The sequence below is a fragment of the Aythya fuligula genome, chromosome 19, assembly GCF_009819795.1.
Source record: "Aythya fuligula isolate bAytFul2 chromosome 19, bAytFul2.pri, whole genome shotgun sequence".
Lineage (NCBI taxonomy): Eukaryota > Metazoa > Chordata > Aves > Anseriformes > Anatidae > Aythya > Aythya fuligula.
Window position 1 is genome coordinate 555,625 of NC_045577.1, and position 143,875 is coordinate 699,499.

The 143,875-nt window shown below is 49.9% G+C and overlaps 1 protein-coding gene across 3 annotated transcripts; it reads right to left on the reverse strand.

The window, feature by feature from the left end:
• Positions 1-15,852: 15,852 nt before the first annotated feature.
• Positions 15,853-79,427, reverse strand: MVB12B (multivesicular body subunit 12B). 3 transcript variants are annotated; one of them, XM_032200160.1, is made up of 11 exons: positions 79,389-79,427; positions 74,455-74,541; positions 73,287-73,409; positions 68,792-68,899; positions 65,490-65,586; positions 62,459-62,588; positions 62,054-62,173; positions 48,922-49,019; positions 27,320-27,375; positions 25,149-25,208; positions 15,853-20,811 (listed from the first exon to the last, which is right to left on the reverse strand). In XM_032200160.1, the coding sequence occupies exons 3-11, from the start codon at positions 73,398-73,400 to the stop codon at positions 20,725-20,727; spliced, it is 870 nt and encodes a 289-aa protein (XP_032056051.1). In that variant the 5' UTR covers positions 73,401-73,409; positions 74,455-74,541; positions 79,389-79,427; the 3' UTR covers positions 15,853-20,724. The 3 variants fall into 3 exon arrangements, with proteins under 3 accessions (XP_032056051.1, XP_032056049.1, XP_032056050.1); XM_032200158.1 differs by lacking the exons at positions 74,455-74,541; positions 79,389-79,427 and adding an exon at positions 79,006-79,068; XM_032200159.1 differs by lacking the exon at positions 79,389-79,427 and having other exon boundaries at positions 74,455-75,209.
• Positions 79,428-143,875: the final 64,448 nt, after the last annotated feature.

Below are 143,875 nucleotides of genomic sequence, written 5' to 3' on the forward strand. Positions count from 1 at the left end.
GGCAGCAAAGGGGCACGCTGAACCACAAGCAGGCCAGCTGGGCTACCTGGTGAAAGCAAGAAAGCTGTCAGTACACGGCATTTGAGCATTTTTTCCCACAAAGCGCTGTACAGGTGTTACTTCCATCCAAGCAGCCCCGGAGGCACCTCCTGGGCTGCGCAGCACCAGCGTTGCCCTGGGAGGGACGGCCGCGCTCTGGAGGCAGCAGGCTGGTGCCCGCACCGCCTCCGGAGAATCCTGCCAGCTCCTGGGTCGTACGGTGGAAGCAAGGAGCTGCCACCACAAGCAGGTTCCGTGACTCTGATTGCTGCTGGCTGCCAGACCCAAAGCCGCCTCATCTCTGGTAGCTTACAGCTCCCCCCTGACACACACCCAGATCTCTTACAGAAGCGCCCACACGGGAACACAGCATGTCCCTAAGTGAACAAACACTGCCAAGGGCTCGGGCCAGCAGCAGCCCCAGCAAGCTGGCGATGCCGCAGGGACGGGCGAAAGCCGCAGCTTGCATTTCCTGCCAGCCATGAGCTGCTTTTAAAAGGGGTCAAATAGTAGGAATGATCGTCTTCAAAGAGAGAGGATTTATAGATTCTGCCAGATCTCAGGATTTGCCAGTCAAAGAATTTTAAGTAGACAGGCATGTGTCGTTTGCTCATTATCTTAACCACTTGCATTTCATATGGCTGTTTGGGTATTCATGATTTCTGTTGTTTATCTAGTTTTTTGTGCCCCCCCCCCCCCCGATTATTCCTTCGGAAAAGCTTGACACAGCATCTTTATTTTTCAAAGTAAAGCGAAAAAAAAAAAAAAAAAAAAAAGTAAAATAACCATCAGCCCTTTCAGTACTAAGGAAAAAAAGAGACAGGAGTTGTAGAGGCAAATGTAATTAGGAAACATATGAGAAGATTCAAAAAAGTTCAAAAGAATATGAGAAAGGAAATGTATAAAAAGTAAATAAAACACATTGTTTAAAAATGTTTCATATTAGACTTCCCCTATAAACATTTTACTTTTTATTTTATAGATTTCATGCTATTCTAATCAACTTTATTTTTGTAACTTCACAACTGAAACTGCAAACCTTACAGCCTGTTTTCACATTTCTGGTGTGTCCTGTCAGTCTTTTATATCTCTCTAGATGGGGGGAAAATAAAGTCAATGAAGTGAGCCAAAAAATTCTAATTTCAAAACTTTTATAGAAATTTCTCCTGAAAAAACTCAGGCACCACATCATGGAAAGATCATAAAGGTTTGGTGAAAACAGTTCCAACTCCCAGACAAATCAAAGACTAAATAGTTTACTATTGCTTACTAAGAGTATGTAAACTTGTAAAGGATATTAATGAAGGTGTAAACTCTTACTGAGGAAAAACAAATCTTTGCTGTAGAGGACTGGGGTATTAAAATAAAGCAAACACAACACCTCATCTGCCAGACTTTTTAACTGTGCCAGAATGTTAGAATTAGTGGAGCCAGGTAATCTAAAAAAACAATTTAGAGATGCAAGACTTTGCTGGCCTGCAGTCATCTGGATGATTGTCCCATCTCATCTTTACAATCAAAGAGTTAACTCTGATGTCCCAGCACACAAATAAGTAAATGTGGGATAATTAGGAAACAAATTCTGCAAACATCTTGAAAGGGGCTGGAGACCTTTGATCTTTATAGAAAAGAAAACATTACAATACAGTCTAGCTTTTGGGGTCTGCGCACATTTTATACCAAGGCAGAGGATGGTATCTTTCTTAAAAATCAAGTAACACCTAATTCCATCATACCCTAATTATCTTAACTGATTTCATATGTCTAAAGGTATTTCACCAAAAGATTAGAGTAGAAAGAGGGACTGACAAAATAATTAAATATGCAATTTGCCAAGCTTGGGCAATATGGCTTTGAAATCACCTTTTCAGGAAGTTTTACAGCTTGTTCATTGACATATATATTGCAGCCTTCAGAATCTTATTTAAGCTCTTTTGATTACTTTAATGGATTAATACCCGAGTACCATCAATGTAAAGCCTAATACTCAAACCTGTTTCTAATTTGCCAAAAGGTGCACTAGTTTCCTTTTGGTGTTATGATAAGGCGAAAATAAAGAAGTCTGTATCTTAGCATATATTTTTTTCTTGTAACATTCCTTCCAGCGTAGTTTTGTAAATACAGAAATGTGCCTGTATCTAGTGTCCTTTTTGGCTACATGAAACGCTTTTGTGTTTTCTAAGGTTTCAGTGACCTACATGGAATCATAAACAATGTGGGGTGGTAAGAGTGCAGAATTGCCAGTTTAATGCCTTTCAAATTTATTTTGGTCAAAAACTCGCAATGAATTCACATCTGGAGTCTTCACCATACCACTACTTTAACTGAATCCACAGACCTCACTCCCAAGCAGTAACAGCCCGGCCAGCACAGCAGCCCCTGCGGCTGCATCCTGCTCTTCCAGCATTGCTCACCCTCCACTCCCAGGCGGCTGCAGGAACAGCTCCAGCTGCACAGATGCAGCAGGGGTGACACAGATGGATGGGGCAGATGGCCTCAGTAGGCCTCCAGGTCTCTCCCAGCTAGGGGTGGGGAGAACTTTCCTATGCTCAGCAATAATAATATTCCTGCTTTTCTCTCCTGTCTGCAAAGTTTGCAGGAAGACTTTCCACCTAAACCCCACAACCTCCTAATGGAAACCATTAAAACAACTACAAGAGGTAAAGCAAGATTCATCCAGCCAAGGCCTCTGACATTAGCCAAGAGAAAAATGCCCCAAGAAGGTGAGAACAGAGCAGTACACATCCCACCAACATCCCTCTGAGCCTGCACTTCCCAAGAACTGGCTGGCTCTGTGTGCAGCAGCACTCAGAGAACCTCTTCCCTTCCATCTCCCCTAACAATCCATGGCAATGAGCCTCACAGCATAGCAAGGAGCTGCATGATGAGCCACTTTCTTTGGTTTGTTTTGTATAACACAACATAGATACAGCTGTATTGTGTTACATAAAAATACATCTGCATATAGCTTACTTGGCCTCTTTAGATTTAAAGAGCCAGAGCAGCTCCTTCAACCAGTTAAAACAGAAGAAACGCTGCTGATTTTGAGAGGGATGCACAAAACAAGATAAAAACATATCTAGAAAACAGATTTGACTACAGATATCCAGAAACCTCGGTTCTCAAATTAAATTCAAGCATGAACCAAACAGAAGCTACTGCATAGAGAGGAAGAAGGCAGCCAAATTCTCAAACACATTAAGCAATAAAGTTGACTTTACCTTTCCTAATTCACCTAGCAAGTTTTTTGCTCTGCCTTGTGTGGAGACCAACAACTTTTCAGCATTGCTTGGTAAAACAGCCTTGAATTTTCTCTCTAATTCAACAAACCTTCTTAGGCTATTCAGTTACTGACCAGGCAAACTGAAAATATTTATACAGCCAAGGCTCTTTCAGTCTGCAACACACAGGACAGTTCAAGCTTCATGATACCAAAAGGATAGGCAAGCTTAAAATATTTAAATGGAAAAGAAAATAAAATTTAAAAATGCACAAGTATTTAAATACCAGGAAGGGGAAAGGTCTTCAGCCACTTCCCTAGAAGCTAACATACATTCTTTAATGAAAAACAGGTTTTTTGAGATTTAACAAAACAATCTAACCCAAGCCAGCACGGCCTTTGCCTCTTCCTGAAGAACTCTGGGCTAATTACACAGTTACTTTTAAAGAGGAAAAAATAGATCTGATACTCACTGTTTGGAAGAAAATGCAGCCAGCAGCTACTCTAACACAGCCATTTTGCAAATGGCTGCTAATTGGCTTTACACCTGAAAGCAATGAGGGGAAAAGAACTATTCAGCATTCCTCACAGAGGAAGGCTGTTTTTTAGGTTCTTCCTTTTACTTTTGCTTCAGGTGCCCAACTCTGCAAGCTTGCACCTGTTTGACTTTATGTGAGGTGACACTGGCTTTGGTGGGACTCCTGGGTATGATGCGTGCGAATGCCTTCATCCTCCTCCATAGGCAGACCTGGCTCTAGACTGTATGGGTGGTTTCTGCACTAGCTTTTTGTGATTTATTATTTCTCTGTTATACGTTATTACTTGAAGCCATCCAAAATGGTACAGGATACGGAAAGGGCGCTTGCTGGCCATTCCTGGTTCAAAAGGTGTGGGTTACGTGGGGCGTCGCTCAGAGCAAGGAACGCAGAGATGCTGATGGGCTCCAGCCTCTGCTCTCTGCAGGGGGGGTGGCTCTAGGGGGAGCACAGAAACGGCTCCATGCCCCCCCACATACAGGATGGGGGGCACTGGCCAAGCTGGGGGTGCCTGCAGGACCTTTGCCAGGCTCGGTGCTGCTGCTCGCACAGCCAGGAGGAGCCTGCCCGGGGCTCTGGGCTGCTCGCCTGCACCTCGCACCCGCAATGCCTGCTGTGCCTCAGGGCTAAGCTGAGTGGGGCTCCTGCCTCCCCCTGAGCAACAGAAAGGGGCAGAGGGCTGGGCAAATGGGGAAAGGGTAATGTTTCTTTGATGCTGAGCCATAGTTCAGGGTCTGTTTGTTTATTAGTGCCCGTAAAGTTTCACTGAGTGACGTGAGTTTGGATTAAAAATACAGGTAATGTCCAAAATGTTCTCCGGAAGCCACAGTTCAGTAGATGCTTTTAGAAACAAGTAACTGAACCACAGCAGAAAGACACAATCCTTTCTGTCTTATAATTTCATCACACGCTATATTTCAGGGTCAATTTATCACAACATGCTCCTTCCTCAGTGGTTCACAGCGAAAGGGAGTGCACAGATGTATTTATAGCGGTTGCTGCTTATCAGATGGTATAAATATGCCTGTGCTCAAATAAATCAGGACACGAATGTGAAGCACGGTGACCCACAGTGAGAAAGAAGTGTTGATGAGCATCTGGACAGCTGAGCCTCTGCGGGCAGCAGGCAAGCTGCCTGCCCTGCTCACAAAGGTGTTTTGCTGTGCTCAGGGCACACCACAACTGCCAAACACAGTTCCACCGGATGGGAATTTGTCCATCTTCCCCCTTATTTTTTCTTTCTTTCTTATATCAGTGAGCAGATAAGGGGACTAAAGTAAGCCCTTCTCTGTATTGTCTTTGATCATTTCTCAATAGCTGTTTAATTACATTTCTGATATAATGAAACTCCCCAAGACAAGAATTTGTCTTGGCTTCTCCTCACCTTTAAATCATGGTCTTCCGCTGAACTACAGAAATAATAAATGATTTTCCTAAGCTTTTAGCTGTTACCAATTTACTCTAATTTCATTAGCACTCTCGTCTAGATTTCAAACATTCCTGCAGCTGAAAAACTCCAAAGGAGCTTCCAGATCACGTGTCAGTAAGCAAAAGACCCAACACTACAGGTTACCCATTTTCTGTTGCTTTTATCTGCTCAATAGTTCATGCATCCCCAGATACAGAAATAGTTCAGGAGTGAGTTAATGCAGAGAAGAGGTACAAGGAAACTTTTGATTCAGGGTCATTTCTTGCTTGCTCATGCATCTTGTGTCTTCTGCAGCCTTGGGAAACAGTTGAGATTTAAGGTTTGCCAAACAGAGAATACAAATGTGTTGATAGGAAATTCAGTTTAACTTTTAAACAGCAGAACATAATAATCCACAAATCAGCAGAAGTCTCGGGGCAGATCTGCTGTCACTGATGCACAGAGAATTCACAAAAGATTTGCAGAAACTGCAGGGAACTGGCTTGTTAAGAAGACTTAGCAAGCAAAAATGACAGTAACCGCTACCAGAAGAGAGCAGCTATGTTTCCTTCTGGGGACCACTTAAGATAACACCCACTACTGTGCCTGGACAGCGAGAGCCTTCTAAGAATAAACTGATTAAAGAACATTTTGCAACCTATAAACCTGGTGCAATTTAGAAGAAGTCTTTTAACCTTGGAGGTCTTATTTTCCTTAATAAGAAGTTGGGAAACCCCTTGCTTTCCACAGTTTGATCAGCTCATTAACGGACTGACAATATCTCAGGAGCTGTTGATACTCAATGCTTTAATAATAACATCTGCTGACTTCCTCAGGGCCCTTTTCAGAAGAAATTAGGTACAGGTTTGCATGCCAAAGAAAGCAGGGATGTCATGAATCTGCGTCCAGCTGGGAAAAGCAGACAGGCTGCAGAATCACTGCTGCCACAGTCACCTCCTGGCAAGGAGATGCAGATTTTCTTCCAGTCTCCCTCCACTTGTAGCGAGAGCATGAACTCGAATTGCTGTGCCTGCACTGAGGGGAGCCCTCACACCCCAAATGCTGCGCCAGACCTACGGGGGGTTGCCACTGAAAGAGCTGGTAACTGCTGTGGGATTTTTTTTTAACCTAGTTTCCTATGAAAACAAAGTTCCTGTGATCCATGTACGCTTGTCTGTCTGCCTGTCCTACCCAATAACTTTGAACTCCTTTTTTTTTTTTTAACTGATTTAAACCAGATTTCATAGAGAGGTAGAAGTCTCAAGGATAATTAAGTTCCTAAAAGTTCCATGTAAATAGGCATTTGAGCAGAAAAAGGAATTCAAAGTTAGAACAGGCAAAAAGTTTGCATTAAGGGCTTTGAGTCCATCAGCTGGCTTCTGCCTCTGGCTGCAACAGGCCGCTGCCAGCAGACTGCAGAAAACATTTAGGTGTAGTGGAAAGAGTAGAAAATCTTCACATAATTCAGATAAAAGTCAGTCATAGGAAACCACCTCCATTCCCTTCAGTGCTCAGGAAACAGATTGATTCTTACATAGCTCTTAAGTTTGTCTTTCTCAGTTTTTGCCAGGAGCATGGCCTGACTCTGACACGAGAAATTTTTTTCCCAGTCAGGGGAAAGCTTGTTAGGCACTGTAAGATGGACAAGGCCATGCTGTTGGGCTGATTTGCTGCTTCACACACTCTCTGCGACGAACGCGTGCAGCTCCCTGCTGCAGCCCCATCCACTGCTCTGGGGGTGGCAAAATTGTGAGTGAGATTTTTTTATACAGGTGAGAAAATCGTTACTGCAGAAACAAATCCCATTTAGCAGCAAGGTTCAGCTTGCTGCCATCAGGTCCCTACATGGTGCATCTCGCCACAGCATGTGCGCAGTGCCCAGTGTCCTCCCGGCACTGGGTGAGTGGCAGCCAGGTGAAGGCTGCCTGGCTGCGGGTCGCATCCTGATGAAGCCCTCAGGTGCTTTTGCAGGACACATTATAAGGAACAGCAATAATAGGCTTCTTGCCTATTTTTTTGAAGAATGTCTGTTTTCAGACACTCCTGCTGGGAGCATTTCCCTGGCAGGGAAATGACCTAAAACGACCTCATGGCACTTCAGCTTCCCTGGCTGGCTCCCTTTTCTTGACTCTTCAGTGACTTTGTCAGTGACTCCCCCAGCTTCCAGCAAACACCCCCAAAAATAAATCCAAAATCTTTGCCAGGACTGTGGGGATTTCCCACCGGTGCGCCCACAGCAAGGGCATGTGCCTGCAGAGGGGCAGGGGACACCCCGCGCACTGCTTCACCCGACCTTCCCCAGAGCAGCCTGGCTTCACCTCTGTTGCTCCCAAAAACTGCAGCAAAGATTTAACAATGGAGGCCAATGATGGAGGCCTCCCCAGGCCATGGAAGTTTTCAGCTGCAGGAAGGTTTTTTAATACCCAGTGTGGATTTTCCTTGTGACCGTTTAAACCCAGCACGTTTTGTGCTCTCTGTCCAAGGAGAGGAAAACAACAGAGAGGACTGTAGGTGTCCTTCCCTGGCCTCCTCCACAGACGCACTGATTGCTCGACTGGCTGTGGTGCACCCAGCATAGTCCTGTGGTCAGGGTGCCCCTAAACCTGTCAAAACAGTACCCACACTCGGCCGAATCTAAGACGTGACTGCTCTTGGAAACTGCTACAGCTAATGTCCCAAATCAGTTACTTTTCAAGGTTGGTACAAAGTTTTTGTTTCCTTGCCCAGCTAAAAGTGCAGCTTAATGTGGTCAAAGAAGTGCTCTAAACAATTCGTATCCTTGTTGTTCTATGCCAGATTGTCTCTGGCCTGTCTAGCTGGCTCCAGCGTTAGGTCACTGGGCATTCACAGCCCCTCTTCTGCAGCAGATAATTTAGTGGGCACCAGAGTGGATCCCTGCTGGAATAATCTTCGTTCTGTAAGAGCCATGTGTTTATTGACCTCAGTTACTAGCAGATAAATCAATTAATTTTCTTGCTTGTCTTCATTTTAGTCTTTAAGATGGGACGTGGCATTTGAGAGAATTCATTTCCATGAGCATAGCACATGCTCTCTACAACTCCTGCTGCCTGGATCTCCAGTGCATGATCCCATACACCAGTGATCTAGTTCTAACCCCATGGCTTTGAATGGGTTTTCACAAGGAGATGGAATTACAGTATTGGGGTAATAAAGGACACATATATCATCTCTTTGGCATGTAAAGAAGTGAATGAGAATGCAGGAAATGGAATCAGCCTGGAGAAGGGGAACACACTCTCCCACAATTCTGCCATCATAAACTTTCATGCCTGCCATCTCCCAGAAACCTGTTGGGTTTCACTGGTCCCTTTGTGCAGGAGTTCAGTGGTCCCGAGTCGTCTACCTCAAGTGTTAGTTTCCAAGGAGTAACAAACTCCAGTCCTGAATTTCTAGAAGTTCAGACATTCAGCATAAAGCATGAGGCAGCTGCTGTCCTTATCCTCTGGCAGTGTCCTCAAGCTTATCAAACAGATGTAAGCAACTTTTCCTTCCAGCCCCCACTCTGCCTTAGAAGAGCTGTGCATCAAACCGCGGCTGCTGCGAAGGCGGTGCCTGTATGCAAGTGGTGGGACCGCACTGGATCTGAAAGCACCAGGAAAACCCTTCTAGCGTCAGGTTACTGTGCAGTGGTGAAATCGTTACAAGGCCTGTTCCTGTGGGCAGTGCGTGTACTTGCGTGGTGGTGCAGGTCTGCTCCCAGGAGATGCGGGGACGAGCAAGGAGTCACCAGGATATGCCAGCTGCCAGCAGTGGAAGGAGAAAAAGTTTAGTTCCAACAGGAGCTCCTACCCTACATTAGTGAAGACAAACACATTTTGCAAAACATTGTTATTGTATCCAAAGCAGAACCAAAGATATTTAGAAAGAGACAGAGAACCCTTCTTTAATACACCGCATTTAATACTTCTTTGATACTTTAATACTCTGCATTTTGGTGAAGATGAAGCCCAAGCAGCTGAAACAAAGCCTAAACTATAAAACTATAAGAGTGGGTAGACTCACCTGTTTGACATAAGTATGAAAACTCTCCTAAGAGATGAATGTGCCACACCAAGGAGTCAACAGCTGCAGGAACTAGCTGAGAAAGCGAGTCCTGACTCAGGCAGTCAACAGAGAAGAGGGCTTGCAGCCTAAAAAGAACGTGGCAATTTGGGGCAAAACACTCTTTCTCTCTTTCTTCCCTCCCCCTTTTTCCAAATGTCTGGAGAAATAATTGGTTTCCTCATTTTTTCAGTGAAAACCAACAGTGAATTTCTGTTTATGATTTAACATATTCTCCTTAAATATATATATATATATCCTCTAAATTTAAAAAAGTAGGAAAAAAAGTTATGCCAGTGAAGATGTTTCAGCGTGGGCAAAAAGGCACCACGCAGGCTCAGCTGCATGGGTTGGCAGCTCCACATCTGCCTGGGTACCAGAGGCGCTTCTCTGAGCAGCTGAAAGCACAGCACAGGAGCTGAGCCTCTAGGTACTAGTTGTTGATCTGACTTGGGTTAAGCCTTCCTTGAAAGGCCTTTTTCAGATTACAAAAAGTAACTTTTTAATTTTTACTGCAAAAAAAAAAAAGGAAGACGTGTTTTTTTAAACTGCAGTTTCTCAAGAGGAGCAGCAAGGCATGGGGTTTCACAGCAGGTTTGTTCACACGCCAGTTTGTGGCTGCTGCGTGAATCATCAGTGCAATCCCCACGGACTCGCTTTGTACATTCCAGAATCAATTGTTCCTACTCACGCTGGTGCTCACTGCCCGCAGCCGTGCCTGGGTGCCTGCAGGCACAGCAGCATCCTCAGCCAGGGCCCCGCGAGGGCAGCGGGCACCCCTGGGGACCCTGGGGGGGGTGCAAAGCAGTGAGCGGAGCGGATGGCATCTTCAGGGGCAATCCTGTGGAAGCCCCTCTGAGGGGGTTACCTGGAGCTTGGTTGGGACTTTTGGCATTGGCAAGCGCGTTGCACTGCGCTCCTTTAATGGGTACGGGCACGTTTTTGGAAACCCATGAAATAGTACGGCCTCCGTAGGAGTTGGTGGGAAGACTATAAAATATATATGTAAATACGGCAGAGCACCTGGATGAATACTCATTTTAATTTAAGATCTAACACTCACAAGTCAAACTACAAAGTGGTCCCACTTGGGGTGTTCTCACAGTTTTTGGTTTAATCAAGCAAAATTCTGCAGGTCAAATTTCAGCTTCAGTAGAACTACGTCACGAGACTTCCAAGATCTGGTGGAAAAACACACAACCTAGAACCTGTTTCCTCCAGAGAATTGCACCGTGATTTGATCGGGCTTTTTCTCCTTGACATGTTGCCCGTTTTATTAACTTCTGCTTTGCTTTAAAACGAGGCATCTACCGTTTTGCTTCTCTGAAGAAGCTCATAATGTTATAATTCAAGTGTCAGGACAGATTAGGTTAAATGTACTGTGTGATTCCCAAAGGAAAACAAACTTCCAAACATACTCTATTTGCCTTGTTACATGTCATGGATTGCATTAGAGCTGAACATGTAATTCTGTCGCCTAATGTGTTAAAGTTGGCATGAATTTTATTCTCTGTGCAAGGTGAGAAATTACTTAGCTAACAAAACATTTCGTTTCCCCCCTCTTTGCGTTCTTTCTTTATGAGATTCTGAATGTGACATTTTCACAAAAAATCCCTGTACTTATTTGTGAAAAATGTATATTAAAACCAAAACACATCAAATGGAAAGAAATCACAGATGGTTTTATTCACAAGCAGTAGAATTAATGGCCTTCTCTACTCTTTATAAATATTGGAAGCAGATGAGTTCATTACTATTTCACTCTAATAAAGAAAACCTGCTTTATTTTGACAAGACATCTACTTATCTAGTGTTTCTACCGAATAATAAATCTATTTTCTTTGAAAAAAATAAAAGAAAGGTTATCAATAAACAAAATCCTGCCTGAAAAATTTGTCAAAGAAATGCCAAACATCTTCATTTCTGATAACGCAGAACTGGAATTCAAGGGATTTTGAAAATGTCACTAATTTTCAGAATAGAAAGTTTTGAAATGTTTATTTTGTGGTTGTCTTAAATTTTTACATCTTTCAACAAAGCAAGCAGAAAAGTGAAAACATCTGAAAAGGCTTTTGAAAAGAAAAGAGTCAGCACAAGCTGGATAAAGCTGTGGGCTCCTTTATCTTCAGAAATCTGCACACATGGAGCAGAGTTCAGGATTTTTATTTTTTTTAACTGTGCATTCAAACACTTCCCAGTTCACAATCCAAGCTATGTCGGCTTTGCTAGACCTTCAAAGTGCTGTTGGCAGCCTTTCCTGCAGCGGAATAAAACATCTTACCCTGGGGAAGCAAAAGCTGAGTCATTTTTAACCCCAAACAACATTCACTGATGTGGTCATCTTGTTAGTCATGGAAATCCTGTGTTTTTTCTATTTATGCTTCTTTCAACACTTATTAACCAAGAAGTGAGGAGGTTTTATTTTAAACTGCAGAAGATGTTTATCCTCTCCGGGGCCATGACAATCAGTTACATGGCTTATCAATCATTGCAGAGAAAGGAAAAGGTTTTCAGAAATTCCCAGGGCAAGTTAATTTTTAAAGCTGTAGGAGGGAGAAGGGGAAAAGAAAACAAACACCAACAAAAAAGCCACAGAAACACAAAGCCCAGCACAGCTTTCTGACACCACACGCACCCTTGGCTGGCTTTTGTTCCACCCCTCGTGCCTGTTGTTTCCTCATCTTCACGAGACGAGGCCTGCCTCGCAGTAAGAATGACAAGGTGCTCACATTTTCGGACAAATGGCAGCTCCCAGTGACTGGAGCATGAAACGGAGCAGAAGGGCTGCCTTCGAAGTTCAATTAATTTATTGACTCTCCTTAGAAAACAAATTCTCTGAATGACACTCAGCACAAACCAGCTCCGGGACCACTCCACGCAGGCGCCCCAGGTCCCACAGCCCCGGAGCAAAGCGAAGGGGCCGTACCCAGCTGGCACCGGGCGCCCACGCCAGGCGGTGACACTGCCACGTCTCCGCAGGGTGGCACACACCTCCCCGGCAGGTCGCTCCCAGCCGCCCGCCCCGTCCCGTCCTGGCCCCTGTTGGGCCTGAGGCCATCACCCCTCCCAGCACGCAGCTGAGCGGTCCCCTGGGCAGCAAAAATCTCTTGGCAGACAATTTTAAATTTGTTTTGCCTGAAAGGGATGAGCACAGGAGAAGGAGCTGAAATACCAGAGAATGTTGTTTTAGCTGAGGAGGAAATGACGGCTCAATGGATTGAGACTTAGGGGTTTTCATAACAAAAGGAAATGCTGTTCAGGCACTGGCACCAAGAAACATGGCAGGTGAGGCTCTGGGTTTCTTTCTATCCGCTTTTGAACACCGTGACCTATAGCACACAGTGCAGCTGCCTCCACTGCTCCACGCGCTGGCTGTGGCCCACGTGCCAGCATCTGCAGCCCAAACATCAATCACATCGTGCCTAGCAGTGGGGGCAGGACACCACCGCTCCCCCTGGCTTTGAGCGTCGCTGTTGCTCCTGGTAGCGGTGGTGGTGACCCCCTTCCACCAGCGCCAGTCACTGCAGATCTTTAGACCATGGCTGCTTCAGAAGAAACTCCTCAGAAATGGCAGAGATATTCGGTGAAGGATCTTTTAACATTCGATAATTACAGGGGGATTCTGAGCAGCTGAATTGGGAAATACAAAGATCAGAGGCTGAGCAGAAATACTAGGGTTTTGGTGAAACCTGGAGTACTTCAACAGCAGCGCAGTCCCAGAGGCCTCCGAGCAGCTTCTCAGAGGAAGGGGCGCACAAGCCCTGCCAGGGCGGCGCTGGCTCCAACCACAAACCAAGCTGAGCTCCAGGGATGAGCCCTCGCGGCGGGTGCGGAGGCGCTGCTGCCGCCCAGCAGGAGTTGTGCAGCCCCAGCCCGCGCTGCCCCTGAGTGCAGCCCCCGGCAGAGGCAGCAGCCGACCCTGCAGGCATTGCCTGCGCAGTGACGGGTCGGCGGCCGCTCGCGCCTGAATGCTGCACGTAGCCACGGAGGTCAGGGGGTGGTGCGGGACCAGCCCCCCCTGGTTTACGTGCCCCCCGCGCCTGCCTCCTCCCCCGGCCAGGACATTCAATCAGGTGCCGGTGACGGCTCCCACAGCAACTCCACGGTGCAGTTTCTTAGTTTTTGGCAGAACCAGCGGTACTCGCTTTAAAAAGGTTATAAAAACATGTGCCTGAAGAGAATGTTGGGAACTCGGGTATTAATCTCCTTTAATTCAAAGGCCACTCTAAGTATGTGAGACAGAAATATTGGCTGGGGTGAGAGAAGATGGCAGAGGTCATAGCGTACGCCACCACTTGGGTCAAGTTCAGAAAAATAACTAAGCACAAAGAATAACAAATTTGAGTTCTAATGGGGTGATATTAGCCTCTCTGTAGCTGAGAAATCCATTTTGCCCCCAAGGGCTCTCACAAGGGTGCAACAGAAGGGCTCTGTCCACGCTGTGCGCTGCCCTCGCTGCTGCCCAACAGCCCCCGTGCCAGGTCCTTCCCCGTCCTGCCCAGTGCTGAGGCTTCTCCCCACCGCTGCGAGGCAGCCACCAAAGGGGCTTCGCCCTCCAGCACCACACTTGACAGCAGGCGCTTGAGCTGAGGCCAGTCCCAGCAACGTCCCTCCAGTGCCGTTAAAACTCTCTGCAGCAGCACTTGACAAAGAAAGCACAAAGCAGGGCCACACAGTACAGACCCTGAGTCATAAAAGCACGGCACCTTCCCTGTAACTCACACTTCCACCCTTAACTGCCTCTCTTAAAACACGGCCGTATTTCAGAGTTGATTATAAAACCCTGTTTATTTCTGCAGAATCCCAGTTTATAATATTTGTAAAAAACAAGACCACGGAGCCCTGAGCTGGGCAGGGCTGCTCTTAGTCTACAGAAATGCTCCCACCTGGCCCACGTGCAGCCTCCATCCCTGCTGGGACAGCCTCGAGCCGAAATGCTGCGCAGGAGAGAAGCCACTTGGGTGGCCTCCAGGCAAGAAAGCCCTGCCTCAGCGCTCTGCCTAAATGCCCTGCCCGAAAGCTCTGCCTGCTGCCGGGTCACTGCGCAACACTGCGGGCAGCAGCCAGGGAGCCAGGGACTGCAGTTGCGAGGTGCCCTGCAGCCCCACACACGCTGCACGCTGCACTCAGGCTGCACACTACTGTCACCTGCTGCATGCTGCTGTCACCTGCTGTGCTCTGCTGCAATGCCAGGAGCTCCCAGTAGAGCCCTCCCTGTTCTGGGCTGCGGCAGCGTCCCCAGCAGGGGATGCGCTGCGGTGCAGAAAGGCCGTCCGAGGGAGCGGCTGCGCACAAGCATGTGCACGGTAACAACAATTAATTCAATTGAAGACTGTGCTGAAAAGTCAAGCTCAGACGCTGGTGTTGCCAAGCTGTGATGCTGACTCCGTGACTTAAACCTGACCTCCTCATAATGACACGCAATGCAAATTATATAGTTGATAATTACGGGTCACTAAAGCTGTTAATCTTTATAGAGGATAAACAAGTTGTTTCACCGACTTTGCCAGCATTTACTGTACTGAACACACTCATTGCCACCCACATTTGGGACACTGCCTGTACAGCAGCGTAGGGATCACGAGTGGTCCTTTATCCTCCAGAAAACACTTCAGCTGAGCTATTTTGACTACTGATTTTTGACTTTGCAGCATAAAGTTTAACAGAGACATTTTGGATTGATTTTCCAAGACTTCTTATATTTTATTTTCAAGGATAGAAAACAAGACAAGCAAAAGCGAATTACCTACGGTGGGGATCAAGCCATAACCTCTGACATACCTGCTTCAGTCAGTCAGGGAACCTGTCAGCACTGCGGGCAGTCACGGCTGCTCCCCAGCTCCTCGTCAGGGATTCACAGCTCCTGGTCCAACTGCTCATGATTCCTCTGCTCCCATCTCTTTATTACTCCTGTGTCTGAATTCAGGTCACATCTCTTGCAGTGTCCTTCACCTTCCTGGGTACCCTGAGAGCACAGGAAAGGGTGTCTCTGGTCTCAGCCCTCATGTCCTACCAAAACTGCTCAGAAAGCCCCTGTTGGCCCCAAGCAGGAGCAGAAGGTGACCTGCACAGTTGTGACAGAGAAAAAAGCACCTTTGTAAATGAGTCTCTTGCATTAAAGCCTGCAGTACCCGTTCCTTTCTGAGACCTTCCAATCCAAGGACACATATGAGTGATGATTTATAATTCCACATGATCAAAACCAGAGACGGAAGGTAAGAAAACTCACCTCTGTAGGACACCACAAGAACCATCCACCTGTACCATTCTAGCTCCTTAACAAGTGTTCATCTTGGTACAAAGCCAATTGCTTCACTGAAGTCCAAGTCTACTGTTAGAAAGCATCACCTGTATCAAACAAACTTGTAATCTCATTTAGAAATACAAGTAGTTCCAGGTGACACAGCTGAAACTGCTACAGTACAGCAGAGTTCAGACTAAGCATTAACTCATGTTTCATTCTCCTGATGTGTTTTAACTACTTGCAAAACACCCAGGTTTGAGATCTGAAGAAGTCAGCGCAACAACGATACAGAGGGAAGATGTGCAAGCTGGTCCCAAGGAACATACACATGCAAAACAGAGAATAAACTGATTAAAGCAAATTTTATTTAACAATTATATTAAGAATACAGACTAAGTTATCACACAATGAAACTTCCCTTTGTAAAATACAGGAGAGTCATCTAAAATAAATACAAAAGGTAATAACATTCATTAGATTAATGCACAGTAAATTCACTTTCAATAACCCAACAAAATGCATAGCATCTTAAAAAAACACTTTCCAACTGCATAAAAGGTTTCTCTCATGTTCGTATGATGGCATTCAAAACTGTTGCTGTTTACAAAGAATTTCACAATAAATGACCATAATATCCAACCTGTTTGGTGTCCCTGTATTGAATGAATTGAGCAGCACCTTACTGAGCCTTTTAATTAACTGAGGAACACCCTCCCTACCCGCAGCGCTGTTGGTTTATGGCTCAGAACAGCTAACTGACACCGCTCGGCCGCCCCGCTGCCGGGACACGCCGTCTGTTCGTCAAGGCTGGAGGCTGAGGTAATGCTGAAACGCAGACACGTGCTTCAGGAGGGGACTCACCCGGGCAGGGCCTGCAGGGCCCAGGGCAGCTCTGCAGCGCGCCCGGCCCCTCGCACGAGGGGTGCTGCTGGGGGACGTGGCCGCGCGTGGGGCTGGGCTCTGGGCGCCCTCGCCAGGCGCTCGCCCCGCCAGCAACACCCCCGTGCCGTGAGGCGGGCACAGCAGGAGTTTTACTTTTATGTTAAAAACACGGGTAAGCCGAGTGTCGTAGGCACCATTTTCCGCAGCCGTCTGTGCCGTGTGCGGTTTGAAGGATGGCGAGGCAGAGCCACAGCAGGCCGGCCCTGGCACAGGGCAGCAGGGCCGCGCGTGCCCCGCCTGGGGAGCTGCTGCTCCGCGGGCGCTGAGGGACAGGGGCTGAGGGCGGGTGTGGGCCTTGCCAGCTGCGGAGGGCGCCGCGCCCCGACCTCCCTCTGCTGAGGAGATTGTCAGGGCCAAGGGAACAGCAGGCTCCCAGGCTCCTGGACGCGCTCCCTCGCCACCAGCACCCACCGAGCCGCGCCGTGCCCAGGCAGCACCTCCTACAGGCTCTGAGGCTGCAGGTTCGGTTGGAGGAGTTCAGGAAACCAGCAGGGGCACGGGGCGGGTGTGAAACCCAACAAGCCCAAAGGAACGAACTACCAACAACGTCCTACTACACAGGAGGCTCACAAGGGATCCTTTCCTACAAACACTGAGGCAATCTCAGTGACAGTCAAAGGAACGAAGTATGACAAAGTTTATTCCTACACAACTACAGCTACGAGATGCTCCCACAGGAAGACATCTGCTAAGTCAGTCCACACTTGAATTTTACCACAAAGTTCACGCTTTACATTACTTTCTGCACTAATTTCTTGCCTTTCCGTAAGTAACATGTTAGACATCACAGCCTGTCCTGGACGGTCCATGACTCATCTTGGTACGCTCCCTGCTGTGGGAAAACCAGGAGGCAGCACGTCACTACTAACTCACATCGGAAGGTATATTTTACAGTAAGTAAACCCCTCACTGCTGCTCTTCTGTCTCTGTTGCAGAGATATGGATCTGTTGGATAATTTGGCAAACTAATCTCTGCATCAGCCACAAGATTAAGCTACCTGGTGTCCGGTTTTGTTCTAGAAACAGAAAGAAGGTAGCCAAACGCATCTGGTAAAGCTCTGCAAATCCACTTCTGTTGCTTCCCACTGACACATCCCCACCCCTTATGCCCCAGAAGGCTTCCCCACAGACAAACATCAATATCAGGCTCCCTGAATATTTACTGCCTGGACCAGTGGTAGCACACTTGCCTATCCGACAGGGATGCTTGTGCTGGCTCTGGCACATTGCTGTGAGGATGCAAGGACCAGCCCTGCAGTGAGTTACTGAGAGTACAAAAGTTACAGAACTGCAAATAGAACCTGCCTGTGGAAATGCTGATCTGATGCCTGCGATATGCAGAATTCAGAGGTGCAGCAGGAAAGCTTCCTAGAACCAGTGGACTGTGAAGGTAAAATCAGCCACCCTGTGCTGTGCCTCGCTGTGCTTCTGAGTATTGACTCTGAGCCCTCTCGGCTTTGGAGATGTCCACAGTTTTCTAGCCTCAGGTTAGCATGTCTGAGAGCACAACTGGCTTTCAGCAGCTGTAGCTCTTTACTCAAAACATCTCTACTGCACTCATGCAGACATATCATGCTTTTGATAACAGCTATCTTTGAAGTGCCACAGTGCAAAACCCCGCTGTAAAGACCAATTTATCTTCCAATTTTCTTTGCAGATGCATCCCTGAAGTAGCTTTGCTAGGCCAGTGTTAAGAGAAGAGACAGTGAGAACCAACTATACAGATATATCCCGAAGATTTCTTAGATGCTTGTCCCAGCTGGATGTCCTGGCAGCATTTTGAGCCATCCAGTGTTTCTTGTAGGTCACTGAAGAGAAAGCTGAACTTACTACCCCTAAGAAGACTGAGCAAGTGCAACTGTCACTATAAATATTAAAGCACCAGGTTTTATCTCCAGATGCTCTAAGCTAAATCTCACGGGAAGGGACTCAAAGCTATGTGCCCATTTTCCCAAGACACCCATAGGAAGTGCGTGCCTGGATGCTGAGCTTGGCAGCTACCAAAGCTGCTCCTCACTGTGGCATGGTCAGTCCTGCCTTCAGCACAGGAAGACACGGATGGAGGAGGTGCTCCTTGTAGCTGTCTCCCTATCTCCTGGCAGCAGGAACTGCCCCTGGAGCTCTACAGACTCTGCACTGGCAGCTTAGCACTAGCCTTGCAGCCCTTGCTCGCCCACTATCAGTAACAGGGAAGGTCAGCTGTCTGCAACTCTGTTGTCCCAAAGCTATGAGGAATGCACTGCTGCAGTCAGCTTCGACCTACCTGCAGTGTCCACTAAAGGAGAAGCTATAAGTGGATGCCACAGAAAACTACAGAACAAATTACAAGCAGAAAAATAGAACGACAAAAGATGGATGAGATGGGCATACTACTACAGCATAGAGTGGATTTGAACTTCAAGTGAACCTGAGCCGAATGACCAGGCTGCCATGGTATGTTCATTTGTTGATGTCGGCATCATCAATCTAGCCTTTGTGAAGCTTGGCAGTGAGGTCTGGCTTTGCTTTCCTGCAGGATAAATAAGAACTAAAAATGGTGCTGCAACCTTCAAGTAAATGAGCACTTCCAGGGGGTCAACCAAACCTCCAGAGTTGATGCAAATGACATAGCTTTAATCCTTTTGACCAAATTATGACACACCTGCAACCAAATCTGCCTATGCTTTTAAATTGCACAGCCTTGCTTTACAGAGGCAGTTTTAGAAAATTATCACCTGATTAGAAGAAGTTGAAGCACATAACGGGAATCAGTCTATCCTGAATGTTAAGGTATATTGTGCTCATTATCCTAAGAGATATGGTATGGTGCCTTAAAACCAGAAATGAATCTTTGGACAAGAAATATTTTACATATGTACAAATAAAAAATACAAGCTGACAGTACAAAACCTACTGTTAGTTACCATTCTGTCCAACTAGAAAATACAAGATCAACCAAAAGCAGTGCAAAGCAGGTCAGGGCATATATGTGACCCAGACCGAGAGCGGCAATACTGTTACTTGTTACTATGGCAATTGCGTTTCAATAGGGTTAGGTAATCAGTATTTTACAATACAAAAAGTTGTACATTTGAACACTTAAAAATTGCCATTTTGCTGCCATGATGGAGTTTTGTTCTACAGCAGAGACTTGAAAAAGCAGCACAGAGTCAGACGGGCATTTCTAAGTAACTCATCACAACAACCGAGTTCTCCAAGACATGCATTTGACTCAGGAGTGAGCTAAGGTCACCGATCACAAGGAGGCTGAGGTCAGGGTTTAATGCATCAACTCTCATCCTGTGCTACGCCAGACTTCAGTGCTTCCTTCCGTGAGTGCAAAGGGGAACAGGCACATCTCTTTTGTTTTAGCAGCTAGCGGGGCAAAAATGAGAAAACTGTCCAAAGTAACAGACAGGTGACAGCATCCGCCTGGTCAGCAGGGCCACAGCTCAGCAGGCAGCTGCAGCGAGGGGTCAGCATGACGTTGCAGGGGTCTTGCTGGCTTGCCGTCAGCATCCAGCCCAGAAGGACGCATGGGACGCTTGTCACTCGAGGTCCTGCCAGACGCGCGGACACCCTGTGCAAAGCAAACGTGCTTCACCTCAGAGACCGCAGTGCCGCTCGTGATCTCTGTGCTTCTCCCTGTTGGCAGCAACTGAGGAGAGGGCCCAGAGCAGGTCTGAGCAAGTGACCCTGGCTCCACGAGCCTACAGCAAAAAAGAAGACCACAGTCTGGGGTTGAACCTGGCCACGGCAGAGTTGCTGCATGCCCAGACCTCAGCAGAGGCCAATGAAGTGTCTGCCATGGCTTGGTGCCGCCTGCTCAGCGACGTGCACGGGGTGACGAGAGCAAAGCAGCCAGCTTGGGCAGGAGGTCTGGAGTTTGCTGTTAACCGGCTGTTATCTTTTACTCTCTCTCAGGGCTCGCTGCTGAGCATTCCCGATCGTCTGTGAGCTCACAGCTTGCTGTTCACAGGGCTTCGTTACAGTCTATTGTTTTTGTGACTGTCCTGCAGCAGGGTACATGGAAATAGAAGCAACCAAGAGACTGCCAGTCAGGCTCTGAGTAACGTACTCACGTGGAGACTCGTCCACAGCAGCGTATAAGGCCGAGGGCAGCTGCCGAAGGGTTGCACGATCCAAACGCGTGGAGCAACGTGTGCGGGAGGAGGCGGTGCAGCGCAGGGTGGGTGGCGATGGCTGGACGAGCAGAGCTCTGCTGGCAGGGCCCCAGCGCCGCATCCCGCTCAGTAGTACGCGCGCACGAGGCTGCTCCAGCGCCGGCAGCCCCTCAGGACGGCGGCACCGGCGGGCACCTGGTGGGGCTGGGCGGCAGGCGGGCCGCCGCGCTCTGCTCCGTCCTGAAGCTGTAGTCGTACTGTGGGAGAGACGGGACAGAGGGAGCGCTGGGGCACCTGCCTGGCAGCGCCCCCAGCCCCTGCCCCGCCCGGGATGCACGCAACCGGCACGAAGAGCAGCAGGACGGCCCCGGCACGGGCAGCAGCCTCAGCCGCGTCCCCCTGCCCCGGGCCGAGGCCGTGCCTGCAGGGCCCGCCCGCGGCGGGGCGCGTTCGCTGCCCCCCCCCCCAGACCCCGGCTTACCGGGAACGCGGCCGCGCCTCCTGCCCTCGAAGCAGCCGCCCGGGAAGCCCCCGCCCGGCGCGGGCCTCTCCAGCCGCTTCCCACCGCGGTGCCTGCGGCTGTGGGGCCGGCACCGGGAGCGCGCCCCGGCCGCGAGCCCCCGCCGCCCGCTCCGCTTCGCCCCCCGGGGCCGGGCCGGGCTCGGCACCTGCGGGCCGGGGCCCAGGCACGCGGCGCCCGGCGCGGAGCCGCCGCCCGTGGGATGCCGCAGCAGCGCCACCTGCCGGCCGCGCCGCGCCTACAGCACCGCGCCCACAGCAGCGCGCCGCCACCCGAGGCCTCGGCCCGGGCCCGGCCTCCCCCGGCCTCCCGGGGCCGACCCCCGGCGGTGCCGCGGGCGGGGCCGGGCGGCTCCGGGCGGGCGAGGCCCCGGCGGCCGGGAGCCGGCCCCGGCCCCCTCCTTCCCCCCGCGGCAGCGCCGGGGCCGTGCAGCGAGGCTTGGCGGCGCTAGGGGGTGCTCGGCGACCGGCTCCGAGCCGCCTGACGCCGGGAGCGCCTCGGGCGCTGCCCCGCCCGCAGCAGGGCCGGGAGCCTCGCCGCGGGCCGGGCTCCGCCACGGGCGCGGCGCTCGCGTCCCGCGGCCCCCGCGGGCGGCACCGGGCGGCCCCCGGCGTGAGCCGCGCGGGGAGCTCGGGTCAAGCAGCCGCTTCTGTCGAGGCTGCCTTTTAATTGGCAAAGGCGGCTTCATTAATTTTACCTCGGTGTCATGGTGTCACAGCCAGCAGAACCAGCCCCAAGCTAAATAAGCACTGAGCATCATTTTTCAACGCGCAAACACATAAAGATGTCAGCTCAAACTGTTTACTAATTAACACTTAAAAAGACACAAATTAGATATGCGTGGCTAAGAGCAATTATAATCAAGACGAATTTCTCTAGTCATTTGGGAACTGAAAAAAATGCCTAATTGCTGGAACCAATGTTTTAAAAACTGAAATCATGCCAGTTAGCAAATATGTTCATTTAAAGAACATTTCATGTGACTACACTCCGGAGAATTGACTACAAACATGAGAACAAGGAAAAATATTTCTGTATAAAATTAAAATTTTAAGCTCTTTTAGATTTACCACTTCTTCATTAAACATACTTGCAAAGAACAGCCCATGAAAACTTGTAGGAATTAAGTGGTTAAATGAGCTGCCTTCCTTGTCAGTTTAAAAAGAATAATTAATATTAGATGCTCACTTTACTAATTAGATCCTCTCCAGACTTTCAGCTCAATGCCAAGCTGAACTGGAGGCTCGGTGCTCTCTGCCAGCATCCCGTGCGCGGGGCAGGCCTGCGGCAGCCCGCCCGGAGGCTGAGGGCCACGCGGCGTTAGGCAGCGACCACCTCGCCTCCCAGACGCTGACACTGGAAGTTTCCCTACCCGGTACACGAGGACCAGCCAGCACAGCCCCCCTGCAGCCCCGCAAGGAGGCTGCTGCAGGGGCTCCTGCTCCTCTCTGCCCCGTGTCCCCCAAAATGGCCTTGGGCGAACTCAGCTTAAAACCTTCTCCAGCCTCTGCTCCCACCGGGCTCCACCTCCTCACACATCCCCCTAGCGCTCGGCTGTGCGGTTCCAGTGCCTGCTGCAAGGAGACGCGGCCTGAGCACGCAGCCGCTCCTGCTGCAGGCTGGCCGTGCAGTACAGGATTTGCACCCTATTTTCACTGCTTTTCCTGAAAGGGTGGGGTCCTTCCATTTGGCTCGCTGCACAGCTTGGAGGATGGGTGCATACATCTGCAAATGTGGCGACAGAGAACGATAACTCTTGGAATTCTTTGGGAATATTTTTGAATGGCATCTAGCTCCAGGGAAAATGTTCTTGCTGCTCTGGAAATCCAGAAGATTTGTTGTAATGGTGCTATTGCTTGCAAGGGAAATAAAACCATGTGGAAATTCACAATATTTATATGCGCAGCTATCTATGTGCAGACAAGATGCTTCATCAAGGAATATAGGCTGCATAATTATACTTTTCATTACTCTGAAACACACACAGCCTGTAATGGAACAGGAGGGTGTGGGGAGAACCAGCAGGTATCCGCCACTCTTCCCACAGCCACCCCAGCCTAGCCAGTAGCGGTCCCCACGCTCTGCAGGCCCACGAGAGGCTCAGGAGAGGGCTGCAGGCAGCACGCTGAGCTGCCCAGACCTCTCCACGCCTGGCAGGATGGAGAGGGCAGCAGCAGGAGATCTAACACCACTGCGCTTCCCCTCCAGCAAAAGGCACCTGCAGCTGACTGGCGAGAGGGGGACAGGAGGCAGAAGGGCTCGGGGCAGCTGTTCCCCGAGCACTGGGCTCCACGTGCTCAGGGCAGGCTGGGGCTGCCCAAGCACACCGTGGCGGCCCCCAGCAGTAGGCAGGCGTGCCACATGGCAGGACCGCAGCGCCTGAGGCAGCTGGGTGCTTCTGCCAGCGATTTCTACGCTTGGGCAGCATGTTCAGAGCCACCATCACAGCGCTCTGCTGTGCTGACGGATGCCTGGAAAGCTCTGGCATCCAGCCAACTTTTCTTACTCAGCCAAAATTTCAAGGCAGGAAGAGGAGACAGATTTTGTGACTCGCCGGTCACAAGTGATGTCCCTCAGGGGTCGGTCTTGGGTCCAGTGCTCTTCAACATCTTTATCAATGACACAGACGATGGAATCGAGTGCACCCTCAGCAAGTCTGCAGATGACACCGAGCTGAGCGGTGCCGTCGATACAAGAGAGGGAAGGGACACCGTCCGGAGGGACCTGGGCAGGCTGGAGAACTGGGCCCATGAGAACCTGATGAGGTTCAACAAGGCCAAGTGCAAGGTGCTGCACTTGCGCTGGGGCAATCCCAGGTATTTATATAGACTGGGAGAAGAAGAAGTTGAGAGCAGCCCTGCGGAGAAGGACTTGGGGGTCCTGCTGGACGAGAAGCTGGACATCAGAGGGCTGGGGCACCTCTCCTGTGCAGAGAGGTTGAGGGAACTGGGCTTGTTTAGCTTGGAGAAGAGAAGGCTCTGGGGAGACCTCATTGCAGCCTTCCAGTACTTGTAGGGAGGGTATAAACAGGAGGGGGAACGCCTGTTTGTGTGTGTTGGTAGTGATAGGACACGGGGGAATGGTTTTATACTAAGACAGGGGAGATTTAGGTTAGATATTAGGAGGAAGTTGTTCACTCAGAGGGTGGTGAGGCACTGGAACAGGTTGCCCAGAGAGGTTGTGGATGCCCCATCCCTGGAGGCATTCAAGGCCAGGCTGGATGCGGCTCTGGGCAGCCTGCTCCAGTGGCTGACAACCCTGCCCAGAGCAGCGGGGTTGAAACTAAATGATTTTTAAGGTGCTTTTCAACCCAGGCCATTCCATGATTCTATGATTTAAGAAACTGGACCCACAACTGCAACCAAAGAGCAGAGAGGCCAAGAAGAGTCTGGAAGTATTGCTATGCTACCTTCTTACGCTTTGCTGTTAACCCTGCTGGTCTGCACAACAGAGACATCTGTGACCAAGGATGCCCAAAGAAACAAATGCTGCTGAGAATCTTCCTCCTGGTCTTAGACATGCAGCTGAGAAGCAGCTCTTGCAGAGCAGCTGGCTCCTCAGCACCATGCAGCCCAAGTCACACGTGTGCCAAAATGCTCCCTCAGGAACAGTCTCAGTTTGGTTCCTGCCTGTTCCCTAACCTCCTGAAAGACCCACATTTGCTAAAAATGCCAGTTGTTTTTCCTGGTAGCAAGTTACCTGTGGATTCTAATTGAAAAATTATGATGTAGTTTACTTTGTACTACTTAGCTGACTTCATTTGCTTCCTGACACAAACAGCACCTTGCTTGTAACAAACACCTTTTGTTAGTAAAAGAGAAAGGTTGAATAAGAGAGACATCTGGAATTAAATGGAGGCCAGCAGCCTTTGCCACTAGATTCTATGTCTAACACTTCTTTACCTGGCACAAATCACAGATGTCTCTAATTCTGTATTTACTGTTTGACTCAGCATTGACTTCACCTACCAGCAGTGACTTGGGAAAGACAAGACCTTTTCCACAGGGGGGAAAATCTTACAACTACATGAACACAGATCTCATGACACTTCTTAGTGCATGGGTGGGAACCTACCTCCTTCTCGATTTCTGCAAGGGTTTTGATTGTGATGCCCAAAAGATCAACTGGCTGCATCTGGTGGAATAAAAAAACAAAAACAAACAAATGCCAATTTTTGTTGTTGTTTTGATTTTGGTTTTGTTTAAAGTCAGCAAATACTCCATCACCAGAGATTTAGAGGCACCATCTGTAAATGCATGCATAATCCTATTTCTCAGCGCACCACAAGAGAGAAGCAGCAGAAGGCGGTTTAGGGATAACAGCTCTAATACCTTTCTCCCTAAATGGGGACAGCTGACACTCATCACAGTGTCACTTTAAACAGGTAAATCTTCAGCCATCTCCCTGCCACGGGACTGTCATTACTGGAACACGCTTTGTAATACCCCATGGATTTTGTATGGCCACAGCACGCAGGTGTGAGTGGCACCAGCTGTGGAAAACCTTGATCATATTGACCATATGGTGGCAATGGTGTCTAAAGGATCTGAAGGGAGATTAGCATGACCTAATCTTTCTGCATTTGTCCTCGCTGCAGGGGCCTCCAGCTTTCTGGGAATGAAGTCCCATAAACAACCCTTGCAGAAAGCAGTGGTTGTGAAAAACCACATCCAGCTGCCCACACAGGTTGTGTCAGTGAGAAAAAGAATGCATGAAGCAGGAGTATGATGTGAAAAATCAGACACATCTGACAGTTCTGCGTTTGCTGCAACAGCATCTTGTAAATTATTTTAAGAAGATACTGTTTTAGTGATTGGATGGATTAGAGGACTGGTAATGGGATGCCTTTGAGCTCTGGATCACCAACTTAAGACAGTGCTGGGCCAGTGATGCTCAAAAGCAATTCTCAACTGGTACTGGGGTGGGTGCCCGTTCTGAGGTGCAAGGCTGCCCTGCCCAGGATGTCGGAGTTGCCCTCCCTCTGCAGTCACTGCCGTGCTCAGAGCCGAGGATGCGGCACCGTGCCCCGCCGCTGCGCAGCTCCTGGGCGAGCTGGGCAGGACCCCTCTCTGCAAAGAGAAGTCACTCAGAAACATGCTCTGTGCGAAAATAACCAAGCATGTTTTGCTGCTGCAATTGAGATGCCTGAGCTCAAATAATCCCCTAAACCAGAGGGCAGCAGCAATGCTAAAATCATTTTTCTATCCCCTCTTCTGTTTCCTGGCACCCCGCAGAGGTCCAGCTGCAGTGCCATGAGGACGCAGGCACCTCCTTAAACTTCCCAGGCTGGAATCAGGGAACAGGACGCCTCAGCCTCCCGCAGAACTGGGTTTCTGCCAGCGTAGCCATGGCAGCCCCGCTGCGGGGCACCACAGCCACCGGTCCACGTGCGGAATCACTGGCGTTCCTTCAGATCCGGTAGCTCTGAAGGATTTAGGTGATGCCAGTTGTGTTTGGTGTGAGCAGAGAACGCAGGGGCGTCCCGCCTCGTTGGTGCTCCCCAGGCAGTTTTCCAGAGATGCTCCTGCCACCAAGGGCCTTTCGGGCACTGCATCTAGCAGCAAGGCGGTGGGACGGGGGAACCCTGGTTGGCCATGGCGCACGTGGGGCTGACCTGCTAGGGACCACAGCGCCCGTGCTCAGGCACTTTGTGTGCTGCGGCCAAGCAAGGGCAGCACAGCCTGGGCCCCGCTCGGAGGTGCCGTGCCCTCCTCGCCCCCACACTGCTCCTGGCTCTGCTCCCAGGGGTGCGCAGCACGTGGGGGGAACCTCGTGGCCGCCTGCAGGGCAGCAGCCAGGGGTCAGCGCCAGCAAACACCGTGCTGTTCCTGCTGCCTTCAGCTTCTGGGGTGCAAAAGGAAACCTGTGAGGTTGACTGTACTATGCGGTCTCCACAACAGGTTAAATTCAGGAGACCTGAGTATTTGCAGCTTTCTTTAAAATCTAGACTAGGAAATTAGAAGTGTTTCCAGTGCACAGAAGGTCAAATCACCGCTCCTATTTTTAATGGCATTAAACCTTCATCTCCTGGGAGAATTCAGTTTCAGAAAAGATCTGGTAAAAGCTGCTCCCACCTACAGGAAAGTACTCTGAGGTGCAGCCATGGGCCATATCAAGCACAAGGCATGTATTAGACCATACAGAAGAAAAGATCCCAGAAGCTGGTAATTTGTGTTAATGCTATGTGATCGTTCTCCATGAAAAGACGAATTACAGACATGGGAAGAAGAATGAAGGTAACTCACCCCTTCAGGAGCGCAGGCAAACTTCTCTGAAATCATAAAAGGTACTCCATCCATCGCTGTAAGGGACAAAACAAGCAAAAACGTCACATTTCCAGCTCACTTCTGACATGCAGCTCCACACATTCACAACAACATATCAAGTGTACATGGCATTGACATTTGATTGATACCTCATAGAAGTTATTGCCAATCTTTTCTCCCTCTAATCTCCCAGTGTTTTCTCTGTTGAAGACAGCTGGGTTAGTTCCTACCGAGTCAGGAATTCGATAAACCCTCCCTGCTCTACCCACATATCATTTCATGGTCTCGGTTTTGAGTCTGCTTCCAACTTGGTCCAGCTGCCAAAAAAGGACAGCATTTGAAACTGCAAACAAATACGAACAGTTTAAAAGGACAGACATCTATTTATCGCTACCACACAGAACAATCTGAGCTAACTTGGTGTCCTAACCAGAGGAAAAGGGAAGTACCTCGTTCAGATAACTTTCACGTTTCCAAATACAAAGCAGTAGGTAGGCACTGCTGGGCAGAACCACAGCAAGCACCTCCCCATTCCTGACTGCCACCACTGGAAATTCAACAGCCAGCAATGGAGCTTGAACAAAATGCAAACCGCATCTGGAGGACAGAAACCAGTGAAGTAGCTGGAGACACACAAGGACATGTCACTGTGCTAGGCACTCTCTGTAGCACCACCGTAATGATATTAAAAGGATTTTTTCTATTTATAATGTTGTATATTATTCTCAGATATTGCAACAATGTTCAGTGTTTTTGTCTTGTTATCACCACCTTGGAAACTTCACAGAAATCCTCCCACAGGACATGTCAGTACAAGTGAACCACTTATTTTTAAAGCATGCATCTCAACAATTTCCACAAAGACTGAGAAGGGCACATTTCTAAGCAGAGCGCAGCCCCAGATACACATGCTTTATTTCAGTTACACCTTTAAGTCTTTAAATTTCAGCTCTTAAAGAAATAAAAACTTCAAACTGGAGCAAGTTTAACTCCTGAAATGCCCTTAAGTAATCCTCAAATAGGGTTTTCTTTCACAGGGTGTGTGCATGAACCCTGCATTTCCCTACTTGATTTTTTTTTTTTTTTTTTTTTGCTTTTTGATTTCCCAGCTGCCATCAGCACCAGTGAGTTACCATGTTAGTGTTTTAATAACAGCTATTTAAGAATACTTAGCGTTTTACACTCACTTTGTATATTTTCAACATAAAAAAAAAAAAAAAACAAAACACAAAAAATCCACTCCAGTGGAATAATTTCATTATCAAAGGTGCTATGTGGCAGCTGCAGTGTTACATGAAACAAAAGGAAACAGATGAAAAGCAGCATCACAAAATCCAGGAAGTTTTGAACCTGAAAGACCATCTGCATTTGTTATCCCGACAGAAACCTGCTTTGATCAGTCACACGCCAGCTTTTGTAAAGTAATTTAAAGAATAAGCCATGGTGCGTTCGCATGTTCCCCTCTTGCCACCCCCGTTGCACTGCCTCCATCGGTCCTTCGGTCCTGACAGAGCTCAGAACTGCAGAGCAAGGCAGCAGATGAAAGCAGGGTGTGCCAAGGGCTCAGCAGCACAATTAGCACTCTCCTAAACAAACGAGCTTCAACAGAGCTGTAATTAAGCAGGCCTGTAATTAAGTATATGCCCTTTATCATAACGATCATGCTTAAAAATGGCATGATGCATGGAAGTGTGTTATTAATGCTGCAATCCCAAAGCGTGGGGAGCGTGCATTGAGCTGGCGTATCGGGCCTGTCACTAGGCTGCTTGTAAAACACATTAAAGGGAAAAATCAGAAAACAACAAGCTCATTCAACAGTCCTTTCACAGCCAGGCACCAGAGACGAGAGGATTTAAATACCCACCAACTGGGGAAACTTTACACAAATGCAGCTCCAGGCTGTCCTTGCAGGCTGCACCACCAGCCCCGTGCTATGCCAGGCAGTGGGGGCAGCCTCCTCTGGGTGCCTGCAGCACCCGTGTCATGGCCAGGCTGGGAGCAGTGGTGGTACTGGTGCCGCTGGGGAGGGCGGCTTCAGCGTGCAGCGGGCGGGAGGCAGACGGCTCTGCCAGGGGCACTGAAGCATCGGGTGGCAGCAGCTCCTATGGCCCAGGCCGAAATGGGTGCTTCAAAAGACATCGCCCCATTCCCCATGCCTCACCCTCAAAGGAGCTGAGTGTGGTCTTATTAACGCTTGACACAAGAAGAAAGAGATTCAAAACTCCTGTTACCAAAGTAGTGTTTTTCCACATCTACAAACAACTTCAAGGATGAAGCACCTGACCTCCTTTTAGCCACATAAATCCAAATCCAAGAAGATTAATAAATGCAGTGACGATTAGTTCCACCAAAATGCTGAACTGGTATCTGTTAACGTCTCTGTCACACTACGCCTCTCCTCAGGTTTGGAGCGTGCTTGGCACGGGTCCTGCACAAAGCACGAATCTGAACAGAAACCATCTGCGGGAGAGAAGAGCGCTCTCAGCAGCGGTGCTGGGGAGCGCTGGTGCTGCGCGTGGGGCTCGCGTCCTCCTGACACAGCCAGGCTGCAGCACCAAGGCCTCCCAGCGGTACGAGCATGCGGTGGCAGAGCAGGTTCCATTGCTGCCGGCGCAGCAGCGGTGCCCAGCCCTGGCAGACATCGCCCTCCGGTGCAGTACAGCCACACAGCACAGGCAGCAGCAGGGCAGCGATGGGGCTGCGTATGTGCGTGCACACGCCATGTGTCCAGCTCACCATCACCCCACAAAGAGGGCAACATCCCGCTCCAGGGAGCAGTCCCAAGGGCTGAGCACCCGATCCAGCAAGCAGGCACCATAGGAGAGAGCTCCCCTGCTGCACCGTGATCTGCTGGGGGTGTCCGGCACCAGGGCCTGGGCGCGAGTGCCATCGCTCGCCCCCACCACACACCACGAGGCAGCGTGCAACTGCACTTTACAGCAGACAGTTAATTTCATAATAAAGTTAAATGAGACCAGAACTGTAGGAGGCTTTTAATTCCTTGTCTCTTGTTCTGATGTTGTGCTGTAAATAAACATCAGCAGCAGCCTATGATTCCTTTTTTTTCTCCTCCCCCTTTCTCCCCTACACCTCTCTCCACTGGTTTTCAGACACTCCTGGCAGTCTCTGATGAAAGAAATACTGCGCTGAGATGCTGCCCGGTGTTGTTTTCACATCAAAACTGACCAGCCACGCTTTGGGCTGGAGCTACAGTTCTAGTTTTAGCCTGGCCAAGAGCTGTGCAATGCTCCTTAATGCCTGCTGGTGCCACTTTCAGGACGAGCATCCAGTAACAGAAGGGGAGAAGAGGAACTGGTGCTAACAAATGATAAAGTAAAACTCTCTTTCCAAAGGCAAAATGTACTGATTCAGAACAAAAGAGGTGGGTGAAGTCCCCTTTTTGCAGCATTGCTGCAAGTAGCATTACTCATACCATGACATGAGCGAGCTCATGTAACAACCCATACAGGTTTTGACATTTTTAAAAGGTTGTAACTTTAAAATGTTTTAAAAGATCTATAAATTGCCTTGCTCGTGTCACTTAAAAGCCTCCTTACACAGGTAGACATAGATTTTCTTGCCCTTCATTGCTTTTACACAGTTTTCAGGCTTTGTCCATCTGGCCCCCTCTGAGCTCCCACCTCACGCCTGCCTGTGAGCCTGACCAGGCGCTGTGCACAGCACCCGCTTCCGTAGGCCAGGACAATGGCATGGGACACACCAAAGGATTTTGACTTTTCACATGACTTACTGACAGCACCAGGCTGGCAGCGCAGCACGGGCAAGCGGAGCCTGGGCCTGAGCAGCGGCCACCACTCCGGAGCACCCGCAGCCCCCACCTCCAGGCAGAGCACGGCGGGGGCGATGGAGGTGAAGGCGCACGGCCTCTCAACGCTGAGGCTTCGAGGGGAGCTGCAGCGGGACAGAGCCCTGGCCACACACCTCCTGCCACCTCCCTGGCACACAGGGGCCGCGTGGCCAACAGCAGCGGGAGGGCCTGGCAGAAAGCTCCGCGCTGCTCCCCTCACAGCACCGCTCCCCTCACCGCAGCCTCAGGGCCATGGACACCCCCAGCATGGGGCGCTGCGGAGGGCTGGCAGTGGAGGAGCAGCTTCTCCCCTCCCCGTAATTACAGCTACAGCATCTGCAACAGATTAGGGAGGTGCCTCCACTGCTCACTCTCCAAATGGAAAAAAATAAAAAGGGAGTTCAGAAAGAAGAATGTTTTCAGTGGCTGTTTATTGTCTCTGAGGAACAGCTCCTCCCTGAGGGTTATATCCAATTAGCTCATTCACTGGAATTAGATAAGAACCAAAAGGAGCCAACTGCCAGAACTGCACGCCTGCAATCGAACCGAGGAGGGGAGCATCTCCCTGCAAAGCCCTGACCAAGCTGAGGGGAGACTGGGCTGCTGGCACCACGCAGGACCGCAGGAAAGCACGTCCAGCTTCTGCCTGGTTGCTGCTACTTCATCATAATTTACTAAGACTTATTATCAGCCTTTAAAGGGCATGCCACAAAACTAGGCTCTATAAATACAACTTGTTAGCTCACTTAGAAATTCACTCTTTAATATGAAGAAGTACTGTCACCCTCCTCTAAGCACACGATAGATGCTGCCTTCTGTGCTGCAGACTCCAACTAAATCTCAGTTGTCAAATTAGTAATTCATCTTTCTAGAATAACTATATTTTTAGCAAAGCTACCAGATTTAAATAATCAGACCTGCCAATGCTACCCTAATTTAAACATGCTGACGAACTTTCACAGGCAGCATCAGTTAACATAATGAGTTGCTGGATGACAAAGAACTTCAGACTGTAGTTCTCTACACTACCCAGTGTAATAAGCACTTGTTCTCTTCTACAATGTACACATAAAAGAGGAATCTAAATAATAATTGCTGTAATTATCTTGAAAAATATGTGGTGATTAATGGTGATTATGAAAATCTGTATAATTGTTCATTGAAATCTCCAGTGATCAGATGCTTTCTTGAAACAGCCGTTAATGAAGAACCTAAGAACACAAAAAGCATCAAAACTCAAGCCAAGCTCCTGACTATTGTAAGTGAGGATACGATTTCACACAAACACACACACATCTCGGTTTTAACGCCTCTTGTGAACTCTCCGCAAGAGGTTTTAAGATGCCCATGATGTTATGCACATGTCATTGCAGTTCAAAGCACGAAGTTCAACCTGTTATTTATGCAAATAATTAATTACTCTTGTATCCAACTAGCAGTTTGTCATGACACATTAATGACTTGATAGACTTCTATGAACTAGTGAACACAGGACAGCAGAGCGCTTTTATCGTCATTTAATTTAAAAACGATCCTGTGTGAAATTATCTAGTCGTGAGTGATGGAAGCATAAAGAACAGACTCAGCAAAGCTTCTTTTGGATCATTGCTTTATTAATGGTAACGTCAGGGAAATGAAAAATGCTAACATTGTCATATTTAGCTCCTGGGTATAGATGAATAGCTGCCTCAGTGCTTGGCGGGTTCAGTTTGCACACTGCAGTGAGCGCTAATTCTTCACACCACTATTGTGGGGATACACAGCCGTAGAAAAGTTTATATACCTCAACTCCCAAGGAAATAACAGCTGTTTCTGCATTTAAATTCTCACCATAAGCTTTTATAGCTTTGGATTTCTTTATTGCTTTTTCTGCATGGCCTTTTACACTCAAATTTTCAACCTCTGATATTAAAAATATTTAAGTAAGTTCCTCACAAAACATTTTCCTACATTACTATGAAAATTAAAACACTGATAACAGTCCCCTCCCCCCAAAAAAATGAAACCCCCCACAACACGGGATGTACTATTGCCACATGTAAAATTTAAATCATCTTAGATTTTAGAAATAGCTTTCTGTAATACCGCACAAGTCTTCAGATTTTCCCCAGACCTGAAACACTGTTTCAGTGTTTGTGTTTTACCACAATGGATATCTCATAGAACAGCCTACAGTAATACCATAAAAACAGCAAAGCTCGCCTGCTTAGAGAAACTTAATTTTCAGCTAAATGACACTATAGGAAATAATATCTTCACTGCTTTCATCAGGAACTTGGAAACGTGCAAGAATTAGGGCAGGCTGGGCACAGACTGCTGGTGCTCCAGCGATCAGAGTGGGCAGCTATGTGCACAAGCCAAGAGAAACCACCGATAAATGGGATGAACGTGGAAACACCATGCTCCCAGGGCAATGCTGGAAGGTTTTGCTCTCCTTTTCCACAGAGCACAGCCTGGTGAGGGCAGCACAGCACCTGGGCAGCCCACCCTCTTCCAACAGAACTTGCACATACACAAGAGACTGCAGCCCGTGCCATCCTGTACTGCACAACAAGAACAAGGGACAGTTCTGGCAATCGAGGGCAATAGATTACACGTGATCAGGGTGTGACTCACTGGGGGGAATAGGGTGCAAGGCAGGCCCTGCTCTCCTGAGGGACATGTGCCTGGGGCGCGGAGGAGGCAGGGCACAGGGCAGAACCACCAGCACCTCAACAGAGCACTCGGTGCCCTTCATCCCCTACGAAGTGTGCAGGGCTCTGGAACTGCAGTGAGTGCTTGGGCGTGCCTCAGCCGTTACAGTCACACGTGGAGGACCGCAGGACACCAACATCAAACACCGAAGGAATGTTATGTGATCTCAGCGCAGAGGAAAGTCATTCACAAGTGCGGAAAAAAAAACCTTTTACAACAGCCTGCAACGCATCAAGAGGAAGATGCAAGCTTTTCAAAATACACCACTCTTTTCATAATGTACAGCTAAGCCTCCTACTTCTGTATTTCTGTACACAGTAATTTAAATAGCAGCCTGAATAGTAAACATGTGTGTGTGCTACTGTGCACCGAGTCCCAGATGGAACACCACCACTCTGCATTTCCAAATCACTAATGATAGCAAAATCTCAGGGGGAAAACAAAAGCAAACTCTCCCTGCGAGCTCTTGCCAAATCCTCAGCAATCCGAACGCCTGCGATTGCCACAGGCTGCACTCCTCAGATTCAGACACCGCCCCCCCAAATGCACACTTATTTGTTTAATGAAGTGCCCGCATATCAAGCAATTGACCACTGTTTCTTCTGGCTCGCATCCAACTCCTCTGCAGCCTACCAGGCACAGCCCCACCACCAGCAACTTCTCAGGCAAGAGCAGGGGACGTGTAGCTGCTCCCCACCCCAGAGTCTGCCACGACGTGACAAATCCGCGGCAGCCTGACAGTGTCTCCAAGACATATTGTAGTTTACGTTGTCGCTCGGGCTTGCCATCTGTGCCGCTGCTGCAGAGGCTGCTGTCGCTGGCGGTGCCGAGAGGATCGGCAGGTTGGCTGGCCCCACACAGCCCCTCGTTAGTCAAGTGTGCTGATGAGAGGAGACCAGGGCAGTCTCCAAGCAAGCTCCACTCCAGCAAGTGCTGCCATGGCACGACGCAGGGTGCGCTGGGGGCTCTGCCCTGACATCCGGACCTGCCGGTGCCAGCCCCAGCCACGACCCCTCGCTGGGCTCGGCCTGACGGGCCAAGGCCTCCGCGTTGGTCCTGCTGCACCAGCACGAGGCGAGGCGCCCTGCCCCACAGCCCGCCGTGCTGATGGGCCCCAGCACTGCCCAACTGGGGGCACCTCGTGGCCCGCAGCCGTACCCAGCTGGCTATGGCAGCTCCTCCGGCACTCACAGGGCCGCCCCCGGCGCTGCCGCCAGCGAGCTGCGCGGGCAGGGCGCCGAGGAACAGGCCGCGGAGCTGGGCCCTGCCTAACGCTGCCTCCCTGACCACCGAGAGGAGCCCCAGCAAGGGGAACAGTTTACAGCTTTTCTGTTCATCTTGAAATGACATTGATTAAAAAAACAGACCTGGATTAAATTTTCATTTTTGCTAATTTGATTGTCAGCCTTGATTTTCTCTATTTCCTGCACAGCTCATGACACAACATAATTAGTTCTTTACTGCTAGATCAAGCCACGAAAACACTTGAGAAAATACTCCTGGTTTTGATTATTTTCCTTTTCTTTTTTTTTTTTTTTTTTTTTTTTTTTTAAATAAAGTTAAGGTTAAGTACTGCATGGTAACAGCTAAATAGTACCTTGGTACCACGGCTATATCAGCACCAGAGAACATGGATAGACTTCAAACAAGCTCTTCAAATTGCAAGTGTTTAGGAGCTCTTGATTTTATTATTTTTTAATAAAATGTCTCCTTTGAAGTCTCTGCACTATACTAAACTTCAAAGATCACACCTAAGCATGTGCTGCTTCCAAGCAACAACCCTTAATTAATTAGACCAGAGCAGATACAAAACAGGGTACTTGTGCTGGGCTGCAGAGGAATTTAAGCAGGTCTCACATAAGGACAGCGACCCTCGCGAACAGCAGCACTGAACGAGAGGTATTCCTCCAGCCCCTGCACGCAGGTCTTTGTGCTGAAGAGAAACACAGACATTTTTCAATTACTTTCAGCTCTAACTGTAACGATAGACAGACTCCGTGGAAGTCATTAAACTTGTAATGTCTGTCTGCAGTGGAGACGCAGGCATACAGAACTCGGGCTTGAGCAAACAGTTGCAAAAAGCATCTCAGGAAGCACCCACAATAGCTGCAGTGTTCCCTGGCAGGCAGCTGTAAATTTCTCCCTCTTGATGAGAGAAACATCCTGCCCAGTAATGGCTGCTTCCTTCCAGCACTTGTATTTTTTTTTCACTTCACTAATTTTCAGTACCACAGGTTAGAAGCAGGGTATATTACAGAAACACACTTCATTTTGTTACAGTATCTGGCCCTGGAAGCTTTAATTCTCCTTTGCTGAGACACCTACAGAGGTGGGAGGTTGTCACCATGAGAGGATCTTTGGGATCCCCCTGCTCGAAAGCCTCTCTGTGCTCAGGGGGCCAGGTCCCGTGGGGCCAGAAGCACTCACAGGGGCAGCTGCGATCCTGCTCAGCACCAGCACCCCACAGCCTCCAGTTGTGCAACCAGTATATGTCCCACAGGGCTCCCTGTGTGAGATACAGGTACACTGCACCCTCTCTCAATAAGTTTCTTTTAAAGATGTTTTTATTTTTATTTTTTGTTTTTTATTTTGAACATACATGCAGCTTTTTGCTCCCAGCAAGGGCAGGGGAAAGGCACTGGATGAGCTGTCACGTAAACGGCATGCTTTCCATACCAAGGCATCCCCAAATGTGAATGGAGAGCAGAAAGGAATCACGAGCATGCTACAAAGGAAGGTGGCGGGACTTGCATCTCCCTGCCCAGTAGCTCACTACCGCCATTATCACGAATGCTTGCTTCCTCCTGAAATCACCAACTTTCGCTCCAGGGACAATACTTCTCCAGCCAAAGCAGCCTTGTCAGGGAGCTGATGCCTTCAGTGTAGGAGAGGCTGCCAGCACGGCACGGGCAATGCCTGTGCTGCACAAGGGAACGCTCAGCTGCCAGAAGCTGTAACAAGGACAAGCCCAGGAACTGAGACGGCCGGGCAATGTCTTTGTGCCCTGGGTTTCTCACAACACACCCCGCACCACCGGCTCTTCTGCAGGACGAGAGGTTTCAGCACCACTGCGTGGCAAGCCAGGATCTGGATCTCCTAATGTAATTTACTTTAAGTGCTCAGAGCCATTAGTGGAGCCACATATTTCTATCAGGTAAATTTCATTTGCATATGCAAATTATATCTAAATACATTGCACCATTAATATGATCACTAATTACATAATAATAGTCGCCAATCTCCACACAGATCAAACTTACAGTTTTGTAGCTATTAAGGAAATTGTGCTTTGTAATTAAGATAATCCTCATTTCCAGATGCTAATTAACTATATAATAATTAGCTTCTTTTGCTAATGCAAATTAAGTATTTTCATCCTTACTGGTAAAAGAGTTGCTTATCACTTAAAAAGAGACAACCTAGAAATAATCCCTCCTCCCCTTTAAAGGTGAAAAGGTAACTCCATTTTTATCAGTCTCATTTGTGAATGCAAATTAGCCCCGATTAATCAAGTCACAGATAAATGCGCCCATCTCATAGCAGGAGTGGTCGCCCAGAGCTTCCCTCCTGCCCTCCCGGGGAGAGGCACGCTCAGCGCCCACCAGCGTGCCCCGCGCGGGCGCAGCGGCTCCCAGCGGGCACGGGGCCGAGGCCAGCCCCGGGCGGGGGGTGCCCGCGCACACCGTGCCGAGCCCCCCAGCCCCGCACGGCGGCGAAGGCGAGCTGGCACGCTTGGCGGTGACTAATGAGGTCTACCTGCGCGGGAACAGACGGCTGACAGCCAGCAAGGCCTTCTTGGCAGGATTCGACTCGGGCTGCGATGCATTCATCATCTGCTAAACCAATCCACCAGCTCCACACCACCATTTGTCATTAATTATGCTAATCAGCAAACCATTACTCTCTGATGACACCACAGCACTTATTAGCTAGTTATGGCTTTTCAAAAGCACGGCTTATTGTGTATGCAAGTGCCGCGCATACATTAGCCTACAGGGAAGAAATGTCCAATTATGAAAAGAAGAAATTTGCTATTATCTCCTTCTAACAAACCAATTTAGTAATTATAAAAGTCTCCGAACTCAGAAGGATTTTTTAAGAGCTGAGTGATGAAACTGGAGCATCTTGTTTGCAATAACTTTCAGAGTTGGAAGTAAAGTGAAAATATGGGAACGAACGGTTCTTATTACACATAATTACAATTGTTACATGCTAACGTGAAATGATCAAAAGCAAAGAATTTATGAAAATTAGGGCCGTACTGTCTTTTTCCTTAAAATATCTATTTATTTTAGTAAATATGCAACCAGATTTGTGTAACGTTTTACACGTTTACACCAGCTCTGGGGTATACACACTCACAGGAGCGCCCACGACCGCCATCAACCCTTGCACGCCCAGGAGAGAACTGCTGGTAAGGCTGAATGACCTTGCAAAGCCCGTGCAAGGCATGCTGCAGGAAGGCAGGAGGCGCAGAGCTGATACTTCCAGAGTGAAACAGATTCAAGAGGGTGTCTGCAGACTCGACTGAAGAGCCTTATTGGAGCACCCAATTCATTTACAATTCCTAAGTTGTTTTGCTCACTGTGAGAGGAATACTACCAATTTTAGAAGCTTAATATGTGTTAAGAACTCATTAATATCATCAGAGTAAATGGGCCTATTAAAACATCTTTAAGCAATATCTGAACATAAATCTCCCTAAACTATATTTAATGACTGTACTTAAGATACATTATATGCAAGTCTTAATGAGACATTAGATAGCATTTTGGAGATTAAAATTAGAGAATCCATATAAAGTCTGTCCACTTAATGTAGCCTTAAGCTACACTGATGAAAAGCATTACTACCAAATTATTACTTCATTAGAACAAATATTTTCTAATCATTTCTGATTTATGCCATTAGTCGTTTCCCTATATATTATTCCTCCATATAGAAAAGTATACACAAAACAATTTTCTTGTTGCACAGGAGACGGGAGGAATTTTGAGCTTTCTAATGGCTGAGTTAATTACTTGTCTTTTTTCTACTGAGTTAAAAATAAGCACTCTTTACCAAAGTCCATTTACTGTATCCCCACTTTTCTAATTTAATTGGAGATTTTAATTCCATTAACCACAGGGTCATTTTTTAAACATTTGCTGTTTTGCTTTTCAAAGACTAATAAGACGTCTCAGACTCAGCCCTGGACCATACCTTCAGCCCCTCTCCCCACATGCATCTACGTGCAGCAGCGGAGACCTCAGGACAACGCCCGGCCCCTGAGACGGGGCCGTGCTCACGCTGCTGTCCCTGACGCCAGGGCACCCACGGCCGGGAGCCGCGAAGCCGTCTGTGGGCAGGGGCACCACCAGCCCCCGAGCTGGCCGAGGAAGGAAAAACAGAACACGTGTGACACTCAGCGCCGTCAGAGCAGCGCTCCACGCAGGCTGCAGGAGGGTGCAACAAACGCTGGGAGGCAACGAGGAAATTCGACGGAACCGGCGCTGGTGCCGGAGCAGGCGGGGCCCAGCCCGAGCACCCCGTGGGCACGCGGACCCCAGGCACCTCCTCTGAAGGCAGAGTTCACACCAACCCGAACCACAACAGCCTGCTTAGTGAGGGGGCTTCACGTGTGGCTTGTTGTGTATGAACAGCATTTCATTAGACAAATGAAGCCCTGCAACCTTCACGAATGCTGTTCACTTACGGAATTATGCCATTGAGATATCCAGATTACGATGATCAGGGAAAACACCAGTGACACCTCTTGATAGGATTCAGCGCATGCTGCCTGGATGACTGCTGCTCCCAGTAAAACAGCCTAACCGCACTAGTTATTTTTAAAAAAATCCTTCTCTATTAGATGAAATCTGTACCAACAAGACTATTTTCATTTGTTCTGCCCAGATCTTCTATGCAAAAGAGAGAACATCTCATTGTAACAATTTTGCATTTTTAACTGTGCAAATTAAGCATTCTTCATAAATAACAGCCTGGTTTTCTGCACTAGAACTCCTTTTTATTAGCAGCACAGTAACGAACAATGAGCAATGTGTTCTATTATTCTTTGTCAAATCACAAAATACTACATTAGAATAACTCTGCTGGTCAATGTAATATAGTAGATTAAATTCAACTTCTGTGCAAAAACCACTGTAAAACAGCATGATAAGAAGGCTATAAAAAATTTAATTTTACTCCAAACTCCATCAGAAAAAAAAAATGGTGTGAAAAGTAATTTTGCATAATCAGTACACGCCATCTGGAACAATTAACCGATTTCTATAGAACTATGAGGATCAGTCATATCTGCTTATTAAAGATCAGAAATTATACAAGTAATAAATCCTTGAAAAAACTAAGCGTACTCCCGCCTGTCAACGCTATTTTAACTTCAAATACTGAAGAACGCCTGATAAGGCTGAAAAGAAGAGATTAATATATGCAAATTACATCCAGCATTTAAAATCCCCAACAACTGTCTCTGGTTTTCTGTCCCTTATTGCTGCCTTTATGTTTTATTCATATACCAACTCACCTGTCACTTCATAAGCTATAATATTATGGGGGTATTATTAAACAGCATAAAGCCGTGCTTTAATTGGAAAGCTTCATTGCATTTTCCAATTATTTGGAGTAAATTAAAAGCAGATGCACATAGTTTAATAAGGAGTCTAATATCAGTTCCGGGAAATCAAAATTCATTGTCATTACTATGCCGTGATAGTTTTGCAAACTGTACTCAATTTCAGAGGTTTTGAAAAGAAAATCTGTCTATGCAATCTGTTAATTGTCATTCGGTTAATAACTGTTTAAATATCCAAACCGCATAGCGGCTTCCTATTTAAAAAAAATTAAACTACGGCACTCAGAAAAGCAAAACAAATACAGTGCAGCCCACCTCGGAGGTTGTGCTCCACAAGCAACTGGTGCAAGTCCTCGGGAGCAGCCACGCGCCAGCGTCTCTCCAAGCAAGCGCAGGTCGGCAGCAGCGCCCTGATGGCACCCTGCCAGCAACACCTTCACCACCGTCCCCACGGTGGGCACGGTGCGAGCCCCTGCCCACATGCCTGCCTGCACACCTGGGGTGAGGAACCCGGCAACGCTCCGGGTGGAAATCCACAAGCACTTCCCTTGGAGGACATGCAATCTGAGTAAAACGAGTGAAGACCAAGTCTGGCACGTTACAGCGTGAAAAAAATGAAACTTTACACACCGGTACGCAGCTTCATGGGATAACAGACTAAATGCATGGCAAAGAGCAGCACCGCAGCCAAAACCTTCATACAGCTACAGAAAAATGGGATGGTGAAGACAATTTCGCTTTGGACTACACCAGGTTAATCAGAAAAATCACATGCCTGAAAAAAATATAGAGAAAGCAGAACTCGTGGCTTCATCTTTCACCGTCTGGTCTGAGCCCACCTGAGCGTAGCACTGAAAACACGGGATGTTGCACTACAGCAGCAAGCGTGCACAAAAATCTGTATACCACAGATGAGCAGAATTTAGTAGGAAATATGCTCCTTTGAATCTCATTAAATACAGTATTAAATAACACTTACATTTCCCTCTCTGAAATACGCAGCTGCAGCATCTTACATGAGCCTTCAGTCTCCCTGCACTGCTGGTTATTAATAGAACCTCTTATATTTTGAAGATTATCCAGGTCTCTAAATCCAAAGACTGGAAATTTCAATAGGGCAGAAAAACAGGATGACTTTAATCTCAGCCCAGTAGAGGTTTAGATGCAGAATAAAGCTTGTGTCACAACTTGTCTGGTGTTTTTTTGTTTGGACCATGCTGACTAAATTTTGGTGTCACAAAAATAAATTTATTCTGATTTTATTCTCAAGAAGTGCAAAGAACAAACATGTGGAAATCTGGATCAACAGTAAAATATAGCACGGGGCCTCCCCCCTTAGAGAGAAGAATGTACTAAAATACATGAAGATAGGAGGGTATTGCAAAACCACCAGAAACTATGCAGGAAGATGAAGATAAAAGCAATTCTTGTGCAGTGATCCAAAAAATAGCATCTTTCTTTTTTTCAAAATTACCTGTTTTAATAAAGCAGACACACTGTGCCAAGTGAACCATTTAATTATCTGCAAAAATGATGAAGCAAAACAATAGTTTGCAAAAATAAATGACTAACCTCTGATTAAAACGTCTGTCCTCATTACATACAGATAAAAGATACAGTATCTTCTAAAAGAAAATGTACATTGAAGAGAAGTAAGTGGCAGTTGTACCACAGATAACCTGACATTTTGCAACAAGAAAGAAGTTGACATATGGGCACTGAAATGTAACGAAATCTTTCATTTTTCTTCCATTTCTTAATCTAGGAAGACCAGGGGGGTTTATTTATTTGTTTGTCCTAATGTGGCACATGCAACAAGGCACCCTTGAGTCAATCACAGAGCACCGGAAAAACCGAGCTGCCAGCAAGCAGAGCAGCGAGCCACCCCCAAGCCCCCCGGCTCCTCAGCGATGCGCCTGCACCTTCCTTCTGATGCATTCCAGAGCACAAGGGCTTCAGGACTGAAGGCCATTCTGAATAATCCAACGAGCTCCAGAAAGGACAGAGAATCTGGAAGCAAACTGCTACCATAAGAGCAATGTGTAAAATAAATCCTTAAAAAAAAAAAGAAAAAAGAAGAAGCTACCCACAAAAAGTTACGAGTCTCTTTGCCAAGGTCTGCATTATCCCATACAGGAAAGCACCTCCCTTCTCACCCCAGGAACCCACTGACTGATGTTTTTCCAGATCCTTAGCAGCAGTTTCCATTCCTGGATTACAAACCAGCATTGGAACAAACACCATTTACCAAATCCTCCCAAACCTTCTAGAAGCACTGAATACCTGCGGCTTTCTGGCCCTGGCCGTGACTCACCAGCGGCTCATCAGCGGCTCAGCGCGATGCAGCTAGATTTTTTTATGCTGTACGGAAAGTAAGGCATGTGCACTATTGTTCACTGTCCAAGCTGAGTACCCCAGGCCTGAGAAAGCCTTCTGCCATTTGTTCCTTACAGGCATTCACACCGCAGATTTGCAAAGTGAGAAGCTTCATTCAGGGATGTGACATCGATGGTATCCAAGCTTCAGCCTGGAGGACAGGGTGTTTTCCTTTGAAAGAGTATGGAAACCTTCATCTTCAGTTCAATATAAGCAAAAAACTTTTAACATTTTCAGAAAATTCCAGCCATAATTAGCGATACGGTCTGAATGGATAAAAGGATTTGAGAAAAATGAGAAGCCACATTTGAATGACGTACAACTAAACACGCAAGCAGAGAGCAATGCTACAGGCTGGCTGCACAAAGCGCTTCGAGCAAAGGATCTGGCAGCAGCCCCTTGGCGCCGAGCTTGGCTGCTCGTGCTCAGCTGCTGAGAGCTCAGCTGCAGGCACAGGAAACCTCTGCACGGGGCGCACTGGCTGTTGGCTCCACAAATGCTTTTTGAAGGATCCGTAACTGAATTGAAAACTTTTCAAATGCCATGAGAATCTGAACTATATTTTAAAAACCAATTCAGTTAGCTTGCATACAGTACAAATAATACGTGCTTCTGGGCGCTGTTTTATTTCCATGGATTAACATGGCTTGAGGTACCAAACATATGGATGGCATATTAATGCCAAGCTAATATCAGCTGTTCCTTTTAAAGTATTTGTACAAATGTTTTAATTGTTTTGGGCTGACAATTGGCAAGTATTATTTGAAAACAATGATCACAAACATGCAAAGTATGTTCTGCTTTTTTTTTTTTTTCTGCAGTTTCCATATTTTAGCGTTCAAAATAAATTGAACTTGGTCATATACAAGGGTAGCTGTGATCATCTTGTTATCTCCAGGTTTCCACTAGAGCAAAAATCCTTGGAGGTACAGAATTCTATGCCAGAAGCCAGGTTTCTGCCTTTGAAATGGAAGCTGAAGCAGTACCTGGAAGTTCACGGGTGTGTTTCCTATGCAACTGATACAAAGAGGCTGTAACTATTTTCTGCACACATTCTGACTGGGCCATGCAGAAGTATCTGATGCACTTCATGCACTGCAATTTCTCCTAACAGCCCAAGAGCAACACATTTCAGAAGTTACACACAAATTTTGAACATAAGGCAGTCAATACAAGTTTGTGTTCTACAAGGGTACCAGCAAACGTGTCTATCCGCGACATGACTGAAGCTGGCTACAGTAGAATTTCAGGACCAAAAAACGACAACCCTGCCCAAGAGCATGCAGGGTCACACACCAAAGCCAGAGATGGCTTTGCCCGCCTGATATTAGCGGGCAAAAGCTGCACAGCATGGAAGCACCCTGCTTGAACCATCCTGTAATTCCTTGGAACTCACAGCTGAGAAAGTAAAAATCTCATTTTGCAAGCATAGCCACGAGTTTGTAATGCTAAATCCTGCCACGTGTGCTGCAAGGAACGTTAAGACTTTCTTCCATCTCTAATCCTTTTCTTGAAATAGCATGTTGGTTGCATTATGTCTGACTGGCAAGTTTAAAGCAATTCTGAAAGTTAAATCAAATGCTGGAGCTGATGCAGCTGCGGGGAAGCTCCAAGAGCTCCTGGGGCAGAGCACTGCCTTGCTGCCACACGGGTCGTGCCTGGCTGGCCGTGTAACCTCTCCTCTGCTGGCCTTGTCCTCCAGCAGGGAGACAGCTTTTGCCTGCAGTCAGAATTTGAAAGCTTTCAATAGAAAATCCTGTAATTCTGAAGGTTTACCCATTGACACAGCAGAAAACTTACTGGAAGCAAGATTCCCAAGGGACATCAGCATCTAGGCCTGAAACACACTGTTTATGCACTTCAGAGAGTTAGTGGTATTAAAGCCCATCCTGTTAGTATTGCCTGTGAGAATATTTGCACTTCTAAATCTTTTGGTTTCTGAAAGGGTTAAGGCTTATTATTAGCATATAATTTACAGGTCCTTTCTCCCAGGAAAGAAATAATGCACAGTAAATGCCACATTCATTTTAATAATACATGTTACAGTCTGTGCCCAACATCTGCACAAAGGTAAAGCAGACAGATTTTTTTGACATGTCCCACTCTGCCATCCAAACACAGGCTTTTTGTTTCTTAAGTGACGGAAGGTTTAATCAAGAAAGCAGGCAATTCATCAATCGAAACAAGGCTGCTCACACCGCCCTGACAGCACACACATGGTTTTATACAGAAGAAACCTGGCCACCTGTCAGCAGCACCTTTTACATCAGGATATACAAATACACCGAGTGATCAATCCTCCAGCTCTTCCCATTCATTTCTTTGTTTTCTTATTATATTTTTCTTTATGCTAGATGTTGCCCTCATTCTCTGCAGGGATAGATGGGAGACAAGGCAAGCTGTGGCTGTTTATACACTATCATAAAAATTTATATACCCTTAAAGTGACTTATTTCCCTTCTATTTGAGTACCATTATTATAAATAATTTTTCACTTCATTCAGGAATTTTCCCTGCACGTTATCAACTGTGGCTGCCTGAGAGGGCTCCCTCTGTCCTTGTGGCTCTGATAAGCCAAAGCAATATGCAGCCAGAGGACGCTGAAGTCTGAAATGAAGGCAGTATGTAGTCACGACAACATCTTAATTAAGCTGAAGGCCATGAAGAAAGACTATGCTGTGAAATACCGAGCAATGTCTGTCGACAGGTCTGTCTACAGCAAGGCATTCTTCTTCCAGCAGCTGCCCATTTGAACATGCTTATTGCACCTGTCAGCTCCTCAGCACCATGCTCCCAGAGACCTTTTGCAGATCAACTTATAGGCAATTCTGTGCTTCGGCCTTGGAAGCACGGCGTGGTGTGGGAACGGGAGCCTGCTGGGTGTGGAGGAGGTGGGCGACAGCACTATGTACGGCAGCACAGGGAAGGTTCCCTTTGCAGTGCCGGGAGGACAGGGCAATAGTTTCCTATATGCAACTTGTCAAAGGCTGGTTAATTAGTTTGTTGTGCAAACAGGAGGCTCCCTAACTTTCTGGTGGCACAATGTTTAATTGCCAAGACTGAAAATGACAATGAGCTGGTTAAAGACTCTAGCTACTACTTTCAGAACCGTTTCTTCCAGATTTGCAGTAAGAATTACACTACATACATGGAGAAGTAACAGTACAGTTCCAGTGGGGACGTGGCAATTTCTTCCAAAATGATTTCCAAAACTCACCTCACCTACCTGAAAACCTCTGAGCGCTTCATTTTCACGATTACTGAGGAAGTGTTAGGTGTCTGAGGCCACAGCGCAACTCCTTGTATCACCCTCCTTTCTACCGCTCTCTTCCTCAGCACCCCCTCCTGCTCTCACCACAAGAATTCAGACCGGGGCGATACCAGAATTAGAAAGCAAGAGACTGTTTATATATAACGGCTTTTGTTTCCCTGTGCCAGTACCAGGAGCCTTCCATTATGCCGAGAGCCAAGAGAGGGAGCCAGCAGCTTGTCCGCGCACCGGCAGCGCCTGCTCTGCAGCACTGCACCCAGAGCCGCGGCCCTGCGCTGCCGCCCCGGGGTCACCTCCCCGGGGTCACCTCGCCCCGGTGGCCGCCCAGCACCGCAGCCCAGGGGCTCCGCGCTCCCCACAGGACCAAGCCCACGCTCCCCACGTACCCATCGCCCCCGGAGCCGCGGGACCCCAGGGCGGCACAGCACAAGCTGGCAGAGCAGCGCGGGGCGGCGGTGCAGAGGCATTCATAAGCTTCGCGTTGCCATGGCGCTGCAGCGAGACACCAACATCGCAGCAGAGATAAAAGGGACTGGCTGCAAACTACAGCGACATAACAGGAAACTTCTGAATGGTTTCCACTGTGCGCCCTGGGGTTTGCCTGCCTTGGTAACGTTTAAGCACGCAGAGGGAACTGTCTCAGCACCTCATCACAGCTGCTGAAAAGGCTGCAGTGGTCAGGAGCTATGCCGAAGATCCCTGCCAACGCACAGGATGTTTCACACGACAAGAGCCTTCCTTCAGAAACGCCTCACAGCTGCAATAGCCATTACCACACGCGTATGCGCGACCTGTCTAACAATGTGCCTGCAGAACTGTGCCATCGGGGGTGCACAGTTATGTATTCTGAAATGGGCTTCTATGAACGCAGAGGACTAGCGCTATGCTCAGTCGTTCGAGTGTGTTTTATACTTTGCCTGTAATTATCTGGTAACACATTCAGATCTTTGCAAAATTGGTCATCTTTCCAGGCTGGTTATGCTACAAGCAGAGGCCGTCCATGGGAAGCCCTAGAAGCAGGGCCATGCCCAGCACTGCTCATGCAGAACTGCTGCCGCTGCTGGTGCGGTTGGTGCTTTATTAGGAGAGAAGCAACAGCTTCCCCATCCTCTCTGCAGGATGGTCTCATGTGAACACAAGAACATGCTTTCCCTTACATTTCTAAATCTATTAGGGCAGGAAAGTAACAAGAAAAACGAGTACTGACAAGAATTATGCCATTGTTATATTCCATCTATTTAGGAACCTGAAGCTGCAGTTTCAGTCAGAGATTACCTTTTAAATAACCCTTTGATTATGGTACATGAATTAATGCCATGTTCCCATGTTAGAAGTGTCACTCACTATTAATAGAAAGGACCTGTGAATGGCACATTTTTGCCATCTTCTCTGCTCTGATTATGCACAAGCAAGTACCTATTGTACAACCCACTGCTGCTTTTCCTGGGTTTCCAAACCATCCTGAAAATCTGCTTCAGCCAAATGAAGGGATTGTACTTCCATTAGGTTTTGCTAAGGCTAGTGTTAAAGCTAGTTTTTTTTTTTTCCTCTTGCAAAAACGTCACAATGAAGAGAAAGCTGCAGCTAAGTGTGTTTCTACTACAGCTATCACAGTACTTGTGCAGGTGTAAGATTACTCTAAAATAATAATTTTGAGGAAAATATGTTGCACTCCAGCACTACTTATCTGAAGTACAGAATGAGATAATCCCGTAAGAGAACAAGCAGGTGAAATGCACTGTTGTGCCAGAGCTGCACGCAGCATTTGCCTTTAGCTTGCAGCAACAGAAGTCCTTTTGCTTCCAGACAGCCCTCCGCGTTACCAGCAGCGACAGACTCCAAGAGGTGCAATTCTGTAAAGCATCCCTGCCTCTCGCTCCCAGGCACGAGTTCATCCTGGGCCCTGAGAAACACACCGTGTTCCTTTTCAGCGCACTCATCTTCCAAGAAATCAAGCACTCAAAGGCAAGACCTGCTCAGAAGAACAGAGCTGTCAGGGACAGCTCAGCAGGGACCCCAGTTCCAAAATGAATGCACCACGTGGTCCTGAAGCACAGAAACAGAGCACCTGTACCTGCATGGGCAGAGGCATGGGCTTGAGCCTCACCACTCTATTAAACATACATCTTCCCTACAGACTAAGTAAAAATTAAAAATAGAAAAAAATATTCACTAGCAGGTTTTTTTTGCTTTTTTTTTTGTTTTGTTTTTTTTTTTTTTTTCCTCCTCACACTGGCACCTGGGAACACGTCAGTTCCAGCATTTGCATGCTGGCCAGGACTGGCTAACAGAGAGAAAGTCACAGCTAGAGAGAACGGGTGTGCACATTCAAGCACCTGGTTTTTAAAAGTAAAGTAGAATCCCCCACATCCTAACATCAGACTGCAAATTTACCTGTTAAAAACAGCAGTGTTAGGGTATGTTGAGTGTAGCAAAGAATTGCAAGTATGATAACTCATCCTTGCAATGCTAGATGAAGCCTCCTCCTAAATGTTCAGAGATGTCATCTTTTACAACCCACCAGTGAAGATCACAAAAAAGATGAGGAGCAGTTTGTGCCAGTGTTGCCTTCCACCAGATCTCTCATCTAGAGCCCACACGGGCAGCAGCATCCCTCCCTGAGGTCTGCAGTCTCCCCTGTGATGAGCAATGTATGCCACCTGTAACACCCGTGCCTGTGCATTTTCTGGCATCCCTCTGTGCCCCTCATGCTCTCGACAATTAAATGGCACTGCCAGAAAAGCTGGAAGCATATTTCACAGATACCACACATCTGGCTATTTATGCAAATGGGGCTGCTTTACCTGGTTACACTTCTGAGTAGAGGTGCAGAGAAACCATTGCATGTGCCAGCTTACCTGATATAGCATACAAATTTGAGTGCTGGTGCTCCAAGTCCAGGCGAGTGCTGTGACTTTTGCCTCGAAAGCTAGCAGGAAGAGTTAGCGAGATGTGCCTGGGGAAGAGAAACGGGGAAATCAAGATGATGTTTCTACAGACCAAAAGACACTGCTGTTATCAGCTCATTCTTGCCTTACAGTTGTGCTCAGGTTAAGCCCAAACATCAGTTTTAACGTTTCTAAGAGATGGAGTGGATCCCAAATAACAGCGAGGAGACAGAGGTGGTGACTCCACCATCACAGCTCAGTGCAGTTCAGCTGCTTGCATCTGCTTCTCAGTCCAGCTGTGAGCAGGACAGGGCTGCTACCCCGGCTCAAGCTCCGTCCACCCCACTGAACATCAAACTGAGCCAACAATCAAAATACTACCGAGCAGCAGCATCTGTCTGCAAGGTGGGCTCCAGAGCAGGACACAGCCTCAAAACACCCGCGTGGTGGCTGGTGAGCACAAGCCTCCCCCTGCGAGCAAAAGGCACCTGGAGTGCACCCGGTGGGACTTGGCTGTGGTTCCTTCAAGGCAGAGGACACTATCAGTGAGTGCTTTGGATTGATCTGTATCAAAACCTAAGTACATTCATACATAAAACCTTTAAAATCTCAATGGCTGTGGTCTGCTCCAGACTTAACCAAGGCATGCTGCACGCTACCCTGCTCTCCGATGCAGAGGAGGATGCACAAATTGAGCTTCCCTCCACTTGCAGAGGAAAGGAAAGGCAAACGTCACCCCCTTGCCTCTCCCTAAATGGAACAGCAAATGTGCCCTGCCTACCAACAGCTCTCTGCACAGCCTTTCCCGCAGCAGAGACGTTTTTTACATCTTTTGTTAAATCCTCCTTGTACTAGCTATAAATAGGAAAAAAAAAACAGGAACTCATAGAAGTGAAGGTGAAACTACTTTCAGTGGCCCAGAGGTCATTAAAAGGAAAGCCCAGCACACAGTGAGCCCGGACAGAGGCTTGAAGAACAGACAACCTTCCCAGAAACGACGCGGTACTGGAGAGACGGAGGTGACAGCGAGCCCTGCTCTTGGGGCCAGAAAGGCGGTCGCACCCCACGCTGCTGGAGCCTGGAGCCTTGGCACCAGCCCCCCCAGTCCTGAGGTGGATGGGACCCAACCACCCTCGGGACACGGCACAAACAGCGAACAGCAGCCCCACGCTGCTCACTAAAACTCGTGCTGGCAGGACACAACCCAGAACTGCCCAGACACCTGAGCACTCAGATCCGGGAGGACACGACACGTTCTGCTGCTGCCCAGCCCGCCCCACAGGGCAGAGAACCCCGCTCTGCCCCCTGACACTGTGCCCCCCCCCGACTTCCCCTGGAAGTCTCCCCAAGGAAAGGCTTCTTGCTCACGTTGTTACTGGCAGCCCGCAGATTCTCATGCTTTGGTGAGAGATCCCAGCTTCTCCCTTCTAATCCAAATTCGTATTTTTTCTAATGCTGATCTCAAGTCTACTCAAATTCCTGTAGAACGTTACCATCAATCTTCTGGACCCTGTTGCCATACATAATGAAGATGCTCCCTCTCTGCAGAGGGACTTACTCTACCATGAAGACAAAGGCAACAGCTACCATTGCACAAAGGGCAAAGCTACCCGAATGTGGCGAGATGCTTGGCATGCCCTCTTGCCAGAAAACAAGGCAGCCTCTTTTGCAGCCACGGTATTTGTGATGGGCAACAAAGAGCCCTCTGTATTCTCCAGCACAGCACCAGATCCATTTTCTTAGCTAGCAGGTTTTATCTATCGAGCAGATCATCTGGAAATTATCTGCCTTTAAAAGCAGGACGCATTTTGTGAAGAGCTACGTATTTTTAGATCTTGATGCAGCTGATGGTGAACACCATGGATAAAATAAGAAAAAGCAAACATCAGTTTGAATTTGCTTGTGCTTCCTGAAGCTATTTCTAAAAAAAAAAAAAATAATAAAAAAAAATGGTGTGAAAATATTTTCAAATTTGGCTAACAGTTTTCTGTTTAAAACCCAATCCATATGAAACTCTCTTGGCCAGCACAGGCAGGTTTGTCATGAACACACTTTTAAAACAGGAGACCACTGCCTGTAGGCATTACACACATTTCATTTGTTTTTAGCAGTATCCAAAAATACTTTGAGGCATCAAAACAGCTAACAAAGATCCCTGAATTTCTCTTACTTGCACTGCAGACTGTTTTCTTCATACCTAAACGAAACAGCAGGAAATGCTTTGGAAGTAAACAAAGCAGGTCTATTTAAAAAGCCCCATTTCTGAGCAGAGTACTTTAAACGTTTATCCCAGCTTCTGCTGTAAGAGGCTAAATCTTTTCCATATGTACAGTTCTTTCCAGCAAGCCACCACCAAGCCCAGAGAGACCACCGCACGCTGCTGAAGCCAGTCATGCACATCGCATCGACCTGCAGGATGGAAAGGACAGCTCCACAGGTAGCTCACAGAGGCATTGTGTAAGCAAAATTACAGAGCTGTCAGTGCCACGAACAAACACCGCAGCCTTCCAACAAAGCTCTGAAATCTTACTTTGCAAAAGACATCCCAGACCAAGTCCCCGGGCACTACCAGGTCTGCATGGCAGCTCACGGCAGCACCAGGTTTCACAAGCACCATATGTTAAAGTGGTGCACGCATTCCACACGCGTAATTAAAATGAATCACTCGCAGTCTGACGGACTCTGACCATATACACACAAATATGGCAGCAGAAGTTCACACAGCCAGACATAATATCCTATTTGCTTCTCATTCCAGATGTATCAATGTGAAAATACATACCAAAATACTCCCCCAAGCTGGGGAGAAGTACAAGCACCACCGGTAGGTGCATGCTTTGATGCTTGGCGGTGGTGGGCTGGCAGCCCTGCAGCTGCTCTCGCGGGGCTCCCCGTGCCACAAGCGCCCATCCCACCCGATCGCCTTCCAGCGCCGCGTCCTGAGCACTGCTGTGAAGGTGCTCGAAAGCAACATAAAACGCCGTTGTTTCTGTCTCCACTTCTTTTGCCACCTTCCGTTCTCTGAGGTAGGACAAACAGGTATTTCATCCTTTCTACCAGGCTGCACTGTGCAGATCTAGGTCTCTCCAAGGAGAACATTTAGCTGGAAGACCACAAGACAGAGGGTAACAACTGCTAGAATGAGATCGGTTCCTCCCCTCCCCCTTTCTCTTTTAAGAGCATGACATGGTAGGGAAATATGGGAAACAAAGTCTAATTTATTTTAAATTAATGCAAACTTTAGCCAGGATCAATATAACTTATACCTAGTCAGTTGATTGCATAATGCGTTTTCCTTATGCATTGTGAAAGCCAAATCATTTTACAGTGTAGAAGACAAAAAAAAAAAAAAAAAAGAGAGGCTGCCATTGAAAAGCAAGAAAATCCCAATTACAAAGTCCCCAAGTTCCTAAACACATATCGTGAAAGTATGTGCAGCTCTGTGGCATATGGCAAATCAATTACTAGTTTAAATTTTAAAAGAAAAACATGGTAAATGTGTTGCAGAAATAATCAAGAACAACGGTTTGGTTTAGATTACAGCGGCCACTAGAGTTTTGAATACAATTAATCATCATTCCAGGCAATGGGAAGCCATATTGACACTTATTCCTAATTTGAATATTTAATTAGGGTGAAGTTCTTCATCAAATTATCACAGAACTGGGAGGAAAGCCTGAAAGATTTGAACAATTACTACTTTAACCCCTCACCAACTGCTCACCTGTGGGCACAAGAATCTCTTCCCCGTTCTGCAAAGCAAGAACGTGCTGGCACAATACAAAACGACAATATTTAAAGGATGTAACAACACTGCTAGAGGTACCTGCACGTTTGGCATCCCACAGGCTGCTGACTACCTGTGCTCTTTGACCTTTGTCGGAGCAGATTTTTCAGGCTGGATCCCTGTCTTACCACCAAGTGTTGTTTCTGGAGTGGTGGTTTGGTTTTTTTTTGCTGTTGTTTTTTAAATTAACTGAAGAACACGTCCAGAATCATCGCCCAGGTCTGCGTGCCGAGGGACAAAGCCCTGCTCCCAGGGGCACGGACCCCGAGCCAGCGGCCGGCGCAGGGGGAGCCCCCGGGGGTGCAGGGCCCAGCCCTGGGACTGCCCCGGAGCCGCGCGCTGCCCCACGGACACCCTCCTTCCACCCTGCCTCGGATCCTTACGTGCTGTATTAATCCATATACAAAAATCTCTTTTAATGAGGAGTGATATAGTTATGAACTCTCTAGGGCCATAATTAGAGCAAACTAATTGAAGTTGTGTTTTGACACACTTTCCAAATTCACGGGTACTGCATGACATATTCACAACACCGCCGCCGCACAGCCATGGCGACAGCAGAATCATTAGGCTAATAACGCTTATTTGCATTCTTATCATGCCAGCAGCATGCCGTTAAATACTGCTTCAACCGGTGCTGGGTTACTCTGAAAGTTTCCGCTGAAAGATATTAACAGTAATTATTAGTGCTTTAGTGGAATCTCTGATGTTAAGGAACAGCAACTCACATTAACTATCCTAATGCTTTCCTTCTGAATTGTCAGAGAAGTAGGTTTTGTCCTCCCTGCCGAATCCAAGCGACAAGGTGGGTTTGGTGCCGTCTGCCCCTCAGGGAGGAGGGATGCCTGCCCCAGCAAGGCTCACGGCAGGATTTCAGGCCTGTTCTCACCTAAGCTGAAGTGAAAAACCCATTGTTTCCGCATGGATTAAGAGAGAGAACATTACAAAAAATATTTTTCCCCAACATATTATAAATTTCCAGATAATTTAGGATGAAACAGCCACATTACCATAATTCAGGACAGGTTAGATTTAATTACTCACTTAATTTTAGTTTTTCTTTTATTCATTAAATCTATGGAATGCATCTACCTACAGCAGCAACAGAAGGACATGAGAGAGATCCTTCAGATGCTAGCAAAAGAGGTTTGAGGTCTGCACACATTATGGTCACTTTTTGACTGTTTCTAGAGAGAAACTTGCACAAAACAGGCTCAGGAATGCCCAACAGTTCCAAGTAAGTTATTAATAACTGTCTGCATGAAGGTGATGAACTGCTTTTGAAGTCAGGCAGCAAGTACTCATAAAAAGTAACAAAAGATCATAAGGGGAAACGCCAGATATCAAAGGATGCTTCATAATTCACATAAAAATATCAGCAATGCACAGCAAAAGAACAATAGTAAGGTTTTGGTTTCCAACTGGATTAGACAAACATTGTAGAGAAATCAGGCAAAACCTTAAAAGCTGCCCCACGTTGTCAAATATGTTAGAAAGCACATTGCATGCTACAGAACTGGGTCTGCTCTGTTCTTTGATGTACCACCGCCATGACTGCAATTTATTCTAAATGAAGAACAGTGCCACAGATACTGTAAAGTCTCACAGGAATATCCCGGAATAAAAAGAACCTTATCTTCCGTAATCAATGGATTATGCAAAGATCATATGCCTCACGAAAAACTGAGGCTAGAATGATTAAACACATTCTAAGCTGCAGAAAGCTAAAAACACACCTACAAGAAGTTAATGTCAGGCTGTACTTTTCAAGAAACATAATCTGACTTGAAAGCTTTGCCTACGGGCAGAGGAAAAAGCCCATTTCTAAGAAATGAGCTGCTAGTGTTTCGCTGACAGAAATCAGAGGACCTCTCCATGACCATTCACTTTACCAGAATGTATTTTCCAAACTGTAGTTTACAGAAAATGGCACAGCAGATACCTATGGCTCCAGCAGCGTCCAGAATCCCATCTACAGTATTTATTCACAGTTCTTAACTTTTACTGTGCTCAGGCATTGCTATGCCAGAACACCTACCTCATACCCAAAAGAACTGCAGTGAAAAACAAAACTGCGAGGCAAGAATCACCTCGGGTAATGGACTTCATTCCAGACAATCTATTCTAATCGTGTAAACCAAATATTTAAATACTTTCTAAAACCTTACTGACCCTTTGCCTAAAACAAGCAACATATGGGCTTTGCAAGCATTTCATCTCATTCCAAACTACTAAAATATCCTGTTTCCCAAAAAATCAATGAGTGCTCGTGGTGCCAGACTCCGATTTTATAAAAGACCAAACACATGAGAGAATGAAAAAGGGAGCAAGCGATTCTTTCCACTTTTAGATTTAAGCACTTCATTTTCCCAGCAGTAAGAAGGGAGGAAGGCCTGTCTGCAGCATCCTTACCCAATGCATCACGCAGAGCGTGCCGCTGCACGGCCCCCTCCCGAAATGACCACGCCTCGAAGACAAGGGAAGATGATGTTACGCTACCCTGTCAGAACGAAAGCACTCACCAGCTGCACGGAACGAGGCCCGATGATGCTAACAAGGGAGCATGATCTACTGCAGACCAGCAACCCAAAATGTGAGGCTTAATGCAGAACGAAGCTCCTGCGGCTCCCTCTGTACCGGGATTAATTTAGAACAGAGAATTTAAGTAACTAGGATGGAACAGCTGCCAAACAATAGAAAAAGCCCAACAAGTTTAATTTACACTGCTTGAAAGTCTGAGCTGTAGCCCATTAAATTGTTATAGGCAGAGGACTGCATCAAAGAACTAAGACCTCATACTGTAAGCATGAAGTGCTTATGAAGTGGTTGTCTGAGATGAACAGCGCAGCGTCTCTGGAGGCTGCGGTGGGATGAGAGCAGCTTTCCACATCCTTCACGAGCTGCTCTCTGGAGTCAGGAGTTTTCAGATAATGAAGCAGTAGGGAAAAATTGCCAAACAGCAGAAATACTCCAAAAAGATAAATTACACACAGCGCAGGTTTCCTGGGCTGGGTTTTTAAATTCCATCAAATTACTCAGAAGGAAGCCCAAGATCACAGGCCCATGGAGAAGTGTCTCCGACCCGAGCATCGCTGCCTGCACCTGAGGCTGGTGCCACCATGGCAGAGCCCGCAGCCCCGGGGTGCTGCGGCACAGCCCCAGCACCTCCCTACAGAACCTGCTAAACAAATATTCCACATAAAGACTCATTTGGGAAGAGCACGTTGTCAGCGCTTCGCCAGTAATAAATAATGACAGTCCAAACACTTTCCTAAAAGCAATAAACTCGAGAAGTGTTTTGGAAAATGGTGAAAGTGATTGATTTAAAGACGGAAATATCTGAACACAACCACATACACTTCAGGGTGAAAGCACAGATTACAAATCAACAGTGGCAGAGATCATATTAAATAGCAGACAACATAGATGTTTTAGGGAAAAAATGCTCAATTCCCCCACAGGGCTTATTTAACAACTAAGTACATAGCTTCTTTGAATGAATACCTCTGGCTCAGATATAACGACCCTACGCTACACCCTAAAGAAGCATGCCTTGAGGAATATTACTATACCTGGAACAGGGCTGTAAAGAAAAATGATTCATGATTCTAAGGATATTGAAGCCTCTTCAGTCAGAGCTCTCCCCAAAATTTTTCAATGCATCTTCAAATTCAGCTAAATCAAACTTTTCCTAACCACAGTTAATGTCCCCCTTTCTCAATTGATGCAAGGCATTCTTGTGCCTGGAAACCACTCATATTGTTTAAACATTTTTTCCTAATCATCGTTTTCTGCCACTAAAACATACTGGACTATGACCAATTTTTGCACGTCTTCATCCAGCTGAGTTGGATGCAAGCCATATGGTCAGTGTAGTTTCGTAACAAATTCCTTATGTGAAACAGACTCTGCATAAACGTATGCCAGCACTCCTTACCCACTCAAACAAACCATCAGGTTCAGACTTGCACAGCATACACACATCACATACACTTCAGCCTGAAATGTTGCTTCTTACTGTAGGAACCGCAGTGGATGAAAGCACTATTTCCAAGGTTCAGCTCGGCGTTTCAGTCTCATTGATTGTTACCCATAGCTACTGTGAAGCCCTTGTTCCATCCCAGCCCTTGTGCAATCCTTGGCCTCTTGTAGGATAAACCGTATAAGAATTAAGAATATTTGGCTCTATTTCATGACACAAGTGTTCTAAGCATTCAAGCCACAGAATCATTAAGGTTGGAAAAGACCTCCAAGGATCATCTGGTCCAACCCCTACCACCAAATGTCACCCACTAAACCATGTCCCTCAGCACCATGTCCAACCTCTCCTCAAGGACGGTGACGCCACCACCTCCCCGGGCAGCCCGTTCCAGTGCCTGACTACTCGTTCTGAGAAGAAATTTCTCAGAATTTCCAACCTAAGCCTCCCCGGCACAAAGAATGGTCAAGGAATCTATTTTATTAGTTGTAAATTAGTTTTACTTTAGAGCACTTTTGATGAAACGTACTGGAAAATGAATCTCCATCAAGAACAAAGTACTTTGTAGAAAGGATCAAGCTGTCAGAGCTTTCACTGGCAGGTTTCTCAGAGTGGTTTCCAGTCAAACCAAAAAGATCCACCCCAACAGACTCCTTATTTGATAGACTTTCATTCAGATGAGGGACTTTAATGGAAACACAACCACTCTGCTAAAGCATCCTAGCCATCAGGCTACCAGCAGTGTCTGTCTCCAGTCCACAACAACTTCATGAAGTCTTGGCTTTGCTCCTCACCAGAGGAGGAAAGTGAAGCCTCAGAACCTTCTGCTCTACAGACTCTCCATGAAATCTCTTCGAAACACCTTAAAGAAAAAGCTACGAGCTATTTCTAAATACTATAGTTGCTGCTTAAAAACCAGGAAGGTACAAGGCTTCCCACTTGCCTTCAGTCAGCGCACCGCGCAGAGCAAGCCTGGCCCATCGTCACGCCGAGCGCAGGCCTCCGACACGCGGGCTGGCCGGTGCTGCTTTATTAGCTGCCACCTATTGCACATCGTCAGCCTCCAGCAGGAAGCCACACACTGATCATGTTCCAAGCTCACACGACAAAGTCCAAACAAGTCAATCTGAAAATCAGACTTCTCTGCCCAGAAAGGAAATCCTTACATTCCTTCGCATTAAACTCCACTGGGAGCAAAGGAACGGGAGCAAATCATTTCCCTGTTCTTAGGCAAAGCAGCTAACTGTTTAAGGGGTACGTGGGAGAGCGGTAGGAACATTTACACATCCTGCTCTTATTTCAGGGGGTTATGCCGGGTAGCTATCTCCCGATCCCACGGGTTGCAGCACAGCCCCAGGTCCGTGCTCCTGCCAGATCGGTGCCGCGCAGAGCGGAGCAGCCGGCAGCAGGGAGCAGCTGCTTGCAGCACCGCCAGGGCATGCAAGGAGGGACGGGGGGGGAGCTGCAAGGGGTGGGAGCTGCAGCACAACTGAGCTGCTCCCGTGGCTCGTTAACTGTGCAGATAGGCAGGAACTGCAGGCACAGCAGGCATAAGCTGCGGCCCAGCGCCCAGCCCCTCTCTGTGCAAAAGCCCTGGGCACCCGAGAAGAGGCAGGGATGGGACAGGAGCACCGGAGCCTTGTCCAGCTGGACCCCATCCAGCACCAGCAGCTCAGCACCTCGCTGCCACAGGGCTTCCTCCACCAGCTGCCCCACGAGCTGTCCAGCACACTGACCCCTGCCGCAGCCTTCCTGCTCTCCGGCCGGAGCCGACCACGCACCAGCTCAGCCACTGCTCGTCTCCACTGCGGTGGCTCTGGGCAGGCCTGCATGGCCGGACGGGGGCACCCTGAGCGTCCAGCACGCGGGGCTGCCTGCCCTCACCGCCGCTCGGCTTTTCCATTAGAACAGGGTGGAGATGTGCCACGGGCATCCCAGGAAGGCCGGTGGAAGCGGTTGGATCTTCAAAGCGCAGGAGGACCAAGTGCCGCGAGCCCAGCCACGGTAACACACGGCGTGAGCACAAGCCAATTGCAGCGTGATCTTCCTCCTCTCTGCCTGGTACGCCATTAACCTTTCAGATGACAGCCCTGCAAACTAAATGACTGAACAGTTCCCAGGGTCAGCGCGAATCTACATTTTCAAAACCTGACATCAACAAGTAAAAGTTGTGACTGAAATCCTGGTCTCTCCGAGAGGAAGATTAAACGCCTGTGACACATCATCTGCAATCAGAGCGCTCAATTTCCCAAAGTATCTGTCACAGATTGATAACATCCATGCAAAAAGTTAAGTGCAATTATGTCTGTCACTGTAAAACACACTTCAGCAGCACTGACTGACATCTTGCTTGCAGCTGACAAATTGTGAGAGGACCGTTTGAATGACGGCAGCAGAGGCTCCTGCAGCACCACGGGAAGGGATGTGAGCTGTACCCACACACCAAAAAAGCCGCATGGGCTCACAGCACTGCAACAGGAGCCATCGCATCGGCAGCTGCAGAGCAAAGTGGCTTGAGGTTGGTGCCACATGCATGTGCTGAAGCGAAGGACTTGCTCACAAAAGGCTCAAAGCGGACTTGCGATGAAGAGGAGAACACATCATAAAAACCCTCCTCTGGCTTATTCCCAGACAGAGCTTGAGCCAGTGAGGAGCTGAGCCCTAAAACACCGCTCAAATGCTTGTGACATGTATTTTTCCAGGTCCCCAACACATGCACTGGCTATCAGTAATAGGCTAGATGAAATAAAGGTATGCAGAAGAACAAATGAATTACCTGTTATTAGCACCTCTTCTTTTGGAGGAGGCTTACCTACTTGCTCCCCAAAGCGATGTCCCAATGTAGCACTACCACCAATTTTTACTGGAGAGTGCAAGCCTCAAACGCAGATGCACCGAGGGAAGTTACTCTAAATCCTCACTGGTGACTCAAGTCAACAGAAGCAGTTCTTTAGCAGCAGCCTTCTAGGATGGGAAACTAAAAATGCATTTCTCCAGGCTGCCATTAGTGCCAAGAAGCCATTGCAAAATTTGGAGAGAAAAAATAGTAAAGCAGCTTGATGCCCTGCACAACGGCACGGTTGTGTTCCACGGTACAGTGTGCAGCCCTCGCTGGGATGCGTGACGGCTGCAGTTAGAGACCATTAAGCCAGATGCCTGTAGTATTAAACACCAAGGAGAAGAAATGGCTAGAAAATAACATATGCAGTCCAGCAAGAATATCAAACAAAGCTTCCCCTTGTGCAGTTCTGATTGCGAGCCATAACCCCACGACACAGCAGAGGAAGCAGCATTGCTGACGCACAGCGAGCTGGGGAGGTCAAACGTCTGACACACAACAAAACCCTGATGTGCAGCCATCCACTGCCATCAGCGGCTTGTACCGCGGGTCAGCGGAGGGAACACGGCTGACAGAAATAAAGCTCTCAGCGAGAAGTTCTTCCCTGCTCTCCGGTATGGTTTACTTCTTTAGTTTATATCCAGTGTTGACAATTATCCCGAAGCACCCAAGCACACCATCTTAATTTAAAACTGCTTATAATGCTCGCCAGCAACTGAATAGCTTAAATACCTGACCAACCTAACAGCTGGATCTCCAGAGCTCTGCTCTGCACTGCTCACCAGTTTTGTCTTAGCACTTGCAGTAGCAGAGCTACTCACTGCAGTTCCTGTCAAAATATATCCACACAGAGTAAAATGGCAAACTGGCGACCACTGTAATCTCCTATCTCTATGGTGATGTAAAAATAAGAGGTTACTTGTGACTACAATCTTCCACAAACATTAAACTTGAGTAACATCGCATTGCTGATATAGTATTAGAAAAGGCTTTTCAAGTAGCATGTGTTTCCCGTAATAATGAAATATTTGCAGGATGCACCTTTTTATATATTTCTATTTCTTAAAAAATATATTGGATAATAAATAATCAGAGTAAAAATCAGACATGAAAGATGCTTTGAAAGATCAGGCGGGTGGTGTAAAAGTTACCTGTAAATCATGCACCGGGCACGAAAGTGGAGCTGGCTACAGACAGGTGGTTTTTACTAGGAGGCATTAATGTAACATTCAATTATTCCACTGCATGCTGGCTGTTTTAACTCAGCCAAATTAGAATACATTTTATATTGACTATTTTGACATTTGCTTTATTTGGCAAGTAAAACAAAACTGATCCAATTTCCCTGCAGCCATTGTAAACCATAAACTGTACAACAAGAGGTTATAAAATATATAAGCCTTGTAAACACTTCTTTTCAGACTGTCGCTGATGCTCTGAGCTCTAATTTTGGCCCTGTTCCCAATAGCTCTGAAGCTGTTCTACAGCCTTCCCTGCTTGGCCATAAAGTGACCCTTCCACGCTTAGTGATTAAGGACTGCCATCGATATTCTCTTGCTATGATAATTTTTCTCTTTATTTTGGAAATATGCCCAAGCAGGAATTTCTTGCAGACAGAAAACGAAGATCTGCGCTCTAATAGTCACGACATCTCTTTCCCTGATCTTGCCTACCCTTTGCCAGCATGCAACTTATGACCTACTCCTGACACGGTACAATGAGCAGTCTGCTCTGCATATTCAATGTCTACTGCAAGACTAGAGCACAGTGGTCTAAGAAAAAAAAAAGGGGGCCAGCACTTCAAACCACGAGTGGACTGATCTTGGAGAACGAGCAAAACTTGTCTCCCTGTGCATGAGGGACTGTATGAACAGTTCTCCCTTTCCTTGGTCAAGGAGTGGGAAACCAGCTGGTTTGGAGAACAGTTCTCACCTGTTCTCCAGGGTAACCCACGTGTGCTTGGAAGCTACAAAAATTTTACACAGTACAAAACAAAGAAAAGGTGTAGCTTTCTGACTGTTTCTGTTCCGATGAAGGCTTTTTTTTCCCCCGACTTCTTTAATCGTATGCCTTTGTGCAATGACAATCACAGGAACTTCCAATTAGGCAAACACTTGAAAGAATGACTCATTCCCTCACTATCAAATCAGACTACATAATTATCTGAACAATTTGAATAATTATTATTTTAATTTAATTATTATTTTTGATTAAATTCTTAATTATAAAATTAATAAAATTAATTGATAATTTTTATGAATCGATTTAATCAATAATAAAATCAAATTTATAAATCAATATAAAAATTTATAAATCAATGTTTAAATTATTTATCAATTTATAAAAATATTTTAATTGTTAATTTAATTCTTTTAATTATTATTATTTGAATAATTATTATTAGATGTGCCTTTAGTCTAGAGTCCACCATGCAGGTGCTTTGCAACAATATGCCATGCTGCGTCAAGCAGAAGATGCTGGAAAGCAGAAAACTCACCTCGGCAGGTTAGGAGCTGGTGTTGAAGACGGTACTTGGGCAGGAGCAGCAGGTTGTGAAGACTCATGGTTGCGGGGAACTCTGCCCATCCGGTACCAAATGCCCATGTTGTTCAACTCCCTGTGTAGTTGACAGAAAAGACATTAATGCTGTGAGCACATGCTGCACACATACACAATTAGGAAACAGATAAATTTCACAGACACCTTGGATAGCAAGAACTATCTTAATCATGGAAAAAAGGGTTCGTTACTTCCCACATCAAACTCAGTAACATTTGTATTTACGTAAATATTTCCAATGACGAGCTTCATCTCATAAGTGACTACTTCCCGATTACAGGAAAAGAAGATGCTTGGCACAATTACAAATATGGAAGCAGCTTCTAGAGCGAGGGGTACCTACCCTATGAACGTGTACTGAGGAGGGGCTTGCTTAGATCTACTCAGGATTCGAATATCACAGATTGCTGCCTCTGTAGAATCTCGAGGGATGAATTTAATGCACAGCCTCTTCTTTCTGAAAGCTACTTCTTCTGTAAAAACAAAACAAAAACAACAGAAGCTTTTTTTTTATGCAAGACAAGGGTATAAATATTATTTATTATCTCTCCAGATATTTGGCAGATAATTACAGCAGGAACCAGAGCCAAAGGACATATATGTCAGAAAACCAGACAGTGCAGTGCCATTCAACGACTGAAGAAATTTTCTATGAGCTCTCTGTACACCGTGCAGGAATTGTTACTAGGCACTGTGAGAAACCAATACCCCCTACTTCCCTTTGTAGAGAAGATAAGGCATCGTGCATGCCACAGCACACTGCACTAGGGAACAGAAGTGGCAGGTGATTTTCCCACTTCCATATGCTTCTCATATTTGCTTCCTCTTTCCAAAGCAGCGTTTGACTCACTGGCCTGGATACCTGAGTATTTCTTCTACAAGCTCTGCCTCTGGGAACATACCTGGAAGCTGCTGACACAAGTGGACAGTTTGTTCTGAGAAGTGCTTCCAACAGCCAAAGCAGGCAGAACACTGTCACAGAGCGCTGACAGGATGTGAGATTTGGAGAGGTGACTTCTGCTAAGTGCTAACAACCTCTCCTGACTCCCTCAGCAAGCACTGAAGCGATACTTCCACTACATCTGCCCTGGTGTCTTTGCAGGGTTAAAACCAGGTTTTAAAAGCAGAATTGCTGGGATCCCCAACGGGGTAACTGGGCTGTGCTGACCTGTGTTCAAAGGGCAGATGAATCTCCTGCATGGTGCCTTCTTGCTGTGTGTCACAGAAATTTCACTTGTTTCTGTGCTATTCATTGCAAAAACTAAAGCCCACAATTAAGGCTTATCCGTACAATGAGTTCATGTATAAGCCTACTACCTGTCTGCATGCAGGTGCAAACTATGTTCAGTTATGGGTCAGTTGCACAACAACATGTGGTACTGGCACACTGACACAGATTTGCTCCACCTCACCCTAAAAATCTGTGGGACTCTCAACGTGAGCAGGGTGAGGTTTCCATCTGTGAACGCAGACAACTGAAAGACACGACAGAAGCTCTTACTGATAAAGTGGAAAAATCAAAAGTGCAGACACTGCATGAAAGTCTGAAAGCAACCAACAGGTATAAACAAGCACTGGGAGAAGAATAAAAGCCCTCCGGTTTAATATGAGTAAGTATTCTCCAGTTTAAAAATATGCCCTCACTTGAACAGATGGTAAGCAGTCCTGTCTCTGTAGGCTCCTGCTGTTTCGTAATCTTTACCTTGGAGAAAGCAATTCATCCTGGCCTTTGAAGCCTGCTGTCAGACCAGCACCAACAAACATACAGGCAGTGTGAGGTGTGTCACAGTGCAGCACCCGTGCGTGCCACGTCAGATTAACAGTGACGCTTTTTAGAGATATTAAATACCTACATCCCTGAACTCTAATCCTTCTGCTTTGGGAAACTAGGGCTTCTGACATACCTAGAACAGGTCTAAGGAGTCCAGGGTTTAAGGCTTCCGCATCTGAAAATTTTGTCAAGAACCACCAAAGAATGCTATATTTAATGTATTTATTACAAGTCATGCACCATTAGAGAAGAACATAGAAAAACGTATAACCAAAATATTTGGCTTTAACCAAAATTAGCGTCTCTTACTCAACTTTCACAATATGTATAAAGCTGAGTACACTATTTGCTTTTGTCTTTGGTCTCTTTCACACTTGGATAGAGCCTGCAGTCTGTAGCAAATTTGGTTTAAGAGCTAGGTCCATTAATTACTCATGCTTAACCACAGTTAATTTTAAGTAAACATATTATATACAGACAATCAAAATGTGCTCAGTCATGCTAACGGAGACAGGGATATGCACCACTTCATTAATACAGACAGTGCCACCGCTTTAAAGATTGTACGGGTTGCAATTCAATGCATTTTAAATTAATTACGAAGTCCCTTCTCACCTCTCTACCTAGACTTCTACAAAAGCTACGCCAACAGCTGACAACTGTCCAGTTCTCCCACAGGTGTGAGTCTCCCACGCCACATGAGCTAAGGAATTCTCCAGGCAAAGGGGACGACCCGTGGGCTCAGTACTGGGCTGCAGAGCCTTTCACTTCTGGGTTACAGGTTCCAAACAGAACCAGGTCAGCAGCAACTGAAAAATGATCCTCCTCTGCTGCAGATCTGGATGAGTTACCCCCTGCAAAGCAGGCCCACACACCTCCTTTCTGTTCATAGCCAGCCTGGATTTCTTTACTGGAAAGAACTGGTACCAGCCACCTACGCTCCCGCGTGGTAACCGTGCACTCAGCGCCAGCACCCGGCGCTGCGCAGCCCTCCCAGACAGCTCCCACGGGGCTGGCCCCAGGCTGCTTTGCACCACGAGCCAAGAGCACTCGCTGCCTGCTGCAGGCTGGGCTGTTGTGACCAGACACGGCTCCAGCTGCTGCTGCCACAAGTCTCAGAGGATCGGAAGACCCGTTCACGAGCAGTTTGCTTAAATGCTGCAGGAAAGCCATTTCTGCCCTGCAGAAACGAGGACAGTATTTCCCCTGGATGCCACACTTGTGGCTTCTCTCAGCAAGCTCAAACATAACCTCAGCACCGCCTGCCAAGTCCTGGGCTTCTGTTTGTTTGCAACGGGCGGTGAAAGTCACGTGTGCATGAGCACAGCCCCACGTGCACCCACTTCCCTTCTCGTACCTGTCTGTGAACACCCCCCCTCACAGCAGCTCTGTTCCCGTGAGGCTCAGTTTGCCCTTGGGAAGAGGAAGAATAAACTATTCCTTCCTGCGTGAGCGGGAGAGCTGGTGGCAGCCAGGCAGCAGCATTAACAAGCCTGGAGAGCACAAGAAGAGCTACCCCTGAAGATGCCCCCCAGAGCAGCACTTGGAGCATCCCGCTGCCCTGCACCACCCCACGGCGCTGCAGGAACCGACACCAACTTACGTGTATCAACGGTCTCCTGGATGGGGATGAAGCCCACAGGCAAAGTGTCCTTTATGTCAATGAGCTTCATATCAACCAAGACGTTGCCTAAATGGCTCTTTGAAGAGAGAAAAGAAACAGTCAGCGATTACGACATGATCCAGTTCAAACCCAGCTTTTATCCCCTTCTGAGTCCCAGGATGCCTTGTCATTGTACCTGGCCACTGAGAAACAGGCAAGGAGATACCACGGCAACACCTGGACCTGTCCTTCCCCAGGAACTACAGTGACCGAATAGGAAATACCAGGCAGCTTTTGGCATTCACAGATTCAGCCGTCTCATCCACAGCTGCACTCCTGGATCCTCGGAAGAGGAACCCAACTCTTCCTTTTTGAAAGCACGGCAGCTCAGGGTACCAGCTCCACCACCCCACCCGCTACACAGGTAACTTCACTGCTCGCTGCAAGAGGAGCTCGACACTTCTGCGACAGCGATGGCAGAAAGCACTGCGGGAAGAGGATTCTTGCAGACACAGCCAGAGTCATTACATGCATTAGCTAATTAGTACTGAACAGACACAGTTCTAGCTCCAAGCTCAGGCGTGCTCCAGAAGAGCAGGCCATTTGGAAGGAAGAGCTTCATTTAGAGTCCATATGAATTCTGATCTGATGCCTTGCCCTGTTAATCAAGGCTTGAAGAGCTAAAAATACAATTCAGAACGACATCCTCCATGATTGTTTAGAGACCAGATTTTCTTTGCAGTTCTCATTAAATCCAACATTGCTCCCAGTAATCTGCATTCACGTGTTGAAGAAAAAGCCCTACACTTCAGATACTACACAGCCTTTACAAACAGAAACGCAACACAGAAAAATTAAGATTTCATCCTAAGCCATCACACTTGCCAGTGTGTTTTACTGTTACTTGTTTCCAGGTACCTCCCTGATAAGTATTTTTTGTCTGGCAGACAAACTATTTCATGCGTATCTCTACTCTCTGGTTATTATTCTGAGCTATCTGAAAACATATTTGAATTTGTAGCCTTTGAACTAAGGGGAGATCAGGCTGGAGTTGATTTTGAGGTTCTGCGTTTCACAGTCAGCTCCTTGCCCCTAGGCCTGCAGCCCTGACAACCAGCACACACATGGCTTGTGTCCCCAGCTCACACCAAGCAACCGAGGCTGGGCAGCCCCCGGCTGCCTCCATCCCTCTGTCTGTGAGATGCACCATTCCAGGTCTCCTAGATGTGACATTTAAATACCCAAAACATCCTTATAAATTGCCAAATATTTTAAGCTGTTGAGAACAATTGTTCTGATAATGGGGCACTGCAGGCTGTCCCCATTGTAAACCAGGTAACCATGCTGCATTCACTCTGCTAACATGTTCTTCTAGCTGAGTCGTTCCCACCGTTCTGTAAAAACAAAAACCAAAAAACAAACCAACACAAACACCCCATGCGTAAAGCCTGCAGCCCAAAGAGCAGCAACACCTGCAGGTCCAGGTGAGCCAGTGCTCTGCTACCTGGGGGTCCCAGGCTGGGCGCAGCCCATCGCAGCCCTGCATGGCTGGGGCAGACCGAGGAGATGGAAAGCTCTGCTGGGCTGCTCTGCACCAGGAAAAAAAAAGCCGCTCATCTGCCCCCCCTCCTCCCAGGCCACACAACCTGCATTTCCAAGCTTCCTGCAGGCGGGCGACCAGGAGTGCTGGTCAGCTGCGTGCTCCTGGGGGGCTGGCAGGCTCGCTGCACCATCTACCCAGCATCTCTGCCTCACAGAGAGGCCCCAAGCACACACAAAACCTACAGCCTTGAGCAGCGTGAGCTGCACCTTCTGCTGAGTTTGGATAGAGGAGTGTCCTCAGGACAGAACCCACTCACGGGTGTGAGCAGGCTGACAAACCTCAGGAAACCCACCGCCCAAAGAGAGGGAGCTCCCTGCCACCCGTGGTCCCCCCACAGCTCAGCCCGCGGCTGCTGCCCGGAGCCCAGCAGCACCCACCCGGCACAGGCTGTGAGACAGCCCCTGCGTGGGGCACGGCCGCTTGCACCGCTCCTCGCACATGCGTCTGCTGTGCAGCTGAGACCCCCCCCTCGATCCCCCCCCCTTTAATTCACTTCTCATAAATACGAAGAACATATTCCCGTGCCATGCTGAGCAGATGATTCATGCCAAAGCCCAACAGGCACTGACTGGGGGGATTTACGCTGTCTCCAGTAGCCAGTAGTTGCTACTATCCCATAATTATTTCTGACAACCTTGCATTTAAGGTAGCCGCAGATAAACTTAATACCCAAATGATCACAAATCTTTCTGTTTAGTACCCTTCCTACCTATTCTGGTGCTATTATTCCTGCTGCTGCAGGTACTAAAGGCTTAAAAAACAGGTACTGTCCATCCACCCGAGGAAGCAGTATTTCCCGTGGCTCTGGAGCTTCATTTTAATCTGGAGAAAGTGGAAGGAATAAAGGGCAAATGCTGGAAATAGGCAGGCCCTTGTTTTTCCTGGCAAGATCTGCGATCAGCCTCCAAAGTCACGGCTGCTTTTCCGTTCCCATTGTTGGTAAAAGCACGAAATGGTACCGCCATACCCTTGACAATTGCGTCACTGTGAATATCCAGAATACCAAGAAAAGCAGAAATACCCACTAGATGGAGTGCATTCATTGTAGAATTAAATAGCTCCTCCAGAAAAGAGGAAGTTTTCACACTACCCTCAACTGAAAAATTAAATGAACACAGCAGAAGGCGTCAGGCTCTCACTGCACATGGTCTCCCCCCTTCCACAGGAGATGTGGGCAGACATAAGCTCGTTTCTGATCACTGGCAGTTGTTTAATAGCCATACTAGAAGACTGCAAATATAGGGTGGTGTAAGCACAACGTAGACAAATTTTCAAGAATGAACACAAAAAATAAGGAAAAATGTAATCCTGCAAGAAGACAGGTGTGATTCCCCTGGACTCAGAAACTAACATTTCCTTTGTCAACATTATCTGCAGCATTTATTTCTCTGCGTAATTAGAGCTAGAAATCTAACAGGATTTGGAACATGCAGCACCCATTGCTAGTGTAAGGGGGGTGCTGAAATGTAAACACTCACTCTTCTGCTGGTTTTGTTACAGATTTCACCAGTGATTTCCTTCCATGATGAACATAAACAAAACACAAATATCTGGCCATTGCAGTTTGCCTCTTTAGTCACCAAAACACAGTTAAATGCCTGCTTGAATTATAACTGGCTCAATAAAATGAATCACCTTGTGGGTAAGAACATAGCAGGCACAGATACAAATCATGCAGACACTCAGCAAACGGACTTACATTTTCTTTTGAAAATGATCTTGTGAAGCACAGGTATCGCGTGACCTTGGATTTAAATAAGCCATCTTTCCAGAGGTCAGCATCCAAGCCATCTGCTGTTTGTGCAACCTGGAAAGAAGAGACAGAGGGAGAGAGGAGACATGTGAGCCAAGATAAAGTTAATATATGTGCAGGACTACTTCTTCAGACCTCTTCTAATTAACAGCAGCCTGAACTCTCACAGCATCTCATTATTTCTTCACAAGGTGCAGTGCAAAGAACTTCCAAGAGGAGGTATAAAAAAAGTTCTAAAAGTGCTGCCGCTTGGGAGTCCATTGATTAAAGATGCTCTGACAAAAGCTGTTCTAATGAGGAAACAGCAACTTGGCTGCAGTCTCCAAACAATAGTTAGGAACAGTCAGCACATGGAGGCATTCGTTACTGCCACAGGTGCAGGGGCACACGGCAAGGAGGGCTCCATCCCAACAAAGCCCACGGCTGTCTGCAGAGCGATGGCCCCGGGGCTGACCAGGAGCCACAGCCACTTCTCCTGACAAAGGCCAGAACAAGAAGTACTCCCACAAAAATCTTTAAGCCTTTCCTTGTGATTTCACACGATTTAAACTGGATTAAAAAGTCACTTCAAAGGAGTGGTGACACTACAACAGTTACAGCAGAGAGGCAACTCCAAGCCCTTGTGCCAGTCACCCCACCGCCCGACTGGGGCTGCTGCACCAGAGCACCTGCATTTCGCTCCCTTGGGAAGATGAAAAACTCGGGTACGCCGCTTTCATACCTCAATTTCCCTTCCTCTTATGAAGGCTTTGCCCTGCACACACAGCAGAGCTCTGGAGCAGACCCATCGGCAAAGGGCACAGCCCCTGCTCTCGCGGCACAAGAGGGTGCATCTGCTGCCTTCCCCCGACCCACAGCTGAACGGCAGGAAGGCTCCAGCACGGGCGTGCACAAGCTGGCACCTCTGCCTTCCCAGAGGAGAGAGCCTGGCAGTGTTATGCCCTGACTCAGCACTGAAAAAATCCTCAAAAAGCAATAACAGAAAAAAAATAAAAACCACATCACAAACCCTTATAGGCAACTACCCTGCAATTCTAACGCCTCAAATCTCAAAGCGGTTGAAGTTAGCTTCCCAGCCAGTCACCGCGCACAGCACTCCTCTTTGGGAAGGTGCTGGGGCTCCCTCCCTGCAGCCCTGCTCCGGCGTCCCCCCGGGAGGGCATCCCTGCAGAGCTGGGGCCTGAGCCCGAGCTCCTCCGGCACCTCCCTGCCCAGCCAACCCGCTGCCCACCACCAGCGCCGTGCAGCGCACCCCGAGCCGCTCCTCCCGCACGGTGCTTAGGGCAATGCAGGCAGCAAAACAGAAAGCAGCCAGGGCTGAGACCTCACCATCTCCCACGGGCACGCCAGGCAAAGCCATGCCTGCTGCTGCTGAAACGCAACACTTGCAGGCGCTATCCCCAGCGATTAATCTGAACGCTGTGGCTCCGCACCATCCTGCTGAAGCCTCTTTCCAAGCCTGGAGAATGTAAGCATGCATTAACTTGTCAGAAAACTCACAGGGAAAGAAAACAGAGTAATATAAACAGGAAATGTCTTACATCATCTGCTAGGCTCCTGCAGGCAAGGAGGATCCCCACCACCCCTGGAAGCAGAACCGTGCCCAAGCTGCGTGAGGGCAACATGCCCACGGTGGGGTAACGCGAGAGGGGAAGGATGTGGAGAGACTGCAGCAGGCCTGTCCCAGCAGGACGGGTGCTGAGCAACCCCAGCCCACGTCTTCCCTGCTTTGGTAAGGTGTGAGGAACGTGCAGGATGGTGGAGATGGTGCCCAACACCCTGGCCTTACCGAGGGAGCAGTGGGGGTGGTACTCCCAGATCTGGGCTGGCTCCAGTGTGGCTGCTCCAAACTTCTTCCCACCCCCTTGTCTGCAACGACCACCAAAAGCAGGCAGGAATCCCAGCATTCACACACTGCAGACGTGTGAAGCGTAGGCACAAGCTCTTCCAGGTCACAGCCCATGCCCTGCTGTCAGGAGCTGTCTGGGCCCAGAGGACCAGGAGGGGTACGGACAGAGAACGAGAGCAGAGGGGGCAGAGATGAGCTGCAGAGGGAAAGGGAATGTGGAGCTGAACAGCCAGGTGCCTGCCCGCCTGGCACAGCGCCTTGCCAAGCACAAGGGAAGGTCGTTCTCAGAGCTGAAGACGTTCCTCAAGTGCACGCCACAACCAGCTGGACACAGAGGAGCGGCACGCGGTACAGAAGGCGTCTCCCAGCCGGCTCCTCCAGCCGCACAGCGCCCTGCACCGGCATGCTGCTACTGGCAGCCCTGGGCCAGCTCTTCTGGCAAGCAGGCTCGCTGAACTGCCTGCCCCCCGGCAGGGGCTGCCCCCACCCCTGCCCCGGCACCGCAGCCCCAGAGCAACCCGCAGCGCCGAGCTGGCCGCGAGCCTGCAGCGCGGGAACCACACCTCCCTCCTGTCCCCAGCCCTCCGCCCACCTCTCCTCCCTTTCCTCCCCACCTCTGGGCTCAGTCCTGCCAGTTTGGGCAGATTTTCAGGAATCTACATTCAGACACATTCCATGCGTGTTGGCAAAATCCGGTCCTTGGTGCTTCAGCAATTAAAAGATCTGGAGAAACCTCGAGCCTGGTACTGCTCCGGTCCACACGATGCCCACGTCTCTGAACCTGCTACAGCCTTCGCCCTCCGCATTCAGAAGAGCGCTTCTGCATGCTTGGTTTTGTGCCCTGAGATACTCCAGGCTGGGTTCCAGAGAGGTCGTGGGGAGGTGGTGCCCCCACACGCGGCTGACTTGTGCAGAGGAGCCCCTGCCCAGACATCCAGGCAAGAGGGGCACAGCCCCGCGTTCACCCGCCCCAGGGGCTGGGCACCAGGACGTGTCGTGACCCCTGGTGCAGCCACACCACAGCAGGCGCTGTGCAGTGGAAGGACACCGAAGGCAGTTCCTGGGGGCCCAGCACAGCCCCAGGCACAGAGCCACGCTGCAGCTTCGCTACACGCATGGCTGAAGGAGGAAACGTGTGGAAGCCACGCATCAGGTAAAGAAACTGCAGCCAGCAAACGCCACCGCTGGCGACAGCAGGGACCACTGGCCCCGGGTCAAAAGAGCTCCTTGTAAACGCAAAGCAAAACAGAAAAATCAGAGAAAAGGCAGCCTCCGCTCTGTGCCCCCTAGGAGAGAGCAACCCACATTCACAAGCATTATTACAACACCGCTGTAATTGGATTAAGCCACAGGAAGAATCTTTTATCTTGTTTAGTTTAAACTGTGCTAGTGCTAAAGTTCCCTATTAAACCTCAGACAGGCTATCTGGGGTGAGCAGCTCTCTGCCCAGCCATTTAGGCAGAATGCAATTCTGTTATCACAACTCTCACATTGTCCCATGCTCCTTTATCAGGGCAAGCAGCTAATTACACAGCCTGGCTCACACAGGTAATCAGCACTCAGAAAAATGCAGTAAATGCAAAAACCCCTCCAGGTCTCTCAGGAGCCTTTTCTCACACACACACACACACACACGGACACACCGCCCCTTATTTCAGCTTGATCCCTTTTCTTTCTTCTCACACCATACAGGGCATCCTGCACAGTGATCCAGATCAGGGCATCCTGCACAATGATCCAGCGATTGTACGTGACCCAGAGCTGTAAATGTGTGAGCAAAGCCGCAGTCCATGGGTTTCCACGCTCAGCTCCACAAGCTGTGTGACACTGAAAACCCAAGGTGTGACATAGAGCAGCTGGAGGATACACAAAAAGGGACCACGTCTTCCCAAGCAGTACTCTGCAAGGTCAGCATTTCATGATGTTTCACTGTTTGGGACGCTCACTTTATAGGCAAAAAAACAATCATGTTGGTGGCTATACAGCAACCAGTCCAGGGAACAAGCAGTCGTTACGCTGTGTCCTCCATCCACCCATTCCCATGTTCATCTCTACTGTATCCAGCTGCCTTCTCCTGCTGCCCAGCCTCCTGCCAACGCTTAATTTAGAGGTTTGCATTCTGTCCATCAAAATTGCCCTTGCAATTTCAGCTGGTTGTGAAGCTATTTGCTTCCCAATCTGGAGCTTCTCATCATTATCGTGCAGTGCTGATGTGTGGGATTAAACAGCTGATGTGGGATCCATTTATTCAGAGATGTAATTTGCGCGATACTTAGGAATCCTTCAGGATGGATGTTACTAGGATCAGTAAATTTACTTGCCACGGTGGCCAGCTGTTTCTGCAAACCTCTCCTCCAGGTAATTATGCTCCTCTTGGAGCACAGATGAAGTGGCATGACTGCACCCACAAACCTCCACTGAGCAAATGCACTGCTAAGTACCTTGGGCTGAGAGGTGGGCAGCTGGTTACCAAATTACTTCTTCAAACCCGTCTGATGGCAAGCCCTCTGTGGAAGAGATGCTGCTCCCAGCAAAGCCTCATTAATGCAGGACCAAAGCAGTAGCGACAGCAGCTGAAACAGCTCTACTTACTACATCATAACCTGTCGGTGCGCGGTTCCGGGATGCAACCACACTGACGCCCGTGATGGGATCCATCGGCAGGTCAGGCAACGCATCGGAGAGGTCTCGCACTTCAGGCATCATGGACTGATCCTGGAAGAAAGGCACAGCATTAAAGGGCTGCTGGGCAGCGCACCTCAGCGGCACAGAGAGCACCGAGAGCCTGTGTGCGTGCATGCCACAGTGCTTGTGCTGAAACACCACAGACTGCCAAGTTAAACACAGGATTAGGCCAGACACACCTTCTGCACCTTCATTTGCTTTTGATAAGAAGGTATGTTTGTGCAATGCCCAACAGGTCTGGAATTTGGGCCAGCAGCCTCTTCTGAGATTAACTTCACTGTTTCCAGGACATTTAGCATGGGCTGGTCTCCATTTACCAGTGATGGGAAAACCCAAGTTCATCCCTTCCCCCCCACATAAAGAGCAAATTTCATCCCCCAGTCAGGCTGGTTGAAGCAGCTCTGCCATTTTAAGCAGCAAGAAAACTGCTGGTAATGGCTTCGTTACGAGGTTCCCCATCCAACACAGGCATCGGGCACAGCGAGGGCTCCCCGGCGAGGCAGCAGTCTCACCGCACCCTCCTGAATGCGACCGCCTTCACGTAGCAGCACAGATGTATCTGGCACTATATGCAAATCTCTGCTTGCTGCAGGGAGCGGAGCGCCAGGGGAGCACACGAAGCAACACAGGACGGTCTGATGCAAAGCAGACAGAGGCCTGAGCATCCTCCAGGAACAAGGGAGAAGAGAATGCTTCAGGGGAAAGAGCCGCAAAGAGGGAGAGAAGCGGGTGAAACCAACCCATGTGGAGAGATGCTGCTACTGGAAGCAGGGGGAGAGGACAAGAGAGCTGCCAAAATAGCTCACTGAGGAGGAGGAGGAGGAAAGGTGCCACTGCCTCAGCAAGTGGTCTCCTGCAGAGGCCGGCAGCCAGAGCCAGACCTCTCAGGCTCTTGTGAAGGACTGCCCCAGGACACTGCCCCCATGCACCTGCAGACAGAAGGGCAGCACCGTGTGTGGAGGCACACCGCCGCGAGCAGCCAGACAAGCTGAGAACCACAGCTACCTCATCCAGTTCCCTCTTAAGAGCAATGAAACCCAGCGCTTCGAGGCCACGGAGATGGCCAGTTACTTACTGCTCCTAGAAAAGGCAGAGGTGAGTGCTGGTGCCAGTAGGACCTGGGTTTTACACTTCACAATGCCCAGTCTGAACAAACATCGTGCTGCAGGCGACAAGAAAAGAGCAAGTCTGGGCCCTGTATAAATAACAATGGCACACAAACAAGCAGACTGCCTGAAGTGACCAAAACAAAGGAAACAAGTGCTCGAAATGACGGAAATGCCACTGCCAACGACTCAAATCGAGGACAGAGCTTTGCTTCAGCGCCTGGTAAGCATCCAGCACGCAGGCAGCCAGCTGAAGCAGGCCCACTCTTACCCACACGATTTAAGCTTCCAAAGCACAACTAGAAGGGCACCCTGACCCCTACCTGCTCACCCCCGTCCCCTCACCGCAGCCTTCGCGTTGTCAGGGCCAGCAGAGAACAAAGGGCTGTGCAGCTAACAAAGCCACTGGGTGCTGCTCAGACAAAGCCAGCCCTGCTGCACGTCCGCACTGTGCCCACGAGCTCCTCGCAAATAATGCAGAAACTGCCTAAACCGAGCAGAACTCGGCAAACTTAACGTGACTGTAATAAAGAACTTGCAATGTGTTCTTCATACGAATGCACGTCTTCCCACGTCGCTCACGACAATTTGGTGACTTGCTGTTACACAGCAGGAGCTGGGGGGTGACGGGTGCCGACAGCGGCTTCTGTTGGACCGCTCGGAGCCGCGGTTCAGGTAAGCGATGGCAGTCCCCAGTGCGCCACGGAACGGCACGCAGCACGCCTCAGGGCTGGGGGCTGCGCGGGGCGCTGAGGACAGGGAGGGCTTGGCCACCCCACCCGGCCCAGCCCGGAGCTGCCCTCGGCCCAGGGAAGAAAGGCACCTCTGTCGCAGGGCCTCTCGCAGGCCGGACGCACGGCACGGCAGGGGGAGGGGAGAGGAAGCCGCATCAATCCGCACTTTGTCAGGGCTCACACAAAGCCCCTGCACGGCGGAAACAGCGGAGGCCGCGCACGGAGGCGTGGGGCTTCCTGCCGGGGTGCGGGACGGGCAGCGGGCACGGCAGCGCGGGTTCGGCCACCGAGGGTCCCTGGGTGGTACCAAGGATGCCTCTGGAACAGACACGGAGCGGCAGCAACCGGTCTGTGCACCCAGACCAACGTTATTCTGAGCTCTACACGGGTCAAAGAGGAGTTTCCGGCTGGGCAATCACACCAACAGCAGCTACATCTCACATCTCCCTCAGGGTGCTTGCTGCAAGTTTGGTTTCTTTTCTAGCATGCCTTTGAACTTAAAAATAATAGAAAAACCAAACAGTGAAAGAACAAATTAAATCGAGGAGACGGATTCTATAAATACTCCTATCAGACAGCTTGTTATTTTAACGAAGTTCTCTTTAAACAACATAAGTTTGACCCACACGCCTGCCTAGCACCGTGGTGGCTGGGAACTCAGAGCAGCTGACCAGGGAACAGCCCGTCACATCCCACGCTCAGCTCTGCTCCTGAGCTCTCTGAGGGCCTCTGCTGCTCCTCCTGCCGCATGGTTGTGCTGGGAACAGCCCACAACAATCACAAGAGCATTCCTCCCCTCAGCTGGGAGCATGCTCCCTGGAGGTTCTCAGCTGCAGGGCCACATCCAGCTCCCAGCACTGAGGGGATGCCGGGCACGAGCCCCGGGACAGGACGTAACGCCAGCCCCGCCGGGACTGCTCACACGAAGCCTGCAGGGAGAGGCCGTGCCTGCCCCGCACCGCTGCATGCATCCCACCAGCACCGGTCCCACATGCAGGGCAGAGCAGGATGCCCGCAGGACGAGGCACGAGGATGCAGAGCTTTCGGCTGCAGCGCTGCCAGCTTCGCTCTGAACACCTCTGGCAGCCTCGAGCCGGCTGTGGCACAGGGGGCAGGAGGTGTGGGGCTCCTGGGCAGCCTGATCCCAGCTGCACGATGGGGCTCGCAGCAGCTACTGGGGAAGCCCTGCGCTGGCCAGCACGGCGGGAGATGGACCAGCAGAGAGGCAGGTACAGGGGTACAGGCTCTGCGCCCTGCCAGGCCGGTGGGAACAGCACCCACGCTCTCGGCAAGCTCTGCGCAGGGCTTCAGACTGCTGCAGGTCAGCAGAGCCTCATCTTCCTCGTGGCGGCCCGAGAACGCAGGCAGACTCCCTCTCCAGAGCAGCAGGCAGGAATATCAGAAACTGACCTTCCTGGAACAAATGCCAGCAAAGCCAGCGCTCCTGCTCCAAGCCCAGCAGCAGGCGCCCTGCAGGCAGCGGGCACCGGGCAGGCTCCACGCAGAGCAGCTGACCGGGTGTCCATGAGTCTCGGTGCCAGGAAACCCTCAGCCCATGGAGCAGAGGCCTCACAGGCAAGGCAGGGGAAGCGGCCTTCTGCCTGGCCCTCCTGCCACCCAGCCGCACGGCAAACAGGCACGGCACGGAGAGCAGAGGGGGCGCAGACAGCACAGCCCTGGGATCGCCTGTTTCCATCCTTTCTGCATTCTCTCACTCTTGCTAGCTCATCTCTGATTTTATTAGTTTATCCTAGGCACACTTTTCTACTGGCTTCACTGTCCATTTAGAGCGTTACAGGACGGTGACCTGACCACATGCACTACTGAGCTTTGGCTGGGACGCAGGCGTAACAAAGGAACACGGTTTTAGAGACAAAAGTGTTATTTTGAGTTTGTACAGCGCTCTCCCCTCTTGGTGTTTCTTTTCAACAAGTGAGGCAAGCCCAGGAGCCAGTGGCAGGTGAATAGATCTGGGGACGTATCTGCCATAGAAACTCCAGCAAAGCAGGCCAAGTCCTGAAGTTAAACCGCAGAGGACTTCCCACAGAGCAGAAAACCATAAGCTAAGGCAAAACTGAAAAAAATAAATCAACTACCCAAGTTCCTGCACTCTGCAGGAAATAATCCTATCAAACCAGAGCAGACGCTGCCGAAACACTCATCCACGTGCTCGGGTTATCGCTGCCTCATCTCGTGAAGGAGGCGGGTACTGCCAGCACAGCACGGACGGCACCGAGGTTACCCCGGGGCTCTCCTCCGCACACCCGGTCCCCCCACCAGGGCTGCCAACCCCCGGGAACAGGACACAGCCCCTGCTGGGCTGCTATTTCTGCTGCCGAAGCACAACTGTTTGAGCCAGAACAGAAACAGGAGACCGCGGCAGGACATGCAGCTGGGACCCCCAAGGCCTCGGTGTCAGCTCTCACCAAACGGAGGCACGTCCGGGACCGTCCCCACACCGACCCCCACCCCCCGCCAGCCTCCCCCCGCAGCTGGGGAAGTGCCGCAGCTCCTCACCGACCCCAGAGGAAACAGGAACCCCAGCACGGGGCGAGTGAAACCCAGCGCTCGCATTGCTTCACAGCAGATGGGCAGTCACTTGCGAGGAGTGTCCTATTTCAAACCAAAATAGATTTCCAAATGCAGATGACCTTCTACCGGGGTAGCAAAATTTAAATGACATTCAGTTTGCTTATTTCTGTCTTGGTACCTGTGCGGACAAGTCCCCGGCAGCCACAGCGCCTTAAACCTTGGGACTCACTTAGAGAAGCAGGCACTGCAGAACTGGAACATTTTGTATTTATTTTCACACCTCCAGCAGCTCAAACGAAGCCTTCTTCCCAGTACACCGACAAAATACAATAGGCAAAGCAGAGAGTTACAGGGACGACACTGAACCGCACCGCTAACCTGCCACGGGACACGACAGGCTCCACCAAGCTTTGTGTTTGCACGCTCTCACTGGGTTTAAAATAAAAACAGGATGGAGAAATGTAAATTTTAACGTGACCAGCTGAACTCCTGAAGCCCAGCTCTCCCATTGCAGCTGAGGACCCAGCTGGAGCTGTAGCGACCAGTCCGCGAGCATCCCAACTCAGGGAAGGCCGAGCAAACACTAACGCTCTGTGGATCTTTGAGAACCCTTCCAGAAACCAGTGAAAACTCCTAAGCACCGGCAGGGTAAGAGGTGAGCAAACAAAACTTGGGCAGCTCAGCCTCCCCTTTCTGGCTCGTTCAGCAAAGACACACAGCGCGTGTTCGTCACCTCCAGCTGAGCAGAAACCTCCGAGCAGGGCTGAGGGAGGAAAAAGAGCAATCGAGCACATCCACGCCGCGAACACCTGCAGCAAAGACCGAGAGAAAGGCAGCACTGGGGGGATTTTCTGTAACCAGCCACACAACGCCCGCAGCGAGCTGTTCGCTAGGCCACGGCTCCAGGACTCGGCCAGACCCCCGGCCGCCGAGGCTGCGGCCCCCGGGAGCCCCCAGCGGCCCGGCCCCGCCGCAGGCGGCGCCCCCAGCTCGGGACACCGACACCGACACCGCCCCGCGCCCGCCGGCCCCGCGCGGGGAGCGACCCCCGGGGGCGGGCACCCGGCCCCGGCGGCACCCGGGGGCTTCGCGGCGGGCCCGGCCTCACGCGCGGAGCTCCGGGAGGGGACGGGAGGGGACGGCCGGGCCCCGCCGGGCCCCGCCGCGCCGCCCCGGGCCCCGCGGGCGCTGGCAGGGCCGGGCCCGGTCCCGCAGCCCCGGCCCGGCCGCGCCGAGGCCCCGGGGACACTTAACTGTTGCCCGCGCGGCGGGCGGCGGCTCGCGGCTCCCCCGGCGCAGGCAGAAGCAGCTCCTCATCGCCCGGCGGGGCGGCGCGGGGCGGCGCGGGGCGGCCCGGCGGGAGGAGCGGCGGGGGGGGGGGGGAGCGGCCTGCGCGGCCGGGCGGAGCGGCGCGGGGCGGGGAGCGGCGGCGGCCGGGGCCTCGCCCGGCGGGGCTGGGGGCCGGGGGCCCGGGCCCGGGCTGCGGAGCGGCGGGGCCGCAGCACGGCGCAGCTCGGCCGCGCCCCGCTCCCCGCTCCCCGCCGCCGCCGCCGCCGCGCACGCCCAGGCCCCGGCCCCCGCCCCCGCGCCCCCCGGCCCCGGCAGCCCCCGGCCCGGAGGAGCCGCCCCGCACTCACCGGCGCGGCCTCCACGCAGCGCCCGACGCGAGGCCGGCACCGGAGGCAAAGCCCGGCCCGGGGCCGCGCCCGCCGCCACACCCACGGCGGGGCCGAGCGGGGACGGGGTCGGGGTTCCGCGGGGAGCAGCCCCGGACCCGGCCCTCGAGCGGTGCCCCCGCCGCACGGACCGGGGAGCGCGGGGCAAAACCCGAAACTTCGCCAAGCCAACGCCGCGCCTGGGTTGCGCTGCGGTGGAAACCTCTGAGGAGCTTCTGCCGCTCTCACCGAACCGCGAGGCTGGGCCCCTGAGCCCAGGCAGGGGATGACCGGAGGAAAAAGCAGAGAGCTGTAGCTCCTGAACTCCTCGTCCTAAACCAAGCTGCATCTTGGACAGTGGCAGCAGCTGTTGTAGGCTAAGGAAGAGCAAACTGCACCCGACTGAGCTCGTTCTCTTCTTGAGAGGACAGCTTGCAGTGGCTAGGGGACAAGCAGTTCTGGGAGCCTCCCTAGCTTCGGTGATATATTTGATTCTACCGCTCACCAAGGCCCAAAAATCAAACTAAGCAGGCACAGTCCAGAGAGTTAAGGGTTTGACAGGGCAGCTGGACAACCAGAAGCCATCAGAGGCCCGCTCACAGCACAGAAGACACCTTGAACAGAGGTGTTGTAGAGTTCTGGTTCTGCACATTATCACCACATTCCAGCGATGAAATGAGAGCACAGTTGCTAAATTAGCAGACGATGCAAATCATAGCATAACCTGGAACGGCAGTGTATCCTGCAGCTGTAATCATATAATCCTGCAGCCATCCTGCGCTCAGCTCTGAGCACCTTACTTCAAGGGAGATCATCAAAAATAACCTGAAGAACAGGAAGATGGATGTAAGGACTGACATCAATAGCCTTTGATGCAAGACTGAAAGAGTTGGAGTTGTTAAATGAAAAAAATGGGCTGAAAGATGAAGTAAAAGAGGGGAGAAAAACATTAATTTGTAGGTGCATTAAAGAGGAGGGCAATAAACTGTTATGTCCTCTGTGGCTAGATGACACAGTGGTGGGTATGAATTGCAGTAAGAAAGGTTCTGCAAAGGTATGGTGAAAAACTTTACAATGAGGCAGTGAGACACAGCTTGGACAGTTTTTCACAGGATCACAGAATTGTAGGGGTTGGAAGGGGCCTCCAGATATCATCAGGTCCAACCCCCCTGCCAAAGAAGATTCCCTAGAGCAGTTTGTTCCCTAGAGCAGTTTGCCCAGGTAGGCATCCAGATGGGCTTTGAGTATCTCCACAACCTCCCTGGACAGCCTGTTCCAGAAATCAGATCAGTTTCATCCCTGATCAAGTTAAAAGACCTCCTAAAAGCAGTTTTCAGACATCACTCAGCATTCCCTCAGGGCAGGCACCGGACAAGGTGGTCCCCCAGGTCTGTTAAAGACAAACACTACCTGCTGCCTGCACAGAGCCAGTTTCATTTGTCCTGGAAACACGGTGCTCCTGTCCCATCTGCCATTTCCCTCCAGTAAAGCACATTCAATTTGCACTTACTGAACAGAGGTAATAGCCACCTATTCTTAACCACAGCTCTGTTCCATCACTGTTCAACCAAGGCATTCTGGCTTCAACCACATGCAGCCCTGATTGCTGGTAGTGGCTTCTGGGTCTAAAGATTAAAATACATATATAGAGAGATAAGGAATACAATGCCTTTTTTTTTTTTTTTTTTCTCCTCTTTCTCTTTATTTGGAGAGTAATTTAGACAGAAGGAAAGATGATGCCTGGTGGAAAAGAGAAATATGTCCCATACATAATATATGCCCCAAATGCCCTATTACAAATACAACAAGATTTCCTGAAGTGGAGAAGTTGTTACACATTACAGTGTGCTAATGCTCCCCCATGGAGATGCTGATACTGAGTCTTTAGTGTAATAATATTAAAAATCCTCGAGTTTCAATAAGATTCTCCCTGCTACCACAGCAGTATGAAATGAATTGATTCCAAAGGAAGACTAATTGCTGCTTAGTATCCACAAAATATTCTAAGATACACTGCAAACATATATCCCAATGTGTCTATGGCACGATCTGCAATAACATTTTTTTTCCAAGATACAAGTCACTTTCTAGCACAGTTCAGCTGCTCCTTCCCTGCAAGGAGCTGCCCCCAGTGAGCACCACCCTGCAGCACAGCATCGGCTTCCCTGCTGGAGCTGGGGGTGGCTGGCACAGCTCGGGGTGAGGGCTCAGAGCTGCTACAAACAGAGACCTTGAAGCCTTGGCAGAGTTTTAAGTCTGAGGGAAAGGCACTATTGTGTTCTTTCACAGAGCATAAGCACAGGCTCTGAATCAGCAAATACATGTACTTGTACACTTCGTATTGGGTATGTGAATAACTATGCTGCAGTTGGTTAATCTACCACCATAAAGTTACTCAAAAGTATAAGTATTAGAATTGTTATCCACTGAATATTTTAACAGTTCTTCAAGGTGTGTTTTTTTTTGTTTTTATTCAGCCACATCTTCTCCCTTGAGTCCCGCAGTCACAAATACTGTCCAGTTCACCCCAGCATCTTGTTTTTGGGATGCTGAACAGGAGGAATTTAAGCCAATCTTGGCTATCACAGTGGAGCTGTGGCTGTACACACACACCCATCCTTCTCATCCTCCAGAACCTTGTTCTAAGTTACCACACATACTTGCCAGGGTTGTTAGCAGTGCACAGGGGCTCTACTTCTGTTACCCCACTCCAGCAGCTTGGATCACCCCCCTTCCCTTGGATCATCACCTTTCCGGCTAAACACCAGAGCCAAGGCCAGCCCGCTGCTATCATTCCTCAGGGCCCAATGCTGGGGACAGCACTGGTTCACAGCAGGCTCATACAGCCACATGCACCACCCCACCCCGCTCCCCGTGCCTGCCTTCAGATAAAAGCCAGCTGCATGCTGAAACTGCTGCTGGTCCAGGCTCAGCTGCTGCCACCTGGTTTTAGGCACACAGATTTGTTTAGCCTCCTGCCTTTAAACTTTGTGCACCAGCAGAGTGTCTCCATACAGCTACTTCCCTTCTATATTCCTCATTTAAACTTTGATTATTCTGAAAGGAAATAGAAGGTCCTCGTATCTCCTGTGGAGGTTTTAATTTAGGCACCTCTGCAACTGGGGAAGGCGTAGCTGTCAATGCACATCTCCCAGCCATGAGTGCATCCTGGAGAATAGCAACTGACAGGTAGAGTGAGGGAAGTGCACAAGCACAGACTGTGTCCTGAGAGGGCTCTGGGTGGCTTTTATCTCTGATTCCCAGGCAGGGTTTGCCAGGAACCCTGGTGGTTACCAAACCTTCATCCTCAGAGACAGCAAGAGCCTTAGGCACTGCATTGCCCTGGCTGAAGGTCAGCAGCAATAGAGCTAAAACACCACTTCTTAAAATCACAGCAAATTCTTCACTAGAGGAAACAACCCATCCAGGGCAGGTTTTTGAAGACTTGCAAGCTCTGCAGCAGACACCTGCCTTCTCCTGGGATGCATGTGGGTTGCTTTTTAATAAGGAGATCGTAAAGCATTTCAGGTAGTGACATGATCCTGAAATGCAGGAATATTTCAGGAGCTCACTGTAATAAAAAAAAAAAAAAAGACCACCCACCAGGTTTCACAGCATTTTTTGCATTTCATTGTACTTTGAGTTTAATCTTTTAGTCTTATTCAAGAAGGCTGTGTAGTATTTCCTGCAGAGGAGTACAGTTTACTAGAGCAGTTCCTGGTTTTGGCTGTTTGACATACCTTGGTGCACATCACTGCTACAGGCCAGGCTGCACGTGGTGAGCAGAGCTCCTGGGCCTGCAGCCCCAGCTCCTCCAAGCTGCTCCAGCAGAGCAGGAGCTTCCACTTCCCCACTGCTGCTGCACCGACACTTTCTTCTGTCCGTTTCGATTTGGTCTGGCCACAACATCGAGGAAGTGCACAACACCAGCTGAAAGACAGCACGATGTCAAGAGACATTTCTAAACTGAAACTTCCACCCTATTCTGTCAGCTCTGTGCTTTGCTACCAAGGTGCTGTGGCTGTGCTCACCTACCTGCAAGGCCCATCAGGGAAAAGGCATGCCTCACCCCATATCTTTGTCTTTGGGCAAATGAAAGTAAAACCCCAAGCGACAGCCCAAGGTTTGAGCCCACAGCACAGCTCCCAGGTCTGCCTGAGCCACAGCACATCTTCAGCCCCCCCTTCCCCTCCAGCTGCAGCCAGACAGCCTGGTGGCACACAGCTTAACTTTAAGCATACCGTGACCCCAGGTCAGGGTGCAAAGGGTGATTTTTAGAAGCACCAAGTGTCTTTATGAGTACGTAGCTTGCAGACAGTATTGGTATGGGACTGCAAGAGCCTGGGCAGAATGCACAGGCCTGTCTTTAAAGCACAAAGCAGCAGCAGCGCTCAGCCCACTATTTATATATTATGGATCATAATATTTAAGTGGCCTGGCTATAACCCTGTAACTAGTTTTCCTTGACAGAATGAGTATTGCTCAGAACATACTAACAGCTGTCTGTAAAACACATTTATGAATTGTTCATAAATTTCCGGACAGCACAACTGCAGCACTGATGCCTGGCCACTGATCTCCTGCAGCCCCATGCTGGCAGGTCTGGGGCGAGCTCAGGCTGTACCAAGGCACTCCCAGGGTAACTGGAGGGTAACTGGGAGAGGTGAATTTCATCAAATATCAGGACAAAGACCTGACAAGCTGTCACCCTAGCCACCTGTTGGAGAATATACAACTGGAGCAGACTGGGCCCATCATATTTTAACCTTAAAAACAGAAAGCTTCTTGTAGTGGTGTTGAATGCTGCTGCAGTGAGAAGGCAGCACCTCAGGGACCCATGCAGCCAACAGAAAGCATCAATAAGTGAGAAAGGCATGTGAACATGCCACTTCAGCCACTGGTTGCTTCCAACGATGAGCATTAACCTTCTTAGAGCAGTACCAAAGGAGCCATGAACAAGCCAAGGGCCAAGGACACAAGCGGTAACTGTGCACTACGATGCCTGTGTACTATGGACATGAGCACACCAGGAAGGGCTCCTCAGGCCAGGACATCAGCGCAGAGGTGATGCATGGAGAACAGACAGCTCCGCTCACCGATGTGAGGTGTCCTTATCTGTCCCTCAGGTCTGGCTCCTGTCCTACCTGGTGACAGAGCTGCTTGGAGGCACAAGCCCCACAGCCCCCATGCCAGGCCCTGCTGGGGGCTGGATGTCTGCTCAGAACAGCAGCGGGCAGCTCACTCCCCTCCTTCATTCATGCTGGTTTTGCAGCTCCCAAGGCAACACTGCAGCTCATGCAGGAGCCTCAATACAGAAGGAAAATACAGAAGAAAAAAAAAAAAAACAACCACTATTTAGTGTTATCAGTTCCTCACTTAGCCCCAGGTCAGCAAAGCACTAAAACAGATGTTCAATTTTAAGCACATGCTTAAATAGTTCACTGAATTAAAGGAAGTGCCACAGGGTCAGTTACTCAATGGCAGCCCCACAGGGACAGCCCGAGTTTCTGCGTATCGCAGTGAGACAGCCCAAGCGAGGGCAGCCAGTCACCAGGGCATCGGGGGCTCCCCCACCCCACGTGAGGGTGCTTGGCCATGGGCTGGGCCAGCCCCTGTACTATTGCCCCAGGTCAAGGTCCGGAGCCTGTTGGGTTTGGGGCAGGGACCAGCCGTGCAGAGCAGAGCTGTAGCAGGCTGTCAGACACCCTGGGGTGAGCCAGGGGCAGGGGAGGCACAGGCAGCATCCCACCGGCACCCACAAGCACATGTGCAGGACCCCACAGGGGAGGCAGCTCCCCCCCCCGCCAGCTGACTCCCTCCAGTCCCACCCCGTGCACATTTACAGTTGTTTGCAAGTACACTCACTACCTGGAACATCACATGAGAGAGTAATGCCTGGAAAGTTATTAAAAATATCCTTTATAGCTAATTGCACTGAACCATTGTTTGTGATCCACTTTGCAACACAGTTTATCAGGAAAATGTACTGTATTTCAAACTTGCATGCTTTCTTATCATATACTCACTACTAAATATCACTGGTGCTGTGTTCCCAAATATAAGCCCTGACATTGCATTATAGCCCACATCAGTTAGGAACTAAGGTACACCGACATACAACAAAATCATGATTTACAGAGCACCAAGTGACAGCCACAGCCAGGGCAACTGTTTAGCCTTGCCCTTGTGAAACAGGCTCAAGGCACTCCTCATCCAAAGGAGGTCCAGGAAAAGGGACCTCCATCAGCTCCCTCCAGGCCAAAGCAGCCCTGGGTGGCACAGCGAGCAGTTTGCCCAAGGTGCTGCTGTTTTAATGGCTCAGCACTGAAACCAGGCTCTCCAGCCCCCACGGCCAGGACCAGCCCCATTTGTTCTGCAGAGACACCCTGGGACTGAGTTGTACCTGCTCTTCCACCCAAACATCAGGGAAAAAAACACTTCTATGCAGCTTAATTACCAAGGACTGCCACACACACAGGTTTTCAGATTATGAATAATAGCTACAGTAAGATGGAGACTTTTGCTTGAATGATTTTGAATGATGAACACATTTGGGGAAATAATGTTTTCTTTGCAAACCTTCTCTGATGAAATACCTTGCTTTTTGGCTCAGGGCAGGAATTGCCAGGGCTTTCTTGAAGCAGGAGTAAAGCCTCAGGCACAAGTTGCCCTCTCCTTTAAGCAGGAGCAGGCCACTGCAGCAGCCGTTCACTGCTCAGGGCCCACCAGTGCAGGCTAGAGGCTGGCCTGGGGTGTCCCTATGGCCACTGGAGGGGCAGGAGGGAGCTGGACTCAGCACATGCTGCTCAGTGCAGTAATTAGTCCTCCATGGGGATGTGTGCAGGGAAAAGCCACGGTTAGTGGTTATTGTGGATGCAGAACTGCTGTCCCAGGTACATGCTGGCAGACAACAGCATTCAGATGACCTGGTGTTTGCATAAAGGAATGCTGGTGAATAATTTAATAGGTGAACATTTAGCAGGCAGTGACAGTAAGTCAGGCACAGTTCAGCTAATTTTGCAAGACTTTCTAAGAGCAGCCCCTTCATTTAGCCATACAGAACCTCAAAAGCATGGTTCTGATCTTTAAACTTATCAAAGCAGAGCCATAGCCAGCACCCTTCATTCTTCCTAAACAAATAATTAACATATTGGTTACAAAGCTGCAGCCAAAGAATTTATACCCTTAGTTCCAACTCCAGTCCACCCACCAGCCTTGCTCCTTGCCACTGTGAGGTGAGCAGGAGCACAGCAGTACCAGGTGCCACCAAAGGCTCCATCCCCTCCTTTCAGAGGGCATTGGCTCCCATCATCACAATTCCCAGGCCAGCTGGCAGCATTAGCTGCTGCTGCTTGGCTCCTTGGCTACTGCAGCTTGTGCATATTAGCACCCCAGCGAGCTTCTCATCCGTCTGACAGCATTCAGCGTGCATAACGATGCCAAAGTTGGTCATAACTGGACAATTACAGTACCACTGGGAGAGCAGAAAAATTGGAAGATATCCTTACTGAACAGCCAGCAGGAACAGCAAGAGCCTCCCCAGCCCTGCTCAGGCGGTCCCCAGGCACAAGGTCACCTCCCCAAGGGCTCGCCGCACCTTCAGCTGTGGGCAGGACTTGGCCAGATTACACAGATGAAGCTCAGAACCAGAGATGGGGGCATGAGCTCAGAAACAGGGAACCAAACAAAAAACCTAAGCCCCCCCACCATGGTCCTGGCCCCACTGAGCGCTTCTGAGCATCTCCGTAACACAACTGCCTGCACAATCCACCACACAGACACTGAAGTGACAGCAGGGAAACGACTGCATACTCAGCACCTGCTTTAATATCCTTCTATCTATACCAATACTTGAAACAATCTGTAGGATTCCTCTAGGAAAACACACTGAACAATCCTTACAAGGGGGAAGATGAATCCAAAATGAAGCACGTCAGTTCCCTCAAACATTTCTGCATTGCTGAACAAGAGGATGGGTATCATGTGATAGAAGCTACAGATCCTCCAGCATTACTAACGAGAAACTATTCTTTGAATACATGATTTGGCATCCTATTTTATTTCCTTCTAGCTTTGAGTTTATTCCTACATAAGTTTTAAGGTCTTTGTTCCACAATTACATGAACGTGATTCCCTCAAAGCACATCCGCACAGAGCCAACACTTCTGAGGCAGGACACCTCCTCTGCTGCTGGGAGCAATTTCTTGTTAACCAAAGTGAGGTTCAACACATTGTGAAAACACACTTTCCTTCCAGTGTTTATAATGTGCTCCAACAGCACAATAATGAGCTGGCATGAGAAAGAGAAGGGCTCCTCCAGTTCCTTTCTATCTGAGAAGAGCCTTGTGCCAAGCATAGCTTTTATATGGAAAGTGCTACATTTTTTTCAGTGCAAATACTTCAAGAGCAGGATTTCATAAAAAAAAAAAAAAAAAAGAAAGAAAAAAAGTCTCACCTGAGTCAGGAAGGTCTGCTCACAGAATTTTTTCTTTTTCTATTGAAGGTCTGATTGTAGGACACTAGTCCTCCATCTTTTGGGTAATCAGGGAGTTACTGCATCAGCTCATCTCATATTCTGTTTCTTGGCTGTTCTGTTCATCCTGTGGGTGCCACACTGCCCACAAGGGAGGGATGAATGGTTTCACCAGTGCTGTGCTGGCCTGGAAGCCCAGGGCAGCACTAGCTAGAGCCTCTGCAGGATGAGGAGCTGCCCTGGGTGCAGGGGCAGAGCTCCCAGCTGCAGCAGCACAAGCACCGCAGACGTGCACACAGAGGCACAGGAGCTGCACTGAGGGCAGAGCCTGGCCAGGAGCCCTCACAGCACCTGAGTGGGACACAGCCAAGCTCAGCCACCAGCCCATCACACACATCCATGGCACGAGGCCGGAGTTCAGGCTGGGAAACCAACCTACAGTCAGGCTCAGGTCCTGCTGCTGGTCAGCTCCACGGGCATGAGGCAGGAACGAGGCCTGCAGGCCAGAAGGCCAGAACCTGGAACAACATGGTCCATAGCAGAGCACCAGCACCATACAGCATACAGCTTAAACAGGCTGTGGGGACAGAGTTGGGCTTAAATGTGCTCGTGGCCCTGGGCAGCTGCGGGGCCAGGTAGGGCTACTCAGGCCATCAGGCTCCATAGGGCTCCACACCTGCATCATCCTCAGCTTGGGGCTGCAGGTGTTCTCGTGACAGAGCACAGAGCCGTGCTCAGGGCGCCCTGCCGCTCTCCAGAGAAAAGATAACTGGAGAACCCAACCCCATGCCCATGAGCCACCTCTGGGCTCGGCCAGGACCCCAGTGGCGAGGTGTCCCATGGCATCTCAGCAGCCGGGCATGGCGCGGTGCTGCGGGCAGGGCCTGGAGGAGCTTGGGGCGCTGCAAGGCCGCCCCTGCCCGCCCCCCAAGGGGCTGCACAGCGCCAGCGCCAGGCCCTAGCAGCAGGGGCCTGCCTTGCCTCCCCTCACGCGCCTCGGCACCCGGCGGTGGGAAGCAGGGCTGAGAAATGAGATGCCTCATCCTGCCCTGCCCGGTGTGCTTCTGTTTTCATCTTGAAAGTGACAGTAAAACAGCGTCCACATTACGGTGACATTAGCAGAATAGCTGCCACAGGGTTGCCTCCTGCTTTATGCTTTTCAGGCAGAGGCCAACAGCAAGAGATCAAAACCTGTTTTTATGTTGCTTCAAAACTGTGTCAGCTCAATGAGCCAACAAACCCTGCAGTGACGGAGTGCGTCCTGCTAACGCTGCTTAGCACTCAGAGCATTAAATTATTGACAGGATGCTGCTTGTGAACCTGCGGCACTCCTGACCTAGATACTCGTCGTCACTAAACCTGGAAGACAGAAGTCTCCAAAATGTCAAATTTGCTGAAATATTCATGTTGTAAATACAGATGGTATAAAATCTCCAGTGAGGTTACAGCCTGCGTATTTACTTATGTCAGCTGCACCACGGAGGGCGAATGAGTCAGAGCCACTTTATTAAATTCACACGCAATAGCGAGGAAAGGCGACGCACAATGTTGGATGGGCTTTAGGTGACACAAGCTCCTTGCATGCATTACAGCTTCCGAGAGCGAACAGTCCTGTGCTCTAACTGAATGTTAACTCTGCTTTCTCCTTTGCCCTGCTGGAAGCAAGTCAAAGCTGCAGCATTATTTCTGCAACAGAAGGTCCAACAAGCACATGGGCATTAATCCTGCATAACGTGCCCAGCAGCGCCCAGAGGAGCCTCTCCTGCCCACATGGAGCGCAGCGTCCCGGCGAGGGTGAGGACGTCAGAGGAGACTTGCAGGGTTTCCAGCCAGGGCAAGGTCTCCGGGCCACGCGGAGCACTCTCCATTTCCAGAAGTCAAATTCAGCACCACTTGGCAAGAGCAGGCCACCTCCCGCAGGGGGGGCAACATGAGGGAAGCTCTCGGAAACTTGTGGGCGCTGCTCGCCGCCTGCTTTCTGCCCTGTGGCCCAGCTGGCAGCCCCGCAGAGTGCGGGCAGGGAGCGGGGACAGGCACCAGCAGCAGCCGTGTGCAGCCACCGGGCAGGACCCCTGCGCAGCCCTGCGGTGCGGGGGACAGGGCTGCCTGGCACAGGGCACGCGGTGCCAGGCCCCCGGGGACGTGCCCGGGGCGGGTGCCATGCGGCGCGGGCCGGCTGAAGCCTCCCTCCTCCCTGAGCGTGTGGCACGAAACGAAGCGCTCCAGCTGCCTGAGCCTCACTGCCCTTGTGCAGTTGTCTGCCAGTTGTGTGTGCCGATTGCTATGAATGCCACCATCTGGTGTGCCACGTGGACATCATAATCTTTTCTTAATTACATTAGCAGTGCAATCAGTTACTGCATTACAAGGCCGGCGATGAGCTTTTAAATCTTGGTGGAAATCATAAATAATTGCACTAAGTACCAGGCGCCAGATGTGAGTGCCAACTTCAGTTGCTCTAGATAAATAGTAACCTTACAACAGTGTTAGATAACGGTCCAGTCGCTGCTTTTCATGGCTTAACAGTGGCTGCACTCACATTTTTTCCAGACAGGCTCTATCCCCAATGGTAGATTTAAAAAAAAAAAAAAAAAAAAAAAAAAAAAAAGGATTTTTGAAAATGCTAAAAATAACAGGAACATGGAAGAATAATATGTTTGGGTTTAGTGTTGTGGGGAGGACTGGGGCCAAGCCCCATGCCTTGGGCTGGCAGGTGCTGCAGAGCCTCCAGGGCTCAGGCAGGGCTCGGTCTGGTGCCACGACCAGCAGAGGGGCAGCAGGGCCCTCGCCTCACCTGGCAGCCGCAGCACAAGTGTCCTGTCGTGGGCAGCGTGGCACAGCCCTGCCTGGGGCAGCTGGAGCCTGGGCTGTGCACTGAGATGGCCTTCTCATTTCAGAAAAATCTGGGATTTCTTTTTCCTGAAAACAGAGGAAATCCATACCACTGGAAAGCTTTTGGCCATCTTCTTTGGAGTCAGAAATTCACTGAAGTGATCCTGCCTGTAATTAAGGTCACAGCTGAAGGAGCAGCCTTCGTCAGGCACGCAGAGAAGCCTTGCACAGTCCCCGTGTCCCAGCATGCGCAGTGGCCCGGGCTGCCGGCAGGGAGGAGGTTGGGGAGGCCGGACCCGCCTGGAAGCAGCTCCCGCCGGGTGATGCAGAAGCTGCAGGTCACATCACTTCCACCTCCTCTCCTGACACATCTCTACCCTCTTTCTTTTCCTAATTTCGGTGGATCTAGAGCATCCCTTCAGTCCTGGCAGGTGCTGCTGTGCCATGCTGTGCTGAGCTGTTTGGAGCCGAGCTGTGCCGAGCCATCCTGAGCCATGCTGTGCCATGCTGTGCAGAGCTGTTCTAAGCTAAGCTGTGCTGAGATTTTGTGACCCGTGCCATGCCAAGCTGTGCCAAGCTGTGCCGAGCCATTATGAGCCATGCTGTGCTGAGCTGTTCTGAGCCGAGCTGTGCTGAGCCGAGCTGTGCTGTGCCATGCCTTTGATGGTGGCAGCTGTGCCGCTCCTGGTGAAGCCCACAAGTGCCGAGGTCAGCTCTCCCATGTCCCAGTGCCGCACGCTGGCAGAGACGTCCTGGCGGGCAGAGGGCTGCGGGCAGTGCCGTCCCGTGGGGCCCGGCACCCCCTGCACATCTGGCTGCGTCCTGAAGGAGAGCGGGAGCCGATACCATTGCGCTGCTTAAATAAGCAAAGTTTTTGTGCAAAGCAGAGGTTAATGTACTTTATTGTTCAATGTCATGTTTATAGTGGATTGTTGGAGGAAAAAAAATGTGATTAATTGCCCAGAAACCCACGGATCTACAATTATTTGGTTGTTGTGAACAAATAAAGGGCTACAGTATTCATCATATTCAAATGAGGCAGTAAAATAAATGATGGCATGCCGTTTATGAACAAAACCTAGCCGTGTTCCCTCACAATCTGAAAATGTACTCGAAAAATTGTAAATGAGATACAGCCATTGTCGAGGGCTCACTGGTGATTTGTCTTTGTGTAATGTTTTGCAGTGCTGACCCATCACTTGCCTGTTTTAATTTATGTCACAATATGCACCTTCATTATGCACTTTATGAAAACGAAGTGCCAATTTGTAATAAAGACTTGTTTTCAATGAAATCTCCTCTTTTTGGTAGGTGTTCTGCTTTTCATTAGCACCCATTTCACCAGGCCTAGTTAAAGAGCACAGGTACAGACTAAATATGTCCGATCATTCATCATAATTTTGCTTTCCACTTTGTCACAGCTTGGGTATTTAAGGAAGATAGATGATACAAGATGTTGTCTCCTTTTCAGACTCTTTATGCTCTGGTAAGTGTGTCCGATGCAGAATTATTTTGCCACTTTATTATTTTCTAGTGAGTGTTTGTCAAAGCCTGCTTTGCCTCTTGGTGTGGAGCTGGTTGTTTGCTGTCACTCACGGACGTCTCGCTGACTGCGGCGGGGCTCGGGGGCGATGTTGCGTGGTAGCGCTATCAGCAGCGCGAGGCAGAGCGCGGCGGGGCCCTGCCAGCCGCCCAGCCGAGGCGGTGGGCAGCCCGTGGCCCTCCCCGCGGGCCAGCAGCAGCACCGACACGCCACCGCGGCTGTGCTGGACGGGGCGCTTTGCCCTGCCGTGAGCTGTGCGTTCAGCCCCCCCCCTCCTGCCCAAACTCCTTTTTCCACCTGGCCCACCCCTATAACTTCCTCCTCAACACCGCTGCAGCTGAGGCTGCCAGCGCGGGCACTGGGGTTGCTTCTCGTCTCCTGCTCTCTGCAGGGGCTGGCACGGACACCACGTGCTGAGGCTCCGCAGCGTGCGCGAGGCTGCCGAGAAGGCCGGACTGGAGAAACGCAGGCTGTGGGCACCGAGCGGGGAGCAGCTGTGCGGGCACGGGCCGGCTGCCTGGGGCTGGGCACTGCCAGGGATGGGGCACGGCCGGCGCCAGCTGTGGTGCCGCTCCAGCAGCTGAGGCCAGGCCATCGCTGGCAGCAGGGGAGGCTGCTGGCATTGCCCGGGAAGTGTTCCCCGCTGGTGGTGCTGTGACAGCTAGCATCAGTGAGGAATTTAAGAGTACTCCATGTCCCTAACAATGCACACCTTTTCCCCAGGAAGGCTGCACCGTGCCTGCATATTTGGCTTCTGCCTTTTGGGTGCTGGCAGTTCGGTTTGCATCATGAGAGCAGTGCACCTCGCAGCTGCACGCACTCAGGACTAGAGAAAACTGAGTGCCAGGTCCTTCAGGAAGGGGCTTTCCTCAGGAAATGCCATGTCTTTTCTTCTTGTGCATCGTCAAAGCCTGGACCCAAATTCTGCAATCACCCTTGGATATTTCCGGCACTTCCAGAGGAAAGAGCTGGCTGCTGGGTGGATGAGGACCACAGAGTCAGAAGGACAAGCTGGCCTCCAGCTTGCTGCACCTGGAGCACCGGCAGTGGGTGAGCGCACTGGACTGCAGGTGCCCAGCCCTGTCGTGCTCTGAGCAGCCTGTGCCAGCCTGCAAGCAGCAGTCCAGAGCTGGGAGTGCTAACGAGCTAACAAATGTCTCACAGGTTTTGATAATGAGCTTTGTGCTGGAGCCAAAGCCCCAGCTCCCTCTGCCCACACCTCTCCCCGGCTCTGGCCCACATGTGTACCTCGGCACACCCCCGCCCGAGCGCTCAGATGAGAGGCGTGCAGGCAGAGCATCTGAAAGCTCCCCTATCCTCTTAGCCTGGGAAAAGCTTCTGGCCTCAGCTGTTAGGCAGTGTGTTGTGCATAGCAGGAGCCTGGGCGGATGATGGCTGTGGATGTTGCTCGATGGCCAGGCTGGCTCTCCCCCCGGCTGGCACGCAGCGGCGGCGGCACAGATGTGCATGTGCAGATAGAGCCGGAGTGCGGAGGTGCCAGGAAGCTCGGCGGCTGTGCCAGGGCTCATTGTTCTGCCACAGAGACAGCCCGGGATGTGTCGCTGGTAATCAGCTGCAGTCTGCTTGGGGCAGCAGCGCTTGCTCTTTGCTGTGCAGTCCCAGTGGCCATGTGCAGCTCAGACGGCTTTGTGTTTCTAATCTGCTTGTAGCCACATTCCTCCTTTTGGACCGTCCCAGCTCCTGCTTCCCTGGCACATGTGCACAAGCTCATCAGCACTCATGATGTAGCACCAGGTATTTTCATCTGTTCCTGCTATCACCGGTGCCTTTATGTTCCCAGCACCCTGGCTTCACACATGCAGTGCCTCTCCCCAATCAGCAGAACCAGAAGGGGAGAGAGCTGAGGGGTCTCTGAAGGATCCTTCTCTTGTCTGGAGTCCGCCCTGGTAGTTAGACGCTCACCAGCAGCTGCGCAGGCAATGCCCCACAAGTCCTGAACGGGGACAGCTATTGTGCACTGCAGAGAGGAGGCTGAACGCTCTTTGATGCTGCCCACGCACACTCAGTCTGCAGAAATCAAGAGATTCATATCTAAACTTCTGAGACTGTCAGGGAGGAACAGAGCCCCTCCCGCCCACAGCCAGGAGATGCTCAGGGATTGCAGTGCAGGGCTGCTGCTGCAGCACCTGCAGAGGTTCCCTCCCGCGGGGCCCCGCAGCGTGGCTGGGGCGGTGAGCGAAGCGTTGAGCACTGAGCGTTGAGCGCTGCGCTCATGGTGAGCTCTGCCCCAGCTACGGCCACTGCCAAAGCTCCCTGTCTGTCTGCAAAGGCTGCTGCCCTGACTCCCAGGCACTGTGGTGCTCAGTAGCAACGAGGCTTTTGTAGGTGATGCTTTGAGTAAGGTAGGACAGGAGTCACACAGGTGCTGGCACAAACCTCCAGGAAGGGCTGGCTCCTACAGCCCCTATGCATCCTATAGCTCCTGCAGCTCCTTCACGAGTGGCGCACAGACTGTACGAACGTGTTAATTGAATTTCTAAAAGTGTAGGGGGAGAAAAAACACCATCGGTACAGCTTCCAGTTCTGCTCTTTAAGTATCATGTAATTTAGATTAACAGATATTTTGCAGATGCCACCATACTTGACAAGATATAATTATTTTTAACAAGAAAAAGTTGGGGTTTTTTTTTGACTGCTCTCTGAATGCAGGGCTGTTCCCAAACAGTGATCGTACAGCACATTGTGCTGGAGAGAACAACTCTTGCAGTGGAGCTGTAGAGGCTTCTTCTCTATTTGCATGCAGTATTTATGCTAATATTTGTGACTCCTGAAGATGTCCTTGAAAAGACTGTGCAATTCATTGCAGGGGCAAAATCTCTGAGTCTTTCAAACCTGTGCTTTTCTTTCTCAGCCTTCCACAGATGGGATTTACAGGGCGGTCACAATGAAACACTGGCACTAGCCCAAGCGATGGCTGGGAAGAGAGCCTTCAAATTCCCTGGAAGAAATGACCCATTAATTAATCTCAACTGAAGAAAGAAAAGAAAGAAAGGAGAAGAAAGAGAAAGGAAGAGACAAAGGGGGGAAGAGAAAAGATGTAAAAAAAAAAAAGACGGAACAGAACGGGAGGGAGGGAGGGAGGGAAGGAGGCAGGGGAGGAGGCGCCTCTGCCCACGGGTGCCCGACGCCCGGGCTGCCCCGGGCCCGCCGGCCCGAGCCCAAGCGCCCGCGGGGGGCTCCCCGCGTGTCCGTGCCAAGCGTGGGGGCAGCGGGCGGCGCCCCCGCGCCTGCAGCCCGGCCCCGCGTGTCCGCGGTCCCCCGGCGGCCGCCAGGCGGAGCTGCGCGGGGCGAGGCGCGGCGAGCCCGGCACCGCCGAGCCCCCGGGGCTGCTGCGCCCCGCGGCGCCCCCCGAGCCCGACCGGGGCCGTGGCGCCCAGGAGCGGCCCGCGGGCTGACGGCGTCTGTGCAGCACGGGCGGACCAGCTCCGCACCCAGCGCCGTGCGTCAGGGCCGGCTGGCTGGGCACGCGGCGTTTCATCACAGAAGTGTGAGTGGTGCTAAGGAAAGTCCAGCCGCGGGCGTTCGGCTCGTTTATAATGTTATAAAGATGCCAGGGGAAGCAGGGAGCTGCCTGTTGTGTGATGGCGAAACTTCCAGACAGGTGGGGTTGTGTTTGGTTTGTTTTGTTTTAGAGAAAACGGGGAGTTTTTTCATAAGGACCAAGGAGAAAAGCACAAGAAGTAACACGTCTTAGAGACCAGCATGTCTTTAGCCTGCTAGCAGAGGAACTGCCAGCTCCAAGGATTTTTCATTTGCTAGAGTTGATCTGCATTATCAAAATATTTTGCAGTTAGGTCTTTCTCTGTAATACACTGTACGAGAAGATGAGAGGAAGAGGCAAAAACAGCGCTCCGAGCGCAGAGACAAAGCAAACCCTGCGATGATTAACGGTGGGGCAGAAGGGAAACCAGGCCCTCACCACGGTCCAGGAAAGTTGAAGTAAACAGCAAACAGAAACGGTGAAATGTGACCGTACACTCGGGTCTAACACCTGCCCAGCCAAGGCATCCTTTATCACCAGGACTTGTGTCGCATCCCAGTTGACTAAGACACTAGAATGATATTAATGCTCTATTTTGTGAAAGATGAAATGTAAAAGAAGCACAGGGGGATGACGCAGGGCCACACAGACGTGCCGGGTGTCAGGGAGGTGCTGGTCCCCACCTGGCCCCATGGGGCTGTGCACAGCTCCCAGCCTGTCCCTCAGCTCTGCCTGCCCCAGGCGTCCGAGGGCAAGGCCCGCAGGTACAGGTGGCCGTGTTCAGTGCAGGTAACACGGCAAGAGCATGATTAAATAGCACTGCGCAGGCCAGATACTGAGCAAAATCACTCAGAACCCACGCTGAAAGGAGGAAAGCTTATCAGCCCGATTTTACCCTGCTGAGGATTTTGGCAGCGATGCAGAGTGTATCTTCTGTTTTTAAAGGGGAGCAGCTTTCCATCATGGAAAGCATTTTCATTGAAATGGAAATACTCCTGGGGATGTCAGTTTTGATGACACCTTTGATGGGAGAAAGATTAAACTTTTTTTTCCCTTTTTATATTTGGTTGAAATTTTTGATTTGATAAGGTAAAATATTAAAAAATAAATATATTCACTATTCTTATTTCAATTACTTTTGCTTAAAATTGCATATAATATGAAATATTTATTTAGCATTATAATATGTAGCATATTGTATTTGATAATATATTTTTATACATTATGAAACAATTTGATATTATTAAGAAGACAGCTCCAGTGCTTCTAAATTAAAGTGTGTTTTTTTTCCTCCTGTTCTACAGTGAATGTTTAAGTTTTGTTCCAATTCAAGAGGAAATGCATTTCAGAATGCTGCTATGTTCCACAGACCAGAAATGCTGTTCCATGAACGCTTCAAATCTTAACTTTTCATTCGGTTTTCGGGGTGATGCATTTCTGAGGCCACACCAGTCCTTGCCTGGTGGGCACCAGCCGCCTTCCTCCTTACCCGGGCTGGTTCCGCCTCGTCCCGACCCCACTCCCCCCGGTTTAGCACATCCTAGGCTATGGAGTAATGTTATGTAGAATGATCTCAAGCCATTGCTTATTAATAATAGCATATTATGTGAGATGCACTGTATTGATTTAAACCCATGGGGCAGCTATGGGAAGAGTGGGTTTAATTTATAGAAACACTGATGTCTGATAGCAATAAATAATTAGGACGATTGCAAAAAAAGGGTTCATAGGCCACTGCCCTCCAACTCCAGCTGGCTGCTCTTGTCCTGCTAATAAATTGGTTAATAAAAGGAGAGAGAGAAAGCTTGGATTCTGGGTTATAAAAACAAATGACATTTTTATGTTTAGTGGACAGGCAAGAAACAGAAAGGCAAAGAAGTCAGCCGGGTGCACCAGGAATCACTTTGTGGTTCGCAGTCTGAATTCCTTAATGACATTCTCATTAAAAGTTCTTGCTGCCAAATGCTGTTTGCTTTTGCCTTCAGAACTGTCTGCATTAATAATGAGTAACTCCGCTTGGAAGTTATTTACATAAAGTATTGTTCTCATGTCACTGCCACCGACAGCAGCGCCGTGCTAGGGGAGGGAGGCAACACCAGAGGAGCCCAGCACTCCCTACCAACACAGCCATAACCAGAGCCCAGCAAAGGGAGCACAAAATGTTTCAGACATGTGGCTCCTCACCTGCTGGAGCCAGCCAAGACCTGCAGAAGCGGCTGCAGCACTGGAGAAGGACGAGCATGAGAGGGTTCTGAGCGCTGCTGTGTCTCCTGGGGCGTGCAGCAGGCGGGCAGTGTGGCCCCGGGGCCAGCACCCCAGCTGGAGGAGATGGACAGAGGCGTGCTCAGGCTCACACCACCCCAAGCCCCCAGCTCTGGGCATGCACGGGGGGCTTGCGCCTGGCTCTGCAGAGGTGTGACCTGGCAGCAGCACCTTCCTCCCTCTGTGCACAGATTTATGGGGGTGAAGCCTCACACAAGACCAGGAGAGATGACTTCTGCACCCCTGAGGTTCCAGCCAGGGAAACAAACACCACCTAGGATACAGTTATAAGACACTTTTCAAATGCAAACTGCTAATGTGCCGTCAGCCTCCTCAAAACATGGAGACAGCAAGCTGAGAGCAGGGATTCTGGCACTGTCCTGCTCACACGCATGCTGCATGCCCCATGCGCCCGGCAGCTCCATCCCAGCCCCTGCCCTCACCACCCATCCCACCACAGCGCCTGCCCCGGCCACGCAGCGTCCCCGGCCACCAGCACAGCCCCGCTCTGTGCCCAGCAGTGCCCAGGGCAGCAGTGTCAAGCCAGCCCCGGCGAGGCTCCCACTGCACCACAGAAAACAGCCACCAGATTTAGCCCGTCCCGAGCCTTTCCTTCTGTATTTGGGGGCTGCGAGTCTGCATGCCCTTTGGGGTCTGCAGCATTGGCATGGCCCAGGGGCTTCATCCTGGGAAGGTCAGAATCAGCTCTCTGCTAAGGATAGAAACTTCCTAGATTTAGCTGAGAGTTCTGAAGGATCCTTCATTGACAGAGACGTGTAATTTGAACAGGGGTGAGAGGTGCAGAGCCTGGAGGGCTGCTGGCAGGCAGCACGTTCATACCTGTGCACCAGCAGCAGGTGCAGACCATCACCCCAGCAGTGAGTGCTCTCCTGAGTCACAGCACTGGAATAATTCACCTGAGGCAGGACATAGCACCTAATAAAGTGATTTCAGGTATTATCAGATAATAGCACTGCCCATCACTGAACAAACTGTCTTTGAACTGCCCAAACCACGTGCACATGTACGTGATGTGGCACTTAAGATGCATCTTCCTTTTGCACAACTTTCTCTGCGTGCTGCAGTCACCCATGATCTCAGATGCCCACTCATTTACCCAGTGCTGCATGGCTGCTTCATGTAGCTGAGCTGAGAATACAGAGCATTTAATGTGTCCGTTTCTAGGGAAAGCATCCTATACCCTGCAATTAGAGCGGGGGGGATGGTAGTAAACAAACCTTGTTTTAAAAGGTTATGCAAATGACTATCGGCACTGCAGTACCATCAGTCTGACAAGCTGCAGACAGCTGAGTTTGAAGCACTATCCATGTTTGCATCCATCTCTCTTGGAAGCTCCTACCTGTTTTACTGTCACACGAGTGCAATGCTAACTCTGTCTCATATGTCCCTTGATAATATTATCATGTATTATTTTAAATTTTGTTGCTTATATTTCAATAAAAATAGCAAGCCCCATGAGAAATAGAAGACCCTTTCTTCAGGCAATAAACCAGTGCAAAATAGAAAGCCAGACCTTTCCATCCAGAGAGAACAATTAAAGCTGGGCTGCAATAGTAGCTGGTTCCTAAATGCTCCATAAAAAAAAAAATAAAAAAATTGTAAAAAGCCTAATTTCAGATCAACAGAAGCAGCTTGCTTCAGGAAAATTTGAACATTTAATTCTAACTTCTAGTTTTACTTACATTTTTAGTACAAAATTGAAATGAAATATCAGTCTGGAGTGGGAAATTGAAATGTTCTGTTCTGAAAAGGTTGAAGCTGAATGTTTTGACCTTATCAGGGAAACTTCCCCCCACATCCCCAATTTTTCTTTCGAAACAAATTTTTGTCAAAGGCAACACGTTCCTACAAAACATCTTGCTTCTGACAAATTGGCATTTTCCAACGGAGAAGGACTGAGCCAGGAGCACTTGGCAGCTCTGCTTGCAGGCAGAACAGGCTGGAGGAGCGCTCGCGGCCGCGCAAGGCCGGCACATGGTGGGCTCCTGTGCACCGAGCCTGGCAGCACCCGGCCAGCGCTGAGGGACCTGCAGAGCCCAGCCACAGCTCGACAGAAGGCTCGGCCAGCTCCTCTGCTGCCGGCAGAGCTGCGGCCCCACGGCTCTCTTGGTGACAGCTATCTGCCAAACTACCCTCTGCTCCAGCAGATGTTTGGGATGTTAATTCTCAGTAAATTTTGATGCATTATGTTTACTCCAGGTTTGACTGGCAGAACCATGCCTGTCCCTCTGGGCACCCTTGTGCATCACCCCCTGAGCCAGCTCAGTGGCTTCTGCTGGCTTGGCTGCAGCTGAGCACCCGGCGGCTGCCTCCCCAGCTGCCACAGAGAGCCAAGAAATCACCCCCTGAATCCTGCAGGTGTTTGCGCACGCGGTCCCCAGCTGCCTGGCACACCTTGCCCAATTGCCCAAGTCACTGCACGCTCCCCAGCAATTCCCGTGGCACAGCAGTAGCCCTGCAGAGCCGCTGCTACCCCCACAGCCCTGGGAGCGATCCTGGAGAGCTGTGAGAGATTTGCTCTCAGAGCTTTCTCAGTATTGCCATTGGTTTATCCATGGCATTGCAGTCACCGCCACACTGACAAAGGTGTTGCAAACGTGTGGTGGGGCTTTCCAGATAAGTCTCCTACAATAACAGCCATCAATAACCCGCAGCTCAGTTCAGGCAGGCGGGTGGGAGGTGGTGTGCCAGCCACATGAAGGCTGGCGCTGCTCCACGCCTGCACAGCCTGAGCTGGCAGCCTGCGTGCACGCGCAGGAGCACCAGCAGCACCCGGCCAGGCCAGCCGCGTGTCCACGCGAGGGCGAGGGCACGTGCAGCCGGAGCGAGGGCACGCTCCCGTGCGCCTGCAGGCCAGGGCACCGTGGCAGTGCCGTCAGGCTCGCACAGCCCCGTGGCCGTGCAGGTACAGCAGCTCTCCCCGGCAGCCACAGAGCCGCCGCTGCCTCCCCACCGGCCACCCCGCTGCCGCTGCCGGAGCTGGCTCTGCTCTCCCTCCGCAAGTAAAGCTGTGCACAAAGGGCCGTAAGAAATGGCCCAGACGCAGTGAAAGATTTTTCATGGCAAGAAATCAAATAAAATGTTCGTCGTGATAAAGTGAAAAATAAAACATGCCTTCAGAAAACGGCCCTTTTCTTCTCCGTGCCTGGGAGGAGGGGGCCTGGGGGGGAACACAGACAAAGGTGCCGAAGGTCTCAATCATCTCACCGCTTAATTATTCCATCTCTCAGAAGGCATCTCCAGGCAATTAGAATAATCATTCATGCCTGTGCTTTACCAGGGACTCTTGCATTCTTCCTGTGAAGCATCAGAGCCAGATTGTAATTTTTTTTTTATTTTTTTTAACTTTAGCGGTGACCTGCAACTAAAGGAAAAATAAAAGTTTTTTGAAATATTAGTTTAATAAGACATGAGAATAATATTAAGGATATGAGCCTCCCTTATTTATTATTTATATGTAGAGTGTGATTTAGAGATGCACTTGAACCAAACAAGTCACTACCAAAGAGTGGATCTATCTCTCTATATATATATTAAAAAAACCTACAATATTCGCCTGGAGATTCTGTCCACATATTCGGAGATTGTGATTTAACATACACAGTTTATCAAGGCTGGTGTACTGCACAGAGAGACTGGAGTTTTATGTAAGGGTATAAATAATCAATGCACATAGCAACTTTAAATTACTGCTAATGTGTTTTACTTATGTTCCCACTAGAACGATATGTGAAATAACAGGGAGTTGCTAGGCACACACTTGACAAATAATATCCATGAGTTTCCATTTTTATTATTTTTATACATTTCTTATTAAACCAAGTGGTGTAGTTCAAACCCATGCAGCCAACCCCTACTTGTGGATTACAGCACGCGTGTGAGGTGCGAGGCTCCCAGAGCCCTGCCGAGCCCGGGCGGCTCCGCCAAGAGGAGCCCGCGAGCGCAGCGGGGCTGGGCTGCGGCGCCCCTGCGGCTGCAGTGCCCCCTCCTCTCTCCTTTGCGTTCTGAGGTTTTGCTTCTTTGGACGGCAGTGGCCTGGGCCTCCTAGGGCCCCTCAGGGCCAAGGGCCAGGTCTTTCTCTCACCCCTGCAGCACGAGCATTTGCACTTTGCTCCCCATCACCACACCACTCAGTGGCTCTAAATTAAGCTGTTAAGCCCATCCTTTGCCTCCATGTGCTGCCGTATTCAAATTGCAATTCACCTTTTCTCTTCTGCCATTTACTTGATACTGTGCCTGCGAACATCTTGCTGGACTACACACAGGAGCCAAAGGGCTGGCCCTATCAGCCCAGGCAGATACCTGGGGCCATCGGGCCGTGTAGGTGGCATGGGGACAGGCAGCACAGCACCTGGTGGCCCCGCTCCCACCCCCCTGCACAGCGCCTGGGTCACGCGTCCCCACCATGCAGAACCACTGGGGCAGAGGCCAGACCCCACCATGGCCCGAGACCCCGGAGCAGTTTCCCTGCCTGCTTTTGACCCCCACCTGGGTAACGGCACAGAGTCTGTGTCACTGGCGGGCAGCAAGCACCGAGGACAAGGGCTGAGAGGCCGGCCAGCTCTGTGGGCTGGTTCCTGCTGCAGCAGCTGGGCCAGGCTCAGCTCTCAGGAGCTGGAGTTCAGAACTCCCAGAGGCTATGCAGCTCTCACCCTGCTGGGAAGGGGTCACTTAAAGTAGCATCTCGTTACAGCAACTGACATGCATACCATTTGTAGAAGCACAGCATCTCCAGGCTAGCTTGAAAGATGCTGTCCAGATATATCCAGATATTAAACATGGCACATATAGGAAAGACACTTGCATAGACAGAAGGAAAGATTTGCTTCAAAGCATGCAATCATCTGATATTTGGGTGCTGGAGCTGTTACAAAAACCTTTTCTGAGCTCAAGTAATTGATACGTGAGAAGCAAAGAGCATGCTGTTTGAGGACTGCCCACCCTACATACACAGCGGTCCTGTACTAAACCCCAGCAGGGAGCTTCGCTGTTTTCCATTAAACCTATTTAGCAAACAGTAACTATTTCTTTGTAAACAAGTCCTTACATGTTTATTATTATGTCACTATCAAAAACATACATCTTTGAACTGTGCTTAATGGAAGAAAATTAAGAGTGCTTTAAAAAGAGGTATTTCTCCTCCACTAGAAATGCTAAAAAGGCAAATGGATTTCCTCAGGGTTGACAGGTTGAGGTTGTCCCTGGCTCTTTGGGAGTGGGCAGGTGCCTCCACTGACATTGCCACGAACCATTTCAGAGATGCAAACATCTCCTTGCTGTGCAGATAGGCAATAAAGCACAGCAGCCTTTGCACAACATGCTTACTCACAAAACAAATGTTATTCTTTGCAAGGAGTACAGAACCCAGACCCACACCGTTAATGTTAATTGAAAAACTTGTAACCTCAGAGAGAGTAGATGCAGACTCATAAATATGAGACCAAAGTTAAATGATTGTCATGTAAGGCTCGTAGATTACAGGTCCTTTTTGTAGCGGATGAAAGCAGAGCTGTCCATGAAGGGTATGGATGGGTGATGGAGCTGGGAACAAGAATGTCAATTAGGGCAATATGATTTTAAAGATTATCTTTAAAATTCATTTCCAAAGAGTGAGCAACAGTGACCATCCACAGTGGCAAAGCATTCTCCTAAATGGTGTGTGGAAGGAGGGAATGGGGCTGTGCCAGGCTGAAGCACAGCCAGCACCACCAGCTAACGCAAATCCCGCTGTCAGGCTGCAGAGGCACAGAAGCCCTGGGCAGGCAGAGGAAGCAGCAGTTATTACATGGTGCACACGCACTCGTGTACACACAGAGTGGAGGGAAGTTATCCTTCAGCACAGAATTTGGTATGGGGGAAAAAAGCCCTATTCAACTGAAAAGCAGCTTTGGATCTTTAATTAAAAAACAGGGTTCACAGCACCAGGGCATTGACTTCCACTAGTTAATCTCCATCACTTCATTTCACCACCAACTTCCATACTCTACAAAACTGCTGGAGACAATTTTTATTGATTGCTCTTCAAGCCGTCAAAAGCGTCCCTGGCTGATCATATGTTACCCCCAGACACCTTGTGCATTTCAGATAATAACTTGGTGCTCTAGAGAAGAAATGAATTGGATGTGCAGTCAGTAACTGTCCAAGTGAATCATGTTACTATATGTCAGCAGCCCAGGCTCTGACTATCATTTTAACAGAGAGAAATCCGCTATTTTCATGGCTGTTTGAAATTATTTTCCAGATGAATAAGATATAACAACAACTACTTACAGTAAAGAATAATATGGGGAATCTATTTGCTACTTGGAAACAAATCTTTCAAGTTTAATAACGCTTAATATTATTTAATCTGTAACTAGAAAGATGAAATTTTGAAAGTAGATTTCAGGTAATACAAAAATCTTGTGATGCGAAGGAGTGGGAAGCTGAAGTTGGTGTAGGTGCCGGGTGGTATTTCGAATCTTGTAATTGCAAACATAACAACTCATACAGAAAATAGAACATTACTAACATACTGTCAACAAAGATGTATACTAATGCCAAACATTGGCAGTGACAGTTTATTTTGCATAAACAATTATCATGTACCAAGATTATTCCCTTTTTTCAGTTGTGTTTGCCAGTGTATGTTTCATTTGGAATCGCTACAAATGACTGCAAATGGATTTTGTGAGGTTAAAAAATAAGCAAATAATTTAGAAGCTTTTATATCTTTATCACACTGCTAACATTTTAAATATTTAAGGCTTACAGTTTTTCTGCAGCTACTGTAACGCCGTTTGCCTGGCTTTGCACTTGCACAGATCTGACAATGAGGCTGCACTGCTCAGCGTCCCTTCCCTCTCGTGACTCTTTTGTGCTCTGCTGGCAGACACTGCTGTGCCTAAGTTTTAAAAAACGTTGGAAAAAAAAATGTGCATGTTTTCAAGGATGCCATTTTGAAAATGGCTGGGTGTCTTGTGAGGACGTGCCTGTGTGTTTGCACTACTGCCAGATAGCGCGCGTCAGTGCTCTGGGCGTTGACCCTCGCTTGGCGGTGCCTCTTTAAGAGCACTTTTAAGAAAGATTTGGGTTCCTGGGGTCGGCATGGAGGAAGGGCTGATAAAGCTTTGCTGCAAGCTGAGCTATACCTGAGCGTGTTCTGGAGGAATCCTTCATGTGGGAGATTCTACTGTCACTGACAAATTTGCTACAGGAAACCCCCACCCACTTCACGGCAGAAGGAGCAGCTGTCCCTTTCACTGCCTTATCTCCTGGTTTACAGAAGACTAATGAGAGGGATTATTTGACTGATACCAACCTGCTTCTCCTGTCCATCACACATGGTTTCCCTTCCAAGGGCCGCGGGCAGCTCTGCAGACCCCTCTCCAGATGCCAGTGGCCGGCTCCCCGCTGCCCAGTGGCGCAGGCAGCTGGCTGCAGGCTCCCGCTGCCCGACCCCACCCGGGCCTTTCCCAGGGAAATGGCTCTTAGAAATGGCTCATGTCCCTGTGTTAAAGCAGCAAACGTGACAGAAATGAAGAAGCAGTTGTTTGGTAAATGGCAGGATGTCCTGTGTCTCGGCTAGCAGTGAGACAGAGGCCACAGTCACTTTTAATTACTTGTGTATTATCTCATCATCTCTATTACCAAATGGTTAAATACATTGTGAGATACAACTGCTTAAAAAGAGCAACCTACTCCTTCAGTGCATGAAAAAAGTTGAGGCCAAATGTATTTATTCTGATCATTGTTTAAGAGTGCATAGATCAGGCATTATTTGCAGGCAAATCCAGGACCCCAGCCGGGTACCAGGGGCCGGTTGCTGTCCCTCGCCTTGGTGGGCCCGGCACAGCCCCAGCTCCCCCAGCTGCCTGCCCTGCAGGGCGCATCACTGTGGGGCACGAGCCTTCCCCCGGCAGCCTTTCTCTGCTGCGGCTGCTTGGTTTTCATAACTTACACCTGAGCATCTCTGCGCTGAAAATGTACTGTACGCTAACAATTAAAAGAAGGCAGCTCGGTGAGACAGGGACGAGCAGCGTAGTGCAGTGACACAAGCTGTGGGCAGTGCCCCGTCCCCCAAACGCCCAAACCTGGGGGCACGCAGCCCCCTGCCCACTGGCGGGGTGAGGCAGAGCAGAGTGCACACCAGAAGTACCTCAGGTTCGGCACAACCAAACTCCACCATCTTCCCTCCCCTCCTCAATCTGTTCTCTGGCTTTTCAGCTTCCTACCACAAGTCCCTGCTATTCTGTCACAAACTCCCGGTGGGAGATGGAAGCAGAAAATGCTCCTGCCACTCGTGACTGCTAAGTCTGCTCTTGTTCCAGCTGGTAAGTCATAAAGAAATGGTAAAACACAACCCCCTCAGGGCTGCTGGGAGCCGGATCGAGTTTTTCCATCTCTCCCCAGAGACGGCTCTTTATTCTCACACTGACAAAACTAATGGCCTTGCCTGGTATGACAATGACAAAGCAGCTGATTGCATTTGCCCCAACAGTGTGCTGTCACGCGTGACGGGCCCTGACCCCCGTCCCGGTCCAGAGACACGGATCCAACCCAGGGTCTTCACAGCCAGAGCTCATGTTTCCAGATAAATATTTAATTCTTAAGAATGAAATCTTAATTACTACAGAAGGTTTCACAGTGCGACTACAATACTTGGGCCCTCTCTGGTGCTCGGGCAGGGTGCAGGTGTCTGACCCCTCTGAATGTTCCCTGCCCCCCCCGGCCGGCAGCACCCTGCAGCTCCTCGGGGCAGGAGGCACCCAGCAGGCACCCCGCGGCTCGCAGCTTCCTGCAGCCTGCAGGTCCCTGCAGGTGCCACCGGGCAGGTGGATGCCTGCACACGGCCTGCTCCTCCATCATTTAATCTGGAGTGATGCATATAGAAATTTAGATCAGGCAGCTTGACATTCCTGACTGCTGAGGCTGTGAATCGATGGCCTCTCTACTCCCTGCAGGGGAGATCGATTCCCCAAGCACAATGGATTGGTTTCATCACTTTGGTTTCACCTTGTCAAAGTCATGTCTGATTTACTTTAGTCTGGAGGGTAGATTTTAAGTATTTCATTGCATTTTGTAATCTCGCGGCATGTCTCACTAATTGCCTTGCCCTGTTAGAAGCAGGAAGCGACTCTGGCACCCCCGTTTGTACAAGCACCCTGCCAACGATGGAGCAAGGATCAGTACCTCTACAACAGGCAGTGTCCCCATGCTGGGGCTGCCCCTGGCCGTGGGTGCTCATTGGGACAGCGCTGACACCGGGGCTCCCAGCACTTGGCCCCTGCAGGCTGCGCCACGCAGGCGGCTCCGGGGAGGCTGGTGTTGGGCTGCAGCCTGGAGCAGAGCTGCTCCACTGGGCCAGGGTCGTGCTCTGGGCTCACGTTTCCCAGGCGAAGGAGGAGCAGGCAAGCAAGGCGCTCGGCAGAGCTGGGTTGGAGCCTCCCCGCGAGTCTCAGCCAGAAGCAAGATGCTGCCAAGGCTCAGAAGCAGCCAGGAAACATCCCGAGATTTGCATGTGCTGGTGGGCGGTCCTGGGGGCTGCCTGGTGTGGGAAAAGGCTCTGTCCACCTGGTGCCTCCAGGCTGGTCAGAACAAACAAGCGTTTTGCATCCTTGCACCACGGCTTCCCAAAGCAGAGCTGGCTGAGCCCCGCTGCAGGCAGGTCGGGGCAGGAGGCTGCTCTGCCCCTGCCAGCCAGAGATCAGACAGGTCTTGCAGCCTACCCCCTCTCCAGCGAGGACCGTCCCTCTTCCCCTTGCAGCAACTTCTTCCCATGAGTGTTACAGCACTGGGCCGGGAGGCAGATGCAAACTCAGGGGAGCTGGGGAGGCTGCCTGGCACTGCTCCTGCCTCCACCCACACGTCGGACCCTGGGGCTGCCCACCCTGCCCGCACTGCCCGGCTTTGCTGGGCCAGCAGATGCATGTGCCCGCAGGGACAGCTCCGCTTCAGCACAGTGACACCAGGCTGTGCCAGGCAACCCCCCCAATGGCAGTAACCTCAAGGGACCTCAGCATGGCCCAGCTCTGCCCCTGGAGGAGCTCCTCCCCACACCTGGAGAGCTGCAGCCGCAGAAAAAGCAGCAGGTCCCAGGGGCTCACTTTCTTCGCCAAAGGAATGAAAATAAAAATGTTACTACAGCTGCCGTGGCCATAAACTAAACCTGGGATAGATGGCGGTCAGTCCTGCAGGCTTCCTAATGGCTTGTTGTTAGCAAAATTATTTTCCTGGTGCTTGGTTTGGCCCAAATTCTGCTTTGTCCAATTATACTCCTGGGTGAGTTTCCTGAATGTAAGTATTGATCACTTTTCAGACAGGTTCTCTGTACATTACCTCTGCTCTTCTTCAGGTAATCAATTATATTTTTATAGCTTGGGGTATTAATCAATATACAGTAGCTATCTTAATTGATTTGTCTAAGGTGTTCACTCTGCAGCCCATCAGTTTCGGGGCAGTGGGGGGAGCCTGGTAGCAGGGATGTGGGGCCGCACGCAGCTGCTCCGGCACGGGACGGAGCTGCGGGGACAGGGGGCACGGCACTGCGGGGGCGCCGAGCCGGGCCCCGTAAAAGCCCCTTGGCCACACTGTGTTAGGTGGCTCCACCACCACCGGCACCATCGCTCCTCGCTGCCGAGCTCTGATTCCCTCCTCGCTACTTACTGTCATTATTTATCTGTGCTACGGCTGCATCTGGAGGCCACAGGAAGGGTCAGAGAACATTCATACCGAGAATTAGCAGTAATATTTCAGGATTTCAGGGGGGAAATATATATCTCCCGTTTTAAATGGAGCTAGGAGGGGTAAGTGGGCTGGGACCCAAGCCCGGAGCTCCCCGTCCCTCCCTCCACCTGATCCATATGTCACTCCTACGGCTCCCCGAGCACCGCATTACACGAGGAAACACACATTTCACACTGCTGGTGTTTTTATTGATGCTGCTTAAATGGATGACTTAAAGTTTTGATAGTAACATGGCCAATAATAAACATTTATGATTGCGAGGGACACTCAACAGGCTCACACGCTCCCAGGGGACTTGGGAGAATTAATGTTTCATTAACGCAGGAGACCCCGACCGCGTGCGGCGGGCAGGGCTGGGAGCCTTGCCCTGGGTGCAGCAGCGTCCTCTGTCGCTCACGACAGCACGGCAGGCAGGGACATGGGAGGCGTGCTCACTTCCCATCCTCTGATGCCTTTTATCAGTCTGGGCCTTTCTCAAGCCTCATTTAAATTGAAAATTGATGAAAATGTTTTCCTCCACACTATCTCCTCACATGTCAACGCCAGGCTTTACAGCAGCAGTGCGCTGGTGTGTGCCCGGAGAGCAGGACGAGACCTCATGGCCCATGGCACATGGTGTAGCCTACCTGGTCCAGGACAAGTTCCCACAGCTTTCCTTGCAGGGCTGCTCAACCACTGTCCCTCACGCTCACCATGCGCCTAGGTGAATTCTCTGACACGTCACAAGCTGGTGTTGGAGGGGAAAAACCTCTGTCCAGGGATGTTTCAAGGGCTTGGTTGAGACGTGATCACTCAGAGCAACCCCCAGCCTCAAAAGGTCCATGGAAAAGGTCCACCGCCATCTTTTGGGTTTGCAACTGGGGCTTTGACAAGATGGGAGAGTGGGGACCAGGCCAGAAAGATGGGAGTGGGTATCAGCTCCTGCTACGGCCAGACATGAGACCTGAGTCCCACCTTGGTGCTCATCGGGTGTTAAGGGGTTAATTTGGGAAGATCTGTGTTGATAATAAAGCTGCTTTTTTTTTTTTTTTTCCCTTTTTTTTTTTTTTTTTTCCCTGGTGATGATCTGATCGCAGTACAGTTGCTATGGAAACAGTGGCTCTAGAAAACCCCGCCCGATGGAGAAGCAGCGGTGGGGATGGACGGGGCTGTCCCCGCAGCAGCGGTGCCTCTAGCTCCATCGCTGGGACACGGGGGGATGCTCAGGGACAGGCATCCTCGTGCTGCCCCTTTCCGCCCACCCTGCCCCACCGCCTCCTGGCATGGCCATGCCCAGGTTCTCCGTCCCTATTATCACACCCCCATCCCCATCCCCATTCCATCTCCATCCCCATCCCCATCCCCATCCCATCCTCATCCCATGGGGTGACACCCGCTGCCCAGATGCTGCTCGTGGGGTGCCCGCAGTGGTGGTCTCAGTGGGCAGGAGCTGTGCAGGAGGCCCCAGCACGGTGCAGCCTGGTGCCTCCACATGTGGCGGGCAGCAGCGTGAGGCCACGGCCGGGGAGGTGCCGTGGGTCTGTGCCCCGTGCCCGGGGGGACTGGCACAGCCCCACAGCCCTCGGGGCAGCGCCCGTGCCCGGCTGTTGCTAACGCTGGCCCAGCACGTGACACGCTGCTCACTAAATCACGCGCCCTCCTCCCTTCTTCCCTTCCCCTCCCTTGCCCATTAATGAAATGAAATAAATTTTCCATTTTTAAACATGAAGTTAAAAAAAAAAAAAGCTCCAGTTCTGCGCACAAGCAAATCCCACAGGGAGGGGAGAGCGAGGAATGCAGGGCCTGTGTGCTAAATACAGAACAAAGCCTTCTGTCTGAAAATACCTAAGAGGAGCTAACAAATGCTAATGACAAAATAATGTATGGGGGGTTTAACGCTGGATGCTTTTTATCAGCAAATTAGCACAGTTATTATGCTGTAAATGCATTTAACAATAATTTGTTTCAATAACTGTAGAACTGGTATTTTAAAAAATATACACCATATTTAGAGCACTTCATCCATGAAGGACCATTATTGTTTTTTTCCTCCCAAGAGAGTTATAAAGGTCTCTCTTACAAGTGAAAGAAATACAATCATCACCCTTCACAGTTCAGTTATTCTCTTTTATTTTATTCAGAGCCACTTAAAGTTTGTGTTTTTAAAGGAAAAAGAGAGATTGTCTTTAAAGGGTCAGGGCTAGCGAGGGCTCAGGGACCGGTGCTGACGTGGCCGGGAGCGCACGGTGATGGCAGCCGGCACGGGGCCGGTCCCTGATGCACCGCGTGCCTGAGGGCACGTCCTGCAGCCCCAAAACCTGGGGGTGCGCCCCTTGAAGCACTATGTGATGGAGCAGAGCAGCTCAGTTGCAGTCATGAGTTTTTCTTAACTGTTTGCTATAAACAGCATTAAATGGCAACACCAGCCCACTGATCCCTCATTCCGTGTGCTCTGCAGACGGTCAAGTCACCGGCACTTGCTGCCCATGAACAACCTTCTGTACCGAACGGCTGGGTCTGCACCGGTAGCTGCAGGAGCGCTCCTTTTGTGTTTGCAATGCGGCTTCTTGGCTTCGGGAGAGCCGCCCAGCAGGTGGAGGTGGGCGCAGCCCTGCGGTGGCCTCCACCACCCATGGGGGACGCAGGCCCTGCCCCGCCGCACCCTTGCCGCAGCCAGGCCGTGGTGCCCAGGGCGAGGGGACAGGGCTGCGGCCACGGCTGGGGCGGTCGGACGGCCACAGGCAGGGCTCCTCCGCCAGGGAACCTCCTGTGTGCAGCACGGCTCTGCAGTCACAAGCCATTAAGGAAGAGAAACAGCTACATAGGCACTTGCAGAGAAATGGATTCATGTGTAAATCAGCTGCTTTTAAAATTTCACTGAGCATGAAAGTTCACCTTTAAAATCTACATAAACCACAGCTGTTCCCGGGGCATCTGAAGCATAATCCTATGCAGGAGAAGGAAACATTTACATGTTTAACAGAAGTACAAGATTGTCAGAAAGCCAAGCCTCTTACTTCATTTCACACCTCCGAGACTCCCTTTTCCGGAGGGAGGGGTTCGGGAGCACGTGCTGGCGGCTGCTGCAGCGCTGTGCTGTGGGCACCAGGCAGTGGGCATTGATCGGTCTGCGGGCATTGATCGGGCTGTGGGCATTGATCGGGCTGTGGGCATTGATCAGGCTGTGGGCACCGTGCTGCAGGCATCACGCAGCCGCTGCAGGTACTGCTCCTGCTGCACCAGCACCAGCACAGCAGTCATACCAGCTTGCCACACGCTGCGCTAACACATGAGGAAGCTGCACGTTAATGAGGAAGGCAATCAGAAAAGGTTACATGGTCTGAGTTTCTTGGGAGACAGAAACATAATCCTCACCCCAGCCAGGTGCTGCCACCGGAGGAGAACAGCCCTGCTCCATGCTGGTGGTCCTCCGTTCGGTGAGGGCCGTACTGGTCGTTCCTGAGCAACATTATCAGCAATGTGTGGGCCTTTCTCAGGCCTCAGGATGGGTTTTAGCTCATGTTTTGGATGGAGATCCAGGTCTGTTCCTATTTCACCCTCGCAAGCACTACTGATTTTATCAAATCAAACAATAACTTTCAGGACAGTCTGCTCACACCATAAACATCTGAAAGAAAATCCATCTCTTCTCCATGCAAAACCACTGATGAGTTCATGAACTGTGCTGTGCAATAAATCAGTTTTGCTTGTGCAGGAGAGCTGAGGTTTTTTAGGTTCCTAATAGGCACTCTGACAATGTGATTGCTCCATATTTCTTTGTAGCTGTCACCTTTGCAGGCCTGTCAATGCTCCTAATCTTTTTTCATTGCGATGTCAAGTTTTGGTAAGTGAGGAGGTGGGAGGCGGATATGAGCGATGCTGGGATGGGGTTTGTGCATAACTCCCAGGCACTGTGCCCCTCCCAGAGGGCACAGCCCACCTGGGGCTGCCTGGGGCATTTTGCTGGCACACTTTGTGTTTGCTTTTGGGAGGAATGTTCCAGTGCTCGTCCTGAGCTGTGCACAGCAGGGCTCCCAGGGCTCCCAGGCAGCACCATGCTCTGTGGGGCACTCAAAACACTGGGGCAAGACAGCACTGCTGTGCACGGCCCTCACCTGGGGCCCCAGCACAGCCCCCAGCCCCAGGATGCTCCCTGCTCTCTTCCTGGTCCCTCCTGCATCCCTCCACTCCTGCACCGTGGTCTCAAAGCTGCCCTGCGCCTTCTCCCTGCTCCCCTCACACACACGGATGCAGCAGTGCTGTTCCCATGACAAGGCATCCAGCTCTGAGCTACTAATGTACACAAGAAAACATACTTTTAATATTCAGCATCTGGATAGACAATAAAAACTGGGACAAATAATCGAGTTGAGGCAATTACCTTAGCATAAATGTATATATTATTTATAAATGGCTTTGAATATATAAATAATATTGATAAAATTTGCATGAATAAAAAGAGACATAATTACCAAATGATGCCTCAGAGCAGCGGATCCTGCTGGCTGCTTACTGCCCCGCTTCTGATCCTGAGGGACCCTGCCCTGGTCTTCTTTCGGTGCTAAAAATATTGCATGCACATTAAATAGAGCTAAAAAATAAAGCACAAACCTGGTAAACCAGTTTAGAAAAGTGAGCGCTGCCCACGTGGCCGCCCAGAAGAGGTTAGCTGAAGCTGGAGTGGTATTTCTGGGGAGTTGGTTTTCCCCCATTTGTCCTTCCCAACAGCAGCCACAGGAGCCCTGGGAGCAGCCGGAGTGTGGGGGTGTCCCGGGCAGGGTCACTGGGGGCAGCAGGGGCGCGGGGGCACTGAGGGTGCCGGGGGCGCAGGGGGCTCTCACCCCCCGGCCGCACGCCCGCCGCTCCCCTGCCTCCGCTGGTGGCTGCGGTGCAGGAAGGGTTTCCAGCCGCCCTCAGCAGGCCAGGTCTGACCGAGCCTGCACAGGCAGGGCGTGCGGCAGCATTTCCCTCGGCACTAACTGCGGGGAGATTTACTGCCCCGGCCGGCTGGGGCAGACCGCAACCGTGGCGTTTTGCATTTCTCACCAGCCACCGCTTACTCATTGCCAGACCTTATTACCCTGAAACAGGGACCTGCCTCCTCCCTCGCAGTTCTTAATAAAAGGGCCAGGAAATGTTGAGGGGCTTTACCGCTCTCCATCCTTCACTGAAACACACAACGAGTTTTTTAAAGTTAAATTTGCCAGCAAAGTGAAAACATGAATGAGAAGAAAATCAGCCAAGCACTTGCCTGATTTCTGAGCCATCTATAAATGAAGTTGTCTCTAACTGGCATGTTCCACACACCACACACGGCTCTTTAATAAAATTGGCTTAGATTTGTTGATAAGCCTGAAGCAAAGTCAATGTGAAGTGTCAATCCTGCCGTATGCGAGAACCTTCAGGGGTCAAGCTGCTTCCTCTGTATGATCATTGTATCAAAGATATGTCAGCTGTGTGTTAACTGTTTTCTTATGAATCACACGAAAGATCAGACACGAGACACAGATAAAACAAAACAAAGGGGCTGAAGTTTGGTTTGTGCTTTTCCAGCCACAGCTCACATTAGCCTATTGGGCCTTTATAATCTTAAGCCTCCAGCCGACGTCCCAGCAAGCCCAAGACGACAAAAGCCAGCAGATGAGCGGGGACCGTTCACAGGAGATAAGCAGGGGTGGCCGCGGACATTAAATCCTATTTAGCCCCGCGCGTGTGCTGTGCGTGCCAGGCTATTCTTTGCAGGATGAGCATCTAATAGTTGTACAGTCCACACTAAGCGAAGCTGAAAGAGAAGAAATCAAAAGAAGTGGGGTTTAATTAAGTATCAACTAAGATTTATGCAACTTTCTCTCCCCATCATAAATATTAATAAGGAGAGAGCTGTGGTTCAGTGCGGCAGGCACTGTCGAGCCATGAAGAGATGTTAATTCCTGGCTCTTTGAGATGGACTGAGCGTGACACAGAGCCTCTTTGATTTGGAATATTCCTTAGGTTTAAAAGTTAAATAACATGAAGGGGATTTAGTGGGTAGTAAACCATTAGTGAGCCCAGGATTTAAACTCCAGTACGCATGTAGTGTATTTCACGATTGCCAAACTGATTAATGGGAGCGCTGCTGGCGGAGCTCCCTCGCCAGGCGCTGGGCGGGTGGCACGGTGGGGCTGGCCGCAGCGGGCGTGGGGAGCGGGGCCACCATGGGACCTGCCAGGGAGGGGAACAGCACGCTCAGTGTCCCCATGACCCCATCCCATACACATAGCCAGTGGCTCGGAGCTGTGGGGCTGTGTCTGGCAGTTGTTGGAGGTGACACCGACAGCCAAAGTAGGGACGAGCAGAGCCTACTAAATCTCTAGCCATCCCTTAAATAAAACTTTATGCTGGCTAATAAATTTTAATGCCACTTGTCAGTGCTTGATAACTGCAGTCACTTGATGCAGAAGGAGCAGCCCCAGCTCTGTGTGCTGTGGCTGTGCCATGCACAGTGCTGGGGGTGCCCACGTGCTGCCCCTCTGGGGGGCTGTGACCCTCACCCCAGCTCGGGGCATCCTCCTGGGGAACGAGCCAAACCTGGCAGCCTCCCCCCAGCCTCCAGCCAGCTGAGGAGCAGCCACCTCACCTCAGGCTGGAAGGCAGCTGCTGCCAGGGAGGGAAGCAAAGGGCTCTGCAGGCAACATTCACACTGAAACTTAATGATAGCACTGCCAGGGTGAGACTGCCCACTGTTCCACGGCACCGCGTCTGCTCAGCTGAAGTCTTGACTCTCTCGTCCTCAAACTGTGTAACCTGGTGCAGCTATAAGTCTGCTAGCAGGCCTGACCCTTACCCAGCACAAAACTGCTATTTCCATGCTGCATTTGCATCCAGCTCTGGCTGTACAGTGTATCTGTGAGGGCAAGGTCTGTCCTCCAACACAACGCGCACAGTGGGGCTCTGGCCCTTGGCTGCAGCTGCTAAGCCACACTGCAATAATCAATAATGATAATAATTATTACAGGAGCAGCATGAATTTCCTATCAAATTAAATCACACAATGAATAATTTTCATGTTTTATTAAACAAAAGCCTCTCTCTGTAAAGGTTTGATGGTGCCGCAGTGTCTTTGCTTTGCCACAGCAGGGCATCACGGCAGACCAGAGCTGGAGCTGCAGTGGAGGGACGGGGGGGCAATGGATGCTCGATGCTCCCCTGCTGGCTGTTCTCCCATGCTGTGCTCAGGAGCAAGCACGAGGACAATGCTGGACTCCTTGGGCAGAGGCAGGTGCTGGTCAAACAGGGAGCAAGGAGAGTAAAGATCCATTTATGTTATCTCAAACCAGACGCTTGCAGTGTGGTTGGGGACAGGAAATAAATGCATTTGCTTTTGGGAGAATGAAATGTGTTTGGGATTTGGGGAGGTATCGTAAAGAAAAATCAAAAAAGTTTTCAATTTTCAGCAAACTGCTTCTTAGGCAAACATCTGATGGATTTCACAAAACATCCGGGAAACACATTTTTCACCACTAATTCAAAACGCCTTCCCAGCTTTACTCAGGAGGCTGAACCCTGGTCAGTACCAGAGGTCCTCCAACTGCCTTGTCTCTCAGCTTCTTCCCATGGATCCGAGAGGTGGCTGGGAACTGACTGCCCAGCCAAGGCAGTGACTGCTGCTGGTAATGAGAATCTCACCAAGTCCCATTTGCAACCTCGCTGATGGATGTTCTCGCTCAGGGGTTTTTAATTTTTGTCTGCATTACCCCAGGCGCTAATAGCCATGCCTGGGTGGCTGCAGGGCCTGCCCAGCACAACCGCGTGTGAGGCATCAGCCGGGACAGTGGCATGTGGGAACAGACTCGGTTTCAGTTGCCGGACAGGGAAGCATCTCGCGGGCGGGAGATACACGTGGAAGGGATCAGCTCGCATGGCATAACAGCATTTCCTTCCTCCGCGCCTCACACGCTGCCTTGCAGCACGGCTGCACACTGAGATTTCATGTAATTTTGTTTTAGTGCAGAATTTAATGTTAAGTTTAAATATGTAATTATCTTTAATTGAAATTACATCCATGCTTTTCATTAACAAGACGCAGAGAGCGAGCAGCGCGAGGCGGAGATGTGCGAGCACCGCGCTCCGGACCCGGCCGCGCCTCCGCCCCCCCGAGCGCGGCGGTGCCGGGGCCGCAGGACGGCCCGGGGGGGGGGCGGGGTGGTGGGCAGGAGCGGGGGCGACCCCGCGGAGCCGAGCCCGGCGGGGACCCCCCGAGGTCGCGGCACAGGGGCCGCCGCCGCCTCCCCGTCGGCTCCGCTGCGGGGCGGGCGCGGTGCGGCGGGGGGCGGGCGGCTCCGGGGGGCCCCGCTCCGGGCGGCCCCGCACGGCCCCGCCCCGCAGCCCGGCAGCGGCTCCCCCGGCGCCGCGCTGCACCGAGCCCGAGCCGTCGCTTGTGGTCACAAGGGGGTAGCATTGGTACGGCGCTGCCGCGCCGCCAGCCGATGTCACCGCCGCGCTGCACAATGGCTTTAAAATAATTGAGGTCTAACCCCTTTCAAGAGAACATATATTGGTTTCTTTTTTAAAGTAGCCGAGGAACAATGCATTTCCATAAGTGAACGTAAAATTGCATTTAGAAGCGACCACAGCCCCTCTGTCATGTTGCATGGAAAAAATCATCCGTTTCTAGATTTAGTCCTTTTCAGACCTTAAGGTCAGTGATTCAAGTGGACATTAAACTAATACAGCAAGACAACGTTGTTACAATTGTCTGGTGGCTCTTCTGAAAACCCATTGGTCGTCTCAAATTCTCATACTTCATTTCGAACTGCTTTGCAGCCAGCTTTGTTCTCTCGGTGAACTCGGGGGGTTTACCGGTGTGCCTACTTACACATCTGTAAAAGATGGTGCGTGACATCCTCTGCATCTCTGTAATTCCGGAGGCTGACCTGGTCCTGCATGCTGACACGGCTGAAGGGGCTGCAGGTGCCTCAGCCCTGAGGCCAGGTTCCCCATGCTGGCTGCTGTTATTTAGGAGCTCCAGCTGCTGTGAAGGAAAGGCTTGTCAGGGCCATATCTCAGCAGGCAGCACTTGCCACAGACCTTGGTTCAGGCTGGGAAAAGCATTCCGCATTTTTGATGCAATGTTTCCTAATGTTTCACCCAACAACCCATAAATTTCACAAGAACAAGTCTATAAAGGGTTTGTTTGAGGAGAAAAGGACAGATTGCTATAGGCTGTAACTGCAGAGAGGCCTTTAAAGAAGCTCTTGACAAACAGCAAAACAAGTACCGTACATGCACAGGACCGCTCCCAGGAGCAGAGCAGGTCCAGCACATGGTGGACTGGATCCTGCCCTGCCTGCGAGCCCTGTCCTGCTGCCCCAGCAGTGCCCTGCCCGGGGCAGGCAGTGGCGCAGAACGGCACGGACGCTGGGTCAGTACTCGCATGAGCAGAGGGCGTGCTGGCACAATCAAAGAGAGGACAGTTCCTGCCCCACCCGACCAGCTAGATTTAAATTTATCTAAACAATTATTTTTAAAAGCAAGAAGAAAGAGCTTTTCGTACTTGAATGATAGCATTGCTCACTGACCGTGCTCCATGAACTCAGCTCGTTGTTGCCACCAAAGCAGTTTCTGCACCTTTCCTGTGTTCAGTTCCTATGGATTTATACTAAATGCAATTCAGACTTGTAACAGTTGGTGAGACAATCAGCACATACTAAAGTCCTACTCTGACAGTGCAATCAATTAAATATCAATTAATCAGTTAATCAGTACAGAAGATACACATAACAATGACAGCATCAGCTAGCTTATAACCCGGAGTGTTTCATGCCATTTGCACATGTGTGGCTTGACGTGTACAACATTTTTGCAAGGGAGTTTCCGACAATGGATTTCCAGTTAGACACTGTGAATGGTTTTGCACACATACTCAATAAAAGAGCTAAATAGTTCCCTTCCTCCCTTTCACTTGGGTGTGACTCCTGCCATGGTCATCTTCAGCTGACATCCTTGCAATGGAAATTCAGTAATGCTCATGGAAAGCACATTTTAAACTCAAATAATCAAATATCCTTATAACTGTATAACTGATCATCAGTGCAAAGCTAACATTCAGATGCGTAATTACAGCGCTGTCCTTGTTACCTGCATCATGTGGGAGGAAGGAGGACAAGCCATGTCCTGCATAGCTCACCACCCCAGCAGGAATTCCCACTGCCAGCCTCAGGCCTTCTCATCTGCAGAGCCAAGGCTTTATCAATGCAGAAAAATCACAGATAATTTAGAGAAACAAAACTGTGACCCCTGGCACCTGGCATCGGCTGCTGTGTGGAACAGCTCCTCACATTGATATGTGGCAGTACTGGTGCTTCCTTCCTGATGTGTTGTGTGGACAGTTCTATTTCTAGAGCATTTTTTTGCTGTTTCCTTCTTTCTTCTCTGGCCCATGACTCTTCACACTGGAAAGTCTGCCCATCTGTGTCCTTTCTGCCCTGTGAGTCCCTGAATGCTTCTCATGATAATGCAAGGACAGGTGGCCCTGGAGACCTTTTCACCTCATGCATGTCCTGCCTGTGCCTTAACCTGATTTGGATGTGTCTGTGATGTGAGTGATACACCTACCCAGATCCTGAGACCTCCAGAAGCCACTGCTCGTTTCCATAGACCCCCATAAATGGATAACTGGCTCTTTTAATCTTGTTACTAAATTGTAATAGAATTATCCCTCTAATCCTTTGGAGCAAGAGCAGAACTCAGCCACCAATATAAAATTAAAAAAAAAAAAAAAACCTACAGTAATCATAGATTTTAAAAGTATTTATTTTGTGCTGCTCTCAGATAGGCTGTATATAAAATTTTATTTCAGAGGAATAATGCCATGTAGTGCACTTTGTGGCTGCACTGTGATTAAGTCCTTTTTAATCTGCTGTGCATGTGGAGGTGCAGCGCTTTCCCAGCACAGCTCCCTCCATGCCAGACTCTCTATTAATGGGGTTACTGGCTTATCGGAAAGAGGCAGAATTACCCAGCTACGGGAGGCTTTTACTCTGATCTGCTTAGAAACCCAGGCCATCTCAGGGCAGGGGATGCTTGGGGACAGTAAGCCTGTTTCTTCCTCGGGACCATTTGCCCCTCACAGCTCTATTTTCTTACAAGGAACTTTCTAGCTGCTAAATCTGTTCTGCGTGCTCAGTTCCTGCTGCTGCTTTGTCTGTCTGTCTGTCTGCCTCTCTGCGGGTAACAACTGGCTACTGCCATGTGGGGCAGGTCCTGCTCGCCTCCCTCCGCTGCCCAGGAGTCCCAGACGGAGCCAGCAGGCAGGTCACAAAGTGCCTGGTGGCTGAGGTAACCTTACGCAGTCATGGTGGGCACAGCAAAGGCACGTTTGCCAGAAGAAATGACTGTCAATAGGAGGGGGAAGTACAGTTGGCTTCAGAGCCTGGGGTACCTGGTGCTGTCAGCTAAGGACAGCTGGTGCTGCTATGGTGCAGTGCACAGAGCCATCCTCCCCGTAACCCTGCTGTAACGTTCTCCCCTTACCAGCATTTCAGTAACAGGCCCTGTTCATTCCCTTTCCAACAGCTCCCAAATCCAACACTGCGGGATGGCGGTACAGTGGGACCGTGGGAGGCTGCAATCAGAACAAGCAGAGCTCCTTTGTACGGGAGGGTCTGGACTTCATGGGGCCACAAAGGAAGGAGCTGGCTGCTGCAAGGCGTCCCCTGGAAGCAGTCTGGGTCACCTACAGAAGCCCATCCCACCCAGGCAGGCAGATCAGCTCACTGAGGTGCTTTTGCAATGTTAAGGAATAGGTTGGAAACGCCAGCTCGCAAGACCTCCCCTTCCTGCTGCTCTGTGCCCAGAACACGAAGCGAGGCATGGAGCGAGATGGGAGTGGGTTAGGGATGTGCTAGCGTCTTGTCACAAAGCATTTGCTGACCTTTCTGTAAATATTTCTCAGAAAAGGCTAAATGCCCGGGTCAGTTCAGAGGGTGCTGTGCTGTGATCAGCACTTTGCCTGGGGCACAGCCACGGCTCCCGTTGACAAATAGCAATTGACCTGAGCGACTGCGGGCGCTCGCGGCCGCGCGGCGAGTGGGCAGCAGCCCGCAGCAAGCTGCAGATCACAAACGCCAGTGTGTGCAATTCTTCTCCCAGGGTTTGCTTCTAACAGCAATAACTTTGTGCAGCGTGCAGATGATGTTTTAGGGAAACTAATGTGATTTCGTCCTTAACAAAGTGAATGCTGTAGAACACAAGACATTTATGAAATGCCACTTCTCACCTGATGTCTTTGCCTGGATTTTCTAACCCTAAATTAAAAAGGCCATATCCATTCTCATTGCAAACTCAAGATATGAAGTGAAAAGAGTAATTTCATGAAAGTTCATGTCATGACTTGAAGCAACATCAACGTTGCATGAGGACAAAAAAGGAGTTTTGCAGCGATGATTTTAAATGTAAAGTGTATTGCTTCTTGTTTCATCACTTGATGGCAGAAACTACTACTTAGAAAGTAAAGGCTATATATTGGTGTGGTGAAGTCTCATAGACCAGGCCCCTGCAATACTGTGCTGCCAAGTACAGACACCTGCAGAAACACCCCACAAGCACAGGCTATCAGAATGCTGCTATGCCTGAGGTAGGCGTGGTGCTTTGTCAAGTCAGTTATGCCACAAAAAAAATCTGCACTGGTTTCTTATCTGGATTTCACCCTGGGCTAGCTTGCATTGATGAAAATGAAACTGATGTGAAAGAGCCAGTTAAAAAATCTTCACAACAGTGAGCACAAAAGGCTGCACTGGACAGTGCCAGCCTGCACAGGGCAGTCCTGGGCGCAGTGCCTGCTGCCCTGGCCATGTTTCTAAGCTTGCACGTTGGGGGAGGGAAGCGAGAGGAGCACTCACAGTGCAGCAAGCCTTCGGCATGCTTTCCTTTTCATGCCAAGTACCTGGTATTACAGTTCTCATCCTGAGCTACCTGCTGTTCCCACCCTGGCCCAAATGCTGTCTGTGACTGTGAATGACTGCTCCCTGCTTGCGCTCACCTGCAGCACAATTACTGACTGCTAACAGCCCTCCTTGTGCTTCCCAGAAATGTGGACAGGGAATGGGAATTTGCTAAAGGTTGTGTCAGAAGTTCAACACCACCACAGCATCCAAAAAGCCTAAGAAATGCTCAGGAGGTTGGCGTGAGCATAAAGGATTCGGCATGCCTCCCTGCTCTAACACCCAGCCTTGTGAGTGAGAATTTGCACGGCAGTTGTTCCATGACTTGTGTGCACAGGAATGTGTGTGCATGTGCGAGCAGGAATGCCTTAGGCCCCAAGCCTGCAAAGATTTATGCACATGCTTAACTCTTAGCAGATGAGAAATCCCACTGAGACTATGCATGTGCTACAGGTTAAAGACAGGCATAAAGCTTTGAAGAGTCTAAATCTTAGATTATAAAGATTATAAATTTTAGGAGGACAAGGACAGCTGCTGTCTGTACAGCAGCAGTGCCCTGCAGGCAAGGGGCAGCTTCTGCCTGAAATGGCACCGATCCACCTCCATCCCCGGCACTGCCGCTGGCAGGGCAGACCGCACGGGCGCACAGCCCCGTGGTTCCCCAAACAGCTGCAGGAGGGTCTGGGCAGCCTGGGGAGCTCCCTGTGGGTGATTTGGGAATTCCAGTGCACCATGCTGAGCAACTCAAGGGAAGGGAACATGATAGGAAACGATAGGAAATGGATGATTTGCCTGTTCCTTTCAGCGCTGGAGCTCATGCACTCACAAGGTGACTGTGCAGTGGCCGCAGGCTTCACTGCTGGGGTCACCCAGCCAGGTCTGCCCGCTCCTCGCAGTGTGGGGCAGCGCGTCGGGGCAGCGCACAGCCCAGAGGGTGCTGTGTAGGTGCCCCTGCCGAGGCACCACGGATGAGTGCCAGCACACACCAGTCAGGCATGTGAGCCGGGCTGCCCCTGGCCGAACCGTGGGCTGCGCACCCTCTGCCACCGCCGCTGGGACCACCCGCTGCAGCAGGCGTGAGAGCTCCCACCCCGGCCCTGCCCGCCAGCCCCACTGCCTGAGGCAGACCATGGGGTGCTGACACGCCAGGGCTGAATGCGAAGTGCGGGGGCATCGGCACGAGTCGTGGCAGCATCTGTGCTGGCTGGAGCCCGCCCCAGGCAGCGGAGCCCTGCCGCGAGGACACCGTGGCACACAGGCAGCACCAGCCACCCAGGTTTGCTCAGTATAATATCAAAAGATGGGCAAGAGGAAACTCTTTCCTGGTACTCTGTATTTTTAATTCATATTTTCACAGATCTGCCTGTCCTAAATCCCAAGCAGATGGTGCAACTCAGCCCATCTCCTCCAGCAAGGATGATCCCTGGGGCCTCCCTGCAGAGAGTGTACATTTCAAAGGATAATTCCAGCAGCACTCCTTACCCTGATCTGGAGGCTTCTGAGCATCTATGTACTTCATCATTCTTCACATATACCTGCCCCTGCCTCGCACCATCTCCCACTGGGGCTTGCTTTTCTCTTCTAAAAGGTAAGCAGAGTTGCAAGCTCTTAGATGCGGACTTAGAAGCAAAGATAGCTATGAAACTCAAGAACCAAAAATAAAAATCAGAAAGGAAAACAAAAAGAGAAAAGAAGGAAAAATCCTATGTGAATTCCCTGATCTCTGCTACAAAAATAGAAGCAGCCTTCCCCTCCCCATTCCACATGCTGGCAGGGATGTAGCTTTCCAGGAGGTAGCCCCAGAGCCAGTGGCAGCAGCAGCAAGGGAAGCCCATTACCCTACAGCACACTCTCTGCACCTTTTTGTGCTCATGAAGGATTTCTGAAACAACAAATCCCACTTGATAATTGTGTTGCGAAAGCCTCACTTTGAATATTTAATAGAATTATTGCTAGTTATCAGCACAACTAGGTGATAAATTACAAGCAGTCTTTACTCAACACAAGGCAGAGCCATTAGGGGGTTTCAATCACATTTCCCACCCTACCCCCTTGTCAGGATGACCATGAATTAAACAGAAAAACAAACAACCTGCCCCCCGCCCAGAGGCTCATTCCTTTAAAAAATAAAGAGATACAGAAACGCTCATCAGCTTTGGCCTGGTCCCAGCTTCCCGTGGACTGTCACAACTACAACTTTCCTCTGTCTTCCTTCATTCCCGCACCACCCCTCCCTGCCGGAGTCCTCTGGTTTTGCCTCCCCACACCCCCTCTGCTGTATATGAATGAGGTGATCTTTTAGCTGCCCTTTGTCTTGGAAAAAAATTAATTCTCATTTGCATTACCTCGACTAAATGTCACCCACCGATATTTTGTTAGACATTAGCAATGCTGGCAGAGAGGGGCACGGGATAATTGCGTTCTGCCTAGCGGTGGGATTTACATAATTTCAGACAGCAATTAAAGAATCCCTGGGAAATTTTTTTTCTCTTCCAACCTCTCCTACAAAGAAAGTGTTCGTTTACATTAAGCGCTCAGCTCCTCGCTGTTCATTTGCATAAAATTAAAGGTTTTTGTGTTCTGGAACAGCAGGGTAACATTTAAAATTCCGTTTCAAAAAGCTCACCTTAGAATAATAAAATGTTAATATCATTTCATGGGCTGGAGAAGGTTGCCAGCTGCCTTTCACTTCAAACTTTTATCCAATACTAACTGTTTGGGTGGGTAATATTATTATTATTTTTTTGTTGTTAAGATATAAACTTTCTTGAAAAAGTGTGGGGATGTAAATGTGCCTATCGATGGGTCTCTGCAGGGCTACTCCAGAGCAGAATGTTTGTTTACTCCATAGTTTTTTAATTAAAAAATCATGCAAAAGAGCAGCAGTGGAATATTATAGGCTGTAATGTGCCGACATACTCCAGACTAAGAGGGGAAATGCAATTTGGATCAAAACTCTTTCATTTGCTTTCATGGAGGTGGCAGTGGCACGCCAACGAGCGCCTGCTCCGAGGCAGCTCCCAGCCAGGGCTGTTTGCACAGCCCCAGCCCGTGCTGCGGGCAGGGAGGGCAGCGGCGGAGCTGGGGAGTGGGGGCTGCTGTGCCTGGGCAACGCGCTCCTCTGTGGGCCCTTGCTGGGATTTTGGCTTTATGTGGTGGCTGCACTAATAATTCCCTTCTCTGACCCAGAGACGGGTGCTGCTGGGCAGCAGTTATAGGAATCCCTCCCCTGCCCCAGCAGCACCTCGGGAGGACAGGAGGAAGACGGAGCCTGGGGTTGGCAGCAGCCTGGTGTTGCCAGTGTGGCTGCAATCCCTGGTGCCAGCGGCACAGCCGGAGCTGCAGGCTGGCGGGGGTGTGGGGCTGGGCCATGCAGCTGGGCCACCAGGACCAGAACGTCTGTGCCCGAGCAGCTGTTGGTGTCCCCTGGTTTCTGAAGAGGCAGCGGCAGATGTTGCAGCTCCTCACCCACATCCCCTGCTGCCTCACAGCTCTGTATGAAACTCTCGTGGGTCCGATGTGCTGGCAGCCCTGTCTGACCTTGGGAGCTGGCAGCCACAAACGGCACCAGGGATGGCAGCAGCCAGCACTGCAGGACACTTCCCGCACCTCTGCGTGCTGCGTTTCAAGCAGAAACTGAGGATGCTGCATGCTCGTGTCCTACGGCAGCAGCAGGCTGGTGGTCCCTCCAGCCTTGTACCTGCCAGACAGCAAGGGTGGCATCTCTGAAGGACAGCTGAGACCCAGCCCTTGCTTCCAAACCTGGTGGGGTCCCCTTCGTGTCCCACACCCCCCTGCAGACTTGGCTGGAGCGCAGGTGAGGTCAGGGCGCTGGCGAGGGGCAGCATTGCACAGCTCCTGGCACCTGGGCACTCCCCTGGCCACCTGCTCTGACGGCTCCGGGGCCCCCTGGGCATGGGGACCTCGTGTGGGGAGCACCCAGCCCCTCACCAACCAGCCCCCATGCCTGGCGGGCAGGCAGGGAAGTCCTGCAGCTGCCAAACAGGAGGACAGCAGCTCAGAGGAGCTCTGTACCACGTCCTGTGTGACTGGGAACAGAGGCCAGAGGCTGTCAGGGATGAAGCTTCCCCAGCCATCAGCTGCCTTTATTCTGAGCACTCTCAGCACTAAATAATAATAAATGACATTTCCATTTGAAAAAGACCCTGGTGAGGTCTCTCAATGACCTTTTTTTTTATCACCAGGGTCCCTTATGCCTGGGAAGAGTTGTCAGATGTGCTGCCCGTCCCATGCACAAAGGACAGAGCCCCAGCAAGACACCTTACTGGGCAGAGGCAGCAGGGAAGGATGGGCTCTGCAGGGCTCTCCCACCACTTCCCGCTGCTGCCAGGTGGGGAATATCCCAGGGGGCCGGCCCCTGCCCTTCTGTGCAAGAGGTACGGAGAAGGCAGCCCCATCTTGCACTGTCACACTCGGCTGGCATTGCCACAGAGACCCACGGCCCCTCAGAAAGGCTTCCAGAGCCCAGGCACTCGCGTGGCTCCTCCGTGCTGGGCAGCAGTGCCGGGGGATTCAGCAGTGACCTGGCAGCGAGGCCGCCGATAGGGAGCCATGCTGCTGGTGCCCCCGTCCCGCTGCCAGGGGGCCACAGGACATGCCAGAGCACCCAAAGGTGCTGGAGGTGCCCAGCAGGCCATGAAGTGGTGCCCAGTGGCTGGCCGGGCACTCGCCTGCCCACCGCACCCTGAGGGCCAGTGGGCCCTGGAGCAGTGCTCCCCTTCCCAGGGACACGGCGCTGGAAAGCCGCAGCAGCCCAGCCTCGGGGGGCTGCGGGGGCTGCACCCAGCCGGCAGGACCGGGTGCGCCTGGTGCCACCCCGCCAAGCCATGTGCTGGAAGGGGCGCCTGGGTGCTGTGTCCTGGTGCACGGCCGCAGGTGAAAGGGCTGGGGGCTGCCAGGGGCCTCTCCTTCGTGCGGTGTTTGCAGTCACCAGACGCCGCCTGCCCCACGCACGCCCTGTGCCCCCGCCTGCCTGCCCCTGCTCAGCCGCGCGCCCGCAGCCACCGCTCCCCAGGCGCAGAGAAAAGGGCTCGTGACTGAGCTGAGGCAGGCGGAGATCTTCCACCTGGCAGTCCTCTGATCTGCCACCATTTGGGGCTGCTGTAGGATTGTTGCAAAAAGTATTTCATTAAAAATGAATCCAAATTCCAGCTGCTGCGTTATCTGACTGGTTCTTAGGTAGGAGAACGTTGAGCACAATCTACATTCCCTGGTGACCATATTTGATTTCTGCTTAAATCTCCAGGCCACTAAAACTCCTACCTACCTGCCAGCAAGTGCCAATTTTTCTTAATGATTTGCAGAGGGAATCTACACCTTCAGAAGTACAATGTATATGAAACCAGGACAGACTCGGAGTTTTAAGCATCCAGCTCACTAATGACTTGTTATAAATGTTTTCCAAACTGCTTTGTGTCTCTGGGAGGTGAGAATTATCACTGTATCTCAGTAAAAATGAATATAAAATAGGAGCAGCATGCTGCACACTTCACATTAAATGCTCACAAATAAACCATTTGCCATTCTGATGTCAGCAAGCGTCTCCATCACACACATCTTATCAGCTGCCAGGACACGGCCGAGTTCTACATGGAGTTTTCTTCATCCCACTTTTCAGGGTTTTAAGAGTCAGCACAAAACCCGATTGTATTGTGGGTGACCAAAGTAACAAGCAGGCAGTAAAGGAGAGGGTGAAGAATAAAATATTATACTTGGGACAGAAGCAGACTGACCCCCGTGCTCTGCTAGTGCCCCGAGCAGAGCAGGGCGAGTGGCAGCAGAGCCGGGAGGCAGCAGGCAGAGGGAAAGGGAAGGAACCACGCAGCCCCGCATTCCAGCAGCCCGTGCCCCAGGACAGGGGCCCTGCAGCACATTTTGCCAGGGGCAACCCACGCACATGCACCCAGAGCACCCGTGCATGAGCGGGTGAGACGTGCCATACGCTGGGCTGCGGCATCAAGGTGCCCGTGTGGGCTGTGAGTGAGCTGCCTGCGCACTGAGGAAGCAGCTGGGGCTGGTGAGCAGAGCAAAACCAAGGGGCTCCCTGCTCGTGGGAAACATTACAGAATCCTTTTGCCTCCCAGATGAAAAGAAAACAAACTTTTTTAAAATTGGAAATGAAGACGATTGGCCTAGGAATTTGTCTTAGAAAAAATCATGAATTCATTAAAAATTTTTCATTTCAAAATTTGTTTTCATTACTTTTACATTATTTTATGACATCAGTAGTAGCGCATAATGTGACCTGTCATATCATGTCAAGTCATGTCATAATATGCATAACAGTAGTAGAAGTGCATAATATTACATGTCATATTGACATAATCAGAATATTCTATTATTATTGACTTTGTCAAACTAATTACAACACAGACAGGAAATACTTTGCTATAGAAAATAAGATTAAAAGGTGCAACTTTTACAAATTAATAGTTAATTCCATTTGCAATTGTATCATAATGTATTTGTATAAAAACTAATACTTGACTAGTATATTATGCTATGCTATGCACTGCTACACATAATTCCATGGAAATAATGCAATAAGTAAAACTAAAACAATCCAAAAAAAATTTATCTTGAAACTACTTCAATTGCTTTAAATAGATAAAAAAACTTCAAAACAAATAATAAGATTTTTTTTTTCTAAATGTGGAAACTAAGAGATCTCAGTATAAAGTAACTCATGTTAAAATAGCCATAGTAGAGGGATAATGTATTGGAAATCACTCCCGCCTCTCTCCGAAGTACCAGTGAGGGAGGAGCAGCACTGGTGGCATTTCCCCGCGGCGTTGCGCAGTGGCGTGCCAGCTGTGCGGCCGTGCACGAGCGTGCTCACACCCGCCGGAGCGCACACCCCTTGGACACGCACCACGGACCCACTCCTCGTCAGAGGTTTCCCCCTTTCCACACCCAGGCTCACGCTGTGCCCACTGGGACTTCTAATTGACTTGACATGTTATAAATTGCCTAACTTGGCTGCGATTGCTGTGAAGAATGGTACTTTAAAGGACTCAATATCTGTATATCTCCCTTTGATAAACATTGGCTTGCTGAGCTTAGATCTTATTTATTTACCCTTGGAGCAGGTTCATTACTATGTATTAGGTAGATATGACATATTTATGGAAATATGGGGACTCTTTATGGAATATATTAAGATTAAATAAATCATTTACTATGTGGTCAAGAACTACAGCAATCCTGATGAACGATCCCATGATTTTTTTTGATCTTTGTGTAAATTTAAGAGCCATCGCCCCTTTGTTTTCCTGGATCTGGCAGTACCCTCCTGAGCCCCACGAACCACGCTCACAGCGGGGCCGTGAGGCATCGCTGCCGTGCACCAGGGCGCTGAGGACCATGCTGCTGGGACAGCCCCTCCGGGTCCCCTTTGCTCCCACCCCGCTGCCGGTGCTCGCTGATGTCGGTACGGCCCGGGGGAGCCCAGCGAGCCCTGGGGCACCCACCAGCTCACAGGAACCTGCTTAGCAAGCTGAGAAATGGTGCCGGTTTCGTTAGCCCGCGTCATCCCACTCAATGTAGTCTGCCTCATGCAGCCATTAGCCAATGAATTTACATATCTAATGGTGCATTTTCACAAATTAGTGGTAATTACATTTAAAACAGCTATTTTGATACAAATCAATGAGAGCCACTGCTAATGACATAAATGCTATTTCACATGTCCCTTGGCCTCATTACAAACATCCAAGCAAATTCACCGAGCACAGACTGCATTAGGATTACAGCACATCGCCTCCAATGAACTCAGAACAAAGCTTTTCTGGTGGGTATAAAACATGGAGCCTTGAACAGAACGCAGCTACCATGAAGACTCCTTTACAGCTGTGCTTTGGCCTGTGGCATCTGAGCTCTGCTCGTTTCTCCCAGACGCTTGCTCTCACTTCAGTAGCTTGTGCTTGGTGGCAGTGGCGCAAGCTGTGTGACACAATGGCAATGCCACACGTGGCAGCGCCAGGCTCCCCAGAGCAGCATGGTACCCCCCGCACCATGCCCACAGCTGCCCCAGCCAAGGGCTGGTTCTCTGGGAGCTGACACACCTCAGCCCCTGCGGGAGCCCTTCAAAAGCCAGTGATAAGACGGAGCACAAGGCTCTGACATCACGGTGGGCAAGGCAGTGGCTGCACGGTTGACCTGGGCACACGCAGCCACATCCTGAGCACACAAGTCCCAGTGCTGAGCTGCTGCTCTCTTGCACGGGGAAGGGATGGGGCTGCAGCACCCAGCCCGGGAGCAGCTTGCCCTGGAGCGTGGCAGCACGGTGCAGGAGGTGCACCCGACAGTGCACAGATGGATGGACAGGGGCCAGGCAGGGCCAAGAGGCTCCAGGTCCCTCCAGAGAGCAGAGCACACTCTGATGTCTTCTGTTTGGCTGGGGACACTCAACAAAAACCTGTAAATACTTGGGGATTCTTAAGGATAGTTAAGTAGCAAACTATCTGTTGATAATAAAATTTGCGTGCTTCTCACAGATATCCAATTTGCCTACTATCCACAGAAAGGAATTGGGTGTCTGCTTCCTAAATTGTTTTAATCTCTGGCAAAGAGTGCTTCTGGCAGAGTTCCTCAGCTGGAAAATAGGAAATGAGTTAGAAACAGTAGACAAACGTGAATAAGATGGAGCTTAAGATGTTTGATCTTGAGAAGTGAAGTTTCAATAGATTCCCCAGTCACCTGCATATGACAGCTCTGGGGACAGAAGAGCCTTCCTGGGGAGGGACGGGGCCGCAGAGCACCATGAGCACATGGGGCAGGCAGGGTCTCAGCTGCCACCCAGGTGCCCACTGGGGGGTAGGTGGGGACGTGTCCCCCGGGGGCAGGGGACACAGTGCCACTTGGCTGGGGGGAGAACAGCACTGGGACTAAAACAGCTCCACGGGCTGCAGAAGCCGGGACAGGCTTTAATGGAAGTCTTCGGGTTTTTAAGCATCCCGCTGCTTTCACCCCCCCGACGTTGGCCACATGCTCGGCTGCCGGACATCCCAATGGAGCCATCGTGGGGCCAGGAACCCCTGCACCTGCCTGAGTGTCCTTGCTGTCAGACTGCGTCTGTGCTTTTCTCTTTACAAATGTTTTCTTGATATATCTTCAAATATTTTTTCTCAATAGTATTCCTGAAAGGACTTCAAGAAATCTTAAAATCCTGAGGAAAGAAAAAAAAAAAAAAAAAAAGCACCTTCCGTTTATCTCCTGATAGATAGGCTCTTTCTTTTGTAACGCTGCTAATAACATTCATGTCACTGTGACACTAATTGAACTTTCCTATGCAAAGAGGAAAAAAAAAAAAAAAAAAAAAAAAAGAAGTTGCCCACCAAACAGGAAAGTAATTGCTACAGCAACGTCCTCCCCAGGCTGGAGCTGGTCCTGTGCCCCAGGCTCCAGCCCATGCAGGAGGCTGCACAGGCATCCACACACCGTGAAAACACAAGCTCACTGCTGAAAAACTGCTCTCTGCCTTTTCCTGTCACAGGGCAGAGGAATCCTCTGGAGCCAGCATGTAATCTTCAGAATGGATACCATCTTTCTTGTTATTATAATCACCTTCTCCGCGAGGACAGTGCTCTCAGCACATGTGAACGCTGCAAGTGCTGGCCTGAACAATAAAGGAAATGCTCTTTTCCATTGCACTAAGTGAAACAATTCAAACCAGGAAAATCTTGATAAAAGTTTAATTAGGAAAACTGACTCCATCTGTAACATATCCCCATTCTCCCCATGTATTAACCCTTTTGCCATAAATCTGCCACCCTTGAAGAAACCTGCCTTCCTCACAAAACCTACTCAGGGTTCACATTATTTTAATCAGTTAGAGGGGTTTAATACATTATTGATTTTTAGGAGAATTGAAAAAGCTCCCGTATTAAGTCCAGGTTGCTTATTCTTTCTGTATATGACATTCAGGTACTTGTGAAAAATTATACCAATTATGAAATCAGCCATTTACTGCTTCAAAGTGCAATCAGTTGTCACACTGGAAAGCACTTGCTCCTGAATATTATTAGTTGGGCTATGTGCACAGGAAAGTGCTGAGAGGAAAGACTTTAACCAAAGGGCAATTGCATGAAATTTACTTAGAAATAGCTATTTATCACCCTTGGATTTCCTACTGTTCAAATCCACTGCAGACACTTTATGGAATGAAACAGCCATCTCACCAACGTAACTCAGCCAACTGAGGGGGTTTTTTCCTCACTGACATTAAATGAAAAATTTAGAAGTCATTGTAACAGCTTAAAGATGCATTATCCTTTTTGATGTGCAATTTTAGCTTCATATCAAAAGCCATATAAAATAACCCCCGCACAAACACAAAAAAGGAACTTTTAAAAGTTTTATGACATGTAGTTCATCTTACCTTTTATGCATCTAACAGGCACCGTTTCTCCTGCTGTTCTCAGAGACCATTGTATGATTACCACTATGGGGGAGAAAATATTGCCATAGTAGCAGCAAAACCAACTGAAGGAAGGATTAGTCTCTGGAGTCTGGGAAATAGAGGGGGAGAAGCTGAGCACCACAATGCCAGCAAATTCCTCTGAAGCAAGAGAGCTGTGGAATTGCAGGAGAGCTACCCATTAGAGGAGCCTGCAGTTGTGTCACAAACTGCCACCATTAATGGGTTTTGCTGCAGGCAATGAAGTGAGAGGGAACATAAATTAAAGAGGGTACATTCAAGAGAAATTTCTAGCTCAGTAAAGATGTCCTGTCTGCTTGTTTGCCAGAGTGGACAAGAATTTTAGAAGGCAAGGTCAACTTCTTTTTCTCCAAGTAGGAATGGAGGTGGTAAACCTGGGACTGTGGGCACAGCACCATTAATGTGCAGGCCCTTGATTACTGATAAATGTAACTAACATTCTCATCTCCCCTTGCACAGTTCTTCCTTTCCTAATATCTCAAGGTAAAATACACAACAGGAATAAAATAACTGGATAATTTCCATGTTGGAAGTGTGGTCAGGGGGACAATGGTGAATCTGGACACAGGGCCTGGCTTCACACCACCCTCCATGGAAATACAAATAACCAGAACTCAGCTCCTGACCCACAGTGTGAGCAGAGCGAAGCACCAGCACCTCTGAGCACGGGTGGCTTGTACACAGCAGCAACACCCAAACCAGCCCAAGGCTTTGGACACTGCAGAATGCTTCCCATCAGCAAGTCTCCACCAGCTCTTCTGGGGAGGACTGAGTGTGTGGATGAAGGAGCTGCTGATCCTCCCCTAAGCAGCAATCCGATGTCCTGCCAGGAGATCAGGGACCCGTGCTGGGCACTTGCTGTTTGTATGAACTGTGCCGGAGGGGCCAGGAACCCACACAGGGTCATACCTGTGGCCTGACCAGGCAGGCACACGCTTCTGCTCACTGCAGCTTGCACAGGCAAATTCAAATGGAGCTTTCCATGAGCACACTCGCTCCTGGGTGGGAAACACTTCTCATATGTTTTAAAAGCAGTTAACCTTGGTCACCAAAGCATCCAGTCCTGTTACCAACAGAGCCTGGGTTTAGACCATTTACACTTCAGAAGTGAAACCTCTGCTCATGGAGATGGTTTGTGGTTTGTGTTATTTGCCACAGTGAAATCCCATGCTCCAAAAAACAGGCAATTTCAGAATTATTCTTTTCTAGAATTTCAGGATCAAATTAAGGAAATGGAAAAGGGTCGCTGAAGTTAGCTACCTTCCATATTGCCTTCAGCACAGCATGGGTGCCCTAGATGTCTAAGATGCAGCATGTTACAAAAAGCACAGACGATAAAATCTTAACAACTGATATAGACCAAAATCTAATAGCCTGTTTCATAGCACAGAAATAATGAAGAAAAAAAATATATATGTATATATATATATTTTTTAACTTACCAAAAGGATTGTTATACCATTTAATTTAATAAATAGTAAAGTATTTATAAATGAACTGTTTCACAAAGTGTTACCAATTTCTTTATACACAATAATATGATTTGCACAAGCATTTGTCCTTGAGGCAATAGAAATTTTCTTTGCAAATCAATCCTTACAAGGATTGTAATTAGTATCCGCTAAGGCAGCTAGCAGTACCTGTAGCTGTATTTCTCCCATAAATGCCCTGATTGCTGCAAGCTCTCACACAAAGCTAACGACACAGAAGGAAAATGCACACGTCGTCTAGACTATTCATTTTAATCAGGCAAGAGTGATTTTTTGTGGCCCATTTGATATGACTTTTACACAAGATACAACCTCACTCCGCAGGGGCTGGTGGAAAAGGTCAACACTGCTGTATAAGAATACATTTAAAGAAGGAGTTTAGAAAAGCAAAAACTACCGATCAGGACCAGCATTGCTTGGATAGAGCAGCAGGTGTTGCATCATCTAACTAGCAATTTCTGAGAAACCAAAAATACTATTATTTTATTTTAAATGCTCAAAAATGAAAAGACTAGAGACTAGGACTCGTTTTGTGCCAGCTCCCTTCAGTTCAGGCTGCAGGGCCAGGGGCTGCCAGGCCCAGCTCTGGACCCCAGCTCCCGACAGCTGCTCGGGTCTCAGGCTCTGACCCTCTGCCTAATCCCTGATGTTGAGCACAACCCCGCTCGTGGATGGTGCGAGGTGCCCAGTGGGTCGGGGTCAAGACACGGTGCTCGGGGTGCAGTGCCTGGGAGCAGGGAGCCACAAGTGCTGCGCCACCTGCTTGGAGCAGCACATTGCCATGCCAGCTTCCCTGAGCTCAAACCAGTGTTTGCATGCTGTCATTACTACATGGAGACGTGAGCCCTTTGGTCTTTAAATGCAGGCATAAGTCAGCAGTCCAAGGACTGCCCTGTCTTCAGGGAGGTTTTCCTGGAGAACTCCAGAGCCTCCGATTGCACTGTAAATTCCACCAAATAGCACAGCAGGAGTTGTATTATTCCATGAATAGGGTCTAAAATTCCAGCTTTAGGTCCAAGTTTCGGCATGAATCATGCCATTCATCATCATTACCCACAGACATTCCATTTGCTGCCCCCCAAGGCAGCAGCAGGGGCCCGGGCTGACACACTTTGTGTTTTTTTTCCCCCCTCCAAACAAGGAAGAGGCCAAGCATCAGCAAGATCATTGATCTCAAGTGTTTGCCTGTCCTCCTAAGCAAGAAGAAGGTTAATTTATCACAGGATGAAGAAAACCCAATCTTTAAATCCTCCACTTGCTCTTAATTAAGCAAAATTCTACAATGCTTGCTAAGCCTTGCTCTGAGGGCCTGGCTGCAGTGGCTCCACATCCAAGTCCAGGCAGTCAGCCTCCCAAGCATAGACCCATCAAGTGGGAAAAAAACAGCACCCCCTCTGCTGCCAGCTGCCCAAGCATCTGCGAAAAGAGAGGCCAGGTCTGCCTGGGTTCATGGCTCCAGCCCCAGACCAGGTCAGCTCCTGAGCACTTGCACCTGGTCCCCAGTGCAGTCTCCAAAATTCAAGAGTCTACACAGAAAAGTGTGTACTTAGAGCAGAGTGGCACGTTACAAGGAACATGTCTGCTGTCCATAGAGAGCCCCAAACCCAACAAGCTGCAGGTCTTCAGAATGACAGAGCAATGCAATGGATGCCCTGTGTGCGGTGGGAAGCAGCAGCCACACAGAGCTAGGAAATTAATGCTGCTGCCGGGAGTGCTACCTCCTGTGCCAGCTTAATCGAGGTCTGTGAACTGGGTGCCTCCTCCTCCCGTGTCCCATGAGCTCTGGACAGAGTGATGCTGCAGCATATGCCATGAGCTACACGGATAAGGCAGACCAGTGTTGTGGAGTCGTGCTGGAAAGTACCAGAGCCCAGAAAGGAGATGTTTTGGGCATCAGTTGGGCCCCAGGCACTGTGTAACTGCTTCAGACACTTCTGAGACCCTGGCTCAGCCCAGCTGCCACGGCTGCTCCTGGAGGGCAGAGCCCTGTCTCTGGCACAGAGTGCAATGCCAAAAAGGGAGCTGACAAATCAAGAAATCATGCAGGCATTCCCTGCAGCCCCTCTGGGGGCCAAAGCACCCCTTGCCCAGTGATGGGCAGCCCCTGCACACTCATCCCCCTGGTTCCACGGCTCCAGGTGTGGCTGCACCAGGCACTGCAGAGAGCCAAGACAGGCACGTCCATCACAAACCCATCTGCCTGGAGATTCCCTTGTCATGCTCCAAGAGGTGTGATGGGAAGATTAATCTTAATAATGACTGTCCACAGCTTGCCTGGGCCAGCCCAGGCTGTCCCCCTGGCCAGGACACGTGTGTGGCCCCCGCGCACTGAGCCCACTGAGCCCATGGGGCTGCTCCAGCCACAGAGAAAACCCCTGGGCAGCTGCTGGGCCCTGCAGCACCTGGGGCTTCTCCTTCCTCTCCGCAGAGGGAACAAAATGGGGACATTAATGCAGCACTCTCGGGCAACACCAGGGAGGCTCTGCCTCCCATGGAGCTGTTGTGCTGGCATTAAACAGACAAGACAAGCTTGCAGTCAGTTAACAGCCAAAAAATAATGAAGGAACAAGTCAGCAGAGCAAAGCCGAGTCACCCAGACCAGCCAAGTGGAGAATTTAATTTCTTGCTGGTTCCCCAGCAGTGAAACGTCTCTGTGCTGCAGCCCACATGTGCCGACAGCCCTGACCTAGCGACCACCACTCCATGGCCGTGGGGCAAGGACCAGCTGCCCAGTCCTCACGCCCAGAGCAGGGCTCTGTCCTCAGAGGCATGGGGAAGTGGCTCTGCCTGGTGTAGGGCAACTGAGGGTGGCATTTCCCTGTCACTGCACAGCTCGGACCTCATTTCTAGGCTAAGCACTCAAGGCAGCATGCTGGAGACCAAGGCTCTTGGAGCACTTTCAGCCCAATAGCACAATAACCAGGCAGGAAAGGGCTGCAGACAGCCGGCCTCACAGGGCCGCGGGACGGCACAGGGCCTCCAGCACCACGGGCCCACGGCCGCCACCTGGGAGCAGCAGCAGGGCTGGAGCCTGCGGGGCCTGCCTGCTTCTCCTCCGCTCCTGAAGCCGCCAGCGTCTCTTCCGTCTGCAGGGTGAGAGGGAGAGAGCTCGCAGGAAGATGAACCGCAAAGAGATCCTGATGCCAACAGAGCTGCCCAGACCCATTTTGGTCTCTGTCCATTTGAGTCCTTTTCCTTTGCTCCCAAAAAACACTTCTGGGAACTCACCCCTGGTGTCAGCATATGTGCAGAGTGCTAGCAGACAAGTCTGGAAAAACAGTCAGGGGTTTGGGACAGCCCCAACAATAAGACACACAGAAGTGAAGGGGATGAAACAGCTGCCAGAGGGTAGACACACTGTCCCTGGTGCAGGCAGGCACAGAGGTGCCCATTGCCTTAGCTCTCGTACTTGGCAGAAGTATGGGGGCTGAGCTGTGAGCCGCCTGGGAACTGGCTTCAGTTTTGCCCCCACGTTCCAGCACGTGGGAGAGTTTACTTGGTTTTCTATTTCTTTCTTCACATTATTTCAAGTGTAGCCTTGGTAGGATGAAAACCAACAGGACTACTTATGCCATGATCACCAGGTACCACAGCCTGCCCAGATATGCATTTCTTTGGGCTAATGCACAACTTTCAGGTCCATCTCAGGAAACATTTAGGCCTACTTTTGTGAAAAGAAAAAAGGCAAAGTTCTGAGAGTAACTGACTGACCCTTCTAAAGCAGTAGCAGAGGACTGTCAGGCTGAAGCCTGTAATAACTCAGCTAAGGAAGGCTAATGAAGGCTGCAGCTAGCCAGGCTTCCCCCAGGACCAGGCCCCCAGCCAGCACCCAGGTGCCCCCCGCAGACCCATGCCAGCACCACGAGCAGCTGCAGGGCGCCTGGAGCCTCGCAGTGCCCAGAAGGTTGTCATCATCCCTGCTCCCATCAGGCTGGTGTCAGGCACTGCCAGGGGTGCAGCACGGCAGGGGGACTGCACCCTGCATGGTGGCTGCTGTGCTGCAGGGGACAGAGCCAGCTCCATCCTGAAGCCAGCAGTGCAGTGCAGGTACTGAGCAGGGGACAGTGGCCCCAGCGCACAGAAAGGAGTTGTGCTCTCTGCAGCCTGAAGACAGCACCTGGGTGAAGTGACATGGTAAAAAATGGGCTGAACCAGCCTGTTTCTGCCTGGGAGAAATCATACAACAATTTTCAGCTCCACACAAGCATTTACAGCCAAGTTATAAACTCCCATAAAATGCTGACAGACCCTTAGCTACAGCAGTGCTAGCAGGTGCCCCCATAATGAATGTGTTGAATGACCTACCAAGCAAAGTTATTGAGGCAAAAAGCACTGCGGTCATTCAACAAACAATTAGAGAGCATCCTGGTGGGGATGGCATACTAACAAGGGAAGAAGCCAGGAAGAGCTGAGTAAGCACCCTGCCTTACCCCCAAATTCCTCCTCTTCCCAGCCTGGGCTCTGATCTATAGCATGACTCACTGGAGCTCCAATAAAGCTTTGGAGATTGTTATGCTAAATGAGAAAAAAAGTAATTGCCTTTCCCCACTTCTAGAACTCCAGATATATAACTTGGAGAAATATAATTAGCTGCTAACTTCAAAGATGCATTGGAATTTTTGTAATGGGCATTGAGACCCTGTATTAAAAAAGCTAAAAGAAAAATGATACACTCCTTCTTGTAAATGGAATGAGACTTAAAGGTTTTAATTAGGATTCTCTACGCATCTGCAGCTAGGAAGACAGGAAAAATACCCTTGTAGTACCTTACTGTTTGAAAAACATACACTGAGTTTCTGCAGAATTAATTAAGAAGAGTGACAGATTTTTGTCCTATAAGCATTTTAATAATAATGTATTATTAAAAATAAGCTGGTATTTTCAGTCTATTTGAACTAAAGTGATTTCAACCAAAGGAAGCTCTCAGCATCAAAGACATGGGGCACTCATCTATTTTGAGCCGTCTGACTCAAGGGAAGGGAGGGTGTCCACAGGAGCTACAAAAAAACAAAACAACAACAACAAAAAAGTACAAAGAGGCATAATGCACCTGCTTGCAATGCTTCTTTGCATCCCCAAGCTTTGATTTTAAAATGTGCACTCAGAAGTTTCTTGGAGTCTCTTACTTAGCCATTGGGACTCTCATATACATTCTCATAGGAGTGGCCTTTTTTCCTAGAAAATTGCCCATGTTTCATAAAGCAAGTTACCTACTAGGGCTATATATAAGGAAAAAAACAGGAAAGCTTGTTTTAGAGCCAACACTAAAAAGAAGATAGTTAAGTGCTCGTGTACCTCTCAAAGAGAGAGGAAGAGCTATGGAAAAGGATCATTTCAGGCAGCCAGGAAAAGAGGTCAGGACCTTCATTCTCCTTGAGAAGAAGCTAGAAAAAAAAAAAGTCCATAAAAGGCTCCACAAGTCTCTCAGGGCATAGCTTAGCTATTGAGGGGCTGGAAGAGAGCCACAGTACTGGGAGAAAAAGGTTCTTTTTTCATAGCACACTGAGAATACCTCCATTGCCTCCTTTACCTGCACCCCACAAAACCCTGATGGCTGAAGCTGAACAATTTTGGCCGCTTCTAGACTATGCATAGCACAAGAAGCTGCTGATGCTACACAGTTACAAGACAGAAAGATAAACAAGCATTTCGTATATATTATCCTCTAAACCTCTACCCACTGGAAAACATTATATACTTGCTTTGCAGTAGGACCTCCTAACCTAGAAAGCTTTGCAAGAGACTTAGAGCAGTCTCCTTTCAATGCCCCAGCCCCCTGCTTCCAGTGCTGCTGCCCCCCGGAGCACACAGCTGCCTACCTAGGAGGGTGCTCACCAGCCATCACCCAGCCGGGCGTCCTGGAGGCTTTTTAACTCAGAAGCCTTACCCTGATGTGGGGTCAAGGGGTTCTCCCCATAAGTGTTGGGCTGAGGGGGTGCCCTGCATGTTGGGGGGAGCTGGAGCTGGTTGTGTTCCTTGGGGCTTCCAGTAACTGCATGGTGCTGACAAAAGGGCAAAATCTTTTCTGGATTTTAGCTCTCCTTAAGTTCTAGCTAGTCCATAGGGAAAAAAGAGTCATAAAGGTTAAATGTAGTTAGTGTTTTGTGAAATCCGTGCCTAGGGTAACTTTCAGGAGAAAAAGATAGTGTTTGTGTTTAGGGAGGATAGACTCAGTTTTTTTGCATCAGTGTAGGAAAAGCATTCAGTCTGTGAACTCCTCTGCTGCTACAGTTCTGATCCTCCTTCCAATCTGCCTATGTTGAACTACAGAACAAAGCTTGCCTTCATCTGCTGCTCAACTTTTAATGAATCTTTTTCCTTTTAGACTTCATGTAGGCTAATTCTTGATTTACTGCCTAGGTGTTAGCAGCAAGAGCACATCAGTCATCTAAGTGCTAGCTGGCTTGACTCAAGCAGCAGAGAAGCACTGACATTCTTCCATGGCTAGAGGATGGAGCTCTGAACCACTGGCTTGCAGAGATTATTTCTATGCCTACATCAGGAGAAGCAGAAGGCATTTCTGTCACTTAATTTATTTACAAACAAGCCAGAGTGGCTGAAGAATGCTGATGTATTACTTGCTGTATCCATTCCTCACTGTATTTGCAGACCTGGAGAAGGGACTCAATCTTAGGGGAGCAGCTAAGTTCATTAGCTGGCAAGGGAAGGGATGTTTCTTGTGAGAGCTCACCTGTGTGAATCCAAGAGGAAACAGAACAGCAAATTCCTCTCAGCTAATTATAAAGCTGCCAACTCAATAACAAATTGGTACTGGGAAGCCAAGCTATGGGAGCCGAAGCCTTCAAAGTTCAGACTGTTCTTCATGCAGGGTGCTTGCAAGGGATGGCTGTGGTGGCCTGCGTGTCCTGGTGGGAGGGCAGCTCTGCTCTGCTCCTGCCCCCTGGCAGTGCCCGGAGTGTCTCCTGGTAGAGGGTGGCTTATTCTTCGATGTTGTGAATTATAACTTACCTCATGTTTGGCCACTTGTTGGTCTGGGCCTTGATGAATTGTTGATAAACCGTGATATTTGCTACTGCCTTTAATGAGTTGCTGTGGTGCAGGCTGACCACTTGTGCTCCTGCAGGCAGGGACGGGGCTTTGCTGGGAGAAAGAGGGTCTGGAAATATTCATGGAGAACAAGGGGATTGCTGCTCTTTGGCAAGCCTGAGCTGCTCTTTCCTTTTTAAGGAGAATTCCAGGTACAGAATTTCTAGCATGAAATAATGAATTCCTGCTTCGTGTGTGCCTTGCATAATACTAACCACAAGCTCTTCTCTAATCTGAGCTACACAGGAGCTCATCACCACATAGCTCAAGAAATCCTTTATTGTGTATGCATGGGCAAGCACATTATAAATACAGAACTTGGCAATAACTCCCAGCCCGCTGACAGCTCGGCAGAGGCAGGGCGCTGCGTGTGCACCGGGGCTGCTTGCGCCTCCGCGGCAGCACCACGAGTGGGGGGCGGCTCCTACCCTGCTCCCCCGGCCCAGCTGTGTGCTGGAGCTTTTCTGCATGAAACCCATTTTTGTTCCACATTCCACACTTGCCAAAGGAAGAAAAGGGTTTATTTTAAGAAATCGTTGTGCTGGCTTCCAAGCATTGTTACACTGCTTGCATCCTCGTGTCTCAAACTTGAGATCTGTGGCCTTTATCCACCTGTGTGGCTGTGGATCCACAGGGCAGTTTTTCCAGAGCACCTCTCTTCTTTCCTGCCCACATCCACGCGGCCCATCTTTGCCCTTTCCGTGCTGCTAATGGCCGGGAAGCAGCGTGGAGCCGCAGCACAGCGCTGCCCACCAGGCTCTTGGTGCACCACGGCCCTGTGCTGGTGCTGCCATTTCCAGCCAGGCTGTAGCGCCCTGTGCAGCGATCTGCTGAACAAACGGCCTGAAGCACAGCAGCTAACTGCTGTGTGCCCATAGGCTCATGCTTAATCACAAGCCTGAATGCATCCATTAGGCTTGCTCTGAAACTGCTGCCACCAACACACGCGTGCAAAACGTCAGACCTGTGTTGATGGCTGGAGGTGTGTGGGGACCGGGGCAGCACAGGGCCTGGGATGGATGGCGTGGGTGTCCAGGCTCCGGGAGCCGCGCTCTGTTTGCCCCCTGCCCGGTGTATGCTGACATGAGACGCTGAAGCACGAGGGGATGCTGTGGGGGCAGGCTGGCACACGGGCTCTGCTACCTGGGGTCTGTGCAGCTTGCCCTGCCAGCCTCCATTTTTAACATCACCATGTCTCTGCTCAATATTAAATGCTTTTGTTTATATTGGTCTTAATTGTGCTTGATTAATGGTACGACCGCTTTTCATGGTTCCCATTCACTTGTCACCTGTGTGGAGGGCTTGGTAGGGTGGAGCAAGGCAGGAGCCAGGGGCAGATGGTGTTCTGGGAGGCACAGGGCCCAGATTGCTAAATCTAATCCCCATGATGTCCTATAATCCCCTTAGAAAAAGGGATGATGGTTCTGTGCCACAGCACTGGAAGCCAGGAGGTCAGCAGCAGCTTGGCTGGCGCTGCCCTGGAGGCGCAGGGATGCTGAGCTGGCTCACGGACCTGTCCGGTCAAATAGCTGCCGAGTGGCTCCCCAAAGGAGGATTCTGCACCAGTGTGGGAGGAAGCGAGTTCTGACAGCACTGGCAAAGAGCTGTTGTCCATCTGTGTGTGCTGTGCAGAGGACACGATGCTGAGCACTGGTAATACAATTTATTTCCACTAGTGAGTGAATTGCCCATAATTCATGACAAGTAGAGCCTCGAGTGATGATGAAGGTCAGCCCATCAGATGTGGAAATAAATTGTATCCCATTACAGTGTCCTATTAGGGGCCTATTTATAGCAGGGTTTTGCAAACTCCAGGAAGTTTGCAAAATCTTGGGGTGGGATTTTTCCTTGTTCCTTTGCTGGTGGGGGCGAGTGCCATGGGGTACAAGAGCTGGATCCTCAGGTCCGTGGCAGCGCTGCTCCGGGTGGGACTGAGGCCGTGGGCTCCCCGTCACCTCCCAGCTCCCCGGGAGGGTGCTGCAGCCCCCGGCCCGAGGAGGGTGCAGCAGTGCCTGGAGGGGCTGCAGCTGCATTCAAGGTGCCCTTCAGCAAAGGCAGCGTTTCGGTATGTCTCACGGGAGAGCAGCTGCAGCAAACGGGTGTTTCAAAGCAAAGATGAGGCAGCTGCTGCTGCTGTGACAGCAAATTCTAAAACCTCCCATACGAGGACAAGAAATAAACTCCGATGTAGAGGAACCCCTGTTAGTCAACCGCTTGTTGCAGTGAGATACTGAGCCCTGGATCAGGGCTTTCATGGGGAGCTGGGGCTGAGGCACCGTGGGGCCTCCAGGGGCTGGGGAGGTTGGGTGGAAACCTTGCCATTTTGGTGGGGCCGGCTGTCAGCTGTAGGGAATGCTGCTACACTTGCACACTGGCAGCGCCACTGATTTCTGCAGACGGAGACGCAGTGCCTCTCTCTTGTATTTACCCCTTCTATTTACCATGCCACCGTAATCCCCAGTTGATAGATAATGTGCAAAATGTGGTTTGCCATGGAAACAGAGCAGTAGTTCTTTACATTTTTTTTAAAGATTAATATTTCTCAGCTTGGCTTCATTATTCTGATATTAAAAATCATTAGTTATGTACCATTTCACAACCTTTGCAGGCCATACTATGCCTTTTGTGAGCACAAACTTTCCTATAGGCAAAATAAAGCAAGCCCCACAGAATTAGCGGGGCACACTAAAAGCATCTGGTGAAACCTCGGCTGCAAAGTCCTCTCTTCAACACCTCTGTCACCACAGAGGACAACACTTTGGTGTTTTGACAGTACTCTGGAAGAGAAAAACAGGAGCTGCTTCTAAAATCCTGCACATGGGTATGTAAGTAGGATTTCTTCTTACCGTGGAATCCCAGTTCTATAGTAGTGGGCTGCAGAGATCATTTTCAAAACCCCTTAAATGCAAGAGAACCTCATCACTGCAAAATAAGAGAAGTTAGGTTTTAATGTCGTCCTCCACCTCCTTGAGAAGTATTTGAACTTCCAAAGGATTTGGGACAGATGGAAATTGCTGTGATTTAAATTGCCTCATTCTGTTGAAGAGCACGGTTTGGGGAAAAGGAAGGGGGACTGCCTACTATGAAGTAAAACTCTTAACAGATAACTGTTTTAATTTAGATGGCTATGGAGGGAAAGCATATTTATTTGTACAGAGGTCTGAACTATGTACTCAGGGGTAGGTCCAGAGCCTTATATGATACTTGCTCAAGTTA

Coding starts and splice junctions, on each gene's coding strand:
- MVB12B (XM_032200158.1), bottom strand. CDS start 79,068: ATGAGGAGCTGCTTCTGCCTGCGCCGGGGGAGCCGCGAGCCGCCGCCC. Junction 68,900..73,286: donor CACCGACAGGTTATGATGTA/GTAAGTAGAGCT, acceptor TCTTCTTTCCAG/GTTGCACAAACAGCAGATGG. Junction 20,812..25,148: donor TTGCAGAAATCGAGAAGGAG/GTAGGTTCCCAC, acceptor TCTCTCCCACAG/TACGACTACAGCTTCAGGAC.